Genomic DNA, 144179 nt, shown 5'->3' on the forward strand with positions numbered 1-144179 from the left:
TTATAGGTATAGGTTAGGTAATAGTTGTAATTACGAAGCAATAAGATGCTTATCTTAACATACTAAGTAGGTTAGGTAAGGTCGGTGTTTTCTATGAAGCTTTTCAAGGGAAACTATTATGTTAAGTATGTCACCTATGCACATATTTAATAAGACAATATTGACTTATTAAATTTGCGAGAACGGGTTGCCCTCGGGTGCTCCGAGGGTCAACAATACTACCGGCCACCACTCGTGCTCCCCAGCCTTTGCCTGGCCAGGTTGTCGTGTCTCTAGGGAATAATTTGTAAGACCTTTATTTGTTCACATTGTGTAATTTTACTAACGTAATTTTTCATGTGTTTTCTTTGCGATTGTGTATCCACCAAGTGGTGTAATTGTTTTAATTCAGATATTTCTTTCTTGTAATTGTGAAGTATATTTATTATATTTTTGTCTGAGTTTACTCACACGGTTGCCCACTTTTCATACTGCAAATGCCAATGCGTTTTTTGGTTGTTTTTGTATTAATTCACGTGAGATTATTCCATCGGCCCGGTACAACCGCAGCACCGTATCACGATACACTTGTAATACATGATACACACACTCACTTGTAATAAATGATACTCGCTCATGCCTCTAATACACGATACACGCTCACACTACTAATATACGATACACGCTCACACTACTAATACTTGATTCACGCTCACACTACTAATACTTGATACACGCTCATACTACTAATACTTGATACACGCTCACACTACTAATACTTGATACACGCTCACACTACTAATACTTGATACACGCTCACACTACTAATACTTGATACACGCTCACACTACTAATATACGATACACGCTCACACTACTAATACTTGATACACGCTCACACTACTAATACTTGATACACGCCCACACTACTAATACTTGATACACGCTCACACTACTAATACTTGATACACGCTCACACTACTAATACTTGATACACGCTCACACTACTAATACTTGATACACGCTCACACTACTAATACTTGATACACGCTCACACTACTAATACTTGATACACGCTCACACTACTAATACTTGATACACGCTCACACTACTAATACTTGATACACGCTCACACTACTAATATACGATACACGCTCACACTACTAATATACGATACACGCTCACACTACTAATACTTGATACACGCTCACACTACTAATACTTGATACACGCCCACACTACTAATACTTGATACACGCTCACACTACTAATACTTGAGGCACGCTCACACTACTAATACTTGATACACGCTCACACTACTAATACTTGATACACGCTTACACTACCAATACTTGATACACGCTCACACTATTAATATACGATACACGCTCACACTACTAATACACGATACACGCTTACACTACTAATACTTGAGACACGCTCACACTACTAATACTTGAGACACGCTCACACTACTAATACTTGAGACACGCTCACACTACTAATACTTGAGACACGCTCACACTACTAATACTTGAGACACGCTCACACTACTAATACTTGAGACACGCTCACACTACTAATACTTGAGACACGCTCACACTACTAATACTTGAGACACGCTCACACTACTAATACTTGAGACACGCTCACACTACTAATACTTGAGACACGCTCACACTACTAATACTTGATACACACACGCCCACACTACTAATACTTGATACACGCTCACACTACTAATACTTGATACACGCTCACACTACTAATACATGAGACACGCTCACACTACTAATACTTGAGACACGCTCACACTACTAATACTTGAGACACGCTCACACTACTAATACTTGAGACACGCTCACACTACTAATACTTGATACACGCCCACACTACTAATACTTGATACACGCTCACACTACTAATACTTGATACACACTCACACTACTAATACTTGAGACACGCTCACACTACTAATACTTGATACACGCTCACACTACTAATACATGAGACACGCTCACACTACTAATACTTGAGACACGCTCACACTACTAATACTTGAGACACGCTCACACTACTAATACTTGAGACACGCTCACACTACTAATACTTGATACACGCCCACACTACTAATACTTGATACACGCTCACACTACTAATACTTGATACACACTCACACTACTAATACTTGAGACACGCTCACACTACTAATACTTGAGACACGCTCACACTACTAATACTTGATACACGCCCACACTACTAATACTTGATACACGCTCACACTACTAATACTTGATACACACTCACACTACTAATACTTGAGACACGCTCACACTACTAATACTTGATACACGCTCACACTACTAATACTTGAGACACGCTCACACTACTAATACTTGATACACGCTCACACTACTAATACTTGATACACACTCACACTACTAATACTTGAGACACGCTCACACTACTAATACTTGAGACACGCTCACACTACTAATACTTGATACACGCCCACACTACTAATACTTGATACACGCTCACACTACTAATACTTGATACACACTCACACTACTAATACTTGAGACACGCTCACACTACTAATACTTGATACACGCTCACACTACTAATACTTGATACACACTCACACTACTAATACTTGAGACACGCTCACACTACTAATACTTGATACACGCTCACACTACTAATACTTGATACACGCCCACACTACTAATACTTGATACACGCTCACACTACTAATACTTGAGGCACGCTCACACTACTAATACTTGATACACGCTCACACTACTAATACTTGATACACGCTTACACTACCAATACTTGATACACGCTCACACTATTAATATACGATACACGCTCACACTACTAATACACGATACACGCTTACACTACTAATACTTGAGACACGCTCACACTACTAATACTTGAGACACGCTCACACTACTAATACTTGAGACACGCTCACACTACTAATACTTGAGACATGCTCACACTACTAATACTTGAGACACGCTCACACTACTAATACTTGAGACACGCTCACACTACTAATACTTGAGACACGCTCACACTACTAATACTTGAGACACGCTCACACTACTAATACTTGAGACACGCTCACACTACTAATACTTGAGACACGCTCACACTACTAATACTTGATACACACACGCCCACACTACTAATACTTGATACACGCTCACACTACTAATACTTGATACACGCTCACACTACTAATACATGAGACACGCTCACACTACTAATACTTGAGACACGCTCACACTACTAATACTTGAGACACGCTCACACTACTAATACTTGAGACACGCTCACACTACTAATACTTGATACACGCCCACACTACTAATACTTGATACACGCTCACACTACTAATACTTGATACACACTCACACTACTAATACTTGAGACACGCTCACACTACTAATACTTGATACACGCTCACACTACTAATACATGAGACACGCTCACACTACTAATACTTGAGACACGCTCACACTACTAATACTTGAGACACGCTCACACTACTAATACTTGAGACACGCTCACACTACTAATACTTGATACACGCCCACACTACTAATACTTGATACACGCTCACACTACTAATACTTGATACACACTCACACTACTAATACTTGAGACACGCTCACACTACTAATACTTGAGACACGCTCACACTACTAATACTTGATACACGCCCACACTACTAATACTTGATACACGCTCACACTACTAATACTTGATACACACTCACACTACTAATACTTGAGACACGCTCACACTACTAATACTTGATACACGCTCACACTACTAATACTTGAGACACGCTCACACTACTAATACTTGATACACGCTCACACTACTAATACTTGATACACACTCACACTACTAATACTTGAGACACGCTCACACTACTAATACTTGAGACACGCTCACACTACTAATACTTGATACACGCCCACACTACTAATACTTGATACACGCTCACACTACTAATACTTGATACACACTCACACTACTAATACTTGAGACACGCTCACACTACTAATACTTGATACACGCTCACACTACTAATACTTGATACACACTCACACTACTAATACTTGAGACACGCTCACACTACTAATACTTGATACACGCTCACACTACTAATACTTGAGACACGCTCACACTACTAATACTTGAGACACGCTCACACTACTAATACATGAGACACGCTCACACTACTAATACTTGAGACACGCTCACACTACTAATACTTGATACACGCTCACACTACTAATACTTGATACACACTCACACTACTAATACTTGAGACACGCTCACACTACTAATACTTGAGACACGCTCACACTACTAATACTTGATACACGCCCACACTACTAATACTTGATACACGCTCACACTACTAATACTTGATACACACTCGCACTACTAATACTTGAGACACGCTCACACTACTAATACTTGATACACGCTCACACTACTAATACTTGATACACACTCACACTACTAATACTTGAGACACGCTCACACTACTAATACTTGATACACGCTCACACTACTAATACTTGAGACACGCTCACACTACTAATACTTGAGACACGCTCACACTACTAATACATGAGACACGCTCACACTACTAATACTTGAGACACGCTCACACTACTAATACTTGAGACACGCTCACACTACTAATACTTGAGACACGCTCACACTACTAATACTTGAGACACGCTCACACTACTAATACTTGAGACACGCTCACACTACTAATACTTGAGACACGCTCACACTACTAATACTTGAGACACGCTCACACTACTAATACTTGAGACACGCTCACACTACTAATACATGAGACACGCTCACACTACTAATACTTGAGACACGCTCACTCTATTATATAGCTCTCCAGGGAGCGATATAGAACGAGCAGTTAAAGGCCTCCTCCCACTCTGTTACCCAAAAACGTCCAGATCCGTCTCTCCTCACCCCTGGCCTTCTCTCACAGCCTATCCTCACCCCTGGCCTTCTCTCACAGCCTATCCTCACCCCTGGCCTTCTCTCACAGCCTATCCTCACTCCTGGCCTTCTCTCACAGCCTATCCTCACCCCTGGCCTTCTCTCACAGCCTATCCTCACCCCTGGCCTTCTCTCACAGCCTATCCTCACCCCTGGCCTTCTCTCACAGCCTATCCTCACCCCTGGCCTTCTCTCACAGCCTATCCTCACCCCTGGCCTTCTCTCACAGCCTATCCTCACCCCTGGCCTTCTCTCACAGCCTATCCTCACCCCTGGCCCTCTCGCACAGCCTATCCTCACCCCTGGCCTTCTCTCACAGCCTATCCTCACCCCTGGCCTTCTGTCACAGTCTCTCCTTACCCTTAGCCTTCTTTCACAGCCTCTCCTCACCCCTTAGCCTTCTTTCACAGCCTCTCCTCACCCCTGGCCTTCTTTCACAGCCTCTCCTCACCCTTAGCCTTCTTTCACAGCCTCTCCTCACCCCTGGCCTTCTTTCACAGCCTCTCCTCACCCTTAGCCTTCTTTCACAGCCTCCCCTCACCCCTAGCCTTCTTTCACAGCCTCTCCTCACCCTTAGCCTTCTTTCACAGCCTCTCCTCACCCCTGGCCTTCTCTCACAGCCTATCCTCACCCCTGGCCCTCTCGCACAGCCTATCCTCACCCCTGGCCTTCTTTCACAGCCTCTCCTCACCCTTAGCCTTCTTTCACAGCCTATCCTCACCCCTGGCCTTCTTTCACAGTCTCTCCTAACCCCTGGCCTTCTTTCACAGTCTCTCCTAGCCCCTGGCCTTCTTTCACAGCCTCTCCTCGCCCTTAGCCTTCTTTCACAGCCTCTCCTCACCCCTGGCCTTCTTTCACAGCCTATCCTCACCCCTGGCCTTCTTTCACAGTCTCTCCTAACCCCTGGCCTTCTTTCACAGCCTCTCCTCGCCCTTAGCCTTCTTTCACAGCCTCTCCTCACCCCTGGCCTTCTTTCACAGCCTATCCTCACCCCTGGCCTTCTTTCACAGCCTATCCTCACCCATGGCCTTCTTTCACAGTCTCTCCTAACCCCTGGCCTTCTTTCACAGCCTCTCCTCACCCTTAGCCTTCTTTCACAGCCTATCCTCACCCCTGGCCTTCTTTCACAGTTTCTCCTAACCCCTGGCCTTCTTTCACAGCCTCTCCTCACCCTTAGCCTTCTTTCACAGCCTATCCTCACCCCTGGCCTTCTTTCACAGTCTCTCCTCACCCCTGGCCTTCTTTCACAGTCTCTCCTAACCCCTGGCCTTCTTTCACAGCCTCTCCTCACCCTTAGCCTTCTTTCACAGCCTCTCCTCACCCCTGGCCTTCTTTCACAGCCTATCCTCACCCCTGGCCTTCTTTCACAGTCTCTCCTAACCCCTGGCCTTCTTTCACAGCCTCTCCTCGCCCTTAGCCTTCTTTCACAGCCTCTCCTCACCCCTGGCCTTCTTTCACAGTTTCTCCTAACCCCTGGCCTTCTTTCACAGCCTCTCCTCGCCCTTAGCCTTCTTTCACAGCCTCTCCTCACCCCTGGCCTTCTTTCACAGCCTCTCCTCACCCCTGGCCTTCTTTCACAGTCTCTCCTAACCCCTGGCCTTCTTTCACAGCCTCTCCTCGCCCTTAGCCTTCTTTCACAGCCTCTCCTCACCCCTGGCCTTCTTTCACAGCCTATCCTCACCCCTGGCCTTCTTTCACAGCCTATCCTCACCCCTGGCCTTCTTTCACAGTTTCTCCTAACCCCTGGCCTTCTTTCACAGCCTCTCCTCACCCTTAGCCTTCTTTCACAGCCTATCCTCACCCCTGGCCTTCTTTCACAGTCTCTCCTCACCCCTGGCCTTCTTTCACAGTCTCTCCTAACCCCTGGCCTTCTTTCACAGCCTCTCCTCACCCTTAGCCTTCTTTCACAGCCTCTCCTCACCCCTGGCCTTCTTTCACAGCCTATCCTCACCCCTGGCCTTCTTTCACAGTCTCTCCTAACCCCTGGCCTTCTTTCACAGCCTCTCCTCGCCCTTAGCCTTCTTTCACAGCCTCTCCTCACCCCTGGCCTTCTTTCACAACCTATCCTCACCCCTGGCCTTCTTTCACAGCTTATCCTCACCCCTGGCCTTCTTTCACAGTCTCTCCTAACCCCTGGCCTTCTTTCACAGCCTCTCCTCACCCTTAGCCTTCTTTCACAGCCTATCCTCACCCCTGGCCTTCTTTCACAGTCTCTCCTAACCCCTGGCCTTCTTTCACAGCCTCTCCTCACCCTTAGCCTTCTTTCACAGCCTATCCTCACCCCTGGCCTTCTTTCACAGTCTCTCCTCACCCCTGGCCTTCTTTCACAGCCTCTCCTAACCCCTGGCCTTCTTTCACAGCCTCTCCTCACCCTTAGCCTTCTTCCACAGCCTATCCTCACCCCTGGCCTTCTTTCACAGTCTCTCCTAACCCCTGGCCTTCTTTCACAGCCTCTCCTCGCCCTTAGCCTTCTTTCACAGTCTCTCCTAACCCCTGGCCTTCTTTCTACGTATATCCTCACGTCTGGCCTTCTCTCACAACCTTTCCTCATCCCTGGTCTTCTCTGACAACCTATCCTACCATTACCCACCCAAAAAATAACTGTTTTCCATTTGTTTGAAGTTTGTAATTATAAGTTCCCTCGGGTCCAAAATAAATCGAGGGAACGAGCGTATATTCAAATGAAAAATGAGTTTATAGTCCTTGATATTCTCAGTGACTTAGTTATGAAATATTGAAGCTTCATATAAATATAATAATTATAGAACAATCAACATGGTCGTAGACAGGATATCAATCAAATACAACGTTCAGAATAACAGAGCTCTGTACGACAGGACCGGAATTAAAACACCTCTGAAGGTTTGTAATTGGTGCTCCAAACATTGGTTTAAAGCACGTTAATGTGCTTGTAGATAATGTTTGGTAATGTTAAGCTCAGCTGCAAAACGATCACAACAGGTTTAGGAATATTTGGGCATTAATAAGCTGACACGTTTTAGCTATGAATTCATGATGAAGATACTAAGTCTTCAGGAGACGTTAGGTTGGTAGGCAGACCCAATTAATATAATATGTCACACAGGCAGCACTTGTTCTTACACCAAGTTGACACCACTCTTTCTCCACCAGCCGTTTCGTGCCCAGCTTTTTTAGAATCCCACTATGTGTGGATGGTGTAGTCCGGCCACCATGTGTGTCTTGTCAGGTTAACTCCTGTTTCTGAGGACTGTGCCTCAAAACCAATCATACTTCTATGTATTTAATTTTATGCCAACATGAAGATATAGCAACATTCATTGGTCACTGTTATCATGTCTGCAACGTTTATTACTGAAATCGATTCAACGATTACAAGGTAATCAGCGAAATGTTGATTTTCCCTTCTGTAACTTTCACAGTGTAACATTTGTTTTGAGACAAGGAGCAATACTTTTTATATTTTCATTGTCTCGATATTTGCAAACTAATGTTGAAAAGAAACGAAGAATGGAGCGTCATGAAATTGCAGAACGAAAGAATTCATCTGAGAACACAAAAGTCTTTATTGTCATCGCCGTTCTAATGTGACCACAGCCACGGAAACACGCCCAGAAAATCTTTTTAAAATATAAGTTACGTAAGTTCCCAACGAGAAGACTCATTACTATAAGTAATGAGTCTCACCCCTTTATTGAGATGATGATGAGTAATGAGTTTATTACCAAATAAAACGTTCTTGACCTCTAGTGTAGTTAACAACAGTGATTTTGATTACATGTACTTAATAACTTAAACGTTCTTGACCTCTAGTGTAGTTAACAACAGTGATTTTGATTACATGTACTTAATAACTTAAACGTTCTTGACCTCTAGTGTAGTTAACAACAGTGATTTAGATTACATGTACTTAATAACTTAAACAAATTACTGTTCTCTCGTGGTGAAAATAATTGTAAATGCAAAATGTCTCTAAATTTATGAACATAAATCAGTCAGCAAAGACCATACAATATTTTAGTGGGCCAGCCAGAGCCTTAGGGCCCGCCCAGTGGGCCAGCCAGAGGCTTAGGGCCCGCCCAGTGGGCCAGCCAGAGCCTTAGGGCCCGCGCAGTGGGCCAGCCAGAGCCTCAGGGCCCGCGCAGTGGGCCAGCCAGAGGCTTAGGGCCCGCGCAGTGGGCCAGCCAGAGCCTTAGGGCCCGCGCAGTGGGCCAGCCAGAGCCTTAGGGCCCGCCCAGTGGGCCAGCCAGAGCCTTAGGGCCCGCCCAGTGGGCCAGCCAGAGCCTTAGGGCCCGCGCAGTGGGCCAGCCAGAGCCTTAGGGCCCGCGCAGTGGGCCAGCCAGAGCCTTAGGGCCCGCGCAGTGGGCCAGCCAGAGCCTTAGGGCCCGCGCAGTGGGCCAGCCAGAGCCTTAGGGCCCGCGCAGTGGGCCAGCCAGAGCCTTAGGGCCCGCCCAGTGGGCCAGCCAGAGCCTTAGGGCCCGCCCAGTGGGCCAGCCAGAGCCTTAGGGCCCGCCCAGTGGGCCAGCCAGAGCCTTAGGGCCCGCCCAGTGGGCCAGCCAGAGCCTTAGGGCCCGCGCAGGAATATCCCTGGGAAAAAAAGCAAAGAACAAATGTTTAACATTCTCTCCAGGTGTGGGCGATGATGCACTTGTCAGTGAGTAACGTGGTCTTGAGTGCTCTTGAGGCTGGGAAGCACATCACTCACACATCTTAATATAACCGTTGGTAACTTACCTTTCTGGCCGCAGACGGCGGCGACAAGCACGACCATGTGGAGGGCAGACTTCACCAGCTGCGTCATCCACAGCCTTGTCATTGCTTGTATGTAAACACTGTTATTTCCCTCAGTAGTAAAATACTTCTGTGACCGCGAGAACTATTCACTCGTGCATCGTTGACAGTTACCGATTATCCAACTTTATTACTAAAATAATGTTATGTGAATGATAATTTACTGTTGCAAGCAATTAAAATACCTGTTTTTTCCATCAACACAAAGACACACTCGCATGATATCATCCCATGTCTGAGTTTACTAATAAATGACGTATCATCACAGGGACCAGAGCGACGGTAAGCTCTGATTGGTTAATCTCTACCAACACCTCAGTTCTGTTAATATTTATATGTTGGCACTAAGTATAAGGTATGTATAAGTGGACACCAAGTATAAGGTAAGTATAAGTTGACACCATGTATAAGGTAAGTATAACTTGACACCAGGTATAAGCTAAGTATAAGTTGACACCATGTATAAGGTAAGTATAAGTCGACACCAAGTATAAGGTAAGTATAAGTCGACACCAAGAGTTGGAGGCGGACTGCTGCAGTGTGATCATCAGCCCATGTTGGCACCTCCTCCTTGGTCTCTCACAAGTAACAAGCACTAACTAAGCACTATACAGACATACGTTAAACACAAAGGTTACCTCATTTCTCAAGCTATTCATCACCCACACATCACACAGATGATGGTGTTCATCACTCACACATCACACTGATGATGGTGTTCATCATCTTAGCATCACTCCGATGCTGGAGTTCATCATCTTAACATCACTCCGATGCTTGTGTTCCCCGATGATGGTGTTCATCACCCCACACATCACACTGATGATGGTGTTCATCACCCCACACATCACACTGATGATGGTGTTCATCACCACACACATCACACTGATGATGGTGTTCATCACCCCGCACATCACACTGATGATGGTGTTCATCACCCCACACATCACACTGATGATGGTGTTCATCACCACACACATCACACTGATGATGGTGTTCATCACCACACACATCACACTGATGATGGTGTTCATCATCTTAGCATCACTCCGATGCTGGAGTTCATCATCTTAACATCACTCCGATGCTTGTGTTCCCCGATGATGGTGTTCATCACGCCCACACATCACACTGATGATGGTGTTCATCACCCCACACATCACACTGATGATGGTGTTCATCACCACACACATCACACTGATGATGGTGTTCATCACGCCCACACATCACACTGATGATGGTGTTCATCACGCCCACACATCACACTGATGATGGTGTTCATCACGCCCACACATCACACTGATGATGGTGTTCATCACGCCCACACATCACACTGATGATGGTGTTCATCACGCCCACACATCACACTGATGATGGTGTTCATCACGCCCACACATCACACTGATGATGGTGTTCATCACCCCACACATCACACTGATGATGGTGTTCATCACCCCACACATCACACTGATGATGGTGTTCATCACCCCACACATCACACTGATGATGGTGTTCATCACCCCACACATCACACTGATGATGGTGTTCATCACCCCACACATCACACTGATGATGGTGTTCATCACCCCACACATCACACTGATGATGGTGTTCATCACCCCACACATCACACTGATGATGGTGTTCATCACCCCACACATCACACTGATGATGGTGTTCATCACCCCACACATCACACTGATAATGGTGTTCATCACCCCCACACATCACACTGATGATGGTGTTCATCACGCCCACACATCACACTGATGATGGTGTTCATCACGCCCACACATCACACTGATGATGGTGTTCATCACCCCACACATCACACTGATGATGGTGTTCATCACCCCACACATCACACTGATGATGGTGTTCATCACCCCACACATCACACTGATGATGGTGTTCATCACCCCCACACATCACACTGATGATGGTGTTCATCACGCCCACACATCACACTGATGATGGTGTTCATCACCCCACACATCACACTGATGATGGTGTTCATCACGCCCACACATCACACTGATGATGGTGTTCATCACGCCCACACATCACACTGATGATGGTGTTCATCACGCCCACACATCACACTGATGATGGTGTTCATCATCCAACACATCACACTGATGATGGTGTTCACCTTATCATTAAAGGATGCTAGTGATCATCACTATGAAAGATATTGCATTTTGGTTATAAAGATTAATTCCTGTTCTACTCATGAAAGGAGTTCATTAAAACAATATTAAGTTCTGAAGAAAAGAAGACACCAAGCTGGCAAGACTATGTTGCACCGTCGGTGTCAGAGGATATATTTATGATTCTAAATATAACTATGACCGCCAATACGAGAACAAAAACACATAAGGCGATCAGTATCAAAGGTATCAGGGTGGCCAAGGATTACATTGAGGGGGACAAGGGACCACGAGGGAGGCCTGCAATACTTCCTTATAAAAAAGGAAATTCGTGAAAGGCAGCAGGGCCTATCGGAAGGGAAACCGCCAAAAAGCTCAGCAAAAAATAAAGAATGAGGATATTACAGTGATCATGTGAGGCAGTGAAGGTAGTAACGACCCTGCAGTGACGAGATGCCGGTTTCTATATATAAGCTCTGGGAAGAGGATGAACGAAAGGCACTAGACCTGAGCAATAACCAGCATGGAGCTGAGCATCAAGACGATGAAAGATTAAAGGAGAAGCAGAAGTCTAGACAGAGCAGCCATAATCCGATTTAGACAGCACGAGAGAGGAGTGCATGTAGAGGAGTGTGCGTCTATTACCATCCCTGGAAGTAATGGGGGGACAAGGCTCAATGTAATGTAAGGACTTGACAACATTTGACTCGAGTTTCACAGAAGCGTATTACTATAGAGCGCAAAAAAGAGGAGACGAACGACCTGCTTCCGAGTAAAAGTCCTAGCTCAAGTCTTAGACATATAGAACTTGAAGCCAAGATTCGTGTCCCAGGACGACACAGCATCAGTCGGAATTTTGAGCCGATGTTGGAGAAATGGGAATCATCCCCTCAGAGAGTGAAATCAACATGAACGACCGAGAAAATGCCAGAGGGAAAGACGTAAGACTTTTAAGGGCAATGAGAAAAAGAGTAGTGCTCAGAACATTACCCTGGGTTGTCGGTGAGGGGTTGTACCTCTGGTAAGGAACAGTCGCACCTGTGTATCCCCACCTGCACTCAACTCTCACCTGTGGCTCCTAGTAGCTGTTTGTATGCAACAGCGGCAACACGCTGGTAAAGTGCTTCAACTGGCGAGCAAAATCAGGTGAGGGTAGCCGAAGATTTGAGACCCTCAGTGAACTCAGGCTTGTCTACCTACACATGCGAAGACTGGACACGTCGGAATGCGTGGAGGAACCACCAGAATGGTTCACTGGGCAGGAAAGCGGACCAGCAAAGCGTTGTAGAGTGCAACTAGGGCGTAGTGAGGCGTGCAGAACACTGTTGACCATCCACTGAATCCTAACCTTTCTCCTGCCATCTCGATTTATCTTTCCGCTAGATCCAGATAGGCCAGGACGCGAGACTGAGGCTGACGATTTGCGCAATTCTCCCTCACTTTACCCCAAATCAAATGCAAATCATGATTTCAATCCATACTGCGCAATCTCAAGTGGTGATGGGCGAGTGGCGAAGCAGCAGGTGTAGATACACTGGAAGCTGTAGTCACAGACCTGCACACAGGCGGTTCAGAGCATAAGGTCACTCTCTACAGGACTGAAGCAACAGCAGAGTTCAGCAACCCCCCCCCCCCTCCCACTGGGTGTCTGAGCAGCCCTCTTGATGACATGCTCTGCTCACCTCCATGGAGGAAAGGGCTAGAAAAAGTGCCTTAAACATAGCATGCTTTAATTCACCCTGGCTAGCAAGCCGCGGCTGATGGAGATCCCCCACAGCAGTCAAACAAATACAAAGAAAACAGTGAGGGTGCTCAGTCTCGGTACCTGAAACGTCCGAACTTTTCTGTCTGCCTTTAACTTTTTTCTTTCTCCTCACTTGCACAGTAACTACTAATTTTAATTTCTCTATGCCGTTAGATGCCGCCAGCATTAGATTCGCTATTATGTCCCATCTCACTCAAAAATTTGCCAAGCTCCCAAAGGGCATCAACGACCGCCTAGTGATGCTCCAGCTCCGGCTTGGAAGCAAGAGAAGTGCAACGCTGATCAGTGAATATGACTCACCCATGACCAACCCAGATGACATCAAGGGAAAATTCAATGAGGAACTCGACCTCATTGCAGTAGTCCCAAAATCAGAGATGCTTATTATCCTCGGGGACTTCAACGCTAGAATGCCAAAGTAGGGACAGACTATGAGTTGTGGAAAAGGATCATTGAAAGATATGACACTGGCAAGTTCAACAGCAATGGCCTTCTGCTCCTCATGTTGTGTGGTACGTGCTACCTCATCCTCACCAACACTGTTTCTCCTTCCCACCCACAACAAGACCTCATTGATTCATCCACACTCTACTGTCAGAGAACAAGTAGATCTTGGACAGATGGGTTGAACACTTTAATCAGGTCCTTAACCACCTGTGCCTCAATCAACGATGAGGCCATTGCTCCCCTACCTCAAGTGGAGATCAACCAGAACTTTGTTAATCCTCCCACAGCAGAAGTCTGGAAGGCCACCAAGCAGCTTTCCTGTAGCAAAGCGCCAGGATCAGATGTAATCCAAGCTGAAGTGTACAAAACAGGAGGCGACCATGATGCAAAAACTGACAAAGCTCATCCAGTCCATGTAGAATGAAGGGATAGTCCCAAAACTGTTAAAAGAGGCCAGCATAGTTCACATCAACAAGAGAAAAGGCGACTCGCTGTCTTGCGATAATCACCAGGGTATTTCACTCCTGTCTATCACAAGGAAGATCATGGCTCGTATCCTGCTCAACCGTCTCCTGCAACGCATTGAGCAGGGTCTCCTCCCAGAAAGAGAATCCAGCTTCCAATGTCGAACACGGAACTGTCGATGTGATATTTACTGCATGCCAGGTCCAAGAAAAATACCATGAGCAACGTAACGGCTTCTTCATGACCTTCGTCAACCTGATCAAGGCCTTTAATACTGTCAGAAGAGATGGCTTGTGGAAGATAGTGGAGAAGTTTGGTTGACCTGGCAAATTCACTATGATTGTCTGGCAGTTACATGATGGCATGATGGCAAAAGAACTGGACTATGGAGTAACATCAATAGCCATCTCAGTGACGAAAGGTGTGAGGCAGGGCTTTGTTCTCACGTCAACACTCTTCAGCATTGTATTTTCTGCCATGCTCACAGATGCCTTCTGTGATTGTCTGGACGACCGAAATACCCTACCAGGAACAGTACATCACTGTCCTAGGGCAGAACCTGCAGGCAGTTGACGACTTCACCTATCCTGACACCATACTCTCAAGAGTGGTGAACATAGATGCAGAGGTCAACAACAGGATCCCCAAGGCCAGATCTGCCTTTAGAAAATTCCGTAAGAATGTCTGGGAACGGAAGGGCCTCAGAGTTATCACCAAACTGAAGGTCAACATGCAGTGGTACTCATCACCCTTCTCTATGCCAGTGAGACCTGGACTGGCCACAGAAGACATGCAAAACAACTAAATCACTTTTACATGAGCTGTCTCCGTAGACTTCTCCACATCAGGTGGCAGGCCAAAACCCCAGACACAGAGGTCATGGAAAGGGCTGGTAGTCCCAGCATCTACATCCTCCTACTGAAAACTCAGGCCAGATGGGCAGGCCATATTGTTAGAATGCCTGAGAGCCGATTGCCTTAACAGCTGCTGTATGGAGAATTAGGCCAGGGCATAAGTTCTGTTGGGGGCAGAAGAAACGATTTAAGGACTGCTTCAAGGTGACCCACAAAGATCTGGGAGTAGCTAGCTCAGGACACGCCAACTTGGAAAAGCAAAGTCACCCCTTCACCCATTTCGGTGAAATTACAAGGAATGCAGAGGCCTAAAGGAAACAGGCTGCGAGCAAAGCTAGAGCAACCTCGACCCTTACAGTAGCACCCAACAACATCATCTGACTCAGCCTCCAACCAAATATATTGAAGTGATGATCGTCATCGTGTCCGAAGAACGAACATCGTCATCCTGGGAAACAGTTTTGAAGTGATGAAAGGAGGCAGAGAAGGTGGTCTTACTTTAAAGGAATGACGAAAGAGGAAACTGTGAAGGAAGAGCAGAAGAATGTCTTGAAGGCCACAAGAATGTCATGAAGGCCAAAAGAATAAAGCTGCGAGAAAATATTGTACCTCCAGGTGGTGTCATAAGCCTTTTCCAAGTGAAAGAAAAACGGCAACTAGAGAAGTCTGATCGGTACACCCAGAACGAATGATGACTTTCACTCGTTCTTTGAATAAATGAATGAAGGTCATCTAGAGCCACTAAAACATCAATCGCGCTGCGACACTTACGAAAGCCGGAAGTTGAGAGGGGGACCATTATCGATAGTGTTCTAAGAAAGCCATAAGACTGACATTGACTTTAACTACAAGGAAAGCTTGTAGACGCAACTCGTCAGGGCAATGAGACGAAAATACTTTGGGGAGGTCTCTTGAGTACTGGTTTTCTGAATAGGAAGAACAACTGCTTCAAGCCACTCTTCGGCGACTGACAACGTCTCCCAATATAATTATAAGTATACAGCAAATACTGATAGTACCCTTGAGGGAGATGGTGAAGGATCTCATATTGAATGCCGTCATGCCCCGCCAATGTAGATGCACAGAGGAAAAAGGCAGACTGGAGATCCGATAGAATAGATCGTTAGAGGGGAGGTTATCTTGAGATCTTGAGGTTATCTTGAGATGATTTAGGGGCTTTAGTGTCCCCGTGGCCCGGTCCTCGACCAGGCCTCCACCCCCCAGGAAGCAGCCCGTGACAGCTCACTAACTCCCAGGTACCTATTTACTGCTAGGTAACAGGGGCACCAGGGTGAAAGAAACTCTGCCCATTGTTTCTCGCCAGCCGGGATCGAACCCGGGACCACAGGAACACGCGTCCAGTGTTCTGTCCGCTCAGCCGCCGGCTTCCCTGGCTTCTTCCTCAGCCGCCAGCCGCCGCCGCCGCCGGAACTAGAAATCAGTGCAAAAGATCAAGATATGAGATTAGAGAAGTGACTTATAAATAAGGACCCCCTCCCTATCGGGCTCGTTGTCGTCGTGAGGAGCCTTGGTGGGCGACTGCCGGAGTGTGATGACTCCAAGGTCGCGACCAAACTGGGTTCCCACTTTTCTACTGTTAGTTCTGGTTCTCATCTTCTTCAATCCTTCCTTCTTTGTAAGCCTGTTCTTGAATTTCATCCCTTAGATTTCCAAACTCATCTCCACCTTCCCTCTAACGATCCCTACTCTCTTTCTGAACTTCAGTCTGCCCTGGCCCTCTGCGGATCTACGGCAGCGGGCTTGGATGACATTCATTATGAGATGCTTCGCCATATCCCTCCTTGCACGTCTCAGTATTTACTGAGTCTGCATAACCAGTTCTAGGAGTCATTAGTTCGTGAGGACTGGCTCGATGCCATTGTACTCTCTATTCGGTAATCGGGGTCTCTCGGTACATTCCCTTAGGATTTCCGTCCTATTGCTCTCACGAGTTGTGTCTGCAAACTCTTTGAGCGTATAGTAAATATTCGTCTGATGTGGTTCTTGGAACACCGGTGATCACTACCTCTCTCCTTCTGAATTTGGTTTTTGCAAGTGCCGTAGCACCACTGATGTCCTGGTGATCTTGGAGGTATATATTCGTACTGCTTTTGCTGCGAAGACCTCCGTTGTTGCTGTCGTTTTTTTAACTGGAAAAGGCTTATGACACTACTTGGAGATACCATATTCTGTCCCAACTTCGTTCTTTTGGCCCTCGTAGTAATCTCCCTCTCTTCCTCCAAAGCTTCCTCTCTCATCGTTCCTTTAGGGTCAGACTTGGTGCCACTCTCTCTGCCTCTTTTTGGCAATACGAAGGTGTACACCAAGGTAGTGTTCTGAGCACTACTCTTTTTCTGGTTGCCCTCAATGGCCTTCTTTCCTCCCTTCCTTCTGGCACCTTCTCCGCTCTTTATGTTGATGATCTTACTCTTTGCTGTCGAATTGATGATTCGCCTCTCCTTCAACGGTGGCTTCAACTTGCGATTAATGCCATTTGATCTTAAGCCACCAATCATGGTTTTAAGTTCTCTGCAACTAAGACTTGTGCTATGACTTTTACTCAGAAGTATACCCTTCCTCCCTTGTATACAAAGATTCCACGAAGCTTTTGGGGTAATCTTTGACACTCATTTGTGTTGGTTGCCCCATATCTCTTACCTCCGAGTTGATGCCCATAACCTACTTTAGGTTTTGTCCCATACTTCTTGGGGAGCGTATAGGCGCACACTTCTCTCTTTGGATTTCTCTCTCATACGTCTAAACTCGATTAAGGTTGCCCCTGCATACTCTTCTGCTTCTCCTTCTACTCTTTGCCGTCTTGATCTTTTGCACCATGCTGGGTTGCGCCTCAGCTCTGGTGCCTTTCATTCAACTCCTACCCTCAGCTTGTACGTTGACACTGGCTTCCTGTCTCTCCAGGACCGTCGAGATCGCTACTGTCTTTGCTACCTTGCACAGTCCTTACAACACCCTCACTCTCACCTGTGTCGTGCTTTGACTTTTTTCCCCCCTACTGTAGTTCCTGTTCCCCTTTACCACCTCCCGCTTTCTGTCCAGCTGTCTCGCCTGCAACATTCTCTTTCGGTTTGTATTACTAATATTTCTCCTCGTGTTGTTCCATTCTTACCCCCGTGGAGGGTCCCCCATTCTTGATATTGCAAATCCCCGACCCTCATCACTAAAGCTTTTACCCCTCCTACAGTTCTGAAACGCCATTTCCTTGAACACATTTCTTCACATTCCCGCTCCGTTTCCACCTTCACCGATGGGTCTATGTCTGCAGGCAGTGTAGACTACTCTGTTGTTTTTCCTGATCACACCTATATGTGTTGCCTGCCTCCGGCGACTAGCATCTTCACGACAGAACTTTATGCTATTCTCTATGCTCTTCATCTCCTGATTTCTCACTGTCAATCCTCCTCTGTGGTTGTAGTTGACTCTCGCAGCGCCCTCATGGCTCTGGAGTCCTTTAATCCAGTCCATCCGGTGTTAGTCGAGATTCATCATTAGCTGATTCTTATCTCTAATAAATTTAAGACAGTTGAGTTTTGCTGGGTTCCCAGTTATTTATTCCTTCATCCTTGCCCGTTGGCAGGATTGTTGGTCTTCAGTTACTGGTAACAACATGCGTACTCTTAAGAGTAGTGTGTCCCTGTGGCCTTCCTACCACCGTAACCGGCGTTGGAAACGGCTCTGGTAAGGTTGTGTATTGGCCATACACGCTTAACTCACGGACACTTAATGGAGCGCCGTTCTGCTCCTTATTGTCCTAACTGCATTGTCCCTCCTACAGTTGTTCATATCCTTGATGAATGTCCTGACTTCCAGGACGATCGTGTGTCTTGCTTTTCGACCCTCCCCCGTGGTCACTTGTCCCTCAATAGAATTCTTGGTGAATCGGATGCTTTTGATATTGTTTGCCTTATGCGTTTCTGTTCTCATATTGGCATCCTCAATGATATTTAGCGCCCTCTGATTATCCCGCACATTTGATGGTGCTTCAACGCCTTAACGGCTTGGTGCCCTCTTTGATAATTACTTACTTACGAATATGGAAAATAAAAGGAAGGTTTTAGTACCGTAGTTAATGGCCGGAAAGTGAGAACCCAGTTCGTTTGCTACCTACACCGAATCTGCCACGACCGAACGAATGAGACGAAGGAAATAGAATATATCTGGAAAACATTTACCAGCAATAATACAGATTACCTTCCAGATATGAACGAGAGGGAAGTCAACTGCAATAGTTGAGACATTGGATCTCCAATTCTCCCGTCTAGTTGTATGAATGTCCCTATGGGCCACCACACTCACCTTCCAAAACAAAATAAAAGAATAAGGAGTGTATGTCTTTTCAAGGTGACAACGCGAGACAACATGAGTTGCACTTACAGCATACAGCCAAAGCACAGTCCCAATTCCACCAGAAAACGCACTGCTGCACATCACTGGAAACACTGCTAGGTATATAAAGAAGGACAGTGTCCAATAAGGCGTCTAAAAAACAAGGGTTCGATCGGATAAGTTTGAAAGAGAAGCATGAAGGATGAAAAGGTTGGGGTCCACCTTATCAACCCATCACTGAGGGTACAAGACAGGAGGGCAGAAAGAAAAGAGGGTTGTTAGAATGGGGGAAATAGTCACTGTTATGGAGATCATGGAGGACCATCCATGACAGGGCTCTATAAAGGAAGGACGAGCAGAGGGAAAGATCAATACACGAAAAGGTGTGTTTGTGCGAAACAACATGAGTTGCCTTCAGAGTTGAATTCAGAAGAGACAATGAAGAAGAATGGAATAAAGGTTCCAGAAGATAGCCTCACATATTCGATATCGGAGCCAACGAGAAATGAAAATATTCTAGATCTGTTTTTTTACGAACAATGAAGACAATGAAGACATTACGATATACCATATACTCAGATCACAATCTCAGTATATATTAATGATGGAAGTGCAAACGACCATTATTACTCAGAATAAACCTAAAACGTTAATAAAGCGATAGGGATTATTCAGTAAATTCAATTTTAATAATAAAAAGATAAACTGGGAGATAATAAACAGGGAACTTACAAACATTCTATGGGAAACTGTTCTAAGTAATACATGTCCTTCAGAAGGAACAGAAAAACTGACTTTAGAAGCGTATCAAGTCTGTCTGAAACATGTCCCTTTGAGGAAAGCCAGAAAGAGATCCAACGTAGAAAGAGAACGCAGACGAGAAGAGCTGAAGATGGGGAGCAAGTAGAGGTGGTGGTGCGAAGGTTTGGAAACGGTTTTTAAATGAAGGAATTCATTCTGCCTCAGAAAGGGTCGCAACTACACACATGATAGTCAGAGAGGGAGTTAGAAGTAACCTGGGAATCTACAGTCAACCAAGATCTTATGAATGTTCACATCATCAGGGCGTGTATGTTCATTGTGACAAAGATCATAATACTTAGGCCATGTTGTGGGGCTAAACAATTCCCGGAACAAAGGAGTGATAGCAGAAAGCAAGCGCTTGCAAGAGCGTGGTGACGGTGCGGGGAACCCCCATGAAGGAGGGGGAGATAAACGGCACAGCCACTCCAGGGCACGTGGTAGTCAAGGGATTGGGGCTCAAATCGGTCTCGGAAAAGAGAGGGGGGAATGGAGAGTCATTACGGGGTGTCAGAGATGAAGCCTGGTTTACACTTAACATACCCATGGCTATGGAGCCCATCTTACATCACAGTACGACTCGGGGGGCCTCGTCAACTGACCCACGAGTCTGAGGAGAAATAAGGTCAGAAGGTAACATAAAAAAGTAACAGATAAATATTTCGCTATCAGCGCTGCAACCCACAACAGAGCCCACATGGGAGGCTCAAGCGACCTCAGGGGTAACCAGTATATGCAGGCCACTACTACAGGGTCCCAGCGGTATCCCAGGGACCAACAGGAGGTAAAACCCTACCATGCCCACGTGACCCAGTGCCTAACTAGGCAGGGCTTACCAGACCTTCCATTTTACTCCCGTCTCCTCTACAAAGAAGCGTGTTGCCGCCCCAGAGATCCAGATGGAAGGAACAAAAGGACGAACAAAGGTCTCCAAACACGACCAGCACACAGGGATGTATTTTGCTTGTGCTGACAGGAGGGGGGAAGCAGGAGCCATCCCTCCTTCCCCCTATCAATCGCTGTGGGACACAATAGGCCCCTCACCGCACCAAGGCACTGTCCATTAATATTGAGTTAATGTAGTGTTAAAATTAAGTTATATTTCCTTCCTTATTCTAATTCTTTCTGTTTTCATTAGCCTTTTCTTATAAGCGTTTTTGTATATAATATTAACACTGGTGATTATTTATGATTGTGTCCGTGTTATTTAATATTAGAAGTTAACAATAGTGTGTGTCTGTGTATTTAGCATTAGAGGTTAACAATTTGAGTGTCTGGCATTTGACCCCAGAATTTAACAATGAGAGTGTCGATGTATTTATCATCATAAGTAACCGAGAGAATTACTATACTATTTTCATGAACCGTTTACGGTGTTCGTTGATCACATTTAGGCTAACGTGTCACTTGTGGGAGACCAAGATCTCACAAGCCTGGCCCCGGGCCAGGCTTGGGGGAGTAGAAGAACTCCCACAACCCCATTCAGGTATAATCAAGGATCTCATTGCTTAGTATCGCCCTTATTTAGGAAACTCCAGTCATGACTGAGCCACACTGAAGAGGTCCATCTCACGGGACTTGTCTCTGAGAACCACATCAACGTCATGGACCCCGAGGAGTCCGGAGTTCTGACCACTACAAAAGTTTACTAGTTACTGCTCCAAGCTTCCCGTTTTTGTTATCATAGTCCGTTTCTTGGGATTATGTATATCAAGGACCTAAAATTACCAGAGTCCAATTGTCAGCATTACTGGAGCCAGTTTACTATAATTAACAGCAACCAGATCTTACAACTATACCGGTCGCTTCTCACTACAATCGCTGCCCGACTCTTTCAATTATCCAGTCTCCACATCTGTTCTCACCTGCTGCAACACCTGGAGCAACACCTGGAGCAACACCAGCTACAACACCAACAACACCTGCAAGTAAAAGACACAGAGTTAAGTCACTATCTGCAGAAATTCAAGCTCAGAATTATAGTGCCGAAGACCACCTGCACAATGTATACATCATTCAACCAACGCAGCAACAAGAATAAGAGGAAGCTGTGGTAGTCTGTGGCACTAGCAACAGGAGTAAGATGAAGATGTGGTAGTCTGTAGCACTAGCAACAGGAGTAAGATGAAGATGTGGTAGTCTGTGGCACTAACAACAGGAGTAAGAGGAAGCTGTGGTAGTCTGTGGCACTAGCAACAGGAGTAAGATGAAGATGTGGTAGTCTGTGGCACTAGCAACAGGAGTAAGAGGAAGCTGTGGTAGTCTGTGGCACTAGCAACAGGAGTAAGAGGAAGATGTGGTAGTCTGTGGCACTAGCAACAGGAGTAAGAGGAAGATGTGGTAGTCTGTGGCACTAGCAACAGGAGTAAGAGGAAGATGTGGTAGTCTGTGGCACTAGCAACAGGAGTAAGAGGAAGATGTGGTAGTCTGTGGCACTAGCAACAGGAGTAAGAGGAAGATGTGGTAGTCTGTGGCACTAGCAACAGGAGTAAGAGGAAGATGTGGTAGTCTGTGGCACTAGCAACAGGAGTAAGAGGAAGATGTGGTAGTCTGTGGCACTAGCAACAGGAGTAAGAGGAAGATGTGGTAGTCTGTGGCACTAGCAACAGGAGTAAGAGGAGGATGTGGTAGTCTGTGGCACTAGCAACAGGAGTAAGAGGAAGATGTGGTAGTCTGTGGCACTAGCAACAGGAGTAAGAGGAAGATGTGGTAGTCTGTGGCACTAGCAACACAGTAACATATTAACAATAACAGAGGCACTCATTTTAAGTGAGGAGTGGTGGTGCTAGTACAAACACAGCAGTAGGCAGGGTGCGAGGAAAGTTATGGTAGTGTTGGTACAACACCGCAGTGGGTTTTGAGTGAGGACAGTGGTAGTGGAGTTGGTACAGCACAGCAGTGATAAGTGTGTGAGTACAGTGGTGGTACTGTTGGTATAACACAGCAGAAGGCAGTGAGTGAGTACAGTTGTGGCACTGTTGGTATAACACAGTGTGGTATAACACTGTTATACCACACTGTGTGGTATAACAGTGTGGTATAACACTGTTGGTAGGCAGTGTGTGAGGAGAGTGGTCGTAGTGTTGGTATCAAGAAAGTAGTGGGCAAAGTATGAAAAGAGTGTTGGTAGTCCTAATACCCAGTATTACACAATACTACAAAATGCCCGCCTACACATCTCAGCAGGACACAATGCCCTCCTACACATCTCAGCAGGACACAATGCCCTCCTACACATCTCAGCAGGACACAATGCCCGCCTACACATCTCAGCAGGACACAATGCCCTCATACACATCTCAGCAGGACACAATGCCCGCCTACACATCTCAGCAGGACACAATGCCCTCCCACACATCTCTGCAAGTCACAATGCCCTCCCACACATCTCAGCAGGACACAATGCCCTCCCACACATCTCAGCAAGACACAATGCCCTCCCACACATCTCTGCAAGACACAATGCCCTCCCACACATCTCTGCAAGACACAATGCCCTCCCACACATCTCAGCAGGACACAATGCCCTCCTACACATCTCTGCAAGACACAATGCCCTCCCACACATCTCAGCAGGACACAATGCCCTCCCACACATCTCTGCAGGACACAATGCCCTCCTACACATCTCTGCAAGACACAATGCCCTCCCACACATCTCTGCAAGACACAAGGCCTCCCACTCATCTCAGCAGGACACAGTGCCCTCCCACACATCTCTGCAAGACACAATACCCTCCCACACATCTTTGCAAGACACAATGCCCTCCCACACACCTCAGCAGGACACAATGCCCTCCCACACATCTCTGCAAGACACAATGCCCGCCTACACATCTCAGCAAGACACAATGCCCTCCTACACATCTCAGCAAGACACAATGCCCTCCTACACATCTCTGCAAGACACAATGCCCGCCTACACATCTCAGCAGGACACAATGCCCGCCTACACATCTCAGCAAGACACAATGCCCGCCTACACATCTCAGCAGGACACAATGCCCGCCTACACATCTCAGCAAGACACAATGCCCTCCTACACATCTCAGCAAGACACAATGCCCTCCCACACATCTCTGCAAGACACAATGCCCTCCTACACATCTCAGCAAGACACAATGCCCGCCTACACATCTCTGCAAGACACAATGCCCTCCTACACATCTCAGCAAGACACAATGCCCTCCTACACATCTCTGCAAGACACAATGCCCGCCTACACATCTCAGCAGGACACAATGCCCGCCTACACATCTCAGCAGGACACAATGCCCGCCTACACATCTCAGCAGGACACAATGCCCGCCTACACATCTCAGCAGGACACAATGCCCTCCTACACATCTCAGCAAGACACAATGCCCGCCTACACATCTCAGCAGGACACAATGCCCTCCTACACATCTCAGCAGGACACAATGCCCGCCTACACATCTCAGCAGGACACAATGCCCTCCTACACATCTCAGCAGGACACAATGCCCTCCTACACATCTCAGCAGGACACAATGCCCTCCTACACATCTCAGCAGGACACAATGCCCTCCCACACATCTCTGCAAGACACAATGCCCGCCTACACATCTCAGCAGGACACAATGCCCTCCCACACATCTCTGCAAGACACAATGCCCACCTACACATCTCAGCAAGACACAATGCCCTCCTACACATCTCTGCAAGACACAATACCCGCCTACACATCTCAGCAGGACACAATGCCCGCCTACACATCTCAGCAGGACACAATGCCCGCCTACACATCTCAGCAGGACACAATGCCCGCCTACACATCTCAGCAGGACACAATGCCCTCCTACACATCTCAGCAAGACACAATGCCCGCCTACACATCTCAGCAGGACACAATGCCCGCCTACACATCTCAGCAGGACACAATGCCCTCCTACACATCTCAGCAGGACACAATGCCCGCCTACACATCTCAGCAGGACACAATGCCCTCCTACACATCTCAGCAGGACACAATGCCCTCCTACACATCTCAGCAGGACACAATGCCCTCCCACACATCTCTGCAAGACACAATGCCCGCCTACACATCTCAGCAGGACACAATGCCCGCCTACACATCTCAGCAGGACACAATGCCCTCCTACACATCTCAGCAGGACACAATGCCCACCTACACATCTCAGCAGGACACAATGCCCTCCTACACATCTCAGCAGGACGCAATGCCCTCCCACACATCTCAGCAGGACACAATGCCCACCTACACATCTCAGCAGGACACAATGCCCTCCTACACATCTCAGCAGGACGCAATGCCCTCCCACACATCTCAGGAAGACACACTGCACTCCCACACATCTCAACAAGACACAATGCCCTCCCACACATCTCTGCAAGACACAATGCCCGCCTACACATCTCAGCAGAACACAATGCCCGCCTACACATCTCAGCAGGACACAATGCCCTCCCACACATCTCTGCAAGACACACTGCACTCCCACACATCTCAACAAGACACAATGCACTCCCACACATCTCAGGAAGACACACTGCACTCCCACACATCTCTGCAAGACACAATGCCCGCCTACACATCTCAGCAGGACACAATGCCCGCCTACACATCTCAGCAGGACACAATGCCCGCCTACACATCTCAGCAGGACACAATGCCCTCCCACACATCTCTGCAAGACACACTGCACTCCCACACATCTCATCAAGACACAATGCACTCCCACACATCTCAGGAAGACACAATGCACTCCCACACATCTCTGCAAGACACAATGCCCGCCTACACATCTCAGCAGGACACAATGCCCGCCTACACATCTCAGCAGGACACAATGCCCTCCTACACATCTCAGCAGGACACAATGCCCGCCTACACATCTCAGCAGGACACAATGCCCTCCCACACATCTCTGCAAGACACAATGCCCTCCTACACATCTCAGCAGGACACAATGCCCTCCTACACATCTCAGCAGGACACAATGCCCTCCCACACATCTCTGCAAGACACAATGCCCGCCTACACATCTCAGCAGGACACAATGCCAGCCTACACATCTCAGCAGGACACAATGCCCTCCTACACATCTCAGCAGGACACAATGCCCACCTACACATCTCAGCAGGACACAATGCCCTCCTACACATCTCAGCAGGACGCAATGCCCTCCCACACATCTCAGCAGGACACAATGCCCACCTACACATCTCAGCAGGACACAATGCCCTCCTACACATCTCAGCAGGACGCAATGCCCTCCCACACATCTCAGGAAGACACACTGCACTCCCACACATCTCAACAAGACACAATGCCCTCCCACACATCTCTGCAAGACACAATGCCCGCCTACACATCTCAGCAGAACACAATGCCCGCCTACACATCTCAGCAGGACACAATGCCCTCCCACACATCTCTGCAAGACACACTGCACTCCCACACATCTCAACAAGACACAATGCACTCCCACACATCTCAGGAAGACACACTGCACTCCCACACATCTCTGCAAGACACAATGCCCGCCTACACATCTCAGCAGGACACAATGCCCGCCTACACATCTCAGCAGGACACAATGCCCGCCTACACATCTCAGCAGGACACAATGCCCTCCCACACATCTCTGCAAGACACACTGCACTCCCACACATCTCATCAAGACACAATGCACTCCCACACATCTCAGGAAGACACAATGCACTCCCACACATCTCTGCAAGACACAATGCCCGCCTACACATCTCAGCAGGACACAATGCCCGCCTACACATCTCAGCAGGACACAATGCCCTCCTACACATCTCAGCAGGACACAATGCCCGCCTACACATCTCAGCAGGACACAATGCCCTCCCACACATCTCTGCAAGACACAATGCCCTCCTACAAATCTCAGCAAGACACAATGCCCTCCCACACATCTCAGGAAGACACAATGCACTCCCACACATCTCTGCAAGACACAATGCCCGCCTACACATCTCAGCAAGACACAATGCCCTCCTACACATCTAAGGAAGACACAATGCACTCCCACACATCTCAGCAGGACACAATATACTCCCACACATCTCAGCAGGACACACTGCACTCCCACACATCTCAGCAGGACACACTGCACTCCCACACATCTCAGGAAGACACACTGCACTCCCACACATCTCAGGAAGACACACTGCACTCCCACACATCTCAGGAAGACACACTGCACTCCCACACATCTCAGGAAGACACACTGCACTCCCACACATCTCAGGAAGACACACTGCACTCCCACACATCTCAGGAAGACACACTGCACTCCCACACATCTCAGGAAGACACACTGCACTCCCACACATCTCAGGAAGACACAATGTACTCCCACACATCTCAGCAGGACAATATACTCCCACACATCTCAGCAGGACACAATGTACTCCCACACATCTCAGCAGGACACAATGTACTCCCACACATCTCAGCAGGACACAATGTACTCCCACACATCTCAGCAGGACACAATGTACTCCCACACATCTCAGCAGGACACAATGTACTCCCACACATCTCAGCAGGACACAATGCACTCCCACACATCTCAGCAGGACACAATGCACTCCCACACATCTCAGCAGGACACAATGTACTCCCACACATCTCAGCAGGACAATGTACTCCCACACATCTCAGCAGGACAATGTACTCCCACACATCTCAGCAGGACAATACACTCCCACACGTCTCAGCAGGACAATGCACTCCCACACATCTCAGCAGGACAATGTACTCCCACACATCTCAGCAGGACAATGTACTCCCACACATCTCAGCAGGACAATACACTCCCACACGTCTCAGCAGGACAATGCATTCCCACACATCTCAGCAGGACAATGCACTCCCACACATCTCAGCAGGACAATGCACTCCCACACATCTCAGCAGGACACAATGTACTCCCACACATCTCAGCAGGACAATGTACTCCCACACATCTCAGCAGGACAATGTACTCCCACACATCTCAGCAGGACAATTGTTATGATCTCAGCCTACAGGAGAAACGAGTCTCCCTCCTTGAGAGTTATTCATCAAGCCTGACCTGATTAGAAGGTCTAGCAAATATTGAGGTGATAACGCATATGTAAAATAGTTGCTTGGATATGTATAACAGTTTGAGATTATGGGCAATGAAGGAGAAAACAGATAAATGACTGGCTAGGAGACGTGGACATTTTGCTGGAGGCGTGAGGCTCGCTTCCGGAGGACCTTGACCTCACTTGAGTGCCAGACATCGCAGGGGGTAGCCGCGCTCCGTTGAGCTCCCATCAGAAGGGAACCCCTAGTGATATATCTCGAAGAGAAGAGAAGTGTGTAGACGTGCCAGCTGTGGAACCGAGCTGGGAACGTTGTGGTCTCAAGTCCTGGTCGAAGAAGAGAGTATCAAGCCGGCCAGAGACATTATTGTGGGCCGTGGGAGCGCCCTGACCAGACGCCGTCAGAGGGAAAGCGCCCTCGACCAGCCGATCTGTGGTAAGCACGATATACGCCAGTTCATAGTGATCACTTGTAGTTGGTCGTGTGCCCAGCGACAGTAGCAATGTTTATTTATAAGTTAGACATGTTTTAATAAGGCAGAAGGCCTGAAATAGGAGAGTGAAGAGGGAGGAACACGGAGCGACGTCCGCCCCCTCTGAGCGCTGGCGGACGACTGAGGGAGCCCGGCTCCGGATGGAGGAAGACCCTCCCAGTGAGTGAGGACCGCCGCCAGGCGAGGTGGAGTATGGACCCGCCCAAAACGGGGGAGTCCACTCTCACTGTATGTAGAGAACAGATAGAGGTTTGAGGCAAGCATATTGTGTGGTTATTTTTGTTTATGTGTTAAAGGGGAACGTTTTATTGGAGTGTCGATGGGTTGCAGGTTTGTCTTTTGGGGAAGAAGTTGCTGAGAACTTCGAAGCCAGCAGATGAAGTAATTGATGAGACTCCAAAGGTAGTGGAGCAGAGGACCTCGAGCTGTGAGGAGAAGCAGCAGTGAAGAGGAGTGTCACGTGCTTCTGTAGAGGTGGAGAAGCACCATACTTGCTCGGGGAAACTTCATGGTGTAGCAGCCAAGAGAGCTGTGGAGGACCCTAGCAGAAGGGTGAAGCACCGTAGTTGCTCAAGGAAACTTCATGATAGCAGCCTGGAGGAGCTGCAGAGGATCCTGGTAGTGAAGCCCGGAAGAACCTAAGGATATTAGGGTAGTGAACTTCCAGAGGTGGAAGGGGAAGTTCTGGTGGATTACTTATAGGGAGTCGATAGTGTTTGGTTGTCATTAGCGTGCAAGACGCAGTGAGAGGTGAGTGACTGTTGGCATTCTTATGTCAAGGAGTTTTTTATACTGAAGTTTAGAGTTACAGTCGTAGGCTGGATTACCTACAGATGTATGCGTTCTGGGACTGATATTGATCGATTAATCATTGTTGTGTATCAATGAACATTTGTACTGATATATGTTATTGCATTCAAATGCTGGTTTTCTATATATACATTATCTTGCTGATAGTGCAACAGTGTATGTAGGCTTGATCAACTTGAGGAGGTTAACAGTATCAGGTGGTGGACCAGGAGATAGGATACCACTTGATAAGCTGATAATAGAGCTCTGATGGTGTTGGAGTGCAACCTGATTGTGATATTATAGAGTATAGGATTCATTATTATTATAGGTGTGTATGTATCGTGTATGTGCTTTGTCCAGTAAATGTGTCACAATTTGCTGGTGTTTGCCCTTGTCCTAGTGAGGCTTCCCAGGAGGTAGTAAAGAAGGAGAGAGAGAGAGAAAGAACCAAGAACCACTGCCGTGGACAGGGTAGGAGGTAATACTAGTAAGTCATAGGGGATTGAGGAGATCATATCTCATAAGGAGAGAGTGGGGAGTCACAGCGGCTCGAGTGGGTGTGTGCACGTGACAACGAGGCTAAGTGTTGGAGCCGCATCCCCTAAACGTGTGACGTTGAGCCCCTCTCCAAGAGCCAGAAGCGCCAAGGGTGATCTCCTAGTATAAGCACTCTGCCGAGTTGTGGGTTGGGTTGTCCATAGAGAAGGATCAACGACGACAACACCAACCAACCCACAGTCTATAATAAATTGGGGGCCTGTGTCCGGGAGAGTGAACTGACACACCCACACCCTGTCCAAGAGTGGATTTGTACACCCCTGCTGAGATAAACTGTGTGACCGCAGGTGTATACTCTCTCTCTTGGGAAGACTCACAGGACAAAGATGGATAAGGTGCAAGCGTTTGTGGAGTCAGGCAAGCCTGAGGACTTGGAAGGTTGCACGAGGGATCAATTGAAACAAATAGCAGAAAAATGTGGCATTAGGTTGAAAGCATCTAAAGTAGCTGGGATGAAGGATGAGATCCTGAGGCAGTTAAGAGCCAAAAATGAAGCGGCAGAGCAAGGAGCCCAAAAAGGAGCTGAAAGTGGAAAGGAGGATGATGGGCAGGATGAAGTGAGATCCCAGGGATCGAGTAGGAGCAGCAAGAGTAGCCGCAGTAGCAGGAGTAGCCGAAATAGGAGCTTGGAGAGATTCCAGTTAGAGCTCCAGATGCAGCAACAACGAGAGGACAAGGAGAGACAGTTCCAGCTGGAAAAGATGAAATTAGAACTCCAGATGAAAAATGAAGCAGAGAAGGAAAAAGAAAAAACCAGGCTGGAAGTAGAAAAAGAAAAAACCAGACTGGAAATAGAAAAAGAGAAAGCAAGACTAGAGGTGGAGAAAGAAAAAGAGAAAACCAGAGTAAGAGAACTGGAGTTGGAACAGGAGAAAGAAAAAGAGAAAGCAAGGCTAGAGGTGGAAAAAGAAAAAGAGAGAAAAAAACAAATGCAGATAGAAGCGAACAGAACCTTGGCTGAGCAAAGGATTGAACATGGGTTGCCAGAGAGCACCACCCAGGTATCACACCCAACAGATGTTAGGGTTAGGGAGAAGGACATTCCCTTGTTTGTGCCCGAAGAGGCAGAGAGCTTCTTCGAGCATTTTGAGAAAGTAGCCAGTATCAAGGAGTGGCCACAGGAGGAATGGGCCCAGCTGGTCCAGTTAAGATTGACCGGTGCAGCCAGGGAGGCATACACCCAATTGTCACTGGAAGAGTGCCAGGATTATGCCACAGTAAAGAGCAGCATATTGCGCTCGTTTCAGTTAACCCCAGAAGCTTATAGGAAGCGCTTCAGAGAGATGATCAAAGTTGGAGCGTGTACGTTTGCTGAGACAGCAAGAGATCTGGAAAGACGATTCCAGAAGTGGATTGAGGCTGCTGGAGTTGGATCTTACGCTGACCTGAAGCAACTGATGGTCATGGAGAAGTTCTTGGAGATGATGCATCCCGAAACAAAGTTCAAGATCCAAGAAGCAGGGATAAAGGAGGTGAAAGATGCCGCAGATAGGGCGGATATGATTACTGAAGCGTACAAGAGCTTAAGAGAGAACAGAGTAAGAAGCGAGGCGAGACGCAGCAATAGCAGACCCAGTGGAGTCTGGGGAGGAAGAAGTTTTGGGGGGCAGACAAGCAGACCAGCTAGTTTTAAGCCCCAGGAAGGAAAGTTGCCGAGTCCGCCTGCTGGAGGTAAGCAGGAAAATAAAAATGTGCAGAGGAGACAAGAGTCCAATGAAGCTCCACAGAGTATGAGTAGTACATCTGGCCCGAGGAACTCCATTACGAGTGGGCAGAGTCAGAGCCACTCGGGGGCGTATAGGAGAGATTTCTCCCAAATGAGATGCTACAAGTGCAACAGATCAGGTCACATGATGCGAGATTGTCGGCAGGGCAAGAGAGTCGTGGCCCTGACGACATGTGATCCCCGGAAGAAGTACGTTGATGTACAACAAGACAAACCACAGAAGGTAGATTTGATGAACGAGCGGTATAGGCCGTTCATTAGTAAAGGTTGGGTCGGCATAGAAGGTCAACCCGAGGTGGAGGTTAGTATCCTCAGGGATACTGGAGCCAATCAGAGCTTGATTCTGAGAGGCCTAATAAGAAATGATCGACTGTTAGCTGGCAGTAGGAGGATAAAGGTTCATGGGTTGTTGTCTCAGAGTGACATGCCCGTGTGTGCTGTCCAGTTGAAGTCAGATTATTTGTCGGCGGAGGTGATGTTGGGAGTGTGCCCCAACATACCTGTTCCAGGAGTCCAAGTGATCCTGGGGAACGACTTGTGTGGGTCCAAGGTGCTGCCAGAGCTGATAGTAAAAGCTGTGCCGGAGGTGAACCAGAAGGACCGCGGTACAAGTGGAACGCCGGACAAGATAGATCTAGCCAGCATCCTTGAAAATGAGGCAGAGGACAGTCAAGTCATCGTATACCCGGCCTGTGTAGTGACAGAGTCGGACGTAGCCGCCGAGGAAGACATTGGAGATGATATGGCAGTGTCGACTCCACCAAGGGAGGAGGTCAACATGGACATGTCTGGGCTGTTCGACGAAGATCGAGCTCAGGAGAATGAGGATTCGAGGAGACAGGAAGTGAAAATGACCCTACCTGAAAAGTTCAGCGTGAACCGAGCGGACCTGATTAGGGCTCAGAAAGAGGAGTTTATAGATCTAATCATGGAGGCAAAAGGGGGAAATTCATGTCCGGAGTCCCCCGTGTATTACTACTTGGACGAAGATGTACTAATGAGGAAATGGCGACCGGACAAAGCCGGCGCAGATAAGGTATGGTTGGAGAAACACCAAGTGTTAGTGCCGAAGGAGTTTAGGGCGGCTGTGTTAGAACTAGCCCACTCCGTAGATATGGCAGGGCATTTAGGGGTGAAGAAGACCTTAAATAAGGTGCAGGAGCACTTCTACTGGCCGAACGTGTGGGAGGAGGTAAAGAAATATTGTAGGACATGTTTGGCGTGCCAACGTGCAGGTAAGCCGGCTCCGGCTATACCAAAGGCACCCTTAAAGCCCATACCGGCATTTGGCGAGCCTTTTGAGAGAGTCTTGATAGACTGTGTAGGTCCGTTGCCGAGGACCAGAAAAGGCCACGAGTACTTACTGACCATAATGTGCACGGCCACCCGTTTCCCTGAAGCAATCCCCCTGAGAAGAGTGACGTCGAGAGCCGTTCTGGATAGACTACAGAACTACATTGCGTGGGTAGGAATGCCCAAGGTTATCCAGACGGACCAGGGGAGTGTCTTCCAGTCGAAGTTGTTTAGGGAAACTGTGAAAGGATGGAGAGTAGAGCAAGTGCGCTCGTCACCGTATCACCCTCAGTCGCAGGGAGCATTGGAGCGTTTCCATGGAACGCTAAAGAGCTTGTTGAGGATATACTGCGCTGAGGAAGGGAGTAGTTGGGACGAGGCATTACCATCCGTGTTGTTCGCCATCAGGGATGCGGTAGTAGAATCACTCGGATTCACCCCATTTCAACTGGTGTACGGACACTCCGTGAGGAGCCCAGTGGGCGCGCTGAAGGAGCAGCTCACCGTGGATAGGCCTAAGGTGGACGTGGGAAAATATGTGAAGACTTTTAGAGAGCGACTCTCTAGGGCCAGAGATTTGGCCAAGGAAAATTTGAGGACATCCCAGGCAGAGATGGTAAGGTACCACGACAGGAAGGCGAAGGGCAGGAAATTTCAAGAAGGAGATCAGGTGTTAGTCCTGCTACCGGTAAAAGGAAGTATATACGAGTCGAGATTTTGTGGACCATATACCATCCAGAAGGCATTAGGGGATGTGAATTATGTAATCCACATGCCAGATCGTCCGAGGAAGTCACAGGTTTGCCACGTGAACATGATAAAGAGGTACTATGACAGAGATAAGCCTCTAGGCGATGAAGAACCGATGGAAACCCCATTGCAGGCGACGGTGCTGTGTGGAGGAGACGGCAAAGGGATAGAAGAGGAGAACTGTAAGTTAGAGAAGGCCGATGGCGCGAAGATATCAAATACAGAAAGCCTGGCCAAGATAGGTGAGCGTCTGGGTCATTTGGAGGATGACCAACGACAGGAGCTAGTGGAGATCCTACGGAGGAATAAGTCGTTATTCACGGACGTGCCTAGAAGACACCGCGGAACGGTGCACGAAGTGAATGTAGGGAGTGCTGAGCCCATCAAGCAGCACCCTTACAGAGTTAACCCGGAGAAAGCAGCGGCAATGAGAGCAGAAGTGAAGTATCTGCTAGATAACGACTTGGCAGAGGTTAGCGACAGTGACTGGAGTTCGCCGTGCCTCCTCGTGAAGAAGAGTGACGGCACGTACCGGTTCTGTACCGATTATAGGAAAGTGAATGCACTCACGGTCGCTGACTCGTTTCCGATACCGCGCATTGACGATTGCATAGATCGGATTGGGAGTGCACGGTATGTCTCGAAGATAGACCTGTTGAAGGGATACTACCAGATTCCCCTGTCTGAGGAGGCCAAGAGGATCTCAGCGTTCGTGACACCCGACGGCTTGTACCAATATAAAGTGGTGCCGTTCGGAATGAAGAATAGTGGTAGTTGTTTTCAACGAGTAATGAATCAGGTATTACAAGGCGCGACTGGATGTGCAGTGTACATCGATGATATTGTGGTGTTCGCTGATTCCTGGAAGGATCACGTGGATCGACTTTTAGATTTGTTCGATCGGTTGGAGAAGGCCAACATGACGATCAACTTGGCAAAAAGCGAGTTCGGGAGAGCCCGCCTGGAGTACCTTGGATATATAGTAGGGCAAGGCGAGGTTGCTCCGGTAAGAACAAAGGTGGAGGCCATTGACAACTTCCCGGTGCCCAGGAGTAAGAAAGAATTGTTGAGATACCTCGGTATGATTGGGTATTACCGGAAGTTCTGTGAAAATTTCTCCACCGTAGCCGCTCCTATGACGAGTTTGCTATCAAAGAGCAAGAAGTGGGAGTGGAATGGAACAGCACAAGAAGCGTTTGAGAAGACCAAAAGACTGTTGACTGAGGCACCTGTACTAGTGTCGCCAGATTTTGAAGCGCCGTTTACGTTATTTGTAGATGCCAGTGATATAGGGGCCGGAGCTGTACTGACGCAGCAGAATGATGGAATTTACCGCCCCGTGTCCTTCTTCTCGAAGAAGTTCGTTAAGCACCAGAGGTCGTACAGTACAGTCGAGAAAGAGACTTTGGCCCTGGTGATGGCATTGAAACATTTTGAAGTGTATGTGAGTGGGGGGGGACACCCAGTGACGGTGTATACAGACCATAATCCCCTAGTTTTCCTGAAGAAAATGAAGCATGCAAACCAGAGATTAACCAGATGGTTTTTATCGCTCCAAGAGTATGACCTGGTGATAACGCACATAAGAGGGCGAGACAATGTAGTGGCTGATGCGTTATCTCGAGCCTAGCCACTAGAATAACTCTCAAAAATAAGGGGAGGGGAGTGTTATGATCTCAGCCTACAGGAGAAACGAGTCTCCCTCCTTGAGAGTTATTCATCAAGCCTGACCTGATTAGAAGGTCTAGCAAATATTGAGGTGATAACGCATATGTAAAATAGTTGCTTGGATATGTATAACAGTTTGAGATTATGGGCAATGAAGGAGAAAACAGATAAATGACTGGCTAGGAGATGTGGACATTTTGCTGGAGGCGTGAGGCTCGCTTCCGGAGGACCTTGACCTCACTTGAGTGCCAGACATCGCAGGGGGTAGCCGCGCTCCGTTGAGCTCCCATCAGAAGGGAACCCCTAGTGATATATCTCGAAGAGAAGAGAAGTGTGTAGACGTGCCAGCTGTGGAACCGAGCTGGGAACGTTGTGGTCTCAAGTCCTGGTCGAAGAAGAGAGTATCAAGCCGGCCAGAGACATTATTGTGGGCCGTGGGAGCGCCCTGACCAGACGCCGTCAGAGGGAAAGCGCCCTCGACCAGCCGATCTGTGGTAAGCACGATATACGCCAGTTCATAGTGATCACTTGTAGTTGGTCGTGTGCCCAGCGACAGTAGCAATGTTTATTTATAAGTTAGACATGTTTTAATAAGGCAGAAGGCCTGAAATAGGAGAGTGAAGAGGGAGGAACACGGAGCGACGTCCGCCCCCTCTGAGCGCTGGCGGACGACTGAGGGAGCCCGGCTCCGGATGGAGGAAGACCCTCCCAGTGAGTGAGGACCGCCGCCAGGCGAGGTGGAGTATGGACCCGCCCAAAACGGGGGAGTCCACTCTCACTGTATGTAGAGAACAGATAGAGGTTTGAGGCAAGCATATTGTGTGGTTATTTTTGTTTATGTGTTAAAGGGGAACGTTTTATTGGAGTGTCGATGGGTTGCAGGTTTGTCTTTTGGGGAAGAAGTTGCTGAGAACTTCGAAGCCAGCAGATGAAGTAATTGATGAGACTCCAAAGGTAGTGGAGCAGAGGACCTCGAGCTGTGAGGAGAAGCAGCAGTGAAGAGGAGTGTCACGTGCTTCTGTAGAGGTGGAGAAGCACCATACTTGCTCGGGGAAACTTCATGGTGTAGCAGCCAAGAGAGCTGTGGAGGACCCTAGCAGAAGGGTGAAGCACCGTAGTTGCTCAAGGAAACTTCATGATAGCAGCCTGGAGGAGCTGCAGAGGATCCTGGTAGTGAAGCCCGGAAGAACCTAAGGATATTAGGGTAGTGAACTTCCAGAGGTGGAAGGGGAAGTTCTGGTGGATTACTTATAGGGAGTCGATAGTGTTTGGTTGTCATTAGCGTGCAAGACGCAGTGAGAGGTGAGTGACTGTTGGCATTCTTATGTCAAGGAGTTTTTTATACTGAAGTTTAGAGTTACAGTCGTAGGCTGGATTACCTACAGATGTATGCGTTCTGGGACTGATATTGATCGATTAATCATTGTTGTGTATCAATGAACATTTGTACTGATATATGTTATTGCATTCAAATGCTGGTTTTCTATATATACATTATCTTGCTGATAGTGCAACAGTGTATGTAGGCTTGATCAACTTGAGGAGGTTAACAGTATCAGGTGGTGGACCAGGAGATAGGATACCACTTGATAAGCTGATAATAGAGCTCTGATGGTGTTGGAGTGCAACCTGATTGTGATATTATAGAGTATAGGATTCATTATTATTATAGGTGTGTATGTATCGTGTATGTGCTTTGTCCAGTAAATGTGTCACAATTTGCTGGTGTTTGCCCTTGTCCTAGTGAGGCTTCCCAGGAGGTAGTAAAGAAGGAGAGAGAGAGAGAAAGAACCAAGAACCACTGCCGTGGACAGGGTAGGAGGTAATACTAGTAAGTCATAGGGGATTGAGGAGATCATATCTCATAAGGAGAGAGTGGGGAGTCACAGCGGCTCGAGTGGGTGTGTGCACGTGACAACGAGGCTAAGTGTTGGAGCCACATCCCCTAAACGTGTGACGTTGAGCCCCTCTCCAAGAGCCAGAAGCGCCAAGGGTGATCTCCTAGTATAAGCACTCTGCCGAGTTGTGGGTTGGGTTGTCCATAGAGAAGGATCAACGACGACAACACCAACCAACCCACAGTCTATAATACAATGCACTCCCACACATCTCAGCAGGACACAATGTACTCCCACACATCTCAGCAGGACAATGTACTCCCACACATCTCAGCAGGACAATGTACTCCCACACATCTCAGTAGGACAATACACTCCCACACATCTCAGCAGGACAATGCACTCCCACACATCTCAGCAGGACAATGCACTCCCACACATCTCAGCAGGACAATGCACTCCCACACATCTCAGCAGGACAATGCACTCCCACACATCTCAGCAGGACAATACACTCCCACACATCTCAGCAGGACAATACACTCCCACACGTCCCAGCAGGACAATACACTCCCACACATCTCAGCAGGACAATGCACTCCCACACATCTCAGCAGGACAATGCACTCCCACAAAGCAGGACAAAATAAGAACTGTGTATTCTCTCTCATTGACAAATAATATTCCTTCTAAAAAATCCACAATCGAATGTCTAGTAAAATAAATTGAATTAATTCCAATTCTATATATTCGAGTTCTAAAAAAAAAATTTATACTGATATAATTCCATATAATTCTTCGTGAAATTTCTCCGGGAAATCCCGCCGCCATGAGAGAGCTGACAGCTGCTCTGGGCTCTTCTTGCGCCTCACAGCTCGGTAATGCTGTTATCTAAACCAATAAAGAGAATGCAATGTTTCTCTTACTGGCGAGATGAGCAGACATCGGTCTGTTTCAGCGTAACATTAAATTGAAAAATAATAAAGGGGAATTGAAATTTTTCATCACAAGGATACCTTGAGGTTACCTTGAGGTGCTTCCGGGGCATAGCGTCCCCATAGCATAGAGTCACAGCCTGGTTGATCAGATATCCTTTGGAGGTGCTTATCCAGTTCTCTCTTGAACACTGTGAGGGGTCGGCCAGTTATGGCTCTTATGTGTAGTGGAAGCGTGTTGAACAGTCTCGGGCCTCTGAGGATAGCAAATGGAAACAAGTTAAAGGGAAAATAACGAGTCAAACAAGAGTACTTGTTCTGAGTCTTGGAAGTTCTGGAGTTTACTGTTCTGGTATTTATAGTTCTGGAGTTTATAGTTCTGGTTATTATTCTTTTGGAATTCATAATTAAAAAAATTAAGCATTTTGATATATGTATGAAAATCGGAAATACGTATTGAATACAAATTGACCAATTCCTTTTATCGTTCAAAGTCTTGTGTACGTACAAAAGTCTTGTGTACGTACAAAAATCTTATGTACATACAAAAGTCTTGTGTAGGTGTTGGAAAACCAGACACATTTACTAATATTCAATACAATAGGCCGATAATATTGCGGCTGAGTTGTATATATAAATTCAATCAGAGAAGACGTGGCGCAGTGGAATTTTCAAACGGAGATATCATTGCCATGTCGCTATTAAATTCGCCAGCTATTCTGCTGGGAATTTCTCTTAATACAGCAGTCTTTGGACTGTTAACATCATAAAACCATTTCACTTGAATTAACTTAATTATCAGTACCAAAATAGAGTAAATGTGACCTTTCTATCACTTGTTGACATCTGGACAAAGAGAGCCAGGGCGTCAGTGGAGGAGGGAGTAGTCAGCCATTGTTGTTAAGACAACAGGTCGCTGGAGCAGAACAGCTCCTAATTCTCATTTGGACGAAGTGTTATGGAGAGTATATTAGTGCTTCTGTCATCATCAACAAGCAGTCATCATCTAGACAAGAGAAGTGTCTTTATGAAATCTTATCTAGTCCTTCCTGGCCAGTAATGTTAGGTAGATAAGATTATTTCCAATTAGATCACACGAAAGCGACCAACTCAGAGTGAGTAATATTCTCATATCTGTATTTAAATAGGCAATATTTCCTCTGTTATAGCTGTCATATATATAGGATTACTGCTGTTATTGCAAGTGCCCTTTAACAGGAACAATTAAAGAGGAAGCAAGAATTACTCCTATTATTCCAGTACATTAGTTTAGGGCCAGCCACACCCACACGGTGGATCGACTGGCTTGTTCATCCGTGCTCCTACTGGTTGTCTAGGACAAAATCAACCATATAAGATAAGGCCTTCTAATTTTATTTACTAATATATGTAGTTAAATACTGAAGTTTGATTGACTGCGTATATAAACAATATAACCCCCCCCCTTAATGTGTAAAGGAGTCGATCTGTGAGAATTTGCAGAAATACAGTATAAACTGTATAAACATCATACAAATTGCTATCGAAATATATAAATTAACGTAAATATAAATTCTATATAAATTCATATAAATCAAATAAATATAAATCTCACAGGTCGGTTCCCCAGAGCGCATACAAAAGTCTTGTGACTGTACAAAAGTCTTGTGACTGTACAAAAGTCTTGTGACTGTACAAAAGTCTTGTGACTGTACAAAAGTCTTGTGACTGTACAAAAGTCTTGTGACTGTACAAAAGTCTTGTGACTGTACAAAAGTCTTGTGTCTGTACAAAAGTCTTGTGACTGTACAAAAGTCTTGTGACTGTACAAAAGTCTTGTGACTGTACAAAAGTCTTGTGACTGTACAAAAGTCTTGTGTCTGTACAAAAGTCTTGTGTACGTACAAAAGTCTTGTGTACATACAAAAATGAAAAGATCCGAGATTATTTTCTTATATTCAGAACCCGTCACATCATTACATGAAGTCTTAAAGTGGAGAAAAGATTCTAAAATAAAGAATATAATATATTCTGGCTGATCAACAATTCTCTCATCCTTGAATATTTTAGTTTGTTGGGTTTATGTAAAATAAGACTTTAAAACAATTATTTTTGTATTGCTTTATACATGTGAAGTAACAGTGTAAAATTGTTAACAAAATAAAATGTGGACCATCAACCGTGAAGAGCTCAGTCCCCCAGAGTACTGTCCATGATCCAGTACTCTTTCATTCAGACAAGGACACAATCTATATACCATATCAACCTTTGCAGATGACACTGCCAGTTTTTATGAGAGTAGACAACACAGAGGACACAGCAAACCTCCAAACTGATGTATATCAGGTCTTTCAATGGACCGCAGATAATATGTATATATTGGTGTTCCAGCTCCTGTGGTAGGGAAAAATTAAATATTAAAAAAAGAATGTACAAAAACGCAGTCAAACAGTCATTGAACGTAAAAGCAACGTACACGATTTGGGTGTAATTATGGCAGAAGTCCTTACCTTTTAAGAACACAAAGTAGCCGTCACAACTGCATGAAATATAATAGGCTGCATAACAAGAACTTTTCAAACAAGAGATGTCGTACCAATAGTGATACTTTTGAAGACACTAGTGCTTTCTAGTGAAATACTGTTGCACAATGACAGCCTCTTTCAAAGCTGGAAAAGTTGCTGACCTGGAGAACATGCAGAGATCCTTTACTGCTAGAATCCACTCAGTAAAACATCAAAACTATTGGGACCGACAAAAATGCCTAAATCTGTATTCTCTAGAGCGCGTGCGGGAGAGATACATAATAATTAAAACATAAAATATTATTGGGGCTGGCCCCAACCCTGCCCACTTAAATAACACCACACGAGACCAGAAGGCATGGCTGGATGTGCAGAATACCCCGGTTAACAAGGGGAGGGGGAGGGGGGTTTCTGCACAGCAGAGGTGGATTAGGTACTCTGAAAGAAAACTTTATCACCATTTGAGGCCTAAGACTGTTCAACACGCTTTTACAACACATAAGGGGCATAACTGGCCGACCCCTCGCAGTGCTCAAGAGAAAACTCGATAAACAACTCCAAAGTATTTCTGATCATCCAGACTGTGATTCATAGGTCACGCTGCGAGCCGCCACGTCCAACAGCCTGTTTGACCAGACGATCAAGCAGGAGGCCTGGTCTGAGACCGGGCCACGGGACCCTTGACCACTTGGACCAACGCATGGTAACTGCTAGGCTAGGTAGGGTAAGGTACAAACATATATTGTTTGCAGCGGTAACATTACAGGTGATGTATAAAATAATATATATCTGTCTCGTTACAAAGGGTCGATAAGAGCACAATCAACGATGTGATAAATCCTTAACTGTTAAATTGGTTGTCAGAGTTACCCTGAAATATATTCAAGAACGTGATTGGCCAAGAGGAGAGACAGAGTAAGACACCATTCTATTAGCTTTAATATATATTGCAATGCTATTTTATCAGACTATTGTCTTTAATGGTTCAAGTTCAGGTCCAACAAAAGTTTCATTGTCCCTGAGGCTGGCTTAGGTGAGGTAGGATATCGCAGCCCGGCTCCCCAAGTGAAGGAGATCCTGCACCAGACTAATATAGGGTCGTTCACGGGGCGTGTTCATACAAATAGTCGAAAATCAAACAATCTGCCATATACAAAAAATCTGTTCAACCATAATGTATTCAAAATGGATCCATTTGTATTTCAAAATTCGAAATGGTGGATAATATTGATCACAGAGAACCCGGAAGCATGAAGTTACAACGCTGGTTTGTTTGGAGGAAAATCAGGCGGAAGACTGATCATGCTTCAGGGGACCACTGTTTGTTCATGCTTCAGGGGACCACTGTTTGTTCATGCTTCAGGGGACCACTGTTTGTTCATGCTTCAGGGGACCACTGTTTGTTCATGCTTCAGGGGGACCACTGTTTGTTCATGCTTCAGGGGACCACTGTTTGTTCATGCTTCAGGGGACCACTGTTTGTTCATGCTTCAGGGGACCACTGTTTGTTCATGCTTCAGGGGACCACTGTTTGTTCATGCTTCAGGGGGACCACTGTTTGCTCATGCTTCAGGGGACCACTGTTTGCTAATGCTTCAGGGGACTACTGTTTGCCCATGCTTCAGGGGACCACTGTTTGCCCATGCTTCAGGGGACCACTGTTTGCTCATGCTTCAGGGGACCACTGTTTGCTAATGCTTCAGGGGACTACTGTTTTCTCATGCTTCAGGGGACCACTGTTTGCTAATGCTTCAGGGGACCACTGTTTGCCCATGCTTCAGGGGACCACTGTTTGTTCATGCTTCAGGGGACCACTGTTTGTTCATTCTTCAGGGGACCACTGTTTGTTCATGCTTCAGGGGACCACTGTTTGTTCATTCTTCAGGGGACCACTGTTTGTTCATGCTTCAGGGGACCACTGTTTGTTCATTCTTCAGGGGACCACTGTTTGTTCATGCTTCAGGGGGACCACTGTTTGTTCATGCTTCAGGGGACCACTGTTTGTTCATGGTTCAGGGGGACCACTGTTTGTTCATGCTTCAGGGGACCACTGTTTGTTCATGCTTCAGGGGACCACTGTTTGTTCATGCTTCAGGGGGACCACTGTTTGTTCATGCTTCAGGGGACCACTGTTTGTTCATTCTTCAGGGGACCACTGTTTGTTCATGCTTCAGGGGACCACTGTTTGTTCATGCTTCAGGGGACCACTGTTTGTTCATGCTTCAGGGGGACCACTGTTTGCTCATGCTTCAGGGGACCACTGTTTGCTAATGCTTCAGGGGACTACTGTTTGCCCATGCTTCAGGGGACCACTGTTTGCCCATGCTTCAGGGGACCACTGTTTGCTCATGCTTCAGGGGACCACTGTTTGCTAATGCTTCAGGGGACTACTGTTTGCTCATGCTTCAGGGGACCACTGTTTGCTAATGCTTCAGGGGACCACTGTTTGCCCATGCTTCAGGGGACCACTGTTTGTTCATGCTTCAGGGGACCACTGTTTGTTCATTCTTCAGGGGACCACTGTTTGTTCATGCTTCAGGGGACCACTGTTTGTTCATTTTTCAGGGGACCACTGTTTGTTCATGCTTCAGGGGACCACTGTTTGTTCATTCTTCAGGGGACCACTGTTTGTTCATGCTTCAGGGGGACCACTGTTTGTTCATGCTTCAGGGGACCACTGTTTGTTCATGCTTCAGGGGGACCACTGTTTGCTAATGCTTCAGGGGACCACTGTTTGCCCATGCTTCAGGGGACCACTGTTTGTTCATGCTTCAGGGGGACCACTGTTTGTTCATGCTTCAGGGGACCACTGTTTGTTCATTCTTCAGGGGACCACTGTTTGTTCATGCTTCAGGGGACCACTGTTTGTTCATGCTTCAGGGGGACCACTGTTTGCTAATGCTTCAGGGGACCACTGTTTGTTCATTCTTCAGGGGACCACTGTTTGTTCATGCTTCAGGGGACCACTGTTTGTTCATGCTTCAGGGGGACCACTGTTTGTTCATGCTTCAGGGGACCACTGTTTGTTCATTCTTCAGGGGACCACTGTTTGTTCATGCTTCATGGGACCACTGTTTGTTCATTCTTCAGGGGACCACTGTTTGCTAATGCTTCAGGGGACCACTGTTTGTTCATTCTTCAGGGGACCACTGTTTGTTCATGCTTCAGGGGACCACTGTTTGTTCATGCTTCAGGGGGACCACTGTTTGCTCATGCTTCAGGGGACCACTGTTTGCTAATGCTTCAGGGGACCACTGTTTGCCCATGCTTCAGGGGACCACTGTTTGCCCATGCTTCAGGGGACCACTGTTTGTTCATGCTTCAGGGGGACCACTGTTTGTTCATGCTTCAGGGGACCACTGTTTGTTCATTCTTCAGGGGACCACTGTTTGTTCATGCTTCAGGGGACCACTGTTTGTTCATGCTTCAGGGGGACCACTGTTTGCTAATGCTTCAGGGGACCACTGTTTGCCCATGCTTCAGGGGACCACTGTTTGTTCATGCTTCAGGGGGACCACTGTTTGTTCATGCTTCAGGGGACCACTGTTTGTTCATTCTTCAGGGGACCACTGTTTGCTAATGCTTCAGGGGACCACTGTTTGTTCATGCTTCAGGGGACCATTGTTTGCCCATGCTTCAGGGGACCACTGTTTGTTCATGCTTCAGGGGACCACTGTTTGTTCATGCTTCAGGGGACCACTGTTTGTTCATGCTTCAGGGGGACCACTGTTTGTTCATGCTTCAGGGGACCACTGTTTGTTCATTCTTCAGGGGACCACTGTTTGCTAATGCTTCAGGGGACCACTGTTTGTTCATGCTTCAGGGGACCATTGTTTGCCCATGCTTCAGGGGACCACTGTTTGTTCATGCTTCAGGGGACCACTGTTTGTTCATGCTTCAGGGGACCACTGTTTATTCATGCTTCAGGGGACCACTGTTTGTTCATGCTTCAGGGGGACCACTGTTTGCTAATGCTTCAGGGGACCACTGTTTGCCCATGCTTCAGGGGACCACTGTTTGCCCATGCTTCAGGGGACCACTGTTTGTTCATGCTTCAGGGGGACCACTGTTTGTTCATGCTTCAGGGGACCACTGTTTGTTCATGCTTCAGGGGGACCACTGTTTATTCATTCTTCAGGGGACCACTGTTTGTTCATGCTTCAGGGGACCACTGTTTGTTCATGCTTCAGGGGGACCACTGTTTGCTAAGGCTTCAGGGGACCACTGTTTGCTCATGCTTCAGGGGACCACTGTTTGCCCATGCTTCAAGGGGACCACTGTTTGTTCATGCTTCAGGGGGACCACTGTTTGTTCATGCTTCAGGGGGACCACTGTTTGCTCATGCTTCAGGGGACCACTGTTTGTTCATTCTTCAGGGGACCACTGTTTGTTCATGCTTCAGGGGACCACTGTTTGTTCATTCTTCAGGGGACCACTGTTTGTTCATGCTTCAGGGGACCACTGTTTGTTCATGCTTCAGGGGACCACTGTTTGTTCATGCTTCAGGGGACCACTGTTTGTTCATTCTTCAGGGGACCACTGTTTGTTCATGCTTCAGGGGACCACTGTTTGTTCATGCTTCAGGGGGACCACTGTTTGCTAATGCTTCAGTGGACCACTGTTTGCCCATGCTTCAGGGGGACCACTGTTTGTTCATGCTTCAGGGGGACCACTGTTTGCTAATGCTTCAGGGGACCACTGTTTGCTCATGCTTCAGGGGACCACTGTTTGCTCATGCTTCAGGGGACCACTGTTTGTTCATGCTTCAGGGGACCACTGTTTGTTCATGCTTCAGGGGACCACTGTTTGTTCATGCTTCAGGGAACCACTGTTTGTTCATGCCTCAGGGAACCACTGTTTGTTCATGCTTCAGGGGACCCCTGTTTGCTCGTGCTTGAAGGGACCACTGCTATTGCTTCAGGGGACCATTGTTTGCTCATGCTTCAATGGGACCCCTGTTTGCTCATGCTTTAGGGGACCACATTTTGCTCATGTTTCGGGGGACCACTCTTTGCTCATGCTTCAGGGAACCCCTGTTTGCTCGAGCTTCAATAGACAACTGTTTGCTCGTGCTTCCAGGGGACCACTGTTTGCTCATGCTTCCAGGGGACCACTGTTTCACCTGAATGGTCTTCAGGGGACCATTGTTTGCTCATGATTCAAGAGACCATTGTTTGTTCGTGGTTCAAGGGACCTTTGTTTGCTCATGCTTCAAGGGGATCATTGTTTGCTTATGCTTCAGGGGACTATTGCTTGCTCATGATTCAGGGGACCACTGTTTGTTCGTGGTTCAAGGGACCATTGATTGCTTATGCTTCTGAGGTTCATTGTGTGTTTATGTTTCAGGGGACCATTGTATCCTCATGCTTCAGGCGGAAACACACTTTCTGCGAGTAACGAGAACACTATTTGACCATGTGCGAGTTTGTACCCTCGCTTCATGTTTACCTCTAATTTAAACTTCTACACATTTACGTTGCACATGGTCAGTGATTCTGTGCAGCCAGTACCACATTCTACAGGAGGAGAAATCAGCAACTTGAACGCCCCACTCTATCTCATTACTGAAAGAAAGGCTAAGAAAATAGAAACGATTGAACTAAAGTTACAAGAATCATATACAATTCACGAGAGGCAGAGAGAGGTAAAGATCACCAGCGAAATAGAGAGAAATACGAAATACTTTTTTTTCTTATGCAAAATCTAGAACAAAATCTACATCTGGTATTGAGCGCCTGCACAAGGGTGATGGAACTTTCACCGAGGACAACAATGAAATGAGCGAAATACTGAAGCAACATTACGATTCCGTTTTCAGTGAGTCCTTAAACACACTTCGTTTTGATTACCAATTGTCATTCTTCATGAATATAATACCAACATCAAATCATCAATCTGATGTCATCCTAACTCCTCTTGATTTTGAGGTAGCCATATGCACTCTCTATTCACTATTGACTATTAAGTAGACACTATGCGCTATAATATGCAATATGCTTATACACTCTGCACCAGGCCTTGATTCCTGGAACTCCATATTCATCAAGAACTGTAAACAAAATCACTATCTGAGGCCCTAAAAAATTTTTGGAGACGAAGTTTAGATACTGGTGTTATCACTGACAGACTAAAACAGCAAAGATAGTACAACCCCATAAAGGAGGGAATAAAGCAGAGGCAAGAAACTATAGGGCCAAATAGCACTAACATCACACATCATAAAAACCTTTGAGTGATAAAAATTAAAATCACAAACCACATGGAATCACAACGTCTATATAAACGTGGTCAACACGGTTTTAGAACAGGGCGCTCTTGCCTATTACAATTACTAGACAGCTATGACATTACCTCAGATGCCACAGAAGGAAAAATCAAAACGCTCACATAATATACACATATTTCGTAAAATCCTTTGATAAATGGGACTATGGTGTTATTTCCTAACAGAATCCAGTGTGTAATTGTCAACAAAGTAAAATATGGACCATCAACGGTGAAGAACTTAATCCCCCCCAAGGGTACTGTACTCTTTTTCATTCTCATATCGGACATAGACAAGGACTCAAACTATAGTACCGCACCATCCTTTGAGGATGACGGATTTGTATGAGAGTAAACAACATAGAGGACACAGTAAACCTCCAAACTGATGTAAATCAGGTCTTTCAATGGGCCAAAGAAAATAATATGTGTTTAATGAAGATTAGTTCCAGCTCTTGTGCTATGTCAAAAATTATAATATAAAAATAGAAACCACGAACAAAACACAGTCAAATCATTCACATGAACTTGAAAGGAATGTAAAGGATTTGAGTGTAATTCTGTCAGAAGACTTTACCTTTTTAGAACACAATACAGTATCCGTCACAACTGGAAGAAAAAGGACAGGTTGGATAATAGAACCTTTCAAGCAAGAAATGTCATACCGATGATGTTACTTTTCAAGACACTAGTGCTCTCTAGAGTGTAATACTGTTGCAACAAGACAGCCCCTTTCAAAACTAGAGAAGTTGCTGACCTGGAGAGCGTGCAGAGATCCTTCACTACCAAAATCTACTCAATAAACCATCTAATTTACTGGGACCGAGCAAAGTGTCTAAATCTGTACTCCCTTGAGCGCAGGCGGGAGAGATACATAATAATCTACACGTGGAAAATATTAGAGGGGCTGGTCCCAAACCTGCACACAGAAATAACATCACATGATACCAGAAGACATGGCAGGATGTGCAAAATACCCCCATTGAAAAGTAGAGGTGCAACAGGTACTCTGAGAGAGAACTCTATCATCATCAGAGGCCCGAGACTGTTCAACACGTTTCCACTACACATAAGAGGCATAACTGGCCGACCCCTCGCAGTGTTCAAGAGAGAACTCTATAAACATCTCTAAAGTATTTCTGATCAAGCAGGCTGTGATTCATATGTCAGGCTGCAAGCAGGCACTTCCAACAGCCTGCTTGACTAGACCATCAACCAGGAGGCCTAGTCAGAGACCGGACCGCGGGGACCATGACCCCAAGAGCCGCTGCAAAATATCCTGCAAAATATGGAACGTTGTTCGGAATGCCTCAACAAACTACGCTTTGTTACCAGATACAAATTATTATCTAATTTTTATTATCCAGATAACGTAAGCTTTTGAAGTTATATAATTTTTTTCATTTTAATATTTTTGACAAATCTATAGATACAAGAATATTCGAAGTAGCAATAAAATATCAAGGATAATTTAAATAAAAATATATATTATTTAGAGAACTTGGAGTTAGGTCTATTGACCCAAAGAAGGCCACACATTTGTTCTCAACCACTCACTCTTGGACTTGTGTGACTCTCGCTTGAGCCACTCATGTGACCCTAGGTCTACTGAGCCACCTGGCGACCTGTCTCTCAGTCTCCCTATATGTGGATGGTTGATAATACTCAAGGATGAGTTTTGTCATTTTCTCAACACAGCTTACGAAGGTATACAAATATTTACAAAGAGTTCCGAACAGCAAAAGATCATTAGACCGAAAACAGGCTGTTGCTTTTCAGAACGCCTCCTAACGGCTTGACGCTTTGCCCTGATAATTCCCTTACCTTTACATAATGTCTACCGAGCAATAAATATGGAGGGTCGCAGATCTGAACTGTGTTATGAACCCCAGGAAGCCTAGTGAAGCGAGTCTACCAGGTGACAGTTACTCTACACACCTGGCCAGAGATTAGAATGTCAGGGGAAGGAAGCTTATTAATTAAACGTCAGTACGTTATGACTGAAAAGAACACAAGGAGAGGATGAACATCTTATAAAAATTAGGTCAGCAATCAACAGCCAATTGTACCTATCGATGATTTCTGATATATTGATATTCATCGATGACTGTACCTATCGAAAATCAATCGATACAATCATTGATATATCGATGATTGTACCTATCGAGAAATCATCGATAGGTACAGCGATAGCAGGCGGCCCGACATCTGCGAGGCACTACACATCAAAAAGTCAACACCAGCAATCAACAGCAATTAATGCACAACTATGTTCTACCCACTTCAAGACTTCTAACCAATATAGAAGCATCAAGAGGAAAAATGGGCCAATAGGCCCTTTACAGTTACTTCCATCCAACTAACACCCATTGTTTCGTGTTCTGTCTTCCATTTGTCACAAATTTGTTCACCTCATCCAAAACTGTTTCACCATATCACCTCACACAGAAGTGAGATGTGTCCTACACATCACTTCTTGCTGTGTAGGAACACATCACTTCTTGATGTGTAGGTCACATCAAGAAGTCAACACTTTAAAGAATTTAATTCTTTAAAGAATTCTGATAAAGAAAGAGATCTAGGGGTTATTCCAGATAGAAAACTATCACCTGAGGACCACATAAAGAATATTGTGCGAGGAGCCTATGCCACGCTTTCTAACTTTAGAATTGCTTTTAAATACATGGATGGCGATATACTAAAGAAATTGTTCACGACTTTTGTTAGGCCAAAGCTAGAATATGCAGCGGTTGTGTGGTGCCCATATCTTAAGAAGCACATCAACAAACTGGAAAAGGTGCAAAGACATGCTACTAAGTGGCTCCCAGAACTGAAGGGCAGGAGCTACGAGGAGAGGTTAGAGGCATTAAATATGTTAAAACTAGAAAACCGAAGAAAAATAGGTGAAATGATCACTACATAAAAATAGTAACAGGAATTATAAAATTGATAAGGAAGATTTCCTGAGACCTGGAACTTTAAGAACAAGAGGTCATAGATTTAAACTAGCTAAACACAGATGCCGAAGAAATATAAGAAAATTCACTTTCGCAAACAGAGTGGTAGACGGTTGGAACAAGTTAGGTGAGAAGGTGCTGGAGGCCAAGACCGTCAGTAGTTTCAAGTCGTTATATGACAAAGAGTGCTGGGAAGACGGGAAACCACGAGCGTAGCTCTCATCCTGTAACTACACTTAGGTAATTACTTAGGTAATTACACCAGCAATCAACAGCCAGTTAATGCACAACTATATTCTACCCACTTCAAGACTCCGCACCAATATAGAAGCATCAAGAAATATGGGCCAATACGCCCTTTGCAGTTACTTCCATTCTTCCCTTTAATTTACCCAATTTATACCCAATACACCGAGTTCTGTCTTGTGTTAAAAGTTTGCTCTATCTTGTGTTGAAAGTTTTGTTCACCTCATCCAAAACTGTTGTAACATATCACCTCATCCAAATGCGGGTATATAAGATGAAAGCTGTTTAAATGATAGCATAGTAGAACTCTGTTTAGTGTTTGCAGGTTATAGTTGTGTGTGTGTAAATTAAAATCTTTGAAAATGTAATAAGTTATTACGAAACGCGTTGAAGTGTCGCGTCAGACTAGAAATAAAAATGAATTTTGGAGAATTGATTTTTCAATTACCATCGACAGTGAAAAGAAACTTAAGAAATATTGAGAAAATTCGTGTTAGAATTATTAATCTTACTTTTTCGGTCATATTTAATAATATATATATATATATATATATATATATATATATATATATATATATATATATATATATATATATATATATATATATATATATATATATATTATTAAATATGACCGAAAAAGTAAGATTAATAATTCTAACACGAATTTTCTCAATCTTTCGTACATTTCTTTTCACTGTTGGAGGTAATTCAAAAATCAATTCTCCAAAATTCATTTTTATTTCTAGTCTGACGTGACACTTGAGCGCGTTTCGTAAAACTTATTACATTTTCAAAGACTTTACACATGCACAACTGAATAGAACTTACATATCTCTGATTTGTTTATATCTACATTTGAGTGAGGTGGATGGGGTGAGGTGGTATTTAATAGGGTATTAATTTCATCAACACAAGACAGAACACGAAACAATGGGTATTGAAATGGAAGTGATTGTAGAAAGCCTATTGGTCCATATTTCTTGATGCTTCTATATTGGAGCGGAGTCTTGAGGTGGGTAGAATATAGTTGTGCATTAATTGACTGTTGATTGCTGGTGTTGACTTCTTAATGTGCAGTGCCTCGCAAACGTCAAGCCGTCTGCTATCGCTGTATCTATCGATGATTTCTGTGTTGTTTACTAGGATTTCTCTGGCGATGGTTTGGTTGTGGGAAGAGATTATATGTTCCTTAATGGAGCCCTGTTGCTTATGCATCGTTAAACGCCTAGAAAGAGATGTTGTTGTCTTGCCTATATACTGGGTTTTTTGGAGCTTACAGTCCCCAAGTGGGCATTTGAAGGCATAGACGACGTTGGTCTCTTTTAAAGCGTTCTGCTTTGTGTCTGGAGAGTTTCTCATGAGTAGGCTGGCCGTTTTTCTGGTTTTATAGTAAATCGTCAGTTGTATCCTCTGATTTTTGTCTGTAGGGATAACGTTTCTATTAACAATATCTTTCAGGACCCTTTCCTCCGTTTTATGAGCTGTGGAAAAGAAGTTCCTGTAAAATAGTCTAATAGGGGGTATAGGTGTTGTGTTGGTTGTCTCTTCAGAGGTTGCATGGCGTTTCACTTTCCTTCTTATGATGTCTTCGACGAAACCATTGGAGAAGCCGTTGTTGACTAGGACCTGCCTTACCCTACAGAGTTCTTCGTCGACTTGCTTCCATTCTGAGCTGTGGCTGAGAGCACGGTCGACATATGCGTTAACAACACTCCTCTTGTACCTGTCTGGGCAGTCGCTGTTGGCATTTAGGCACATTCCTATGTTCGTTTTCTTAGTGTAGACTGCAGTGTGGAAACCTCCGCTCTTTATATATATATATATATATATATATATATATATATATATATATATATATATATATATATATATATATATATATATATAGCCATGCATAGCTGTGGCTCATCAACGCATGTGCGTTGATGAGCGTCAGAAACCTTCCCCTGTATCCCAGTCCTCCCCACCAATCCCAACTCCCTTGTCAAATGCATTCCCAAATGATCTGATGTTCCCATCACTGATATGTATGAATAACAGTTAAAAAATAAAATGAAAAACAATGAAAAAAAACTATACTCACAAAATGAACAGAATGGTAAACAATACAGCCCAATTCAAATGCAATGTCACACAAAATAATTAAATGAAAATGAAAATATATCGAAATTCATGAAAATTTAATATATCATTGAAAATGGAAACGTTGAAATGGAAAAGTAACATATATAGTACAGTGTGTGTTGACCTTACATGCAACAGATGACGCTATTTTTTTTAAACATGTTCTTACCAGTCACAGGTTTTGCACCTATACATATGCTCATGAAATGAATGGCATGGTAAACATCACAGCTCAATTCCAAGGCAATGTCACACAAAATAATTAAAAAACAAATTGAAAATAAATCGAAATCTATGAAAATTCAATTTGTTAATGCAATTGGAAGCACTGAAATGGAATCATAACATATTTAGTATAGCAACGTATTTGATGTAAGGCTCAAGCTAGTGTATGTGATGTAAGAGTTGCTCCTACGTGCAACAGATGGCGCTATTTCTAAAAAAAAAGAATGTTTTTACCTGTCACAGGTGTGGCACTTTTCTTGAGGTTATCTTGAGTTGATTTCGGGGCTTTTAGTGTCTCCGCGGTCCGGTCCTAGACCACGTCTCCACCCCCAGGAAGCAGCCCGTGACAGCTGACTAACACCCAGGTACCTATTTACTGCTAGGTAACAAGGGCATAAGGTGAAAGAAACTCTGCCCATCGTTTCTCTCCGGCGGCCGGGATCGAACCCGGGACTACAGGATCACGTGCCCAGCGTGCTGTCCACTCGGCCTGGGACCGGCCAACCGGCTGATCTATACTTATAATTACGAAATAAACGATATGGTAAACAACACAGCTCAATTCCGACGCAATGACACACAAAACAATTAAATTAAAATGAAAATAAATCGTAATCCATGAAAACTCAATTTATCAATGGAATTGGAAACATTGACATGGAAACATAACATATTTAGTATAGTAAGTGTTGCTATAAAGTACAACAAATGGCGCTGTTTTCAGCATGATCATGCAAGATTTCCCTCACATGAAAAACTCATGGAAAACAGTGTTTTTCAGGAAGGCATGTTTTTCCCCCGTCACAGACGTGACATCTATATAGTATGTATATAAAAACTTGCTCGGATGCGAATGGAACGTTGTGTGAAAATTTCAAATCAATCGGTGAAGAACTTTCGGAGATTAGCGATTTTGAACAAACGAATATTTACATTTTTATTTATATACTAGCAGTTCCCGGCCACGCGTTGCTGTGGCTCAGCAACGCATGTGCGTTGCTGAGCCACAGCAACCTTCCCTGTACCCCCAGTCCTCCCAACCAATCCCCCCTCACCCGTCCCCTCGGTCTCCCAACTATTCTCCCCTCCACTGTACCCTCGTCCTCCCTACCAATACCCCACTTCTCTGTTCCTTTGTCCTTCCCACCATTCTCCATTCCCCCATCCCCTCGTCTTCACCATCCCAAACTCCCTTGTCCCCTCGTCCTCCCCACCATCTCTCACTTCCGTTCCCTCGTCATCCCCACCATTCCCCACTCCCTCCTCCCATGCCTTCCCAAATGGTCGGATGTTCCCATCACTGAAATATAAGAAAAACAGTTAAAAAATGAAATGAAAATATGAAAAAATAAAATAAACTATACTCACGATATGACCGGTATGGTAAACAACACAACTCAATTCCAATGCAATTCACACAAAATAATTAAATCAAAATGAAAATAAATAAAAAATGTATGAAAATTCAATTCATCGATGATATAAGAAACATTGAAATGTAATTGTAACATATTTAGTATAGCATGAGTGTTGCTCTTACATGCAACAGATGGCGCTGTTTTTGAAGAAAAGCATAGTTTTACCTGTCACTGGTATGGCATCTATACTTTTACTTACTAAATGAACGGTATGAAAACAACACAGTTCAATTTCAACACAATGACACACAATATAATTCGATAAAAAAATAAAATAAAGTGACATCTATGAAAATAAAATTTATCAATGCAATCGGAAACATTGAAATGGAATTCGTGACATATTTATTATAGCATGCATGTTGCTATTATGTGCAACAGATGGCACTGTTTTTCAAAAACGCATGTTACCCCCTGGTGGCGTCTATATAGTAGGTATATAATAAGACGCGCCTATTCGAATGCAACGTTGTGTCAAAATTTCAAAGCAATCGGTGAAGAACTTTCGGTGATTACAGCGTATGTTGCTCTTACGTCCAACAGATGGCGCTGTTTTTCAAATTTCATGTTTTCTTCTGTCACAGGGGAGGCATGTATATAGTATATAGATAAAAGGCGCGTCTATTCGAATGCAACGTTGTGTAAAAATTTAAAAGCAATCGGTAAACAGGTTTCAAAGATTTCCCTCACTTGAAAAACACTTGAAAACATAGTTTTCCAGAAAAAAACATGTTTTTTTTTACCCTCACAGACGTGATATCTTTATGATATGTATATAAAAACCTGCTCGGATGTGAATGGAACGTTGTGTGAAAATTTCAAAGCAATCGGTGAAGAACTTTCGGAGCTTAGCGGTTATGCAAAAACAAACATTTCCATTTTTATTTTTATAGACTAGCTGTACCCGCCACGCGTTGCTGTGGCTCAGTCTCGTTAAATGGAAAAGAAAGAAAAGAGAAAACGCACGTTTCTAATATGTTTAATTTCACAATGCTTGTGGGTATACAATATTTTTTGTTGTTCCATTGTCTATGAAGATAAAAATATTGTCTGGTTTACCGACTCTGAAACACACAACATATAATTGTCCATGTGAAGCAATCCGTGTCTAGATATAAACTGCTCAATTCTAAAGATTGGCCCTGAGCTTTGTTGATGGTGATTGCAAATGCAAATCGAATTGGGAATTGCAATCTCTTAAATTGAAATGAAATATCCTATGGAATCATAAGAATGTGAGGAATGTGAACATCTTCGTCTTTAAAAGGTCCTGTCAAGATTATTGCTTCTACGACGTTGCTGAATAATTTTTTACTGCAAGCCGCGTGCCGTTGCTAAGCTTTCGCTGGTTGATATTTCGCAACATGATAATTGGCACGCTGATTTTCAATTGCAGTTCGCGCGGTGGTATCCCTTGCAGGTCGAGTGAATTTAAAAATTCTGTTGGGTAATTAACTGCTACATCTCCTTCCTCAACAGTGTAGACGGACTTGAATGTGACTGCCTCACTTTGAATGTTTGATTGAATAATATTGCTTATTCTTAGACGTCTTTGTTCTAGGCCGCAAGAATAACTCGTTCTCTCTGTCAATCGTGATTTCTTATAATTGGTTTGAATAATTTATGAGGCAATGAAATTCGTTCTGAGGTCAGATCAACCGGCACGTTTCCGTTCCCAATTTAGAGAAATTGATGTTAGAATATCTCAGCTGATGAGTCTTTTGCAGTTGGAAACGCATTTTTGTAGTTAATTTTAAGATCTTTACGTGGCGCTACAAAGTAGAGTATTTCAGGCGAGCATTTATTTCGTCCGCTGGTGTTGATCGAAGAATTACAGGTAATGTTTGCATGAAATCTCATGCAAGTAATATTAATGTGTTTCCAAATGGCCTGATGATTCCACACAAATCTTTCAATGATCAATCAAGAGCCGCAAGCAATTTCTTTGTGGGCCATTGTGCATTGATCCCAAACAATAAGTTAACATTTCTGCAAAACTTTTCCCAGGCCGGATGCTTTGAAAATGTTGCACGTGAGAGTTTCAATGAATTGCATGTTCAGTGGCAATTTCAAAGCCGAAGTAGCAGTTCTTCCACCTGGTAGCAATGTCGCAGCTATTCCGGACGATTCAAGAGCTAAGGTTATGCCATTTTGGGATCGAAATGCTGTCAAAATCAATATAATTAGAAAGGTTTTACAGTTCTTCCTGGCGCATCTAAGAAGATTTCTCCAAATCCGTTATTGACAGTTTGAATTATTTGATTGTAAATGCCTTTTTGCTCAAGCGTTAGCTTAAGAACATTTGACTGCAAATACGACAACAGATCACCCGTGTTGTAATTTTTGTTCACGACGCAATTCTACATCGAACGAAGCAGCAGCAGATTGATTCGGTTATGGTATTCCCAATTGACTGAGAACTTTGTTCGCAATTTCTAAGCACAAATCTTCAATCATTATCAACGCTTCGTTGTAGATTTCTGCTGTGAAATTCATGTTCACATTTGAATTTTCCTTGTGTATTCGACAGACAATATCTTCAGCCATGTGGGATTTGTGTTTCTCCCATACTCTGTTGGAGATGAAGGAGAGCAGGTGGTCAATATGACTGCAATCAATGCACGAATTTGATTATTATGTGACGTGTTGGACGCGTCATTAATGCATACATCCCAGTGTCGATCGTTCTCCAAGAAATTCAGAGGGTGACATGCACTGCAGAAAGTGGCATGTGTTACGCCTCTGACAAATCTCAATGGCTGGAAAGACGTTGGACCGGCCACATTTACTACCAGCTTGCGAAGAAGCTGGTAGTAAATGAGAAGCATTCACCTTGATTGGAATGCACGGTGTACAGTTTGGAATATGCCAGGTTGTCAGTCGACTCACTCTCCTCGTTTAAGTAGTTCAAATGATTTTCAACTGGCATTCAATGTGTAATACTTAGGCACTTCCGAATACAGCAGTGTTTTCGCAAACGAGTCATTTTGACATAACGTGAAGAAAACAGTTAACGTTGTAGCCGGTGCATTCATAGCTGTTTGTGGCACATTTACAGCTGTGAAAAAAGTATTGTCCATTTTCTTGTTTTCAAAATATAAACAAAAAATAATAACGAAATATTTAAATTCAAATGCAGATCAATCGACACAGCTCAATTTCACCACCAATTGCATTGAAAAATAAGATGATCAGTTAAAAATACGAAATGAAAAAGGAACAAATACGCTATACCCACGAAATGAACGGTGTGGTAAACAACACAACTCAGTTCCAACGCAATGTCACACAACAAATTTAATCAAAATGAAAATAAATCAAAATCTATGAAAATTCTAAATATCAATGCAATAGGAAACATTGAAAAGGAATCGTAACATATTTTGTATATCATATGTTGCTCTGATGTGCAACAGATAGCGCTGTTTATTTTAAATGCATGTTTTCACTTGTCACAGGTGTGGCTTCTAATTAGTAGGTATATCAAAACACCCAAGTATTCGAAAGGAACATTGTGTCAAAATTTCAAAGCAATCGGTGAAGAACTTTTGGAAATTACTGCGTGTGTTGCTCATACGTCCTATAGATGGCGCTGTTTTTTAAAAAAAGCACGTTTTTTCCTGTCACAGGTGAGGCATGTATATAGTAGGTATATAAAAACATTCGCCTATTCGAATGCAATGTTGTGCCAAGATTTCAGAGCACTCGGTAACGAGGATTCAATGATTTCTCTCACATGAAAAAAAAACGAAAAAGCATGTTTTTCCCCATCACAGACGTAACATCTATATAGTATGTATATAAAAACCTGTTCGAATACGAATGAAACGTTGTGTGAAAATTTCAAGACAATCGGTGAAGAACTTTCGGAGATTAGCGATTTTGAACAAACGAACATTTACATTTTTATTTATATACTAGCAGTACCCGGCCACGTGTTGCTGTGGCTCAGCAACGCATGTGCGTTGCTGAGTCACAACAACCTTCCTCTGTCCCCCAGTCCTCCCCACCATTTCCCCCTCACCGGTTTTTTCGGCCTCCCAACCATTTCCCCACTACACCATCCCCTCTTCCTTCCCACCATGTCCCATTCCCCTGTTCCATTGTCCTCCCCAACATTATTAATTCCCCCTTCCTCTTGTCCCAACCATCCCAAACTCCCCTGTCCCCTCGTCGTGGGGGGCAGGGGAGTTTGTGGGGTGGGGACAAGTAATTGTAATTGTAATAACTGTAATTGTGGGGACAGGTCCCCACAATTACCCCCTCAACTTGTCCCCTCGTCCTCCCCACCATCTCTCACTTCCGTCCCCTCGTCATCCACACCATTCCCTACTCCCTCGTCCGATGCTTTCCCAAAGGGTCTCATGTTGCCATCAGAAAATTGGGAACATCAAGTGATCTGATGATCCCATCACTGATATATTAGAAAAACAGTTAAAAAATGAAATGAAAAATGAATAAATATAAAAATAAACTATACTCACGAAAGGAACAATATGGCAAGCAACACAGCTCAATTCCAATGCAATTCACACAAAATAATTAAATCAAAATGAAAATAAATCAAAATCTATGAAAATTGTATTTATCAATGCAATCAGAAACATTGAAATGGAATTGTAACATATTTAGTACAGCATGTGTGTTGCTCATACATGCAACAGATGGCGCTGTTTTTCAAGAAAAGCATAGTTTTACCTGTCACAGGTGTGGCATCTATACTTATACTTACGAAATGAACGGTATGGTAAACAACACAGCTCAATTCCAACCCAATGTCACACAAAATAATTCAATCAATAATAAAATATATCGAAATCTATGAAAATAAAATTTATCAATGCAATCGGATACATGAAAATGGAATTCGTGACATATATAGTATAGCGTGCATGTTGCTATTGAAGAACTTTCGGTGATTACAGCGTATGTTGCTCTTATGCTCAACAGATGGCGCAGTTTTTCAAAAACGCATATTTTTACCTGTCACAAGGGTGACATCTATATAGTTTGTATATGAAAAGACGTGCCAATTCGAATGCAACGTTGTGTCAAAATTTCAAAGCAATCGGTGAAGAACTTTTTGAGATTACAGCATGTGTTACTCTTACGTCCAACAGATGGCGCTGTTTAAAAAAAAAGCATGTTTTTTCCTGTTACAGGTGAGGCATATATGTAGTATATATATAAAAAGACGCGCCTATTTGAGTGCAACGTTGTGTCAAAATGTCAAAGCAATCAGTAAAGAGGTTTCAAAGATTTTCCTCACATGGAAAAACACATGAAAAACACAGTTTTTCAGAAAAAGCATGTTTTTTTTTACCGTCACATATGTGACATCTATATAATATGTATATAAAAACCTGGCCGGATGAATGGAACATTTCATGAAAATTTCAAAGGAATCGGTGAAGAACTTTCGGAGATTAGCGATTTTGAACAAACGTACATTTCCATTTTCATTTATATAGACTAGCTTTACCCGGCCACGCGTTGCTGTGGCTCAGAAACGCATGTGCGATACTGAGCCACAACATCCTTTCCCTAACCCCTAGTCCTCCCCAAAATTCCCACTTCCACCTGTTCCCTCGTCCTTCCAATCATTCCCCACTCGCCCGTCCCCTCGTCCTCCCAACCATTCCCATTTCCCTATCCTCTCATCCTCCCCATCATTCACCCCCCCTCCTCCTCACCATTCCCCCCACTCCACCGTCCCCTTGTCCTCCCCACGATTACCCACTCCACCGTCTCCTCGTCCACCCCTCCTTCTCCCACTTTGCCATCCCCTCACCCTCCCTATCATTTCCCCCTCCCCTGTCCCCTCTTCCTCCCCACCATTCTCCCGTCCTTTTGTCCCCACCATCCCCCAGTCCCTTCCCCTAGTCCTCACTACTCCCTTGTCCGATGCATTCCCAAATGATCTGCTCAGATTTTCTGATCATCAGAAAATTGGGAACATCAAATGATCCGATGTTCCCATCACTGAAAAATAAAAAGAACAATTATATAAACGAAATGAAAAACAATGAAAAAACAAAAGAATAAACTATACTCACGAAATGAACGATATGGTAAACAACACAGCTCAACTCCAATGCAATGTCACACAAAATAATTAAATAAAAATAAAAATAAATAGAAATATATGAAAATTCAATTTATTTATGCAATCGGAAAGATTGAAATGAAATTGTAACATATTTAGTATTGTGAATGTTGCTCTTACTTGCCTCAGATAGCGCTGTTTAAAAAAAAAAGCTTTTACCTATCACAGATGTGACATCTATATAGTAGGTATATAAAGACACGCACGTACTCGAATGGAACGTTGTGTCAAAATTTCAAAGCAATCGGTAAAGCACTTTCGGAGATTACAGCGTGTGTTCCTCTTAAATCCAACAGGTGGTGCTGTTTTTCTAAAAAAACATGTTTTTATCTGTCACAGGTGAGGAACGTATATAGTAAGTATATATAAACACACTTGCCTTTTCGAATGCAACATTGTGTCAAAATTTCATAGCAATCGGTAAAGAAGTTTTGAAGATTTCCTTCACGTGAAAAACACATGAAATACACAGTCTTTCAAAAACAAACATGTTTTTCCCGTCACAGAAATGACATCTATATAGTTTGCATATAAAAACCTGCACGGATGCGAATGGAACGCATGTTCCATTCACATCTGTAATATATGTATATGTCGTACCTAGTAGCCAGAACGCACTTCTCAGCCTACTATGCAAGGGCTCAATTTGCCTAATAAGCCAAGTTTTCCTGAATTAATATATTTTCTTTAATTTTTTTCTTATGAAATGATAAAGCTACCCATTTCATTATGTATGAGGTCAATTTTTTTGTATTTTAGTTAAAATTAACGTAGATATATGACCGAACCTAACCAATAATACCTAACCTAACCTAACCTATCTTTATAGGTAAGGTTGGGTTAGGTAGCTGAAAAAGATAGGTTAGGTTAGGTTAGGTAGGTTAAGTAGTCGAAAAACAATTAATTCATGAAAACTTGGCTTATTAGGCAAATTGGGCCTTGCATAGTAGGCTGAGAAGTGCGTTCTGGCTACTAGGTACGACATATATATATATATATATATATATATATATATATATATATATATATATATATATATATATATATATATATATATATATATATATTAGTATATATATATATATATATATTAGTATATTTTGGTAGCAGTCTTTCCTGTAGACATATATTATTAAATATGACCGAAAAAGTAAGATTAATAATTCTAACACGAATTTTCTCAATCTTTCGTACATTACGCTTCACTGTTGGAGGTAAATCAAAAATCACTTCTCCAAAATTCATTTTTATTTCTAGTCTGACGCGACACGGGCGCGTTTCGTAAAACTTATTACATTTTCAAAGACTTCACAAATACACAACTTATTAGAACGTATCTCTGATTTTATATCTACATTTGAGTGAGGTGGGAAGGGTGATGTGGCATTAACACAAGACAGAACAGGAGGGGATATTAATAGGGTATTAAAAGTATCAACACAAGACAGAACAGAAACAATGGGTATTGAATAGAAGTGTTTGTAGAAAGCCTATTGGTCCATATTTCTTGATGCTTCTATATTGGAGCGGAGTCTTGAGGTGGGTAGAATATAGTTGTGCAATAATTGGCTGTTGATTGCTGGTGTTGACTTCTTGATGTGTAGTGCCTCGCAAACGTCAAGCCGCCTGCTATCGCTGTATCTATCGATGATTTCTGTGTTGTTTACTAGGATTTCTCTGGCGATGGTTTGGTTATGGGAAGAGATTATATGTTCCTTAATGGAGCCCTGTTGCTTATGCATCGTTAAACGCTTAGAAAGAGATGTTGTTGTCTTGCCTATATACTGGGTTTTTTGGAGCTTACAGTCCCCAAGTGGGCATTTGAAGGCATAGACGACATTAGTCTCTTTTAAAGCGTTCTGTTTTGTGTCTGGAGAGTTTCTCATGAGTAGGCTGGCCGTTTTTCTGGTTTTATAGTAAATCGTCAGTTGTATCCTCTGATTTTTGTCTGTAGGGATAACGTTTCTATTAACAATATCTTTCAGGACCCTTTCCTCCGTTTTATGAGCTGTGGAAAAGAAGTTCCTGTAAAATAGTCTAATAGGGGGTATAGGTGTTGTGTTAGTTGTCTCTTCAGAGGTTGCATGGCTTTTCACTTTCCTTCTTATGATGTCTTCGATGAAACCATTGGAGAAGCCGTTATTGACTAGGACCTGTAGGGTAAGGCAGGTCCTAGTCAATAACGGCTTCTCCAATGGTTTCATCGAAGACATCATAAGAAGGAAAGTGAAAAGCCATGCAACCTCTGAAGAGACAACTAACACAACACCTATACCCCCTATTAGACTATTTTACAGGAACTTCTTTTCCACAGCTCATAAAACGGAGGAAAGGGTCCTGAAAGATATTGTTAATAGAAACGTTATCCCTACAGACAAAAATCAGAGGATACAACTGACGATTTACTATAAAACCAGAAAAACGGCCAGCCTACTCATGAGAAACTCTCCAGACACAAAACAGAACGCTTTAAAAGAGACTAATGTCGTCTATGCCTTCAAATGCCCACTTGGGGACTGTAAGCTTCAAAAAACCCAGTATATAGGCAAGACAACAACATCTCTTTCTAGGTGTTTAACGATGCATAAGCAACAGGGCTCCATTAAGGAACATATAATCTCTTCCCATAACCAAACCATCGCCAGAGAAATCCTAGTAAACAACACAGAAATCATCGATAGATACAGCGATAGCAGGCGGCTTGACGTTTGCGAGGCACTACACATCAAGAAGTCAACACCAGCAATCAACAGCCAATTATTGCACAACTATATTCTACCCACCTCAAGACTCCGCTCCAATATAGAAGCATCAAGAAATATGGACCAATAGGCTTTCTACAAACACTTCTATTCAATACCCATTGTTTCTGTTCTGTCTTGTGTTGATACTTTTAATACCCTATTAATATCCCCTCCTGTTCTGTCTTGTGTTAATGCCACATCACCCTTACCACCTCACTCAAATGTAGATATAAAATCAGAGATACGTTCTAATCAGTTGTGTATTTGTGAAGTCTTTGAAAATGTAATAAGTTTTACGAAACGCGCCTGTGTCGCGTCAGACTAGAAATAAAAATGAATTTTGGAGAAGTGATTTTTGATTTACCTCCAACAGTGAAGCGTAATGTACGAAAGATTGAGAAAATTCGTGTTAGAATTATTAATCTTACTTTTTCGGTCATATTTAATAATATATATATATATATATATATATATATATATATATATATATATATATATATATATATATATATATATATATATATATATATATATATATATATATGTATATTTATATGTGTGGATATGTATAGGTATATGTGTGAATTTGTATACAGGGTTTGTGGTAGCTCGTCTGAATATAGCATTTCTCCTTTGTAAACGCACATGACTCTGCGTTAAATGACACCTCCTACACTGTTCACGTTGGACAGACCTAAATCTGTGTATTTATGTTTGTAGAATAATTTTGCATTTTCAAAGCACTACAATCACCTTCTGAGGTCGACTGTTCAATAAATCTTTGAATTATATATTCAACAGTTCTTTATCCCAGTCCATGGAGGACAGAAGAAAATGTATATATGCTTCTGAGCATTGTAAATGTGTGGCCACGTCTGTGGAACAAAATAATAATAAAAAAACTGCCTCAGCCCACCACACACTCGCCTGCTACTGCCTCAGCCCACCACATGCAAGCCTGCTACTGCCTCAGCCTGTCACACTCAAGCCTGCTACTGCCTCAGCCTGTCATACTCAAGCCTGCTACTGCCTCAGCCCAGCACACGCAAGCCTGCTACTGCCTAAGCCCGTCACACTCAAGCATGCTACTTCCTCAGCCCTACACATCCAAGCCTGCTACTGCCTCAGCCCACCACACCCAAGCCTCCTACTGCCTCAGCTCTTCACACCCGACCATGCTACTTCCTCAGTCCTTCATACCCAAGCCTGTTACTGCCTTAGCCCTTCACACCCAAGCCTGCTTCTGCCTAAGCCCACCACACGCAAGCCTGCTACTGCCTAAGCCCTTCACACCCAAGCCTGCTACTGCCTCAGCCCTCCACACCCAAGCCTGCTACTGCCTCAGCCATTCACATACAAGCCTGCTACTGCCTTAGCCCTTCACACCCAAGCCTGCTACTGCCTCAGCCCTTCACACCCAAGCCTGCTACTTCCTCAGCCCTTCACACCCAAGCCTGCTACTGCCTCAGCCCTTCACACCCAAGCCTGCTACTGCCTCAGCCCACCACACCCAAGCCTCCTACTACCTCAGCTCTTCACACCCGACCATGCTACTTCCTCAGCCCTTCACACCCAAGCCTGCTACTTCCTCAGCCCTTCACACCCAAGCCTGCTACTGCCTCAGCCCACCGCACCCATGACTGCTACTTCCTCAGCCCTTCACACCCAAGGCTGCTACTGCCTCAGCCCACCACACCCAAGCCTGCTACTTCCTCAGCCCTTCACACCCAAGCCTGCTACTGCCTCAGCCCTCCACACCCAAGCCTGCTACTGCCTCAGCCATTCACATACAAGCCTGCTACTGCCTCAGCCCTCCACACCCAAGCCTGCTACTGCCTCAGCCATTCACATACAAGCCTGCTACTGCCTCAGCCCTCCACACCCAAGCCTGCTACTGCCTCAGCCCACCACACCCAAGCCTCCTACTACCTCAGCTCTTCACACCCGACCATGCTACTTCCTCAGCCCTTCACACCCAAGCCTGCTACTTCCTCAGCCCTTCACACCCAAGCCTGCTACTGCCTCAGCCCACCGCACCCAAGACTGCTACTTCCTCAGCCCTTCACACCCAAGCCTGCTACTGCCTCAGCCCACCACACCCAAGCCTGCTACTTCCTCAGCCCTTCACACCCAAGCCTGCTACTGCCTCAGCCCTCCACACCCAAGCCTGCTACTGCCTCAGCCATTCACATACAAGCCTGCTACTGCCTCAGCCATTCACATACAAGCCTGCTACTGCCTCAGCCCGCCACACTTTGCTTACCACAACAGCCGTGCCATGATCCTAGATATCAGAACCAATAAAGTAACTCTGCCCTCAATATTGAAAGAATTCGAGTCTCGCCAGAGGAAAGTCTCAAGAATTCCCAACCTCTCCAGAATCTTAAGGTTAAGTTAAATATAGTTGAAAATTACTTTACAACTCTGTGAAGTCTTGTAAAGAGCAGACATGTGACCTCAACGGTGTGAAGGTGCTTCTGAAGTGCAGGCAAATGATGCTATTTGCCTGAACACTACCACCACTGGTGGCAGTGTGACGGCCCACACTGGTGGCAGTGTGACGGTCCACACTGGTGGCAGTGTGACGGCCCACACTGGTGGCAGTGTGACGGTCCACACTGGTGGCAGTGTGACGGTCCACACTGGTGGCAGTGTGACGGTCCACACTGGTGGCAGAGTGACGGTCCACACTGGTGGCAGTGTGACGGTCCACACTGGTGGCAGTGACGGTCCACACTGGTGGCGGTGTGACGGTCCACACTGGTGGCAGTGTGACGGCCCACACTGGTGGCAGTGTGACGGTCCACACTGGTGGCAGTGTGACGGTCCACACTGGTGGCAGTGTGACGGTCCACACTGGTGGCAGTGTGACGGCCTACACTGGTGGCAGTTTGGCGGGCAAAAATGGTGGCAGCGTGACGGCCCACACTGGAAGCATTGTGACGGTCCACACTGGTGGTATTGTGACGGTCCACACTGGTGGCAGTGTGACGACCTACACTGGTGGTGGTGTGACGGTCCACACTGGTGGCACTGTGACGGTCCACACTGCTGGCAGTATGACGGCCCACACTGATGGCAGTGTGACTTTTCAAACTGGTGACAGTGTAACAGGCAACACTGGTGGAAGTGTGACGGCTCACACTGCTAGCAGTGTGACGGCCCACACTGGTGGTATTGTGATGGTCCACACTGGTGGTATTGTGACGGTCTACACTGGTGGCAGTGTGACGGTCCCCACTGGTGGCAGTGTGACGGTCCACACTGGTGGCAATGTGACGGCCCACACTGGTGGCAGTGTGACGGTTCTCACTGGTGGCAGTGTGACGGTCCTCACTGGTGGCAGTGTGATGATCCTCACTGGTGGCAGTGTGACGGCCCACTGATGGCAGTGTGACGGTCCTCACTGGTGGCAGTGTGACGGTTCTCACTGGTGACAGTGTGACGGTCCTCACTGGTGGCAGTGTGACGGTCCTCACTGGTGGCAGTGTGACGGTCCTCACTGGTGGCAGTGTGACGGCCTACTGGTGGCAGTGTGACGGCACACACTGGCAGCAGTGTGACAGCCCACACTGGTGGCAGCGTGACGGTCTACACTGATGGCAGTGTGACCGCCCACACTGGTGGTAGTGTGACGGCCCATTGGTGACAGTGTGACGACCCACTGGTAGCAGTGTGACGGACCACTGGTAGCAGTATGAGGGCCCGCACTGTTGGCAGTGTGACAGTCCACACTGGTGGCAGTGTGACGGTCCTCACTGGTGGCAGTGTGACGGCCCACACTGGTGGCGGTGTGACGGCCCACACTGGTGGCGGTGTGACGGCCCACACTGGTGGCAGTGACGGTCCACACTACTACAGTAACGGTCCACATTGGTGGCAGTGCAACGGTCCATCCCTGTGGCAGTGACGCTCCACACTAGTGGAAGTGACGGTCAAAACTGGTAAAGTGACGGTCCACACTGGTGGCAGTGTGACGGTTCATACTCTAACAGTGACAGTACAAACTGGTGGCAGTGACGACGTTCCACACTGGTGATAGTGTGACGGTCCACACTGGTGGTAGTGTGACGGTCCACACTGATGGTAGTGTGACGGTCCACACTGATGGTAGTGTGACGGCGCTCACTGGTGGTAGTGTGACGGTCACCACTGGTAATGTGACGGTACATACTGGTGGCAGTGACGGTTCACACTAGTACAGTGATGGTCCACACTGGTGGCAGTGTGACTGTCCACACTGATGGCAGTGTGACCGCCCACACTGGTGGCAGTGTGACGACCCACTGGTGGCAGTGTGACGGCCCACTGGTGGCAGTGTGACGGCCCACTGGTAGCAGTTTGACGGCCCACTGATAGCAGTGTGGCGGCCCACACTGGTAGCAGTGTGACGGTCCACACTGGTGGCGGTGAGACGGTCCACACTGGTGGCGGCGTGACGGCCCACACTGGTGGCGGCGTGACGGCCCACACTGGTATAGTGACGATCCACACTGTTGGCAGTGGGACGGTTCTCACAGGTGGCAGTGTGACGGTGCTGTCTGTTGGCAGTGTGACTGCCCACTGGTAGCAGTGTGACGGCCCACACTGGTTCAGTGATGGTCCACACTGGTACAGTAATGGTCCACACTGGTACAGTGACGGCTCATACTGGTGGCAGTGTAACGGTTCACACAGTAGCCGGTGTGACGGTCCACACTGGTGGAGGTGTGACTGTCTAGACTGGTAGCAGTGTGGCGGCTCGCACTGTTGGCAGTGAGACGGCCCACTTTGGTGGCAGTGTGATGACCTACACTGGTGGCGGTGTGATGGTCCACACTAGTGGCAGTGTGACGGCCCAAACTGGTGACAGTTTGACGGTCCTCACTGGTGGCATTGTGACGGCCCACACTGACGGTAGTGTGACTTTCCACACTGGTGGCAGTGTGTCGGCCCAAACTGGTGGTATTGGGATGGTTCACACTGGTGGCAGTGTGACGGCCCACACTGGTGGTAGTGTGACGGCTCACACTGGTGGTATTGTGACGGCCCACACGGGTGGTATAGTAATGGTCCACACTGGTGGCAGTGTGACGGTCCACACTGGTGGCAGTGTGACGGTCCACACTGGTGGCAGTGTGACGGTTCACACTGGTGGCAGTGTGACCTCGCACACTGGTGGACCGTCACCAGTGATGTTACAATTAAAAATGATGATAATGTAATTATTATAATGATATATATAAAATTATTATAATGCTATATATTCGTAAACCCTTGGTGAGGCTAGGTTAGGTTGGGGATGATTGGTCTAGCCCTTTTTGAATAGTATTATTATTATTATTATTATTATTAAGCATTAAATATATATAAAAAATAAGTAAGATGCCATGACCTCATAGCATAGCTCGTGACGTCACCCACAGCTGAAAAGTTAGGCGGCCGTGACATTTGGATGGCTATGTTAGCTCTGTACTTATTACAAAAGGTATGAGGTGACGTATTTGTACATTAATTTAGTATTGACCTTGAGGATAGTAATTTATTGCTCGAGGGATGTTATGGGTGATTGCCGTTCCCATAGCACTCTGGACATTGAAATTGAAGTAAACTATCGAGGGGCGATAGTAACTAATAACGTAACTCGTACTGGGATTAATCAGCTGTCCGTAGCACAGGGATAAATGGGAATTAATCACTGAATGCTCGACAAGTAGAGTGTTTGTGTAGTCCCGAGTACCTTTTTTTTTATTTTTACATGCACACATGCGAAGAAATACAATAAATACAATAAATACAATAAAATCAATTAAAGCAAACTAGAACAAAACAGCACAAAACACAAAATGACAATTCACAAACTCACAAAGTACAAAAGAACTAAGGTACTCAACCACAAAACACCGGCCTTAAGGGCCGACCACAAAAACAACAATACATACAAACACAGGGGAATACAGTACAGAAACGACATCAATACAACACACAGTACCCAAACCCGCACCCAACAACCCAAACACCAGAACATAATTATACAAAACAAGTCTACCAGCACCTTAACCACACACGGAGAGGCACCAAGACAAAATGATAAGAAATACAACACTAAAGGGAATTACAAACACTCAACAGAAACAAAAGGACAGCATAATCGCAATACAGAAAACATATACGCAATACATAATACATAACAAACACCGGAGCATGCAGGAACCGGGAAAATAAACCAGCCCCACCCACACACACACACAACCCGCACCCCACAACCATGCACACAAACGGAAGACAACCCACAACATACAGCCAAACAAAGGAATCACGGGGCATGAACCTAACTCCCAGAAGCAGGATCATACTTCTCAGGGAACTTATCCCAGGGATATCTTTTCTTATAGGCCTCCCTAATCAAATATTCCATGTCAGTAGGGAGTCGATCCCCCTTCTGCTTTGGGGCCTGTATAAACTCAAGAATCACCAAATCAGGCGGAAACGGCCACTTCCGAAGCTCACTAGCGCAAGTCACATAACGAGGCAGGGGATCACGAAACACCCCGTCCTTAGAAGCAGAGGACACCGAAGAAGCGTACGTAGGCTGCCAAGACGGCCATGCCACCGAGCGCATAGGAGAAGTAGTTGATGGTTGACGTGATGGTAACACCTCCACCGGTACCGCATGAGCTACAGAAGAGATGGCTTGAGACGGAATAGGCGACAGGACCCCCGCCGACGAAACAGGGAACGAAGAAGGGGGCACGGACCCCCAGAGCGAGCAATCTTTTTCACGACCATCACCAAGTAACCACGCTCACCATGAACCTCAGCAGGGGGAACCACCCCCCACGAAGAACAGGAACCATCTGACACAGGCGACGTATCCGAATCAGGATCCGCAAAAACCCCACCAGAAGGGGAGGCCATAACACGAGCACCGGCATCCGCAGGCAAATGCACCTCCGCCACCACCGTAGATTGCAACGCAAGCGGAGCCACCCCCGCAGTCGCCGGAAGATCCACAGTCGTCAAACTCGCCAAAATCAGCCCATGAAGCAGAAGAACGACGAGAACGCTTGGGCTCCGGCCATACATCATTAGAGCCGGAGGCGGACCCAGAAACATGGGCTCCACAAGCCAGCCGGACCGACGCACGACGCAAGACGGCAGCAGCCTCAACCACAGGGGAAACCGGGCCCCACACAGCAGGAGGCGCGTCGGCCACCCCACTTCCCATCACAGTCGAGACACAAGTCGAGGGCGCAGAGCCATGTGCAGTAGCAGGGGACGAGGAAGCGGAGGGAGCTGACGACACACAAAGATCGCTCGGAAGACCACCAGGAGCGATTGGGACGTCCACCTCCTCATCCCCGGAGTCCTCCTCCGCAGAAAGCGGCGGGAAATCCTCTTCTTTGAACATGTTCACAGGAGCAGTCGTAGCCTCAGTGCAACCGGCAGCCTGATGCCCCAACAGTCCACAACGAAAACATGTCCGTGGTTGCCAGGCATAGTACACCCGTACATAGTACCCTAAAAGCTGGACAGAAGATGGAATGTCCGACCTCAGGCGCATACCTAGGGTACAAATGTTGGTCCTCATACCCTTGAACTTGATAGAAGACAGCGTGTGCATCTGCACACTAACGACGGCGCCAAACCGCTGTAAGAAACGCCGGAGGAGGGTCTCGGGAAACTCCATGGGGGGGCCCCATGGACACTCACATACGTCATGGCACCGCTACAATCCGTAATGAACACAGATCCGGTGCCATCCTGCAGCTGCAAGGTACGTCCCTGGTAGCTCCGGAGAAAGATCCTGGTACACCGCTTCTCCCACAAACTTTATAACTACACGGTGAGCAGTTATCACCTCAACATCGTAGATGTCCATTACCGGGTTATGGAGCATGTCAAACATGACAAGCTCTACTACAGGGTACCCCGCACGTCCAGTAAACTCCAATCCCACGGAGTTAACCCTCACAACAGGGTGAAGATGGCCGGCCATCGCAAACGCGCCACGTCCACACCAACCAGGAGGGAACAGCAGGGAGGGTAGAGACACCGACACCCCCTGCTGACTAAAGCGGCAAACACCTCAACTACCAGAGAGGCCAGGTGACACGTCTGCACCTCACGGCTGCTAGAGCGCAACTCTTCAAATTCCGAGTAACTAGTGACAGTTTTACAGTTTCATTTGTCTGTGGGAGACAAGATTAAGTCAATGTAAGTGTTACTTTAATATTAACGTAATCAATTTGTCATTTGAGATATATACAAGAGTTGTTACATTCTTGTATATTCATTGATCGGTGATAGTCCGAGGGACGGAGTGTTAATGTAAGACTTTAATTTAGAAGGGTTGCTGGAGTTGCCAGTAACCCCATTAGTCGACAGACTTAAAGGACAAACTTACAGAACACAAGAGAAGTGTTAAGTCTGCAGACACTAACAATGCTCACTTTTGTCATGTGAGGGATTCCACTCATCCTACTAATTGGTCTTCCTCCAAAATAATATTTCCTGCCTCTACTCTACACAGACACCATCTTGTTGAATCGGCTCTAATACACAATGTACCCAACATGAACTTGAGTCCTGGCTATGTTGCTGTGGACTCTTCCCTTTCACAGTATATATTTAAATACTCTAATCTTTCTAACAAACGAGACCTAACATAAGCTTACCCTTCCATTTACCTTTCTTTCTCTCTCCTTTTCTTTCTCTCTTCTCTCTTTTTTCTGTTCATTGTTTTCTTTACGTTCCCTTACTATCCTCTTCTTATTCCTATTATTATCTCCTTCTCATTCGGTGGTTATAGTAGGAGCTGCCTCGTATGGGCCCATAGGCCCTCTGCAGTTCTTGTCCCTACTACTATCCCCTCTATTACACTTTGCTCCTCACCTCTCTCTTGCCTATTTATTGCCTGCTTCTACTTCCTCATCACAATCGAATTGAGAATGGTCCAGGACGGACCGAAACGTCATCGTCCCGTCACCTTCTAATGTGTGCCTGGTCAACCCCATTAGTCATTGTAATGTTATTGATAGGCTACTAGTTTCATTACATGCAACTGTCATTGCAGGGGAGGGCTGCAAGTAGCGTAAAGTAACTGGAGGAGGAGGTTACTGGAGGCGTGTCTCCTAACCTACCTCGTCGTTGTTGCATTAGTGATTATAGACTTAGTATGTTTTGCTTAATTGATTCCTCTGTGAACACTCATTATGTTCAAGTTAGTTCATTTATACAGCACTCGTGGCTGTTGTCTAGCTGTCAGTAAAGGTGTTACAGGAAGGATTTCGAGTAAAGTCATTGATATTCTTCGTTGTTGTAGTAATTAGTACTTTGTTGAGCTGTGTTGTTATGTTGAACGCTGTCTTGTTACACCCCATTCATTTTATTGATGTGTTCTGCCATGGTGCCTGAAATTATTATTGTTATTTCATTTCAGACTGCCTTTGAGATATGGCCTGAATTCACAGCACCACACAATAAATTCAATGTTGTGAGAATCCGTGACCTACTCATTAGATTCGCTCCGGCGATTTGCGAAGGTGGACGGCCTAAATGAAGGGGATTTCGCACTTCTGACGTCTCTGTGTCTGCTCGTGCCTAGTCAATTGTTCTATGGTCTGTAGAGTGGGGAATGAGCTGCTTACTGCACTTACCATGTAAGCTAGGCAAGCCCTTTCTCAGGAGACCAATCTAGACTTTCAGTTTAAAGTCGACAGATGTAATACTAGAATATCACAAGGAATAAACAAGAATTATTTTCAAATTCAAAATACAATTCCAAACTTCTCACATATACCATAACAGACAATTGTCTTAAAGAAGAAAAATGAAGATGGTCTAGCTGATGATGTCACTGACCATTAGGGACGACAGTGGCTATGCAGGGTCACCGAAGTGATAGAATTGTGGTGTGACGGAAGCCTGCGGTTTAATCCCGTTGAGCGAAATGGCTGGGGCCAAAGATCGTTCGATGAAATCCACGAGAAAACATCACGACTCAATGACCTGCATGGGAAAAATATGAAAATACCCCTATGCCAACTCGCTGCAATGGTAAAATTGTTAAAATACAGATATGACTACTCCCTGCAGAAGAAAAATGTGGAAAACCCTGTGCCAACTCACTGCAGCATACAAAGGTGGACGATACAAAGGTACAGGATACAAAGGTGGCAGTGTGTGACTGCTCACTGCAATGGTCAATTTTTCTTAAATTCCCTTTTGACTACTCGCTGGAGGCACAAAAAGCAAAACTGTATTGAGTACTCATAACCCCCACAAGTGACAATGTGACGGTTCACACTGGTGGCAGCGTGACGGTCCACACTGGGGGACAGTGTAACGGTCCACACTGGTGGCAGCGTGACGGTCCACACTGGTGGCATTGTGACGGTCCACACTGGGGACAGTGTGACGGTCCACACTGGTGGCAGCGTGACGGTCCACACTGGTGGCATTGTGACGGTCCACACTGGTGGCAGCGTGACGGTCCACACTGGTGGCATTGTGACGGTCCACACTGGGGACAGTGTGACGGTCCACACTGGTGGCAGCGTGACGGTCCACACTGGTGGCATTGTGACGGTCCACACTGGGGACAGTGTGACGGTCCACACTGGTGGCAGTGTGACGGTCCACATTGGAGGCAGTGTGACGGTCCACATTGGAGGCAGTGTGACAATATACATTGGTGGCAGTGTGACGGTCCTCACTGGTGACAGTGTGACGGTCCACTGGTGGCAGTGTGATGGTCCACACTGGTGGCAGTGTGATGGTTCACACTGGTGGCAGTGTGACGGTCCACATTGGAGGCAGTGTGACAATTTACATTGGTGGCCGTGTGACGGTCCACACTGGTGGCAGTGTGACGGTCCACACTGGTGTCAGTGTGACGGCCCACACTGGTGGCAGCATGACGGTCCACACTGGTGGCAGTGTGACGGCCCACATTGGTGGCAGCATGACGGTCCACACTGGTGTCAGTGTGACGGCCCACATTGGTGGCAGCATGACGGTCCACACTGGTGTCAGTGTGACGGCCCACATTGGTGGCTGCATGATGGTCCACACTGGTGGCAGTGTGACGGTCCACACCGGTGGCAGTGTGACGGTCCACACTGGTGGCAGTGTGTCTGTCCTAACTGGTAAATGTGGTGGTTCACACTGGTGGCAGTGAGGCGGTTCACACTGGTGGCAGTGTGGCGGTCCTCACTGGTGGCAGTGTGACGGTCCACTGGTGGCAGTGTGACGGTCCACATTGGTGGCAGTATGACGGTCCTCACTGGTGGCAGTGTGACGGTTCACACTGGTGGCAGTGAGGCGGTCCTCACTGGTGGCAGTGCGACGGTCCACATTGGTGGCAGTGTGACGGTCCACACTGGTGGCAGTGTGACGGTCCACACTGGTGGCAGTGTGACGGTCCACATTGGTGGCAGTGTGTCGGTCCACACTGGTGGCAGTGTGACGGTCCACACTGGTGGCAGTGTGACGGGCCACACTGGTGGCAGTGTGACGGTCCACATTGGTGGCAGTGTGACGGTCCTCACTGGTGGCAGCGTGACGTTCCAAACTGGTGACAGTGTGACGGTCCACACTGGTGGCAGTGTGACGGTCCACACTGGTGGCAGTGTGACGGTCCACATTGGTGTCAGTGTGACGGGCCACACTGGTGGCAGCGTGACGGTCCACACTGGTGGCAGTGTGACGGTCCACATTGGTGGCAGTGTGACGGTCCACATTGGTGGCAGTGTGACGGTCCACACTGGTGGCAGCGTGACGTTCCAAACTGGTGGCAGTGTGATGGTCCACATTGGTGGCAGTGAGGAAGTTCACACTGGTGGCAGTGTGATGGTTCTCATTGGTGGCAGTGAGGAAGTTCACACTGGTGGCAGTGTGACGGTCCACATTGGTGTCAGTGTGACGTTCCACTGGTGTCAGTGTGACGTTCCACTGGTGGCAGTGTGACGGTCCACATTGGTGGCAGTGTGACGGTCCACACTGGTGGCAGTGTGACGGTCCACACTGGTGTCAGTGTGACGGCCCACACCGGTGGCAGCATGACGGTCCACACTGGTGGCAGTGTGACGGCCCACATTGGTGGCAGCATGACGGTCCACACTGGTGTCAGTGTGACGGCCCACATTGGTGGCAGCATGACGGTCCACACTGGTGTCAGTGTGACGGCCCATATTGGTGGCTGCATGATGGTCCACACTGGTGGCAGTGTGACGGTCCACACCGGTGGCAGTGTGACGGTCCACACTGGTGGCAGTGTGTCTGTCCTAACTGGTAAATGTGGTGGTTCACACTGGTGGCAGTGAGGCGGTTCACACTGGTGGCAGTGTGGCGGTCCTCACTGGTGGCAGTGTGACGGTCCACTGGTGGCAGTGTGACGGTCCACATTGGTGGCAGTATGACGGTCCTCACTGGTGGCAGTGTGACGGTTCACACTGGTGGCAGTGCGACGGTCCACATTGGTGGCAGTGTGTCGGTTCACACTGGTGGCAGTGCGACGGTCCACATTGGTGGCAGTATGACGGTCCTCACTGGTGGCAGTGTGACGGTCCTCACTGGTGGCAGTGCGACGGTCCACATTGGTGGCAGTGTGACGGTCCTCACTGGTGGCAGTGTGACGGTTCACACTGGTGGCAGTGCGACGGTCCACATTGGTGGCAGTATGACGGTCCTCACTGGTGGCAGTGTGACGGTCCTCACTGGTGGCAGTGCGACGGTCCACATTGGTGGCAGTGTGACGGTCCACACTGGTGGCAGTGTGACGGTCCACACTGGTGGCAGTGTGACGGTCCACATTGGTGGCAGTGTGTCGGTCCACACTGGTGGCAGTGTGACGGTCCACACTGGTGGCAGTGTGACGGGCCACACTGGTGGCAGTGTGACGGTCCACATTGGTGGCAGTGTGACGGTCCTCACTGGTGGCAGCGTGACGTTCCAAACTGGTGACAGTGTGACGGTCCACACTGGTGGCAGTGTGACGGTCCACACTGGTGGCAGTGTGACGGTCCACATTGGTGTCAGTGTGACGGGCCACACTGGTGGCAGCGTGACGGTCCACACTGGTGGCAGTGTGACGGCCCACACCGGTGGCAGCATAACGGTCCACACTGGTGGCAGTGTGACGGCCCACATTGGTGGCAGCATGACGGTCCACACTGGTGTCAGTGTGACGGCCCACATTGGTGGCAGCATGACGGTCCACACTGGTGTCACTGTGACGGCCCATATTGGTGGCTGCATGATGGTCCACACTGGTGGCAGTGTGACGGTCCACACCGGTGGCAGTGTGACGGTCCACACTGGTGGCAGTGTGTCTGTCCTAACTGGTAAATGTGGTGGTTCACACTGGTGGCAGTGAGGCGGTTCACACTGGTGGCAGTGTGGCGGTCCTCACTGGTGGCAGTGTGACGGTCCACTGGTGGCAGTGTGACGGTCCACATTGGTGGCAGTATGACGGTCCTCACTGGTGGCAGTGTGACGGTTCACACTGGTGGCAGTGCGACGGTCCACATTGGTGGCAGTGTGTCGGTTCACACTGGTGGCAGTGCGACGGTCCACATTGGTGGCAGTATGACGGTCCTCACTGGTGGCAGTGTGACGGTCCTCACTGGTGGCAGTGCGACGGTCCACATTGGTGGCAGTGTGACGGTCCTCACTGGTGGCAGTGTGACGGTTCACACTGGTGGCAGTGCGACGGTCCACATTGGTGGCAGTATGACGGTCCTCACTGGTGGCAGTGTGACGGTCCTCACTGGTGGCAGTGCGACGGTCCACATTGGTGGCAGTGTGACGGTCCACACTGGTGGCAGTGTGACGGTCCACACTGGTGGCAGTGTGACGGTCCACATTGGTGGCAGTGTGTCGGTCCACACTGGTGGCAGTGTGACGGTCCACACTGGTGGCAGTGTGACGGGCCACACTGGTGGCAGTGTGACGGTCCACATTGGTGGCAGTGTGACGGTCCTCACTGGTGGCAGCGTGACGTTCCAAACTGGTGACAGTGTGACGGTCCACACTGGTGGCAGTGTGACGGTCCACACTGGTGGCAGTGTGACGGTCCACATTGGTGTCAGTGTGACGGGCCACACTGGTGGCAGCGTGACGGTCCACACTGGTGGCAGTGTGACGGTCCACATTGGTGGCAGTGTGACGGTCCACATTGGTGGCAGTGTGACGGTCCACACTGGTGGCAGCGTGACGTTCCAAACTGGTGGCAGTGTGATCTTCCATATTGGTGGCAGTGAGGAAGTTCACACTGGTGGCAGTGTGATGGTTCTCATTGGTGGCAGTGAGGAAGTTCACACTGGTGGCAGTGTGACGGTCCACACTGGTGGCAGTGTGACGGTCCACATTGGTGGCAGTGTGACGGTCCACACTGGTGGCAGTGTGACGGTCCACACTGGTGTCAGTGTGACGGCCCACACCGGTGGCAGTGTGACGGTCCGCACTGGTGGCAGTGTGTCTGTCCTAACTGGTGGCAGTGTGGTGGTTCACACTGGTGGCAGTGAGGCGGTTCACACTGGTGGCAGTGTGGCGGTCCACACTGGTGGCAGTGTGACGGTCCACATTGGTGGCAGTGTGTCGGTCCACACTGGTGGCAGTGTGACGGTCCACACTGGTGGCAGTGTGACGGGCCACACTGGTGGCAGTGTGACGGTCCACATTGGTGGCAGTGTGACGGTCCTCACTGGTGGCAGCGTGACGTTCCAAACTGGTGACAGTGTGACGGTCCACACTGGTGGCAGTGTGACGGTCCACACTGGTGGCAGTGTGACGGTCCACATTGGTGTCAGTGTGACGGGCCACACTGGTGGCAGCGTGACGGTCCACACTGGTGGCAGTGTGACGGTCCACATTGGTGGCAGTGTGACGGTCCACATTGGTGGCAGTGTGACGGTCCACACTGGTGGCAGCGTGACGTTCCAAACTGGTGGCAGTGTGATCTTCCATATTGGTGGCAGTGAGGAAGTTCACACTGGTGGCAGTGTGATGGTTCTCATTGGTGGCAGTGAGGAAGTTCACACTGGTGGCAGTGTGACGGTCCACACTGGTGGCAGTGTGACGGTCCACATTGGTGGCAGTGTGACGGTCCACACTGGTGGCAGTGTGACGGTCCACACTGGTGTCAGTGTGACGGCCCACACCGGTGGCAGTGTGACGGTCCGCACTGGTGGCAGTGTGTCTGTCCTAACTGGTGGCAGTGTGGTGGTTCACACTGGTGGCAGTGAGGCGGTTCACACTGGTGGCAGTGTGGCGGTCCTCACTGGTGGCAGTGTGACAGTTCTCTGGTGGCAGTGAGACGGTCCACATTGGTGGCAGTATGACGGTCCTCACTGGTGGCAGTGTGACGGTTCACACTGGTGGCAGTGTGACGGTTCACACTGGTGGCAGTATGACGGTCCTCACTGGTGGCAGTGTGACGGTTCACACTGGTGGCAGTGTGACGGCCCTCATAGGTGGCAGTGTGATGGTCCTCACTGGTGGCAGTGTGACGGTTCACATTGATGGCAGTGAGATGGTCCATACTGGTGGCAGTGTGACGGTCCACACTGGTGGCAGTGTGACGGTCCACTTTGGTGGCAGTGTGACAGTCAAGACTGGTGGCAGTTTGACGATACTCATTGGTGGCAGTGTGACGGCCCACACTGGTAGCAGTGTGACGGTCCACACTGGTGGCTTCTTTACAGTCCACACTGGTGGCAGTGTGACGGTCCACATTGGTGGCTGCATGATGGTCCAGACTGGTGGCAGTGTGACGGTCCACACTGGTGGCAGTGTGACGGTCCACATTGGTGGCAGTGTGTCGGTTCACATTGGTGGCAGTGTGACGGTCCACACTGGTGGCAGTGTGACGGTCCACATTGGTGGCAGTGTGACGGGCCACACTGGTGGCAGCGTGACTGTCCACACTGGTGGCATCTTTACGGTCCACACTGGTGGCAGTGTGACGGTCCACATTGGTGGCTGCATGATGGTCCAGACTGGTGGCAGTGTGACGGTTCACACTGGTGGCAGTGTGATGGTCCACACTGGTGGCAGTGGGACGGTCCACACTGGTGGCAGTGTGACGGTCCACACTGGTGGCAGTGTGACGGTCCACATTGGTGGCAGTGTGACGGTCCACACTGGTGGCAGCGTGACGGTCCACACTGGTGGCAGTGTGACGGTCCACATTGGTGGCAGTGTGACGGTCCACACTGGTGGCAGCGTGACGTTCCAAACTGGTGGCAGTGTGACGGTCCACACTGGTGGCAGTGTGACGGTCCACATTGGTGGCAGTGTGTCGGTTCACATTGGTGGCATTGTGACGGTCCACACTGGTGGCAGTGTGACGGTCCACACTGGTGGCAGTGTGACGGTCCACATTGGTGGCAGTGTGACGGGCCACACTGGTGGCAGCGTGACGGTCCACACTGGTGGCAGTGTGACGGTCCACATTGGTGGCAGTGTGACGGTCCACACTGGTGGCAGCGTGACGTTCCAAACTGGTGGCAGTGTGACGGTCCACATTGGTGGCAGTGTGACGGTCCACACTGGTGGCAGCGTGACGTTCCAAACTGGTGGCAGTGAGGCGGTCCTCAATGGTGGCAGTGTGACGGTCCACACTGGTGGCAGTGTGACGGTGCACATTGGTGGCAGTGTGACTGTGCACATTGGTGGCAGTGTGACGGTGCACATTGGTGGCAGTGTGACGGTCCTCATTGGTGGCAGTGTGACGGTCAACATTGGTGGCAGTGTGACGGTCCTCACTGGTGGCAGTGTGGCGGTCCACACTGGTGGCAGTGTGACGGTCCACACTGGTGGCAGTGTGACGGTCCACACTGGTGGCAGTGTGACGGTCCACATTGGTGGCAGTGTGACGGGCCACACTGGTGGCAGCGTGACGGTCCACACTGGTGGCAGTGTGACGGTCCACATTGGTGGCAGTGTGACGGTCCACACTGGTGGCAGCGTGACGTTCCAAACTGGTGGCAGTGTGACGGTCCACATTGGTGGCAGTGTGACGGTCCACACTGGTGGCAGCGTGACGTTCCAAACTGGTGGCAGTGAGGCGGTCCTCAATGGTGGCAGTGTGACGGTCCACACTGGTGGCAGTGTGACGGTGCACATTGGTGGCAGTGTGACTATGCACATTGGTGGCAGTGTGACGGTGCACATTGGTGGCAGTGTGACGGTCCTCATTGGTGGCAGTGTGACGGTCAACATTGGTGGCAGTGTGACGGTCCTCACTGGTGGCAGTGTGGCGGTCCACACTGGTGGCAGTGTGAGGGTGCACATTGGTGGCAGTGTGACGGTGCACATTGGTGGCAGTGTGACGGTCCTCAATGGTGCCAGTGTGACGGTCCACACTGGTGGCAGTGTGACGGTGCACATTGGTGGCAGTGTGACAGTGCACATTGGTGGCAGTGTGACGGTCCTCATTGGTGGCAGTGTGACGTTCCACTGGTGGCAGTGTGACGGTCCACATTGGTGGCAGTGAGGCGGTTCACACTGGTGGCAGTGTGACGTTCCACTGGTGGCAGTGTGACGGTCCACATTGGTGGCAGTGAGGCGGTTCACACTGGTGGCAGTGTGACGGTCCACACTGGTGGCAGTGTGACGGTGCACATTGGTGGCAGTGTGACTGTGCACATTGGTGGCAGTGTGACGGTGCACATTGGTGGCAGTGTGACGGTCCTCATTGGTGGCAGTGTGATGGTCAACATTGGTGGCAGTGTGACGGTCCTCACTGGTGGCTGTGTGGCGGTCCACACTGGTGGCAGTGTGAGGGTGCACATTGGTGGCAGTGTGACGGTGCACATTGGTGGCAGTGTGACGGTCCTCAATGGTGCCAGTGTGACGGTCCACACTGGTGGCAGTGTGACGGTGCACATTGGTGGCAGTGTGACAGTGCACATTGGTGGCAGTGTGACGGTCCTCATTGGTGGCAGTGTGACGTTCCACTGGTGGCAGTGTGACGGTCCACATTGGTGGCAGTGAGGCGGTTCACACTGGTGGCAGTGTGACGTTCCACTGGTGGCAGTGTGACGGTCCACATTGGTGGCAGTGAGGCGGTTCACACTGGTGGCAGTGTGACGGTCCACACTGGTGGCAGTGTGACGGTGCACATTGGTGGCAGTGTGACTGTGCACATTGGTGGCAGTGTGACGGTGCACATTGGTGGCAGTGTGACGGTCCTCATTGGTGGCAGTGTGACGGTCAACATTGGTGGCAGTGTGACGGTCCTCACTGGTGGCAGTGTGGCGGTCCACACTGGTGGCAGTGTGACGGTGCACATTGGTGGCAGTGTGACGGTGCACATTGTTGGCAGTGTGACGGTCCTCAATGGTGGCAGTGTGACGGTCCACACTGGTGGCAGTGTGACGGTGCACATTGGTGGCAGTGTGACAGTGCACATTGGTGGCAGTGTGACGGTCCTCATTGGTGGCAGTGTGACGTTCCACTAGTGGCAGTGTGACGGTCCACATTGGTGGCAGTGAGGCGGTTCACACTGGTGGCAGTGTGACGTTCCACTGGCGGCAGTGTGACGGTCCACATTGGTGACAGTGAGGCGGTTCACACTGGTGGCAGTGTGACGGTCCACACTGGTGGCAGTGTGACGGTGCACATTGGTGGCAGTGTGGCTGTTCACACTGGTGGCAGTGTGACGGTCCTCATTGGTGGCAGTGTGACGGTCCACACTGGTGGCAGTGTGACGGTGCACATTGTTGGCAGTGTGACGTTCCACTGGTGGCAGTGTGACGGCCCACATTGGTGGCTGCATGATGGTTCACACTGAAGGCAGTGTGACGGTCCACACTGGTGGCAGTGTGACTGTCCACACTGGTGGCAGTGTGACGGTCCACACTGGTGGCAGTGTGACGGTCCACACTGGTGGCAGTGTGACGGTCCACACTGGTGGCAGTGTGACGGTCCACACTAGTGGCAGCGTAACGGTCCACATTGGTAGCAGCGTGACGGTCCGCACTGGTAGCTGCATGATGGTCCCCGCTGGTGGGAGTGTGACGGTCCACTCTCGTGGCAGTGTGACGGTCCACATTGGTGGCTGCATGATGGTTCACACTGGTAGCAGTGTGACGGTCCATATTGGTGGCAGTGTAACGACTCACAACTATGAAACAAGTGAGACCGTTCCTCTCAATGTGTTTGTGTAGCTTTAGAGAGAGAGAGAGAGAGAGCAAGCCCTCACTTAAATTTTAATATTAAGATGTTAAATAATAATTTTAATGTTTACCTTTGTTAATATGACTCTGTTAATATTGATGAAAGCCTCTCTCTCTCTCTCTCTCTTGCTAGATGCTTAACATTAGCTGAAAAAGCCAGAGAACCCTATTTATTTGTTTATTTATTTTTTAGTGGCCAACGACTGTGAATAAACAGTTAACGTGCTGTTAGAAATACTAATTAGCATTTCTCTTTCAGATTTATTTTGCTCTGAAACCATAAAACACAATCAGATTAATTAACTACTTCTCATTAAGGAATATGTACAAAATAAGTTATACAATTATACGGGATAATGTTCAGGCTTAAAGTGATGTATGTTTGGCGGGACATTTGTATTTCAAAGCTCCAGTTTAGAGATTTTGCTCGACCATCTCTCAGATCTAATCCAAATAGTGTTTTCCTAATTCAAACAATGTGGGGTTTATTATTCTACACATATTTCTAATATCTCTCAGGTGTTCATATTCACGTAAATAGTGGTCTAGGCGGTGTTCGTCACTCTCACCACAGATTCTGCAACTTCGCTGATCAACTGTTGTTTCCATTCCATATCTCCATGGATATTTGTATCCAAGACGGATTCTTGCTATTACCGATTCTCTCCCGCGTCCTCCTCCTCTTCGTCCATAATGATTGGGATTGCCAGCTGCAACCATGTTGTACCATCGTACAGATTAACTGGTTTGTGCTTCTATCTTCCTTTCCTCAATTACCTTGTCACGACTGTTACGGCCCTCTCGGGTCGCAACCGGGTTCTTTCTCTGATGTTGTTAGAGGTAGGGTATCCAGCCCCAAGCTAGTAGTGGCTTTCAAGGGATGTGATCCGTAACGCAAGTAAATTAAAGGGGAAGGGAGACAAAGGCAAAAACTTAATAATATAATTGTCACCGTCACCATAAATATTATATAAACGATCACACGGGGGAGGTATAAACACTAGAATATACAATGTGGTCTTCCTCTGAAGACGCGGAGTGTTCCACGGTGCTCAACGATGCTAAGCTCTTGGTCCTCTTGTGGCCTCATGATGAATCCTTCGATTCTCTTGAGTCTACCCTGGCCACAGGCCAGCCAAATCACAGTTCCACTGGGGTCACCGTCGTGGAGGCCGTCAACCACAAATCCAGCCTGTAGCTGGCAGGTTCCAATCAGCAACGCTGCGTAGGCCACTCCACGACCAATACTAGGGTTGCGAGCCCTAGTCAGGAGTCTCGTGTGATCCCACAGGTCACTCTCCTCAGCTCAACACCCCAGTGGTTAAGCGTCTCCACCAGTCAGCCCCGGGTACGACAATCCCTCAACCTCAACTGCCACGTCACAGGCAGGATAACACCACAGTGTTCATCCGGGGGGGGGGGGGGTGACTCACAGCTGCTGCAGCAAACATGTGGAGACTCTTCGACTGCCTTGGGTAGACTGATCCACCTTCCATTACAGCAGTCCCAGGTCGACTCTGTAATTAGACACGTCATCAGTACTAATGACCCTCTAGGGCACCTCACTCACAGGCTTAGACACAAACGTCCACCTATCCGCTCCATAGATGGCGTTGCTCTCCAAGCGTCACCTTACCAGAGGTCAGCAGCAGCTGTGTTATGAGCTGATCAGGACGGGAAACCAGCCCTTGTGGCCGGTATTTCCTGTCCTCACTAGATGGCGTCGTCCATTTGGAGGGGGTTTCGGGAGCTGACCCACAGATGGCGCGGTCGTCACTGCTCCGTGCTTGGACGCTGGGCTCGGGTCCGTAACAGTGATGTTGCCTGACAATACCTCTAATTTGTAGTAGATTCTTGGGTATGAAGTATTCAATATGGTCTTCAGCAGCCAGCACATCTGCTCGTTCATTCCCACATATTCCAACATGGGAGGGGATCCACAGAAACTTGATGACTCATCCCTGATTGGTAAGTACTCTCACAGCTCTCTTAATTTCAGAGACTATTGCAAGATTTTCTGCCCGATTTTTACTTAGGCTTTGCAGTGCTCCTTTTGAATCGGTGCAAATCACTGCACCATTAATGTTCCGTTCAAGAAACCTTAATGCCATAAGAATGGCAGTAAGCTCTGCTTGTGTTGGAGAGGCATATTCTCAATACGCTCTTTTTCTTCATTTCTGCGTTGGAAAGCATTATCCTTAATTACCGTGTATGCTGCACCAGCCCTGCCATTGACAGGATTAGATGACCCGTCAGTGTAGATTTCATCTCGTTCATCGCCGGATTCTTTATAAATTTCCTCGAGATACTTGTGCCTCATTTCTTGTGGTATCATGTTGGATTTTTTCGATGACATTTCATTGATGATAATCTTGCATGAGTCATCCTCCCAGGGAGGTAACCTCTCTACAGGCATGAGCTCACGGGTTTGCTCAAGCAGGTGAAGTTCTTCGAGGTAGCAGACTGATCTGTGATGCCATTTTTTGCTTCTCCTGTTTCCCCTGAAAGTAGCACAGAACTCAGTTTTGTTTTAGCAATATCATTGTAATGGGGATCTCTGGCTATCCTAATTGCAAGTTTAGCAGTCAGCTCCCTAATTCTGCTTTTAACACTGGGGAGGGACAACTCCTCTCGTAGATTGGACGTTTTGGCAGTTCTTGGATCTCCAAGAATGATTGCCATGGCTTCAGTCTAAATGCTTTCGAACCTTTTCCTATCGCTTTGGGAGTAGGTACATAAGACTGGTGCGGCATAGTCTATGACGGAGTGCACATAGGCTGTGTACATCATTTTAATCACGGCAATAGAGGGCCCCATGTCCATTCCAGGTCATGGCTTTCAGTGCCCTGAGTCGACTTTTGCATGTTCCTATGAGTTGGTTGAGCTCATCTTTCTTCCCCTTGTTAGAGCCGACACTGACGCCAAGGTACCGATAGTGGTCAACCCATTCAAGTGTTACACCATTAATTTGTAGTTCTTCATTTTCTCCCCGCCTGGGATGAGAGTATGCTTTTGTCTTGTTTGTGGAGAGTCAAACCGAGTTCAACACATTTCCTTCCAAGGAGTTCAATGGACTGTTTAATTTTTCCCAAGGTGGGAGCTTGTATTAGATCATCTGCATATCCCACTTGTTGTGTTCCTTCCGTAAAATCAATATTTGCAATGGCGTTCATAAGTACATTGAATAGTGTGGGGCTTAAGACTCCTCCTTGGGGGGTACCGAGTTCCATATTCATTGTTCTGGAGACTGCTCCATTGAAGCAGACCTTGGCTTTCCTCCTCTATGAGGTAGTCTTCAATCCATATCATGAGTCTCCCCTTGACACCCATGCATGCAAGCTTGTCCAGGACCACAATCCTCTGTGCTTTGTCGAAAGCTGCTTTGATATCGACAAATACTTAGCTGTGTCATTAGCCAGGTAATTAACTATACAATTTTTGTTGTGCTCCGTCTTTTAACAAATCCATTGACCCCCCTCCCCTAACCTGTTTATTTTGTGCAACAGTCGGTTTACGATGATCCTTTCAAGCATCTTGCAAGTGCATGACATGAGACTGATAGGTCTGTAATTGCCAGGGTCATTGGGCTTCAGTATGGTGACAATTATTGCATGTTTCCATGGTGTGGGCAACACATCACTTATGAATGACTTGTTAAAAAGGTGGAGTAGCTGATTCGAAGACACTTCACACAGAGCATTGAGTATGTCGTAGGTGACGCCATCTTCACTAGGTGCTGTACTGTAGGTGTAGGTACTTAGCTATCTGAATGCTTGCCCATACTTGTCTTGCAGATGTTTCACTTCGAATAGAGCTAGTGACTTCAAGCCAATGTCTATCCCACTCTTTAATCTTCTCTTCCCTGGCTACTTGACACACAGTTTTAAACAACTCCTGGTTGCTGACAGTGGGATGTCTCCGGTACTCTCTTCTCATGCTTCTTACATTTGCATAGAGCATCTTTATGTAGTCGTTCTCACACCATTTTATTTTCTTCTTCTGCGGGTTACTGCGCCAAGGCGTACGGCGCGGAACTCTGAGACAGTGCTCAATTTGGTTAATAAGGTCATCAACAACTGTATCAGTGTCTTCTGGGATTTGGTATTCCGTGAACCAGTCACTCATCCTGTTTATGAGTGTGAGTGAGAGTGCCTCCGGGCACTCTCACTGCCTCCGGGCACTCACACTGCCTCCAGGCACTCACACTGCCTCCAGGCACTCACACTGCCTCCAGGCACTCACACTGCCTCCAGGCACTCTCACTGCCTCCAGGCACTCACACTGCCTCCAGGCACTCACACTGCCTCCAGGCACTCACACTGCCTCCAGGCACTCACACTGTCTCCAGGCACTCTCACTGCCTCCAGGCACTCACACTGCCTCTGGGCACTCTCACTGCCTCCAGGCACTCACACTGCCTGCGGGCACTCTCACTGCCTCCGGGCACTCACACTGCCTCCAGGCACTCTCACTGCCTCCAGGCACTCACACTGCCTCCGGGCACTCACACTGCCTCTGGGCACTCTCACTGCCTCCAGGCACTCACACTGCCTCCAGGCACTCACACAGCCTCCAGGCACTCACACTGCCTCCGGACACTCACACTGCCTCCAGGCACTCACACTGCCTCCAGGCACTCACACTGCCTCCGGGCACTCACACTGCCTCCGGGCACTCACACTGCCTCCGGGCACTCTCACTGCCTCCAGGCACTCACACTGCCTGCGGGCACTCTCACTGCCTCCGGGCACTCTCACTGCCTCCGGGCACTCACACTGCCTCAAAGCATTCTCACTGCCCCCAGGCACTCTCACTGCCTCCGGGCACTCTCACTGCCTCCAGGCACTCACACTGCCTCCGGACACTCACACTGCCTCCAGGCACTCACACTGCCTCCAGGCACTCACACTGCCTCCAGGCACTCTCACTGCCTCCGGGCACTCTCACTGCCTCCGGGCACTCTCACTGCCTCCGGGCACTCACACTGCCTCCAGGCACTCTCACTGCCTCCAGGCACTCTCACTGCTTCCAGGCACTCTCACTGCCTCCGGGCACTCACACTGCCTCCGGGCACTCACACTGCCTCCAGGCACTCTCACTGCCTACATACACTCACACTGCCTCCAGGCACTCTCACTGCCTCCGGGCACTCACACTGCCTCCAGGCACTCTCACAGCCTCCAGGCACTCTCACTGCCTCCAGGCACTCTCACTGCCTCCGGGCACTCACACTGCCTCCGGGCACTCACACTGCCTCCAGGCACTCTCACTGCCTCCGGGCACTCTCACTGCCTCCGGGCACTCACACTGCCTCAAAGCATTCTCACTGCCCCCAGGCACTCTCACTGCCTCCGGGCACTCTCACTGCCTCCAGGCACTCACACTGCCTCCGGACACTCACACTGCCTCCAGGCACTCACACTGCCTCCAGGCACTCACACTGCCTCCAGGCACTCTCACTGCCTCCGGGCACTCTCACTGCCTCCGGGCACTCTCACTGCCTCCGGGCACTCACACTGCCTCCAGGCACTCTCACTGCCTCCAGGCACTCTCACTGCTTCCAGGCACTCTCACTGCCTCCGGGCACTCACACTGCCTCCGGGCACTCACACTGCCTCCAGGCACTCTCACTGCCTACATACACTCACACTGCCTCCAGGCACTCTCACTGCCTCCGGGCACTCACACTGCCTCCAGGCACTCTCACAGCCTCCAGGCACTCTCACTGCCTCCAGGCACTCTCACTGCCTCCGGGCACTCACACTGCCTCCGGGCACTCACACTGCCTCCAGGCACTCTCACTGCCTCCGGGCACTCACACTGCCTCCAGGCACTCTCACTGCCTCCTGGCACTCTCACTGCCTCCAGGCACTCTCACTGCCTCCGGCCACTCACACTGCCTCCGGGCACTCACACTGCCTCCGGGCACTCACAGTACCTCCAGGCACTCTCACTGCCTACATGCACTCACACTGCCTCCAGGCACTCTCACTGCCTCCGGGCACTCACACTGCCTCCACGCACTCTCACTGCCTCCAGGCACTCTCACTGCCTCCAGGCACTCTCACTGCCTCCAGGCACTCACACTGCCTACATGCACTCTCACTGCCTCCGGGCACTCACACTGCCTCCAGGCACTCACACTGCCTCCAGGCACTCACACTGCCTCCAGGCACTCTCACTGCCTCCAGGCACTCACACTGCCTCTGGGCACTCTCACTGCCTTCAGGCACTCACACTGCCTGCGGGCACTCTCACTGCCTCCGGGCACTCACACTGCCTCCAGGCACTCTCACTGCCTCCAGGCACTCACACTGCCTCCGGGCACTCACGCTGCCTCTGGGCACTCTCACTGCCTCCGGGCACTCACACTGCCTCCAGGCACTCACACTGCCTCCGGACACTCACACTGCCTCCAGGCACTCACACTGCCTCCAGGCACTCACACTGCCTCCGGATACTCACACTGCCTCCAGGCACTCACACTGCCTCCAGGCACTCACACTGCCTCCGGGCACTCACACTGCCTCCGGGCACTCACACTGCCTCCGGGCACTCTCACTGCCTCCAGGCACTCACACTACCTGCGGGCACTCTCACTGCCTCCGGGCACTCTCACTGCCTCCGGGCACTCACACTGCCTCAAAGTACTCTCACTGCCCCCAGGCACTCTCACTGCCTCCAGGCACTCACACTGCCTCCAAGCACTCACACTGCCTCAAAGTACTCTCACTGCCCCCAGGCACTCTCACTGCCTCCGGGCACTCTCACTGCCTCCAGGCACTCACACTGCCTCCAGGCACTCACACTGCCTCCAGGCACTCTCACTGCCTCCGGGCACTCTCACTGCCTCCGGGCACTCTCACTGCCTCCGGGCACTCACACTGCCTCCAGGCACTCTCACTGCCTCCAGGCACTCTCACTGCTTCCAGGCACTCTCACTGCCTCCAGGCACTCACACTGCCTCCAAGCACTCTCACTGCCTCCAGGCACTCACACTGCCTCCAAGCACTCTCACTGCCTCCAGGCACTCTCACTGCCTCCAGGCACTCACACTGACTCTCACTGCCTTCGGGCACTCTCACTGCCTCCAGGCACTCTCACTGCCTCCAGGCACTCTCACTGCCTCCAGACACTCTCACTGCCTCCAGGCACTCACACTGCCTCCAGGCACTCACACTGACTCTCACTGCCTTCGGGCACTCTCACTGCCTCCAGGCACTCTCACTGCCTCCAGGCACTCTCACTGCCTCCAGGCACTCACACTGCCTCCAGGCACTCTCACTGCCTCCAAGCACTCACACTGCCTCCAGGCACTCACACTGCCTCCAGGCACTCACACTGCCTCCAGGCACTCACACTGCCTCCGGGCACTCACACTGCCTCCGGGCACTCACACTGCCTCCGGGCACTCTCACTGCCTCCAGGCACTCACACTGCCTGCGGGCACTCTCACTGCCTCCGGGCACTCTCACTGCCTCCGGGCACTTACACTGCCTCAAAGCACTCTCACTGCCCCCAGGCACTCTCACTGCCTCCGGGCACTCTCACTGCCTCCAGGCACTCACACTGCCTCCAGGCACTCACACTGCCTCCAGGCACTCTCACTGCCTCCGGGCACTCTCACTGCCTCCGGGCACTCTCACTGCCTCCGGGCACTCACACTGCCTCCAGGCACTCTCACTGCCTCCAGGCACTCTCACTGCTTCCAGGCACTCTCACTGCCTCCAGGCACTCACACTGCCTCCAAGCACTCTCACTGCCTCCAGGCACTCACACTGCCTCCAAGCACTCTCACTACCTCCAGGCACTCTCACTGCCTCCAGGCACTCACACTGACTCTCACTGCCTTCGGGCACTCTCACTGCCTCCAGGCAATCTCACTGCCTCCGGGCACTTTCACTGCCTCTAGGCACTCTCACTGCCTCCGGGCACTTTCACTGCCTCCAGGCACTCTCACTGCCTCCGGGCACTTTCACTGCCTCCAGGCACTCTCACTGCCTCCGGGCACTCTCACTGCCTAAAGGCACTCACACTGCCTCCAGGCACTCACACTGCCTCCAAGCACTCACACTGCCTCCGGGCACTCTCACTGCCTCCAGGCACTCACACTGCCTCCGGGCACTCTCACTGCCTCCAGGCACTCACACTGCCTCCAGGCACTCACACTGCCTCCAGGTACTCACATTGACTCTCACTGCCTTCGGGCACTCTCACTGCCTCCAGGCACTCTCACTGCCTCCGAGCACTCACACTGCCTCCGGGCACTCACATTGTGTCTGGGCACTCTCAGGGCCTCCGAGCACTCACACTGCCTCGAGCGAGTGAATACATCCATTAACCCCGATACTACTTAGATCAAAGATCTAAGATTTAAGACCCGTAGATCACACACCTAAACCTTCCTCTGCTATATGGAAGAACTTCACAAAGAGTTTTGTCACTAATGATACGTCACTGTTCATTGGACACAGTTTGCTCGATGACGAATATCTCTATACTAAGTATATAGTCACTGAAGGTCACTGTACATCAACACTGGTGCAGGAGGTCACTGTATATCAACACTGTCACTGAAGGTCACTGTACATCAACACTGTCACTGAAGGTCACTGTATATAAACACTGTCACTGAAGGTCACTGTACATCAACACTGTCACTGAAGGTCACTGTACATCAAAACTGTCACTGGAAGTCACTGTACATCAACACTGTCACTGAAGGTCACTGTACATCAGCACTGGTGTTGGAGGTCACTGTTGGTGGTCACTGTACATCAGCACTGGTGTTGGAGGTCACTGTTGGTGGTCACTATACATTAACGCTAGTGTTGGAGTTCACTGTACATCAACACTGTCACTGAAGGTCACTGTACATCTACACTTATGCTGTAGGTCACTGTACATCAACACTGGTGCTGGAGGTCACTGTACATCAACACTGGTGCTGGAGGTCACTGTACATCAACACTGTCACTGAAGGTCACTGTACAATAGCACAGTCACTGAAGGTCACTGTACAACAACACTGGTGCTGCAGGTCACTGTACATCAACACTGGTGTTGGAGGTCACTGTTGGTGGTCACTGTACATCAGCACTGGTGTTGGAGGTCACTGTTGGTGGTCACTATACATTAACGCTAGTGTTGGAGGTCACTGTACATCAACACTGTCACTGAAGGTCACTGTACATCAACACTGGTGCTGGAGGTCACTGTACATCAACACTGTCACTGAAGGTCACTGTACATCAGCACTGGTGCTGGAGGTCACTGTACATCAACACTGTCACTGAAGGTCACTGTACATCAACACTGGTGCTGCAGGTCACTGTACATCAACACTGTCACTGAAGGTCACTGTACATCAACACTGGTGCTGCAGGTCACTGTACATCAACACTGTCACTGAAGGTCACTGTACATCAGCACTGGTGCTGGAGGTCACTGTACATTAACCCTGTCACTGCAGGTCACTGTACATCAGCACTGTCACTGAATGTCATTGTACATCAGCACTGTCACTGAAGGTAACTGTACAACAGCACTGTCACTGAATGTCATTGTACATCAGCACTGTCACTGAAGGTAACTGTACAACAGCACTGTCACTGAATGTCATTGTACATCAGCACTGTCACTGAAGGTAACTGTACATCAACACTGGTGTTAGAGGTCACTGTACATCAACACTGACACTGAAGGTCACTGTACATATTCACTGTAACTGAAGGCCACTGTACATCAACACTGGTGCTGGAGGTCACTGTACATAAAAACTGGTGCTGGAGGTCACTGTACATCAACACTGGTGCTGGAGGTCACTGTACATCAACACTGGTGCTGGAGGTCACTGTACATCAACACTGGTGCTGGAGGTCACTGTACATCAACACTGGTGCTGGAGGTCACTGTACATCAACAAGGGTGCTGGAGGTCACTGTACATCAACACTGGTGCTGGAAGTCACTGTACTTGAACGCTATCACTGAAGGTCACTGTACATCAACACTGGTGCTGGAGGTCACTGTACATCAACACTGACACTGAAAGTCACTGTACATCAACACTGTCCTTGATGATCACTGTACATATTCACTGTAACTGAAGGTCACTGTACATCAACACTGGTGCTAGAGGCCACTGTACATCTACACTTATGCTGTAGGTCACTGTGCATTAGCACAGTCACTGAAGGTCACTGTACATCAACACTGGTGCTGGAGGTCACTGTACATCAACACTGTCACAGAAGGTCACTGTACATCAACACTGGTGCTGGAGGTCACTGTACATCAACACTGGAGCTGGAGGTCACTGTACATCAACACTGGTGCTGGAGGTCACTGTACATCAACACTGGTGCTGGAGGTCACTGTACATCAACACTGGTGCTGGAGGTCACTGTACATCAACACTGGTGCTGGAGGTCACTGTACATCAACACTGGTGCTGGAGGTCACTGTAGTCATGTTGTGTCATGCCCCCGTAAATGATGGTGTGGGAGGTGTGTAAGCTGCAGTATACATAGTGTGTAGGGTCTGAGAGGTGTGTAAGATGCAGTATACATAGTGTGTAGGGTCTGGGAGGTGTGTAAGCTGCAGTATACATAGTGTGTCGGGTCTGGGAGGTGTGTAAGGTGCAGTATACATAGTGTGTAGGGTCTGGGAGGTGTGTAAGCTGCAGTATACATAGTGTGTCGGGTCTGGGAGGTGTGTAAGGTGCAGTATACATAGTGTGTCGGGTCTGGGAGGTGTGTAAGGTGCAGTATACATAGTGTGTCGGGTCTGGGAGGTGTGTAAGGTGCAGTATACAGCGTGTGTAGGGTCTGGGAGGTGTGTAAGGTGCAGTATACAGCGTGTGTAGGGTCTGGGAGGTGTGTAAGGTGCAGTATACAGCGTGTGTAGGGTCTGGGAGGTGTGTAAGGTGCAGTATACAGCGTGTGTAGGGTCTGGGAGGTGTGTAAGCTGCAGTATACAGCGTGTGTAGGGTCTGGGAGGTGTGTAAGCTGCAGTATACAGCGTGTGTAGGGTCTGGGAGGTGTGTAAGCTGCAGTATACAGCGTGTGTAGGGTCTGGGAGGTGTGTAAGCTGCAGTATACAGCGTGTGTAGGGTCTGGGAGGTGTGTAAGCTGCAGTATACAGCGTGTGTAGGGTCTGGGAGGTGTGTAAGCTGCAGTATACAGCGTGTGTAGGGTCTGGGAGGTGTGTAAGGTGCAGTATACATAGTGTGTAGGGTCTGGGAGGTGTGTAAGGTGCAGTATACATAGTGTGTAGGGTCTGGGAGGTGTGTAAGGTGCAGTATACATAGTGTGTCGGGTCTTGGAGTGTAGCCTGAAGCACTCCAGAGTGTAGAGGTGTACTCTGTGAAACAAGTGTCTGAATGACGCTCTGAGAATCGACTGAACCAAGTCATGTGTGTATGCGATTATTAATTAAAAATAAATATTGTGACGCAGGTAAACAGTCATGATGAATGGAGCCAGTACTGACGCTCTAACTAAACGACTTCTTTATGATATGTTTACCCCAATTATGACATTATAGGTAATTACCGTATTAAATTGCTTTGTCAGGCTTACATAGTCAGATATAGTCATACAGGCTTACTTTGTCAGATAACATAGCTTACTTTCGTAAGCTATGTTATTTGGTCTTAATCCAAGTTATCTTGTTGCATGCTATGTTACTTGGTCTTAAACCACGTTGCCTGGTCTTAAACCACGTTGTCTGGTCTTAAACCACGTTGTCTGGTCTTAAACCACGTTGACTGGCCTTAAACCACGTTGTCTGGCCTTAAACCACGTTGTCTGGTCTTAAACCACGTTGTCTGGTCTTAAACCACGTTGTCTGGCCTTAAACCACGTTGTCTGGCCTTAAACCGCGTTGTTTGGTCTTAAACCACGTTGACTGGTCTTAAACCACGTTGTCTGGTCTTAAACCACGTTGTCTGGCCTTAAACCACGTTGTCTGGCCTTAAACCGCGTTGTCTGGCCTTAAACCGCGTTGTTTGGTCTTAAACCCCGTTGTCTGGTCTTAAACCACGTTGTCTGGTCTTAAACCACGTTGCCTGGTCGTAAACTTTGTTGCCTGGTCGTAAACTATGTTGCCTGGTCGTAAACTTTGTTGCCTGGTCGTAAACTTTGTTGCCTGGTCGTAAACTATGTTGCCTGGTCGTAAACTTTGTTGCCTGGTCGTAAACTATTTTGCCTGGTCGTAAACTATGTTGCCTGGTCGTAAACTTTGTTGCCTGGTCGTAAACTATGTTGCCTGGTCGTAAACTATGTTGCCTGATCGTAAACTTTGTTGCCTGGTCGTAAACTATGTTGCCTGGTCGTAAACTTTGTTGCCTGGTCGTAAACTATGTTGCCTGGTCGTAAACTTTGCTGCCTGGTCGCAAACTATGGTGCCTGGTCGTAAACGTTTCTACCTGGTCGTAAGCTATGCTGCCTGGTCGCAAACTATGGTGCCTGGTCGTAAACGTTTCTACCTGGTCGTAAGCTATGCTGCCTGGTCGTAAACTATGCTGCCTGGTCGTAAACTATGTTGCCTGGTCGTAAGCTATGCTGCCTGGTCGTAAACTATGCTGCCTGGTCGTAAACTATGTTGCCTGGTCGTAAACTATGTTGCCTGGTCGTAAACTATGCTGCCTGGTCGTAAACTATGCTGCCTGGTCGTAAACTATGCTGCCTGGTCGTAAACTATGCTGCCTGGTCGTAAACTATGCTACCTCGTCGTAAAGCATGCTGCCAGGTCGTAAATTATGTTGCTGGTCGTAAACTATGTTGCCTGGTCTTAGTTTTGCTGCCTGGTCGTAAACTTAGTTGCCTGGTCGTAAACTTTGCTGCCTGGTCGTAAACTATGTTGCCTGGTCGTAAACTTTCCTGCCTGGTCGTAAATTATGTTGCTGGTCGTAAACTATGCTGCCTGGTCGTAGCTTTGCTGCCTGGTCGTAAACCTAGAAGTCTGGTCGTAACCACGATACGTGGTCATGAACCACAATTTCTAGGCTTTACGAAATATGGCCTAAAACTACGTTAACCAGTCTTAAACTATGTTGCGTGGTGCTACACTGCGTTGACTCTCCTTAAACTAAGTTTTCTGTACATAAAACAACTTTGTTTAGCCCTAAACTAGTGTCTCACTTCATACTACGTTGTCTGGCCTTAAGGTCAGTAGTCCTGCCTTCAGTAACGTGGTCTTCAACTATACTGCTTGGCTACACATCGTAGTTTAAGACCAGGGTAAGCATTGTAAAGCTAGACACTCTAATAGAGAGGCAGATAACGCGGTTTACGGCTAAACAACGCAGTTTACGCCATGTAAATATAAGAAATATCAGAAAAATCATCAATATCAGAAAAAAATCATCAATCATCAAATATCAGAACAAATATCAAAATCAGAAAAACTGGTTTAAGGCCAGACAACGACGTTTAGGGCCCCGTTAACGTAGTGGAAGACCAGGTAACGAACTGTAAGGCCAGACAACACAGTGTAGGGGGCCAGACAACACAGTGTAGGGGGCCAGACAACACAGTGTAGGGGGCCAGACAACACAGTGTAGGGGGCCAGACAACACAGTGTAGGGGGCCAGACAACACAGTGTAGGGGGCCAGACAACACAGTGTAGGGGGCCAGACAACACAGTGTAGGGGGCCAGACAACACAGTGTAGGGGGCCAGACAACACAGTGTAGGGGGCCAGACAACACAGTGTAGGGGGCCAGACAACACAGTGTAGGGGGCCAGACAACACAGTGTAGGGGGCCAGACAACACAGTGTAGGGGGCCAGACAACACAGTGTAGGGGGCCAGACAACACAGTGTAGGGGGCCAGACAACGTAGTGGAAGGCCAGACAACGTAGTGGATGGCCAGACAACGTAGTGGAAGGCCAGACAACGTAGTGGAAGGCCAGACAACGTAGTGGATGGCCAGACAACGTAGTGGAGGGCCAGACAACGTAGTGGAAGGCCAGACAACGTAGTGGAAGGGCAGACAACGTAGTGGAGGGCCAGACAACGTAGTGGAAGGGCAGACAACGTAGTGGATGGCCAGACAACGTAGTGGATGGCCAGACAACGTAGTGGATGGCCAGACAACGTAGTGGAAGGCCAGACAACGTAGTGGAAGGCCAGACAACGTAGTGGATGGCCAGACAACGTAGTGGATGGCCAGACAACGTAGTGGATGGCCAGACAACGTAGTGGAAGGCCAGACAACGTAGTGGATGGCCAGACAACGTAGTGGAAGGCCAGACAACGTAGTGGAAGGCCAGACAACGTAGTGGATGGCCAGACAACGTAGTGGAAGGCCAGACAACGTAGTGGATGGCCAGACAACGTAGTGGAAGGCCAGAGAACGTAGTGGAATGTCAGACAACGTAGTGGAGGGCCAGACAACGTAGTGGATGGCCAGACAACGTAGTGGAAGGCCAGACAACGTAGTGGATGGCCAGACAACGTAGTGGAAGGCCAGACAACGTAGTGGATGGCCAGACAACGTAGTGGAAGGCCAGAGAACGTAGTGGAATGTGAGACAACGTAGTGGAGGGCCAGACAACGTAGTGGAAGGGCAGACAACGTAGTGGAAGGCCAGACAACGTAGTGGAAGGCCAGAGAACGTAGTGGAATGTCAGACAACGTAGTGGAGGGCCAGACAACGTAGTGGATGGCCAGACAACGTAGTGGAAGGCCAGACAACGTAGTGGAAGGCCAGAGAACGTAGTGGAATGTCAGACAACGTAGTGGAAGGCCAGACAACGTAGTGGAAGACCAGAGAACGTAGTGGAAGGCCAGACAACGAAGTGGAAGGCCAGACAACGAAGTGGAAGGCCAGACAACGTAGTGGAAGGCCAGGCAACGTAGTGGAAGGCCAGACAACGTAGTGGAAGGCCAGGCAACGTAGTGGAAGGCCAGACAACGTAGTGGAAGGCCTGACAGCGTAGTGGAAGGCCTGACAACGTAGTGGAAGGCCAGGCAACGTAGTGGAAGGCCTGACAACGTAGTGGAAGGCCAGGCAACGTAGTGGAAGGCCAGACAACGTAGTGGAAGGCCAGGCAACGTAGTGGAAGGCCAGACAACGTAGTGGAAGGCCAGGCAACGTAGTGGAAGGCCTGACAACGTAGTGGAAGGCCAGGCAACGTAGTGGAAGGCCAGGCAACGTAGTGGAGGGCCAGACAACGTGGTGGAAGGCCAGACAACGTAGTGGAAGGCCTGACAACGTAGTGGAAGGCCTGACAACGTAGTGGAAGGCCAGGCAACGTAGTGGAAGGCCAGACAACGTAGTGGAAGGCCAGGCAACGTAGTGGAAGGGCAGACAACGTAGTGGAAGGCCAGACAACGTAGTGGAAGGCCAGGCAACGTAGTGGAAGGCCAGACAACGTAGTGGAAGGCCTGACAGCGTAGTGGAAGGCCTGACAACGTAGTGGAAGGCCAGGCAACGTAGTGGAAGGCCTGACAACGTAGTGGAAGGCCAGGCAACGTAGTGGAAGGCCAGACAACGTAGTGGAAGGCCAGGCAACGTAGTGGAAGGCCAGACAACGTAGTGGAAGGCCAGGCAACGTAGTGGAAGGCCTGACAACGTAGTGGAAGGCCAGGCAACGTAGTGGAAGGCCAGGCAACGTAGTGGAGGGCCAGACAACGTGGTGGAAGGCCAGACAACGTAGTGGAAGGCCTGACAACGTAGTGGAAGGCCTGACAACGTAGTGGAAGGCCAGGCAACGTAGTGGAAGGCCAGACAACGTAGTGGAAGGCCAGGCAACGTAGTGGAAGGGCAGACAACGTAGTGGAAGGCCAGACAACGTAGTGGAAGGCCAGGCAACGTAGTGGAATGCCTGACAGCGTAGTGGAAGGCCAGGCAACGTAGTGGAAGGCCTGACAACGTAGTGGAAGGCCAGGCAACGTAGTGGAAGGCCAGGCAACGTAGTGGAAGGCCAGACAACGTAGTGCAAGGCCTGACAACGTAGTGGAAGGCCTGACAACGTAGTGGAAGGCCTGACAGCGCAGTGGAAGGCCTGACAACATAGAGAGGAAGGCCAGACAACGTAGTGGAAGGCCTGACAGCGTAGTGGAAGGACAGGCAACCTAGTGGAAGGCCTGACAACGTAGTGGAAGGCCAGGCAACGTAGTGGAAGGCCAGAAAACGTAGTGGAACGCCAGGCAACGTAGCGGAACGCCAGACAACGTAGTGGAAGACCTGACAACGTAGTGGAAGGCCAGACAACGTAGTGGAAGGCCTGACTGCGTAGTGGAAGGCCTGACAACGTAGTGGAAGGCCTGACAACGTAGTGGAAGGCCTGACAAGGTAGTGGAAGGCCAGACAACATAGTGGAAAGCCTGACAGCGTAGTGGAAGGCCAGGCAACCTAGTGGAAGGCCTGACAACGTAGTGGAAGGCCAGGCAACGTAGTGGAAGGCCAGACAACGTAGTGGAAGGCCTGACAGCGTAGTGGAAGGCCTGACAACGTAGTGGAAGGCCAGACAACGTTGTGGAAGGCCAGACAACGTAGTGGAAGGCCTGACAACGTAGTGGAAGGCCAGACAACGTAGTGGAAGGCCTGACAACGTAGTGGAAGGCCTGACAACGTAGTGGAAGGCCAGACAACGTAGTGGAAGGCCTGACAACGTAGTGGAAGGCCAGACAACGTAGTGGAAGGCCTGACAACGTAGTGGAAGGCCTGACAACGTAGTGGAAGGCCAGACAACGTAGTGGAAGGCCTGACAACGTAGAGGAAGGCCAGACAACGTAGTGGAAGGCCTGACAACGTAGTGGAAGGCCAGACAACGTAGTGGAAGGCCTGACAACGTAGTGGAAGGCCAGACAACGTAGTGGAAGGCCTGACAACGTAGTGGAAGGCCAGACAACGTAGTGGAAGGCCAGGCAACGTAGTGGAAGGCCTGACAACGTAGTGGAAGGCCTGACAACGTAGTGGAAGGCCAGGCAACGTAGAGGAAGGCCAGACAACGTAGTGGAAGGCCTGACAACGTAGTGGAAGGCAGGCAACGTAGTGGAAGGCCTGACAACGTAGTGGAAGGCCTGACAACGTAGTGGAAGGCCAGGCAACGTAGAGGAAGGCCAGACAACGTAGTGGAAGGCCTGACAACGTAGTGGAAGGCCTGACAACGTAGAGGAAGGCCAGACAACGTAGTGGAAGGCCAGACAACGTAGTGGAAGGCCTGACAACGTAGTGGAAGGCCAGACAACGTAGTGGAAGGCCAGACAACGTAGTGGAAGGCCAGACAACGTAGTGGAAGGCCAGACAACGTAGTGGAAGGCCAGACAACGTAGTGGAGGGCCAGACAACGTAGTGGAAGGCCTGACAAGTTCCGGTCTCATGCTAAGATGATTTTTGCAATATTTTTTAAGCACATTTGTATGCGAGAACATTTTGCCAACTTGCTAAGTGAGCCAAACTTCTGGTCATATATTCAGCCAACTCGTGAACTTTAGAGTGAACACAATGTTAAACTAAACCAAAAACATAACACATACACACACACACACACACACACACACACACACACACACACAACACACACACACACACACACGCGCGCTCGCGCGCACACACACGCGCGCTCGCGCGCACACACACTCACACACACAGTGTCAGAGTAGTTAGTAAATGGAATGCACTAGGAAGTGATGTGGTGGAGGCTGACTCCATACACAGTTTCAAATGTAGATATGATAGATCCCAATAGGCTCAGGAATCTGTACACCTGTTGATTGACAGTTGAGAGGCGGGACCAAAGAGCCAGAGCTCAACCCCCGCATGCACAACTAGGTGAGTACACACACACACACACACACACACACACACACTGTAGGACGGCGGTCAGGGAACGACAAGGGTAGGTCCGCGAATTACTTCAATATTCTCGGGATATTTACGTACCAGTGAGCCCAAAAGATAGTTTTTGGTCATATGAAGGGTACAGCAACGCAGTGATAACGCAACATAGTGAATTCTTATAACGTTGGATAAGAAAAAAAATTGAAAAACAACGAGATTGTGGCAAGACGGTGGCACCAGAGGCCTGAGAAGGGAAGAGCTTGGACCACCACGTAGGAGGAGCTCTGGCGGGGACGTCAACAATTAAGGCCGACATCGCTTCATAAATCACCTAATTGTGCTGTGGGATGCTTACTTGGAGGTGAGTGCCTCTCAAAGTCAGTCATACAAAGTGTACAGTGTTTTTTTTATATAGTAATTAGCTTTGAACATAAGTTAATTAAAATACGAAAAAGAAGCTCAAGAGCCTCAGCTTGGTACTAGTTTCTCACACCTGTGTGTTACATTACACCACCACTGATTGGACCTATCCCCCCCCTCCTCACCATAACACGCCAGTGTAAGCACACACACACACACGCACGCATAAACCAGCCTATTGCCAACCTCACCTCTCACCCCAGGGACTGACCCTCCATACCTCACCCACCTGATTGCCCTCCTTCCTCTCTTCCTCTCTGTCTACTTCCCTCTCTCCCTCACTCTCCCTCCCTTTCACTCCCCTTCACTCCTCTCCCTTTCACTCCCTCTCTCCCTCTCCCTCCATCCCTCCACCAGTTAAACCCCCCCCCCCACCGTGCCACCCCCACAATAAACACACACACACACATACACACACACACACACACACACACACACACACACACACACACACACACACACACACACACACACACACACACACACACACACACACACACATACACATACACATACACACACACACACACACACACACACACACACACACACACACACACGCGCGCGCGCGCGCGCGCGCGCACACACACTCACACACACAGTGTCAGAGTAGTTAGTAAATGGAATGCACTAGGAAGTGATGTGGTGGAGGCTGACTCCATACACAGTTTCAAATGTAGATATGATAGATCCCAATAGGCTCAGGAATCTGTACACCTGTTGATTGACAGTTGAGAGGCGGGACCAAAGAGCCAGAGCTTACCCCCGCATGCACAACTAGGTGAGTACACACACACACACACACACACACACACACACACACTGTAGGACGGCGGTCAGGGAACGACAAGGGTAGGACGGCGGTCAGGGAACGACAAGGGTAGGACGGCGGTCCGCGAATTACTTCAATATTCTCGGGATATTTACGTACCAGTGAGCCCAAAACATAGTTTTTGGTCATATGAAGGGTACAGCAACGCAGTGATAACGCAACATAGTGAATTCTTATAACGTTGGATAAGAAAAAAAATTGAAAAACAACGAGATTGTGGCAAGACGGTGGCACCAGAGGCCTGAGAAGGGAAGAGCTTGGACCACCACGTAGGAGGAGCTCTGGCGGGGACGTCAACAATTAAGGCGGACATCGCTTCATAAATCACCTAATTGTGCTGTGGGATGCTTACTTGGAGGTGAGTGCCTCTCAAAGTCAGTCATACAAGGTGTACAGTGTTTTTTTTATATAGTAATTAGCTTTGAACATAAGTTAATTAAAATACGAAAAAGAAGCTCAAGAGCCTCAGCTTGGTACTAGTTTCTCACACCTGTGTGTTACATTACACCACCACTGATTGGACCTATCCCCCCCCTCCTCACCATAACACGCCAGTGTAAGCACACACACACACACACACACGCACGCACAAACCAGCCTATCGCCAACCTCACCTCTCACCCCAGGGACTGACCCTCCATACCTCACCCACCTGATTGCCCTCCTTCCTCTCTTCCTCTCTGTCTACTTCCCTCTCTCCCTCACTCTCCCTCCCTTTCACTCCCCTTCACTCCTCTCCCTTTCACTCCCTCTCTCCCTCTCCCTCCATCCCTCCACCAGTTAAACCCCCCCCCCCCACCGTGCCACCCCCACAATAAACACACACACACACATACACACACACACACACACACACACACACACACACACACACACACACACACACACACACACACACACACACACACACACACACACACACACACACACACACACACACACATACAGTGAGACCTCCGATTGGCGGAGGTCTTGGGGTGAGACCTCCGATTGGCGTGAAGTCACCAGTGGAGTCCCACAGGGCTCTGTACTCGGTCCTATTTTGTTTCTGATATATGTAAATGATCTCCCAGAGGGTATCGATCATTTCTCTCAATGTTTGCGGACGATGCTAAAATTATGAGAAGGATTAAAACAGAAGAGGACTGTTTGAGGCTTCAAGAAGACCTAGACAAGCTGAAGGAATGGTCGAACAAATGGTTGTTAGAGTTTAACCCAACCAAATGTAATGTAATGAAGATAGGTGTAGGGAGCAGGAGGCCAGATACAAGGTATCATCTGGGAGAGGAAATTCTTCAGGAGTCAGAGAAGGAAAAAGACTTGGGGTTGATATCACGCCAGACCTGTCTCCTGCAGCACATATCAAGCGGATAACATCAGCGGCATATGCCAGGCTGGCCAACGTACGAACGGCATTCAGAAACTTGTGTAAAGAATCATTCAGAACTTTGTATACCACATATGTCAGGCCAATCCTGGAGTATGCAGCCCTAGCATGGAGTCCATATCTAGTCAAGGATAAGACTAAACTAGAAAAGGTTCAAAGGTTTGCCACCAGACTAGTAACCGAGCTGAGAGGTATGAGCTACGAGGAGAGACTACGGGAATTAAACCTCACTTCGCTGGAAGACAGAAGAGTTAGGGGGGACATGATCACCACATTCAAGATTCTGAAGGGAATTGATAGGGTAGATAAAGACAGTCTATTTAACACAAGGGGAACATGTACAAGGGGACACAGGTGGAAACTGAGTGCCCAAATGAGTCACAGAGATATTAGAAAGAACTTTTTTAGTGTCAGAGTGGTTGACAAATGGAATGCATTAGGAAGTGATGTGGTGGAGGCTGACTCCATACACAGTTTCAAGTGTAGATATGATAGAGCCCGATAGGCTCAGGAATCTGTACACCTGTTGATTGACGGTTGAGAGGCGGGACCAAAGAGCCAGAGCTCAACCCCCGCAAACACAACTAGGTGAGTACACACACACACACACACACACACACACACACACACACACACACACACACACACACACACACACACACACACACGCACACGCACGCACACAAAGACACACACAGACACACACACACGCACACACACGCACACACAGACACACACACAGACACACACACACACACACACACACACACACACACACACACACACACACACACACACACACGGACACACACACACACACACACACACACACACACACACACACACACACACACACACACACACACACACACACACACACACACAGGTCAAGCGGGATGATAAGACAACAGAATGAAGCTGGAGGAGAGGGACTGGACGAGTCATTCATGGAGATGATTGCTAAGGCATGGAAGGAAGTCAGTGGGGAATTGAAGGACCTGAGGGAAACTATATGTAAGCTGCAGATAGAACTAAGTGCAGCACAAGAGGAGATAAAAAGCCTAAAAACAGGCCCTCCTCAGACTCTGGCCCAGGGGACCAACCCCCAGGTGCCAGGAGATGTAGCAATGGCAGGGACCCCTACAATTGGCCCAACCTTTGCTGAAATGCTCAAGAGCCCAGGAGCAATGTCCACAGTCAAGGAAGTTGTAATGAAAGCAGTAACCACACAGGAGGCAGCTAGACGCACAAGCCAGCTAATGGAAAGGAAAAGAGCTGTAGTAGTGGTAGGTGTCAAGGAACAAGAGGGCTCCACAAGGGAGGAAACGAGGACTAAAGACAAAGCTGCAGTGGCAGGGATATTAAAGGAGATTGGAATGGAAGGGGCTGAACGAGACATAGAACAGTTTTTCCGGATTGGCCAGTACAACAGAGACAAAAAGAGATTGATCAAGGTAGTAATCAAGGGCGAGGACATTAAAGAGGACATCCTAGTAAGGAAGAGCAAACTGAGGCATGCAAGGAACTACAAAGAGGTATATGTTCAGAGGGACATGACCAGAGACGAGATAGTAAGGGCAGCAGATGCAAGGAAAAGGCGGAAGGAGAGGGAAGAGAGCCAGGAAACCTTAGCCTCCAACCCAGCAATCCCAGAGGGGAGTGGGAACCTCAATCCAGCAACCCAGGAACCCCAGGGGGGAATGCAACACCCTAGCCCACCACCCAATAGGGCCCTCCCTACCCCCCAGCACAAACCCTTCCTTGCCCCTGCATAATGCCCATCATGAAACCCAAATCCTCCCCCTCCCCTTACCCCAAGTAGCCCCTGCTTTCCCAGCCCCTGGTCTTCTCCCTGCCCCAAGCAGGCCTGAGCAAGACCAAAGCCCTCTATCCCCCACTCCACCTCCCTCCAAACCCCTGTCAACTACACCGCAGGAGGGCGTGCCCTCTCCCCAAGCAATCCCTGCTCCCTCACCCCCAGGACTTCTTCCTGCCAAAAGCAGGCCTGAGGAAGACCTAAGCCCTCCACCTCCCCCACTCCACCTCCCCCTGAACCCCTGGAAACTACCTCACAGGAGGATGAGCCTACCCAAGGAACAATGACCATAGAACAACCTCCTTCACTTGTAGGGAGTGTGGGTGAAATTGGATATAACAAAAGTGAACTTCAAGGTAATGTACTCAAACATTGATGGGATTACCAATAAAGCAAGTGAACTGGCAGAAAGGGTGCAAGAAGAAAACCCTGATGTAATAGGACTAACGGAAACAAAATTGTCAAGAGTCATAACAGATGCTGTGTTTCCAAAGGACTACTATATAGTAAGGAAAGAGAGGGAAGGGAGAGGAGGTGGAGGAGTGGCCCTGCTGATAAGGAAGAACTGGAGTTTTGATGAGATATAAATTCCGGGCTGTGACGGATTCAGAGATTACATAACAGGAACTATAACAATGGGTGGACCTAAGATAATAGTGGCAGTTATTTACAACCCTCCCCTAAATGACAGAAGACCTAGACAGGAGTTTGATAGGAACAACATGGCAACCATTAATATAATAGAGAGAGCAGCTTCAGTTGCCTGCAGGAATGGCTCAAGACTCTTAATCATGGGTGATTTCAACCATGGAAAGATAGACTGGGAGAATGGGGACCCACATGGTGGTGCAGATACGTGGCAAGCTAAACTCTTGGAAATGGCAACAAGGAATTTTCTGAGCCAGCATGTCAAGGAACCCACAAGAGTGAGAGGCAATGATGAACCAGCTAGACTCGACTTGATATTCACCCTGAATGAGTCAGAAATAAGGGAAGTCAAAGTTGAAGCCCCCATAGGAATGAGTGACCACAGTGTACTGACCTTTGAGTACTTGGTGAAGGTAGGGATAACCTATCCAAGGATGGGAGCGGAGGGGAAAAGACTGAATTACCGAAGAGGAAAATATGACGAGATGAGGAACTTCCTCAGGGGAATACCATGGGAAACAGAACTTAGAGACAAGAATGTGCAGGTCATGATGGATTTTGTCACCCAAAAGTGCCAGGAAGCTGCAGACAGGTTTATCCCCGTCCAAAAGGAGAAAAACGAAAAACAACAGAAAACCCCATGGTTCAACCAGGAATGTAAGGTAGCGAAACAACTGAGTAAAAGAACATGGAGAAACTACAGAAATAACAGAACACCAGAGAGCAGGGAGAGATACCAGAGGGCCAGAAATGAGTACATCAGAGTGAGGAGGGAAGCAGAGAGACAGTTTGAAAATGACATCACGAGTAAAGCCAGGACCCAACCAAAGCTGCTCCACAGCCACATCAGGAGGAAAACAGCAGTGAAGGAACAAGTGATGAAGCTGCTGAAAGGGGAGAACAGATACACAGAGAATGACAAGGAGGTGTGTGAAGAACTCAACAAGAGATTCCAGGAGGTCTTCACAATAGAACAAGGAGAAGCCCCTGCACTAAATGAGGAGGCGGCAAACCAAGCAACCTTGGAGGAATTTGACCTCACCAGTGATGAGGTCAAAAGGTGTCTGCTGGAGCTGGATGTGACAAAGGCTGTTGGGCCTGTTAGAATCTCACCATGGATACTAAAGGAAGGTGTAGCAGCACTAAGTGTGCCACTCTCTATGGTGTATAACAGGTCACTGGAAACAGGAGACTTACCAGAAAGTTGGAAGACAGCTAACGTGGTCCCAATATACAAAAAGGGTGACAGGCAAGAGGCACTGAATTACAGGCCAGTTTCCTTAACTTGTATACCATGCAAGGTGATGGAGAAGATCGTGAGGAAAAGGCTCGTAGAGCATCTGGAGGGAAATAACTTTGTAACGCACCACCAACATGGGTTCAGAGACGGTAAATCGTGCCTCACAGGTTTAATAGAATTTTATGACCAGGCAACGAAAATTAGGCAGGAAAGAGAAGGGTGGGCCGACTACATTTTCCTGGATTGCCAAAAAGCCTTTGACACAGTACCCCATAAAAGGCTGTTAAAAAAGTTGGAGCAACAGGCAGGAGTAAAAGGGAAGGTGCTCCAGTGGATAAGGAAGTACTTAAGCAACAGGAAACATCGAGTAACGGTGAGGGGGGAGACATCAGAGTGGCGAGATGTCACCAGCGGAGTCCCACAGGGCTCAGTACTTGGACCCATCCTGTTTCTAATATATGTGAACGATCTTCCAGAGGGTGTAGACTCATTCCTCTCGATGTTTGCTGATGATGCAAAAATTATGAGAAGAATCAAGACGGATGAAGATAGACAGAGACTACAGGATGACCTGGATAAACTGGAGGAATGGTCTAGAAAATGGCTGCTAAAGTTCAACTCGAGAAAGTGTAAGGTGATGAAATTAGGCGAAGGGAGCAGGAGGCTGAACACAAGGTATCATCTGGGAGGGGAAATCCTGCAAGAGTCAAATAGAGAGAAGGATCTGGGGGTTGATATCACACCGAACCTGTCCCCAGAGGCCCACATCAAAAGAATATCATCAGCGGCATATGCTAGACTGGACAACATAAGAACTGCCTTCAGAAACTTGTGTAAGGAATCTTTCAGAACCCTGTATACCACTTATGTAAGACCAATCCAGGAGTATGCAGCTCCAGCCTGGAGTCCATACCTAGTTAAACACAAGACAAAGTTAGAGAAGATTCAGCGGTATGCCACCAGGCTCGTCCCGGAACTGAGAGGATTGAGCTACGAGGAAAGGCTAAAGGAGCTGAACCTCACATCCCTGGAAAACAGAAGAGTAAGGGGAGACATGATAACCACCTACAAAATTCTCAGGGGAATTGACAGGGTGGACAAACTCTTCAGCACGGGTGGGACACGAACAAGGGGACACAGGTGGAAACTTAGTACCCAGATGAGCCACAGAGACGTTAGAAAGAATTTTTTTAGTGTCAGAGTAGTTAATAAATGGAATGCATTAGGAAGTGATGTGGTGGAGGCTGAGTCCATACACAGTTTCAAGTGTAGATATGATGGTCCCATCAATCAGGCGGTAGGTCCCGCCTCTCAACCGCCAATCAATGATGTACAGATTCCTGAGCCTATTGGGCTCTATCATATCTACACTTGAAACTGTGTATGGAGTCAGCCTCCACCACATCGCTTCCTAATGCATTCCATTTACTAACTACTCTGACACTGAAAAAGTTCTTTCTAATGTCTCTGGGGCTTTTGGGTACCCGTGTTTAATAATCCATCCTTGACTACCCCAGTCAATTCCCCTGAGAATTTTGTATGTGGTGATCATGTCTCTCAGAGTACTTAGGTCTTCCAGCGACGTGAGGTGCATTTTAAGCAGCCTGTCCTCATGACTCGTGCCTCTTAGTTTTGGGACTAGCCTAGTGGCATACCTCTGAACTTTTTCCTAGTGGCATACCTCTTGTGCTTGACGGGCTCCATGCTGGGGCTGCATACTCCAGGATTGGCCTTACATATATGGTATACAAGGTTCTGAAGGATTCCTTACACAGGTTTCTGAAACCAGTTCTGATGTTAGCCAGCCTCGTATAGGCCGCTGATGTTGTTCTTTTGATGAGGGCTTCAGGAGAAAGGTTTGGCGGGATATCGACTCCTAGATCTTTCTTTCTGTCCATTTCGTGAAGGACTTTCTCTCCCATTCGGTATCCAGTGACTGGCCTCCTAGTTCCTCCTCCTAAGTTTCATTACCTTACATTTACTTACCTTACTCACTCACTCTCTCTCTCTCGCCCATTCTCTCTTTATCTCTCTCGCCCTCTCTTTCTCTCTCTCTCTCTCTCTCTCTCTCTCTCTCTCTCTCTCTCTCTCTCTCTCTCTCTCTCTCTCTCTCTCTCTCTCTCTCTCTCTCTCTCTCTCTCTCTCTCTCTCTCTCTCACCCTCCCTCTCTCTCTCTCTCTCTCTCTCTCTCTCACCCTCCCCCCCCCTCTCTCTCTCTCTCTCTCTCTCTCTCTCTCTCTCTCTCTCTCTCTCTCTCTCTCTCTCTCTCTCTCTCTCTCTCTCTCTCTCTCTCTCTCTCTCTCTCTCTCTCTCTCTCTCTCTCTCACCCTCCCTCTCTCTCTCTCTCTCTCTCTCACCCTCCCCCTCTCTCTCTCTTTCTCTCTCTCTCACCCTCCCCCCCTCTCTCTCTCTCTCTCTCTCTCTCACCCTCCCCCTCTCTCTCTCTCTCTCTCTCTCTCTCTCTCTCTCTCTCTCTCTCTCTCTCTCTCTCTCTCTCTCTCTCTCTCTCTCTCTCTCTCTCTCTCTCTCTCTCTCTCTCTCTCTCACCCTCCCCCTCTCTCTCTCTCTCTCTCTCTCACCCTCCCCCCTTCTCTCTCTCTCTCTCTCTCTCTCACCCTCTCCCTCTCTCTCTCTCTCTGTAGCCCTCCCTCTCGCCCTCCCTCTCTCTCTCTCGCCCTCTCCATCTTTCTCTCTCACCCTCCATCTTTCTCTCTCTCTCGCCCTCTCTCTCTCTCTCTCTGTCGCCCTCTGTCTCCCCCCTCTCTCTCTCTCTCTCTCTCTCTCTCTCTCTCTCTCTCTCTCTCTCTCTCTCTCTCTCTCTCTCACACACACACACACACACACACACAGTAGACTGGCGTGAAGTCACCAGTGGAGTCCCACAGGGCTCTGTACTTGGACCTATTCTGTTTCTGATATACGTAAATGATCTCCCAGAGGGTACAGACTCATTCCTCTCAAAGTTTGCTGACGACGCCAAAATTATGAGAAGGATTAAGACAGAGGAGGACAGCTTGAGGCTTCAAGAAGACCTGGACAAGCTGCAGGAATGGTCGAACAAATGGCTGTTAGAGTTTAATCCAAGCAAATGTAATGTAATGAAGATAGGGGTAGGAAGCAGGAGACCAGATACAAGGTATCACTTGGGAGATGAAATACTTCAAGAGTCCGAGAGAGAGAAAGACCTGGGGGTTGATATCACGCCAGACCTGTCCCCTGAAGCTCATATCAAGAGGATAACAGCAGCAGCATATGCCAGGTTGGCTAACATAAGAACGGCCTTTAGAAACTTGTGTAAGGAATCTTTCAGAACATTATATACCACATATGTCAGACCAATCCTGGAGTATGCGGCACCAGCATGGAGTCCATATCTAGTCAAGCATAAGACTAAAATGGAAAAGGTTCAAAGGTTTGCCACCAGACTAGTACCCGAGCTGAGAGGTATGAGCTACGAGGAGAGACTACGGGAATTAAACCTCACTTCGTTGGAAGACAGAAGAGTTAGGGGGGGACATGATCACCACATTCAAGATCCTCAAGGGAATCGCCAGGGTTGATAAAGACAGGCTGTTTAACACAAGGGGCACACGCACTAGGGGGACACAGGTGGAAACTGAGTGCCCAAATGAGCCACAGAGATGTTAGAAAGAACTTTTTTAGTGTCAGAGTGGTTGACAAATGGAATGCATTAGGAAGTGATGTGGTGGAGGCTGAGTCCATACACAGTTTCAAGTGTAGATATGATAGAGCCCAATAGGCTCAGGAACCTGTTGATTGACGATTGAGAGGCGGGACCAAAGAGCCAGAGCTCAACCCCCGCAAGCACAACTAGGTGAGTACACACACACACACACACACACACACACACACACACACACACACACACACACACACACACACACACACACACCAACTCTTTCTCTTGCAAAAAATTGCAGGAATTCATGAGAGGCAACATTTTCCTTGCATTAAGAGCTGAATACTCTGCGGAAAATACGTAAGCGACTTTCCAGGTGTTAGTATAATTGTCTTTAAATTACGCGTGTAATTTCAGACATTGCGTGGCAGGTTTTGTGAAGACAACGGCCAGTGTTAATATACGCACCGCATTAGGTGCACAACTTTCATACGTGGGTGTCTGTGCATCTGTGACATTAGCTATTACATACTGTAGCCTGTCTTACACATATTATATAACTTTTAGCAGCTGTCATATCACGAGAATTGATTAAATAGTGTTTGTGTATTAGCACAAACTTCTCCATATTACAAGAGTCACTGCTGCACAGTCATAATGTTCTGCACAGTACCATGCAGAACGGGGTACACAGTACCATGCAGAACGGGATACACAGTACCATGCAGAACGGGATACACAGTACCATGCAGAACGGGATACACAGTACCATGCAGAACGGGATACACAGTACCATGCAGAACGGGATACACAGTACCATGCAGAACGGGGTGCACAGTACCGTGCAGAACTTGGTACACAGTACCGTGTAGAACGGGGTGCACAGTACCATGCAGTACGGGGTACAATGTACCGTGCAAAACGGGATACACAGTATCATGCAGAACGGGGTGCACAGTACCATGCAGAACGGGATACACAGTACCCTGTAGAACGGGGTACACAGTACCGTGCAGAACTTGGTACACAGTACCCTGTAGAACTTGGTACACAGTACCGTGCAGAACTTGGTACACAGTACCGTGTAGAACGAGATACACAGTATCGTGTAGAACTGGATACACAGTACCGTGTAGAACGGGATACACAGTACCGTGCAGAACGGGGTATACAGTATCGTGTATAACGGAATACACAGTACCGTGCAGAACGGGGTATACAGTATCGTGTATAACGGGATACACAGTACCGTGCAGAACGGGGTACACAGTACCGTGCAGAACGGGGTACACAGTACCGTGCAGAACGGGATACAATGTACCGTGCAGAACGGGGTACACAGTACCGTGCAGATTTGGGTACACAGCACCGTGAAAAAAGGGATAAATAGTACCATGCCGAATATAATACACAGCACTCTGTTGAACAGTGTACACAGTACTGTGCAGAACATGGTACTCTGTACTGTGCAGAACATTGTACACAGTGTTGTGCAGAACATGGTACACAGTACTGTGCAGTATATTGTACACGGTACTGTGCAGAACATGGTACACAGTGTTGTGCAGAACATGGTACACAGTACTGTGCAGAACATGGTACGCAGTACTATACAGAACACGGTACAGAACACTGTACACAACACTGTACATAACACTGTACACAACACTGTAAACAACACTGTACACAACACTGTACACTACACTGTAAACAACACTGTACACAACACTGTACACATCACAGTACACAACACTGTACACAACACTGTACACAACACTGTACACAGCACTGTACACATCACTGTACACAACACTGTACACAACACTGTACACAACACTGTACACAACACTGTACACAACACTGTACACAACACTGTACACAACACTGTACACATCACTGTACACAACACTGTACACAACACTGTACACAGCACTATACACAACACTGTACACAACACTGTACACAACACTGTACACAACACTGTACACAACACTGTACACAACACTGTACACTACACTGTACACAGCACTGTACACAGCACTGTACACAACACTGTACACAACACTGTACACAACACTGTACACAACACTGTACACAACACTGTACACAGCACTGTACACAACACTGTACACAACACTGTACACAACACTGTACACAGCACTGTACACAACACTGTACACAGCACTGTACACAACACTGTACACAGCACTGTACACAACACTGTACACAACACTGTACACAACACTGTACACATCACTGTACACAACACTGTACACAACACTGTACACAGCACTATACACAACACTGTACACAACACTGTACACAACACTGTACACAACACTGTACACAACACTGTACACAACACTGTACACTACACTGTACACAGCACTGTACACAACACTGTACACAACACTGTACACAACACTGTACACAACACTGTACACAACACTGTACACAGCACTGTACACAACACTGTACACAACACTGTACACAACACTGTACACAGCACTGTACACAACACTGTACACAGCACTGTACACAACACTGTACACAGCACTGTACACAACACTGTACACAACACTGTACACAACACTGTACACTACACTGTACACAACACTGTACAGAACACTGTACCCTACACTGTACAGAACACTGTACAGAACACTGTACACTACACTGTACAGAACACTGTACACTACACTGTACAGAACACTGTACACTACACTGTACAGAACACTGTACAGAACACTGTACACTACACTGTACACTACACTGTGCACAACACTGTACACAACACTGTACACTACACTGTACAGAACACTGTACACCACACTGTACACCACACTGTACACAACACTGCACAACACAGTACACAACACTACACGACACTGTACAGAACACTGTACACACCACGGTACAGTACAGAACACGGAACACAGTACTCTATAGAACACGGTATACAGTACTGTACAGCACATGATGCACATTACTGGACAGAACATTGCAAAGAGTACTGTACAGAATATAGTACACTGCATTGTACATAACTTGGAACACTGTTTAATACAAATCATAGTAAACAGTACTGTGCAGAACGTGGTACATATTACTATTTAGAACGTGGTACTGAGTTCCATGTTCTGTACCACAGTACACTGTATTGTACTGTGTTCTGTACATAACACAGTACACTGTATTGAACAGAAAACGTTACATAACTGTACTGAACATGGTACTCAGTACTGCATAGAAAATGGTACACACTACTGTTCAAAACAAGGTATACAATACGATACGGAACACGTACACAGTACTGTACAGAACATTCTACAATACATAATACAGTAATGCACAGAATACAATACAGTACACAGTATTATCCAAAACACAGTACATGTTACGTACGTAACATGGTATTCTATGTGTCATTATAAATAGTATTGTTCTAAACATGGTACTGCACAGAACAGGGTACGAGTTTGTGACCATGTGCGTGCGTGCGTGCGTGCGAGACTGCTCCAGCGTTTTTGCAAATCGCGAAGGTTAAATAAGCAATAGCACAGTGGAAAAGTTCATTGTAGATTATGAATGCCTGGCAAGTAGACAAACCCAAATTAGCTACAAAAAATTTGAAGTGTTTTTCGAAGTTCACGTCCGTATACTGAGGTAATGAAATATATCTCATAAGGAGAGAGTAGCATTTCTACCCTCGTCTATTTGAAGTCCCTCAAGGGACCTCACAAGTCCATAAAATATACAAATATTACTATTTTACATTTCACATTATAATAGTAATCACATTTTATACTGTGATTTCTTGTTGATTATGCTGCATCTGTCATTTCTTGTTTTGGTAAAGGTAGACTTAATTTGGAAACGGAACAAAATAAAGTCATAATAATAATAAGCCATGAAAATATTATTGGGATGTACAAGAAATGATATGATGGAGATAATGAGGATGTAATTGAACTTACTGAATAATTGGCTTAGAATTTCAGAGATAAATGTAGCTTCATTGATTCAGTTCAGTGAAGAATAAATGTTAAAGTATAATAAGAGCACGTATATAAGTTCCTTCCCGCCAAACAACGTTTGAACAAGTTTTATCACCTCCTAACAACTGTAACAACTATTATAGGAAGTTGTAACAACGTTCTAATCTATATAAATAAAAATGGAAATGTTCGTTTGTGCATAACCGCTAATCTCTGAAAGTTCTTCACCGATTACTTTGAAATTTTAACACAACGTTGCATTCGAATAGGCGCGTCTTTTTATATACCTGTTATATATATATATATATATATATATATATATATATATATATATATATATATATATATATATATATATATATATATATATATATATATATATATATATATATATATATATATATAGATGCCACTCCTGTGACAGGTAAAAACATGTTTTTTGAAAAACAGCGCCATCTGTTGCACATAATAGCAACATGCACGCTATACTAAATATGTCACCAATTCCATATCAGTGTTTCCGATTGCATTGATAAATTTTATTTTCATAGAATTTAATTTTTTTTATTATTATTATTTTGTGTGACACTGTGTTGGAATTGAGCTGGGTTGTTTACCATACTGTTCATTTCGAAATTATAAGTATAGATGCCACACCTGTGACAGGTAAAACTATGCTTTTCTTGACAAACAGCGCCAAAAACAGCATGTATGAGCAACACACATGCTATACTAAATATGTTACAATTCCATTTTAATGTTCCTGATTTCATTGATAAATTGAATTTCATAGATTTTATAGTATATAGTTTATTGTTTTATTTTTTCATATTTTCATTTCATTTTTTAACTGTTTTTCTTATATTTAAGTGATGGGAACATCAGATCACTTGATGTTCCTCCTTTTCTGATGGGAACATCAGACCATTTGGGAAGGCATCGGACGAGGGAGTGGGGAATGGTGGGGATGACGAGGGGACGGTGGTGTGGGGAATGGTTGGAGGCCGAGGAGATGGGAGAGGGGGGAATGGTGGGGAGGACTGGGGGACAGGGAAGGTTGCTGAGCCACAGCAACGCGTGGCCGGGTACTGCTAGTATATCATAAAAACGTTATAACAAAGTGTAAAAACTTTATTACAATTTGTAACAACCGGAAAATAGGGACAGTTGCTTTGTGAAATAGGGACATGCTTTTGTTTGCATGGTTATGATTTAACGTTACACATTCAGTTACAGGAACCTCCACATCACATTCACTCTAAACATCCGTCTTTGCTGTCGACTCAAGCTCCTATGGTCCAGGCCTCACCTGCTCTATGTTGCACAGGGTCAATGTTCGCCTCTGGAAGAGTCTCGTTCTCTCCACCGCCGAGACTTTAACACAACTCTTCGCCACCACCAACGTCTCACCTGCCGACATCCTGGAGACAAGAGAGGGTGTTTACCTGCTCTTCTCCAGGGATTCGGACCTTGATAAGATCATCACCCTCACCGCCACGACCACCCAGCATGACACCGGCATCACCCTCACGCCACCCCGACAATACCTGGCAGACAGGACCGTGTTCGCCAGGAATATCAGCACCTGGCTCACCGACCCTCGACGACATCGTCGCCAGCATCAACGACCATAACCAGACGCTGACAGCGGTAGCGGTCAAGACCATCTCCAACGCCGAAGTCAATCGAGACCAACATTGAAGGTGACCTTCACACAGCCATCGCAGCGATCCACGCCACGGACTACAGACTTAAGTAAGCAGGAGCACTATACCACCCAACCAAGTGCTCAAGGAACGCTTCACGGAGCTCCGGCAGTGCTTCAAGTGCTGTCAGTACTTCCGCCACACCAGGAAGTGCACCAAGCAAGCACAGAGATGCAGCCTCTGCACCCAGGAGTACCACTGCACGGACTGCACATCCTCCCACCGTCGCTGCATACTCTGCTGGCCTACAATGGCCCACACTCTGCAGTCTCGCCTGACTCTCTCCTCTGGCAGGAGGAAATCTAAAAGATGATGGCTACTGCTTCCTTCACCTCCATACTTCGACCATCAAACCCACTCCGTCGGAATTCCCGCTCTTACCCTTCTTATTTTGAGGTTATCTTCAGTTGATTTCGGGGGTTTAGTGTCCCCGCGGCCCGGTCCTCGACCAGGCCTTCACCCCCAGGAAGCAGCCCGTGACAGCTGACTAACTCCCAGGTACCTATTTACTGCTAGGTAACAGGGTCATAGAAATGAGAGTGAATGAAACTCTCCCCATCATTTCTCGCCGGCGCCCGAGATCGAACCCGGGACCACAGGATCACGTGTACAGTGTGCTGCCAGCTCGGCCAGCCGGCCCCTTGAACACACATGTGATTCCCTCACTACCGCCTGGCCCCTGGGGACGCTGCCCCCAGCTGACCGCATTAACTCTGATTAAACCACCACCGACCCAGCCTGCAGCCCCCACCAAGATCACCCTTTTACCCGTTCTCCTTCACGTCTCCGATAAAATGTATGGCAACGACATTACCAGCTACTTCCACATTATCAACAGGCTGGTCGTCGCGAATGGACTTCTGACAGCTTCTGCACCCGATGACACTCTTCCAGCTTCCGCAACTGCTACCTGACCCTCCACCTCAGGGATACCTGAGCCGACCCCTAGGCAGCCGTCACCGTCTGGCGACAAACTCCGCAGTTCTCGAGCTTATTCCACTGACAAGAACGGCACCAGCCCCCACTACCGCTGACCTGGATGGTGAGGCCGACTCCGAAGATTCGACCGACCACCATGTTTCAATTTGCCACCGGCTCTCCTGCTCCTTACCAGCCGCCCGGGCACCATCTTCTCCTCCAGATCCTTCACCGGCACAAACAAGATTGACAGGTTCTCATTCTACCTCCTCTAGGTATCTCTGACTTAGCCGCATACTTTCCAAGGAGAACAGACAGCATAACTCTCTAATCCAGAACGACTACTGGGAAAACAAGTGCAGAGAAACAGGACGGATCCTTCACATAGTCGGCTTTCTAGAACGCCTCGACATCCTCTGCGAGTACGACACATTGAAAAAGAAAATTCGACCAAACTACCAACTTCGGGGAAATGGGCTAAGGAACCAACCATCTTGTGACACCCTGGCATCTCCCCCTAGACCAGTCGACTGTGGCCAGCCCCGCCGACAGCCCTGCTGACCGATTCACCGATCTGACCAGCCTTATGGTGTTGAATTGAATTGGCGCATCCACTGACACCACCCCCAGATCTCCAGTATCAGTTATTGATACAGATAATGGCCCCAAAGAGCCTCCACTAATGGGCTCACCATAGCCCATTCTACATGGAAATATTATTCCATTAGCTGAATCTTAAACAACACCATAATGGTACATCAACATACAGCCCCATTCCTGTGCCAGGTAAGTCCATTACAGGTTCACCATAACCACATATGTGCGCTACTTAGAACTTATTGTCCCGAGTAGCTGAATCTAAAACAACAATAATGTTACATTTACAGCTTACTGGAGCATGAATAGTGGGTGCTAAACATTGCAAACAGAATTATATGCCCTGAAGGAGGCCATAACTATTCAATTTTGAATAATTTACATGATTTTATCATTCATACCTACTCTAAATCATTGTTCCAGGCATTGCTATCCAATCAGCACAGAGATAATGTATACCTCCTCACATAAATCCAACATATAGGAAAAGAAGCCCATAATCTAGGGCCGGCAATCACCTTAAATTGGATACCAAGTAACATTGGCATACGTGGTAATGAAAAGGCAGACACTAGCAAAAACTGCCACTGCTCTACCTGTTGTACAGGTACAAATACCTCCAAGTTTTTTACAGATTAAGGAGCAAATCAAGAAGAAAATACTCTCAACTATCAAAAGTTGCCACAGAGCCAAAGAAGCGTAAGGAAGAACTACTGCGATATGGTATGAACATGCCACTGGGTACTACTCTTTCAAGCCTGAAAAAAAGATATCCAGAGACATTGCAGTAGCCATACACAGACTCAGACTTGGTTACAAGTACTTCTGGGAGGTAATGAATCCAATAGTTAAAGAATGTTATATCTGTGGAACAGAAGCAGAGGCACTACTTACTGGAATGTGAAACTACTGAAGCCCTGCATATCAAACTCAACATTAATCCAAAGACAGCAGCTGCATTGGATGCTCATTCCACAGTGACTTCAATGATTAGAAACGCTGTTGAAGAATGGGACTGACTCACTAGTGAATATTCTGCATCCACATCCGCCACCAAGATAATGTTATTAAAACAAGATTAAAACCAGTGCACTAAAACAGAAACGAAAAAGAAGCAGGGTAAAAGGAGAAAACCCCACCTCCATTTGAAACTTTGACCCAAATATCACAGTAACAAGGTTATCGCGAATACCTGGACTCAATAACGGGCTCACCATAGCCCGAGCTACACGGACACTTCCTTCTGAGTAGCTAAATCTAAAACAACAACAACAACAACATACATTTACAGGGTATTCATGCCCGACATCTGGGATCAAACTCATATTTCCAAGCGTCCCCGCGGCCCGGTCACCGACCAGGCCTCTTTTTTGTTACACACCCTCCGGGAAGCAGCCCGTAGCAGCTGCCTAACCCCCAGGTACCTATTTACTGCTATGTAACAGGGGCATCAGGGTGAAAGAAACATTTTGCCCATTTGTCTCCGCCTCCGCCAGGGATCGAATCCAAAACCTCAGGACTATGAATACGAAGCGCTGTCCACCCCAGCTGTCATGCGCCCCTGACAGCTGGTTCTGTCAATGATAGTTCATTTTCTTGAGACTTTTCGATCAGCGATAATCCATGAGGTGCCCTGCCCCTCACCATCACGAGGGTACACTTCTTGGCTGTATTTATTACTGCCACTAGGCAAGCCTTCCCGCCAAACACACACCGAAACTACGACGTTGGTACAACGTTCGAACAAGTTTTAACACCTCTTAACCAGTTATAACAACCAATATAGCAAGTTGTAACAACGTTCTAATACGTCATAAACACGTTAAGCCAATATGTAACAACTTTATTACAAGTTGTAACAAGCGGAAAATAGAGACAGTTACGGTTTGTGTTTCCAGGGTTGATCGTCGCCGTTCTTTTCTCCCAAATGTTGGTATCATTGTCTCTTACACTATTTCTTCCTTCTGTACGATCTTGCCTTCCTTCGGAGCTTCATTTACCCTGCTAATGTGTGCCGGCTTGGAATCTCTCAAATAAAGCTTTATGTGAGAGAAACGAACCAGCATTGTGTATACCTTGACAATTACAGCAAGATGGAGTGAATAAATTTCCTTTTTCAATCCTGACCCTAGCCATGCTTCTTACCACAGTACCGACATCTGGGATCACACTCATACCTCCAAGCCATGTGTCCCCAACGAGAACACATCACGCAAAGCGTGGATTCCTCAATATATTTTGCCACGTTTTTGTACAAGGACTTGGATACAGGAGAGTCTTTCTGGAGCCTCACTCTTTAACAAGGTAACAATCTGACTATGTTTTTCACCACATACAATTTCCTTTTAGCCCGCACAACACTTTAAATGTTTAGAAGATGGAATTCAGGATGCTACTATGTTGGATACTTAAAAGTAATGTTTTTCGAAGGAAATAGTGCAGATGTTCATGGAAAAAGTGACCGCTGTTAGAGGATAGTGACCCCGTGTCGCAGGCAGGTAGTGACCCTGAGTCGAAGGCAGGTAGTGACCCTGAGTCGCAGGCAGGTAGTGACCCCAAGTCACAGGCAGGTAGTGACCCCAAGTCGAAGGCAGGTACTGACCCCGAGTCGAAGGCAGGTAGTGACCCCGAGTCTAAGGAAGGTAGTGACCCCGAGTAGCAGGCAGGTAGTGACCCCAAGTCACAGGCAGGTAGTGACCCCAAGTCGAAGGCAGGTACTGACCCCAAGTCGAAGGCAGGTAGTGACCCCGAGTCGAAGGCAGGTAGTGACCCCAAGTCACAGGCAGGTAGTGACCCCAAGTCACAGGCAGGTAGTGACCCCAAGTCGAAGGCAGGTAGTGACCCCGAGTCGAAGGCAGGTAGTGACCCCAAGTCACAGGCAGGTAGTGACCCCAAGTCACAGGCAGGTAGTGACCCCAAGTCGAAGGCAGGTAGTGACCCCGAGTCGAAGGCAGGTAGTGACCCCGAGTCGAAGGCAGGTAGTGACCCCGAGTCTAAGGAAGGTAGTGACCCCGAGTAGCAGGCAGGTAGTGACCCCGAGTCGAAGGCAGGTAGTGACCCCGAGTAGCAGGCAGGTAGTGACCCCGAGTCGAAGGCAGGTAGTGACACCGAGTAGCAGGCAGGTAGTGACCCCGAGTAGCAGGCAGGTAGTGACCCCGAGTCGAAGGCAGGTAGTGACCCCGAGTCGAAGGTAGGTAGTGACCCCGAGTCGAAGGCAGGTAGTGACCCCAAGTCGAAGGAAGGTAGTGACCCTGAGTCGAAGGCAGGTAGTGACCCCGAGTAGCAGGCAGGTAGTGACCCCGAGTCGAAGGCAGGTAGTGACCCCGAGTAGCAGGCAGGTAGTGACCCCGAGTCGAAGGTAGGTAGTGACCCCGAGTCGAAGGCAGGTAGTGACCCCAAGTCGAAGGAAGGTAGTGACCCTGAGTCGAAGGCAGGTAGTGACCCCGAGTAGCAGGCAGGTAGTGACCCCGAGTCGAAGGCAGGTAGTGACCCCGAGTAGCAGGCAGGTAGTGACCCCGAGTAGCAGGCAGGTAGTGACCCCGAGTCGAAGGCAGGTAGTGACCCCGAGTAGCAGGCAGGTAGTGACCCCGAGTAGCAGGCAGGTAGTGACCCCAAGTCGAAGGCAGGTAGTGACCCCAAGTCGAAGGCAGGTTGTGACCCCGAGTCTAAGGTAGGTAGTGACCTGAGTCGAAGGCAGGTAGTGACCCCGAGTAGCAGGCAGGTAGTGACCCCGAGTAGCAGGCAGGTAGTGACCCCAAGTCGAAGGCAGGTACTGACCCCAAGTCGAAGGCAGGTAGTGACCCCAAGTCGAAGGCAGGTTGTGACCCCGAGTCTAAGGTAGGTAGTGACCTGAGTCGAAGGCAGGTAGTGACCCCGAGTAGCAGGCAGGTAGTGACCCCGAGTAGCAGGCAGGTAGTGACCCCAAGTCGAAGGCAGGTACTGACCCCAAGTCGAAGGCAGGTAGTGACCCCAAGTCGAAGGCAGGTAGTGACCCCGAGTCGAAGGCAGGTAGTGACCCCGAGTCTAAGGAAGGTAGTGACCCCGAGTAGCAGGCAGGTAGTGACCCCGAGTCACAGGTAGGTAGTGACCCCGAGTCGCAGGTAGGTAGTGACCCTGAGTCGAAGGCAGGTAGTGACCCCGAGTAGCAGGCAGGTAGTGACCCCGAGTCGAAGGCAGGTAGTGACCCCGAGTAGCAGGCAGGTAGTGACCCCGAGTAGCAGGCAGGTAGTGACCCCGAGTCGAAGGCAGGTAGTGACCCCGAGTAGCAGGCAGGTAGTGACTCCGAGTAGCAGGCAGGTAGTGACCCCGAGTAGCAGGCAGGTAGTGACCCCGAGTAGCAGGCAGGTAGTGACCCCGAGTAGCAGGCAGGTAGTGACCCCGAGTCGAAGGCAGGTAGTGACCCCGAGTAGCAGGCAGGTAGTGACCCCGAGTAGCAGGCAGGTAGTGACCCCGAGTCGAAGGCAGGTAGTGACCCCGAGTAGCAGGCAGGTAGTGACCCCGAGTAGCAGGCAGGTAGTGACCCCGAGTCGAAGGCAGGTAGTGACCCCGAGTAGCAGGCAGGTAGTGACCCCGAGTAGCAGGCAGGTAGTGACCCCGAGTAGCAGGCAGGTAGTGACCCCGAGTAGCAGGCAGGTAGTGACCCCGAGTAGCAGGCAGGTAGTGACCCCGAGTCGAAGGCAGGTAGTGACCCCGAGTAGCAGGCAGGTAGTGACCCCGAGTAGCAGGCAGGTAGTGACCCCGAGTCGAAGGCAGGTAGTGACCCCGAGTAGCAGGCAGGTAGTGACCCCGAGTCGAAGGCAGGTAGTGAAATAAGTCTCAGGCTGATAGTGACCTAAGTGACCTACCGTGTGAGGTCACCAACCCACAGCCAGAGGTTCTGCTGAGTGGGGACAACCAGCCCTAAACATAGGACAGTCACACTAAGCTCACTACAAACGTTAACACCAACACTGGTGACTACACTGCCCTCACAAACCCCCTCCAAGCACGAGAAAATAATAATAAATGTCGACCGTAAAGGTTTGCACAGAATGTCGTAAGAATGTAGATTATTGTTACAAACGAGGTATTTACCCGATTCTCACTATTGTTAATGTATGCATGATTAAATGCTTATCCCACCTCAGTTTGTCAGATATGATTAGAATTAAAACTATGTTTTTCTTAACATAAATATAATGTAATTCTATTTCATCTTGATGACGTGTGTTCAGTTATGCTATTGTATTTACCCTGTTGTATTATATTGTATGAGAGGGGGTCATGTGCAGGCGTGTGTTCAGTGGAAAGGTATTGGACAAGGGATTTTTTTCACGTGTGGTGGTTGGTCCCACTGTTTCCAATTTTACATTGCATCCCATTTATCATTATTTCCTTCTGTGAAGCACAGTTATTTGAGTAGTGTTCCCAGAATGTATAAGATATTACATACCTAAGTTTATATGTGTTTGGGAGTGATTATCGCCATATGTAAGTGTGTCTGTTAAGATTTCTTGTCACGCGTATTTGGCTATTGAGAGCGAGTCACGCGTGTGTGTGTGTGTGTATGTGTGTGTGTGTGTGTGTGTGTGTGTGTGTGTGTGTGTGTGTGTGTGTGTGTGTGTGTGTGTGTGTGTGTGTGTGTGTGTATGTGTAAGTTGCTATGTGTGATTGGTATTGATTGGTCGTATTTTCCTGGGTTAAGTCTTTTGTCATTGGTATATTATTTGTGTTGGTAATTAAATTAAATACTTACGTGTTGGTAATTAAATTAAATGCTTACGTGTTGGTAATTAAATCTGGTTTATAATAACTACTGGGTTTATTATAAGTATTCATTATATCAGTTTTTTTCACAATATTTTTATATTTGTCAATTCTCATCAGCATAGTGGAATTTAATTATCATTTTACTAGTGGGGCCTTATTATTAACTATGGATATATATTGTTTCTCTTTGTATACCTATCATCGAGTATACTGGTGGTTCCATTTTTAAAACAGTTGTTTATTTGCAATTCGTAGATATCATTATTATTATTAAAAATAATAGGGCTAATCTGATTATAAAATAACTAACGGAAGCACGAGCCTTACTCATATACGTAGGTTAACACTCATCAGGAGAGTTTTCAGTGCCAACTGTGCTCCGCAGCCACACACAGAAAATGTGCCAACATGACCAGTAATGCAAGGAAAATTGGACTGAGAAGTCACTGTGTACTGGGTTTGTGATAAAGATAGTACCACCTTCCAGGAGATGATGGCAAATTTGGAAAATAATAACTCCTATAGAGAATAGAGAAGCCCTTCTAAATGCATGCTCAGACACTTCAAAAGGTTTCAGTCATATTATTTGTAACATCCAGTCTGGGTTGTCGGGCTCAATGCCAGGATTGTCGGGCTCAACGCCAGGGTTGTCGGGCTCAACGCCAGGATTATTGGGCTCAATGCCAGGTGCCAGGGTTGTCGGGCTCAACGCCAGGGTTGTCGGGCTCAACGCCAGGGTTGTCGGGCTCAACGCCAGGGTTGTCGGGCTCAACGCCAGGATTATTGGGCTCAATGCCAGGTGCCAGGGTTGTCGGGCTCAACGCCAGGATTATTGGGCTCAATGCCAGGTGCCAGGGTTGTCGGGCTCAACGCCAGCATTGTTGGACTCAACGCCAGGGTTCTCGGGCTCAACTCCAGGATTGTTGGACTCAACGCCAGGGTTGTCGGGCTCAACGCCAGGATTATTGGGCTCAATGCCAGGTGCCAGGGTTGTCGGGCTCAACGCCAGCATTGTTGGGCTCAACGCCAGGGTTGTCGGGCTCAACGCCAGGATTATTGGGCTCAATGCCAGGTGCCAGGGTTGTCGGGCTCAACGCCAGGATTATTGGGCTCAATGCCAGGTGCCAGGGTTGTCGGGCTCAACGCCAGGATTATTGGGCTCAATGCCAGGTGCCAGGGTTGTCGGGCTCAACGCCAGGATTATTGGGCTCAATGCCAGGTGCCAGGGTTGTCGGGCTCAATGCCAGGTCATTTAAAAATAAACACACAAAACAAGAACCCAAAACCTGTCGATGCTTCAGATTGGGTATATGTATTGTGACGTGTTTCTGTAGCCAGCTTATTAACGTAGAAGTGTGTTTTGTGACTACCACTGTGCGCTCAATTCCTGTGAATGGGAAGGTAAGCCACAAATGGATGACAGACGGGTGAGGTTAATCGCGCAACCCAGGGGTGTTTTCCTGATTCCCTTCCCACTCTCTGTGTGAGATTTTAGGAGTAACTAATGTATTTTTTTTTAGAGGCTATAGCTCTTGGACCAGTGCTAGGATGGGAGGTGGGTGACTGATGGTTGAGTGATAATTGTGTGACCCAGGTATGGTTTTCCAATTATCTTATAACCATTTTTTTTTTTTTTTGAGATATATACAAGAGTTGTTACATTCTTGTACAGCCACTAGTACGCGCAGCGTTTCGGGCAGGTCCCTGGAATACGATCCCCGCCGCGAAGAATCGTTGTTACATCCAAGTACACATTTTACTGTTGCGTTAAACAGAGGCTACAGTTAAGGAATTGCGCCCAGTAAATCCTCCCCGGCCAGGATACGAACCCATGACATAACGCTCTCGGAACACCAGGCGAGTGTCTTACCACTACACCACGGAGACATTTAATGTGTGATTATGTGTATTTTTTTTAGTGGCATTAGCTCTTGGACCAGTACAAAGTGCAGATGGATGACTGATGGCAGAGGAGTGATAATTGTGAGACCCGGGTATTATTTCCGGGTATAACTAATGCATTTTTTAGAGACTCTTGCTCTTGGACCAGAGCAAGTCGTAGATGGATGCGAGATGGGTGACTGACGAATGAGGAGTGCAGGTGGCAAATTGCGATCACTCACAAAAAAAAAATAAATGTAAAAAAATGTTGCTTTGCCCTTGCAGTGTGAAAGTGGTCTAAGGATTTAACAATAAACAGGTGAAAAAATCAGCCAGTCCTCCAAAAATGGGGAGGTAAATGTAACAGAACAAGTAAGTGTAATTATGTACTATGCAGAGCAGTCAGGAATTGTACTTATTTTTAATTAGTATTAAACCGTAGTCAAATATATTGAGAATATTTGAGTTTACCTCAAAAGCTGAATAGAGAACCACGACCTAACCTAACCTTCTTAGTGTTTGAAGATAAGCATTTTATTACTTCTTAATTACAACTAGTACTTAACCTATAGCTATATTGATATTATAGTTTTATACAACTAATAAAACAAAACTAAAATATTTCATTAAATTGTAAAGTAACTCAGGATATTTTAAAATTTTGTATAAAATCTCTATTGTTTAATAAAACTGAAAGAGAAATTCCTGATATTTAAAACTTGTGTATAGCAAATTAAATTTGAAAACTTCATCCTAAAATTCTGAGTGTCTTAACAGAAAACGAGGAGAATAAATGGGGCGGTAAATGTAACAGCCCATAAGTGGAATTATGTGCTATGTATGACAGTAAGGAAATGTACTTATTACACTTAGTATTAAACTGTACTGTCAATTCGGAGGATGGACTGGAAAAAAATACCACAATTTACTGTAAACTTTAACATTAATAAACAACATGTATTTCCTGAAACTTTACTTTGGCGATTACAATATGAATAAAAACTCAAATGCATGCTTATTTCACTCTACTAACAAGAAAAATATTGGTGACTAAATTACTAAAAAGTAAGTCCACACAACCACCGTCACGTGTCGTAGCCGGAGCACAGCGAGTGAAGGAGGCTGAGTGTAGATCCCAGGAGCACCAACTCGTTCTAGTCTGTCGTTCCAGGTCTGTCGTTGTTGTTTTAGATTTAGCTACTCAGAACGAAATGTCCCTGTAGCACGGGCTATGGGGAGCCCGTAAGTTTCAGGTCACTGGCAGGTATATATATACGCCTGCAGGTGACGTCACGTATGGTGGCAAGGTGCACTTGACATTGAGCCGGTGGGATGACAAGCAGTTAGCGGGCATTAACAGGTCGCCGGCGATCACACCTGACATGGGCTCACAGGGCTTCGTAGGGTGACCCGGGTGGAGTGTATCCTGACGTCTGTCTGGGGCTGCTGTCTGGTTTTGCTGTCATAGAGGGTGTACTGTAGCATGAAGACGTTGAAGGTAGGAGGAAGAGGCAGCTTACCACTGCTATGCAAGGAAATTACGTGACAGTATGTATGGAATATTGAGAAGAGCGAATGAAACATGCAAATACGATCACACTAAAAAATTACCAAACACACCAAAAAATGAAGAAACAACGACGTTTCGGTCCGTCATGGACCACTATCAAGTCGTATGTGACTTAATTATGGTCCAGGATCGACCGAAACCTCATCTTCTCTTCATCTTTTGGTGTGTAGTTTGGTCCTTATATCTTGAGCCACATTATTGTAACTCATCATCTGCACCCTAGGAAGCGTAGGAATATTCTTAACACTGGAAAATGTTTAAAAAGCTGCAGAATCTTTCACCCAGAGGTTTGTAAAAGCTCTTTTATCAATAAAGAATGTTTCAACAGAGACTGTCCAGCCTTTCATCTATGAGGAACCAGGCGAATAAACCCAAAAGAAGGCCACTATGAAGACAACCACAACTCTAAATACGAGGAATATTTTTTAGCACGAGGACGAGAAGAATGGCTACAAATGTCCAGACTCTACCACCAACTCTTTCAAATGTTATAGAGGACACAAGCACAGTGCGCCCCTTTACCAGAACCCCAGATTTTAACAAGTAAAGCATCCAGCACTTCAACAAATACGATAACATCATTTATACTTACCAAGATTCAGGGTATAAAAACATGGAAATCAAACAAAGTCCACTTTATTGCTGGCCTTCATTTAATTTTAATAATAAAGAGATTAACTGAGAACCAATAAAGCAAGACATGACAGATATAAGCTGGACACAACGGCTACAAAATGCAAGACTAAACCTGTTGTGGAGAAAACCTCTGAGGGGGAATTTATTTAATGTTTTATTAATTATTTTCTTTAATTATTTCTAATTTAATTATTAATGATTTATTTGCTAATTAAAGTGAACTGTATATTCATAGTTGTCCTGCTTGGAACTTCCCACCACAACCTGGGGGTTATTTAATAACAGCTGAATTAAAATGAATCAATTGGATCAAATTCATTAATATTGGTTAGTTAGTGATAAATAATTGTGGAACAGCTTAGCTTTTTGTAGAAGGTGGTCTGGTTAAAGAACAATAGACACGTCCATGTAACATAAGCTGAACCTGTATTAGACCAGTCTATAATGGTGTTGCAGAGTGCCTCGTGGAACCAGGTAATTTGTTGATATTGTCTCGGGTCGTCACAAGTTACATGCTCGAATAATACGTCGTCAAAAATGCAACAACATCCTTATCACAAATATGACATGACACCGATTACGATTAAATTAATATTAGATGCTTACCCATTTTTTGGGTGTTGTCGTGCCTCATAACCAGGTTGACATTAGCTAATACTAACAGGCCTGGTAATACAGAGAATTAGTTCAAGCTGGATATAAGGTACTCCCCATAATTTGTGAGGTTGCTGTGGCAGATGGACTCCAGATAACCAGTTAATTTCGAGTATTGGCAGCACTACGTAGTTCGTGTCCTCACGAGAAGTCTTCTTAATATCAATGGCTGCTCCCCCTCCCTCCCCGTTCAAGGGAAGCCTCAAGTCTCAGTTCCATTTTCTGCCATTTATCGACAATGGGAAGGAGACCTTGTTTTTATTTGTAATTTAATTAGATCCAGTCATGGAGAATACTTTTTTTTATCTATTTTGTTCCACAGACTGCTGTTTTAAGATGATTTCGCAATATTATTAGCTGGTGAATTTAGTCTTAGTGACATGGCAATTATATCCTCATTTTCTTGGTGAAAATTCCACAATTATAGTTTTCATTGAGGAGTAACCGAGATAATTTGTTTAATTTGTGTTACTACAAAAAGAGCAGCAATATTATCTGCATGTTGTATTGGAAGTTTGGTGTATTGGTGTCGGAATTTCCGACACCTGTCGCAGGCCCTTCACATTCTTTGGAGACAGAGCCTAAATACTGGCGTTATCCCTGACATAAAAAAAACAGCAAAATAGCACCACTTCATAAAGGAGGAAAGAGGCAGAGGCAAAACATTACAGACTGATAGCACAAATATCACATAGCTCTCTTTCAAAGATTTTTATGATAAGAAGATCACAAAATACATGGAATCCCAGCATCTCCATAACCCTGGACAACGTGTTTTTAAAACAGGGCGCTCTTGCCTATCACAGTTGCTGGACCACAATGACATGGCATTAGATGCCATGAGAGACAAACGAAACACTGATGTATTATACACAGATTTTTGGAAAGGCCTTCGACAAATATGACCATAGTGTTATTGCACACAAAATGCGTTCAAAAGGAATTACCGGAAAAATAGGCAGATGGATCTACAATTTCCTGACTAATAGAAACCAATGTGTAATAGTCAACAAAATAAAATCCGATCCATCAACTGCGAAGAGCTCAGTCCTTCAGGGTACTGTGCTTGCTCCAGTACTTTCTTTCATCCTCATATATCGGACATAGACAAGGACACAACCTATAGTATTGTATCTTCCTTTGCAGATGACACTAGGATTTTTATGAGAGTAGACAACATGGAGGACACGGCAAATCTTCAATCAGATGTAAATCAGGTCATTCTATGGGCTATGGTCAGGTTGTATATTGAACGAAAACTCAAAGTAAAGGATTTGGGTGTACTCGTGTCGGAAGACCTTACCTTTAAAGAACACAATAAAGTAGCTGTCACAACTGCAAGAAAAATGTCAGGTTGGATAACAAGAACCTTTCAAACAAGAGATGCTATACCGATGATGATACTTTGCAAGACGCTAGTGCTCTCTAGAGTGGAATACAGTTGCACAATGACAGCCCAATTCAAAGCTGGAGAAATTGCTGACCTAGAGAGCTTGTAGTTATCCTTTAACTGCTAGAATACACTGAGTGAAACATTTAAACTACTGGTACCGATTAAATGCTTAAACCTGTATTATCTTGAGCTCAGGCGGGAGAGATAAATAATAATTTACACGTGGAAAATAGTAGAGGGGGTGGTCCCAAACCTGCACACAGATATAACATCACATAAGATCAGAAGGCATGCCAGGATGTGCAGAATACCCACGTTGAGAAGCAGTGGTGCAAAAGGAGAGAAAACCCTATCAACATCAGAGGCCCGAGACCATTCAACATGCTTCCACTACACATAAGGGGCATAACTGGCGTCCCCTCGCAGTGTTTAATAGAGAACTTGATAAGCACCTCCAAAGGATACCTGATTAACCAGGCTGTGACTCACATGTCAGGCTGCGAGCAGCTGCATCCAACATCCTGGTTAACCAGTCTAGCAACGAGGAGGCCTGGCCGAGGACCGGACAGCGGGTACGCTAAGCTCTGAAACCATCTCAAGGTAACCCTCAAGTTAAGGTACCCTGTGCCTCGAGAAAATAAATTAAGTGGCACTACAGCTATGCTCAAGCCACATACCTTTAAGAAGAAGGAAGAGATAAAAACTGGAGCGAGAATGACATTCCCTTTAGACGAAGAACACGAATATCAAAACAACTTCAACGCCTCACCCAATCTCAAGAACGAGAAAAATGGCTATGTGGAGAAATACAAATAATTGAAACTAAAGCTATAAGAAAAACCCAGGAGAGGCAGACAAAGCAAAAGGTCATTAGCAAGAGAGAGAGAGAGAGAGAGAGACAGAGAGAGAGAGAGAGAGAGAGAGAGAGAGAGAGAGAGAGAGAGAGAGAGAGAGAGAGAGAGAGAGAGAGAGAGAGAGAGAGAGAGAGAGAGAGAGAGAGAGAGAGAGAGAGACATCAGAAATACATTTTCTCATATGCAAACTCTAGAACAAAAACTACATCTGGTAGTGGGCGCCTGCGCAATGGAGATGGAACTTTCACAGATGACAACACAGAAATGACAGAAATAGGAAGCTACAGTACGATTCCGTTTTCATTAAGTTCTTAAACACACTGAAGATTGATAAATCAAACGAATTCTTTATGAATATGATACCAACATCAAATCATATTTCGCCATAGGCAGTCTCTGCTCTCTATAGACTATGATGTAGACACTATGCACTGACATTAAAAACAGCAGAAATAGCAACACTTCTGGAAGGAGGTGGTGCTATAGGCCGATAGAAACACTAACATCACACGTTATAAAAATACTTGAAAGGGTGACAAGAAGAAAGATCACAAAACACATGCAGCCAAAACGTCTACATAACCCTGGAAAACACGGTTTCAGAATAGGAGCTCTTACCCATCACAATTGTTGGACCACTATGGCAAGACATTAGAAGCCATGGAAGACAAACAAAACACTAACGTAATATTCGCAGATTTCGCAAAAAACTTTCGGTAAATGTGATCATGGTGTTAGTGCGCACAAAATGCGTTCCAGAGGAATCACCAGAAAAATAGGAAGATGGATTTGTAATTTCCTAACAGAGCCCAATGAGTGTAATAATCAACAAAGTAAAATCCGGACCATCAACCGTGAAGAGCTCAGTCCCCAAGATACTGTGTTTCTTCCAGAACTCTTTCTCATTCTCATATCGGACATAGACTAGGACACAAACTTTAGTACCGTATTATAATTTGCAGATGACTAGGATTTTTATGAGGTAGACAACACAGAAGACACAGCAAGCCTCCAAACTGATGTAAATCAGGTGTTTCAATGGGCCATAGAAAATAATATAGTATATAATGAAAATAAATTTCATCTCCTACACCATTGGAAAAATGAAAATATAAAAACTTTGATAGGGTAAATAGGTCACATGGTGCAGTAGGTCTGTATATTAGGGAAGACCTTGTATGCTCGGAGTTCCTGTACTCTACAAATGTGGTGGTAGAAGTAGTGGGAGTAAAAATAGAGAAAATAAACTTAGTTATTATTCTAATATACAGACCGCCAGATTCAACGGCTGAGGAATTCACAAAACAGATAAACCCAATATAGAGTAGCCTCGATAATTTGGCAAACTCAATACCTGATATCTTAATACGTAACTTCAACCGACCTAGTCTAAGATGGAGAATAGCAGACAATATTTTTTTTCCAGTTAATCAATCTGGACATAACCAACCAGAGATTATAGAACTGTTTAGATTATGTGACAAATTTTCAATCAACCAGCAGATAACAGAGCCAACTAGGAACGAAAATATTCTAGATCTGGTCTTCATAAACAATTAAGACAATCAGCGACATTTCGATCTCAGATATACTACTTACTCAGATCACTAGCTCAATGAAGTGCAAACTAACATCAGTACCCAGAATAGACCTAAAACAATGATCAAGCGAGAGGAATTATTCAGTAAATTCAATCATAATAATAAAAGAATAGACCTGGGAGAAAATCAACAGGGAACTTACAAACATTCAATGGGAAATTGTTTTAACAGAACAAAGTCGTGTCTGCTTAAGCAGTCACGACATCTCCACAGAGAAAATATAATTTAATCAGAGAGATTAAAAATATCGAGCCGAGACTGTAGCAGTCATATCAGATTGAGGAAATGCAACTAGAACAGAAAGCACAACAAGAAATATAGAAAACCCAAAATAATTCATCATATATCTGAAATCAATAAAGCAAAAGCAACTTCCAATATTGTACCTATTCGAGTGAAGAGTCATACACTGAGGATGACAAAGAAATTAGTAAAACTCTTAAATAGTCGTATGAGGACATGTTTAGCACTACAATAAACAGGAAATTTGAATATCTGGACAACTTTATGCGTGATATTCGAATCCCTGTAAATATAACTGATATCAAAACGAGCGTTGCAGAAATTAATGCAGAAAGAGAAATTAACAACATATCCATGCACTCAGCCCCGGGTCCAGACACATGGAATTCAATATATATAAAGAAATTCAAATTGCCAGTAGCACTGGTACTCAGTATAGTGGGGAGGAAGAGTTTGGACTGGCGGGAGAAACTAGATGCCCGTCAATCAGCAGACATAGCTCCTCTACACAAGGGAGGGAGCAAAGCATTGGCTAAGAATTATAGACCAGTTGCACTAACGTTCCACATAATAAAAGTATTTGAGAGGGTGATCAGTTTCATGGAGACCAATGACCTTCACAACCTAGGCTAACATGGATTTATTGCAGGAAGATCGTGCCTCTCACAGCTACTTGACAGCTGCGACAAAGTCACTGAGGCATTAGAAGAAAAACTTCTTGCAAATGTGGTATGCACGGACTTAGCAAAGACATTCGATAAATGTGACAATGGATTGATACCACACACATTGAGGTCAATGGGAATAACGGGTAAAGTAGGACAGTGGATTCTCAATTTTCAGTTGAACAGAACACAAGGAGTACCAGTCCACCAAATAAAATAGAGTCCAAGCACAGTTAAAAAGTTTTGTTCCTCAGGGTACAGTCTTTGCATCGCTGCTTTTCCAGATTCACATATCAGATATAGATACGAAGTCACAGCTTTCATATCATCCTTTGCATAAGACACAAAAATCAGCATGAAAATTACCTCTGATGAAGACATTGAAAAACTACAAGCTGATATTAATAAAGTTTTCAACTGGGCAGTGAGTTTCGGAGTATTTTCTGCAGCAGAAAATAACATGATGTTTAACAGTTACTAATTTTAGGTACTCGGGTACTGTAAAAATGAGGACCTTAAACAAAATACAGGGTATAAAGCACAATCAAATCTGCCCATAGTTTTGAAAGTAGCATGTAAAGAATCTGGGAATAATGTAGTTTATGACCTAACGTTTAGGGAGCATAACCAAGCATATATTTTACCAACCAGAAAAAAAATGATAGGATGGATTACGGGAACTTCCAAATCCAGGAATCCCATCACAATGGTTGTACTATTCAAATCACTTCTGCTGTACCATCTTGAGTACTGCTCGGTACTCACGTTCCCCTTCAAAGCGGGATAGACTGGTGAAATAGAGGGGATACAGAGAACATATATGGCATATATAGACACGATAGAGTACCTAAATTATTGGGATCGTCTCAAAGCTCTCCAAATGTACTCACTGGAAAGAAGACGATAGAGATATCAAATAATAATCACGTGGAAAATACTGGAGGACCAGGTCCCATCTTTACACAGTATAATAAAATACTAGAATGAACGATATGGAAGAAAATGCAGAATAGAACCAGTGAAGAGCAGGGGTGCCATAGGCACAATTAGAGAACACTATAATCATCAGAGGTTCATGAACCGATCCCCTGTGCGACGCGAATGGATGCATATGGACAACAAGGATCACCCCACAATACCAGTGTCAAGTTCAGACCCACGATGGCTGGGCCCCCGAGCTGTATCTCCCCTCCTCCGACTTTTATCTTGTTACCTGCTCAGGTTCCCTGCATCCTCGCCCTAGCCTTCCATACCCCTTCTTACAAACCCTAAGGTCTTTGGAATCGGTTCAGTACAAATCACTGTACTGTACAGATCATGGTACACAATATCATGTGCATGTTTGTATACCATAGGGTGTGTATGGAAACAAAGGAACTAAACAAAAAGGTTTGGAGGAACTACTATAATAACAGAACACGAGAGCAGAGAGAGAGATATCATAGTACCAGGAATGAGTATCTCAGTGCGAGAAGAGAAGCAAAGAGACAGTATGAAAATGACATAGCAAATAAAGCCAATACCGAACCAAAACTGCTCCAAAGTCAAATCAGGAGGAGAAACCCGTAAAAGAACAGGTTAGGACAGTTATACAGAGAATGATAGAGGTGTGTGAAGAACTCAACAGGAGATTCCAAAAGGTCTTCACAATAGAACGAGGGGAAGTTCTGAACTAGGATAGGTGTCAGTAAACCAGGCAGCTTTAGAAAGGTTCGAAATTACCAAAGATAAGGCCACTATGGGTCGCAACCGGATTCTTTGATGGTAGAACCAAAATGATAGTATCCGACCCCAAGTCGGTAGTATGCTCTCAAGAAAGTGGCTATGTAGTGCATAAAAAAAGAGGGGATGGACAAAACACCGTTTCTTTTGTCAATGTATTAAATATCTTTCCACCACCGTTAAGTATATATATGTACACCGTCACCATAAATAATATATAAAGAACAGATAGGCTATTATTACACCTATGTACAATCCTTTCGCTCAGGATATCAAACGTGTTCACGTGCAGAGTTCATCAATTCCCAGTATTTCTTCACTGTCCAGTAGCGTATCCAACCTTACTGGAAATAACACTGGCAAGTTCACCTATACGTGGGCCAGCCCACTGACAGTGTCATGAGGTGCCTGTACCCCCACGACCGCTCTCCAGCTACTCGCTGGCAGAGTACCTCAGCCACGCGCTGAGCGGGGTCACAAACCAATACAGGGGTAGCGATCCCCTGGCAGCAGTCTCTAGCGACCAGCTAGCTGCGCTACTCAACAGGCACCTCCCTGTCGTCAGTCTCTCCCCTAAGCCAGTCCCAAAGGTACGCCGATCCTTTTCAACACTTAAGCACTTGCAGCTACCACACTGCTTCATCGGCGGCAGCTTCCTTGGTCGTTTCCAGGACCCTGTTTGGTGACTGTGGACTGCCCAAGACGAACTGCCGTCTCCAGTACCGCTGCCCCCAGACGTCACCTCTGTGGACACAAAAACGTCATCAATGACCTAGCCGGTACTGGCGAAACTAGGAATTACCACTAACTCACTGGGGAGTTGACATTGTGCTCTATAGCACCCACTAGGTGGCGCTGGTCTTGATGCGTCACCTCACCAGAGGTCACTCACATCGACCCCTCTGGCTGACCGAGGCAGAAATCTTTAGCCATTTGATAATCCTCCACCAGATGACGTTGTCCACATTACGTACTATTCCCTGGGAGTTCGGGTGCAGACTCTTAGATGGCGCTGGAACTGCCACTCTACCCTCTGACAAGGGTGACGAGTCCATAACAATGAGGTTAAGAGGCATCTGTTGGATCTGGACATGAGAATGGTTGCTGGATCGGACGGAATCTCACCATGGGTACTGAAAGAGTGTGCAGAAACCTTTTGCTTGCCACTCTCCATGGTGAACAGTAAGTCACTGGAGACGAGAGACCTACCAGAAATATGCAAGACAGGTAATGAAGTCCCAGTATACAAAAAGGGAGACAGGCAAGAGGCACTGAACTACAGGCCAGTGTCCTTAACTTGTATACCGTGCCAGATGAAGAAGATCGTGAGATAAAACCTAGAAGCACATCTGGAGAAGGGATTTCATGACACACCACCAACATGGGTTGAAGGATGGCAAATCTTGCCTCAAAGATTTAATAGAATTCTACGACCAGAGAGTTACAGTGAGGGGTTGAGTCCTCAGAATGATGTGAAGTCATAAGTAAAGTCTCATGGAGATCTGTAATTGGACCTACCTTATTTATGATATACCGAAATTATCTTCCAGAGCGTATAGACTCATTCCTCTCAATGTTTGCTGATGATGCCAAAATTATGAGAAGGATTAATACAGAGGAGGAATCATGTGGCTTCAAGATAACCTGGATAAAGTGAAGGAATGGTTCCATAAATGGCTGTTAGAGTTTAACCTGAGCATATGTTAAGTAATGAAGATAGGTGTAGGGAGTAGGAGGCATAGATACAAGGTACGATTTGGTAGGTGAAATTCGTCAAGAATCGGAGAGTGTGAGAGACCTGGGGGTTAATATCACGCCAGACCTGACCCGTCAAGACCAAAGCAAAAGCATATTATCAGCACCATATGTGACCAAGATATTGACTAGACCTGGAATCAGTTCACTTAAAGATATAATCACTGGAGCACTAACTCTGGACAGAAGAGCCTTCATTAGCAACAGGTGGACCCATTGTGCGATAAACACCATCAATACATTCGATATAACAAACACAGTCACTGAGAAGGGTGTCGACGAAATACATGCAGACTTTGTAATGCAAGCCCCTTGGGAATCTCCGCCAGCAGACTTTAAGATTATGGTTATTGAAGGAAAAAAGAACCAGACATATCCTCATCTGCTACGTAACATTGCACAGATGCATATAGGAACAAACATGGCATCCGAGAGCTTTACTTACTTCACAGATGGATGAGTAGACCAGCAGGGACAAGAAACCGGAGCTGCAGTTAAAACAGGAAACTCTGTAAATAGTTGGAGGCTCTCAAATATTTAGACTTTACAAACAGAGATGTTAGCCATTCAAAAGGCTTTGGAACATGCTCTTGCTGAACACCGACAACATGTTATCATACATACAGATTCGAGAACCGCCATTGAAACATTGCAACAAGAACACATATGTGATAACATACATATGATCACAAATGTCATATCATTAATGCAAACACTCAAACGACAAGGCCGAAGGGTACTTATCAACTGGGTGCCAAGTCATGTGGGAATAACAGGAAATGACATTGCAGACGAAGCTGCAAAACTTGCAACTAAGAGAAGAAATGTAGACATTTACATACCACAGAGTCTATCACAGATTAAGAAAGTAATTAGAAACAGAGCAATACAAAAGATGTTCAGTGACCACAACACAGCAGTTGCAACATCAGGATCTGCGGGTTGGTTCAAGAATTCAACCAATTACGAACCACTTAGTTTAATGAAATGGAACAGTAGAACAACAGAAGTACACCTACATCGCATCAGGCTTGGATGCCCATGTGCATGCGAAATAGGCTTACAGGTTCCGGAAGATGAAAGGAAATGTCAACACTGGAGAAGTGCCCACAGACCACTGGACCATTATCTAACACAGTGCACAGTTACAAACCCATTAAGATTTCAACTTAGGTTCAACAGAGCAGAAGAAGTTGTTAAACACATATGGCAAAATCTTACTGAAGCGACCATACGAGTCATAAATACTCATACTCCGCCCAAGTAAAACAGAAACAAGCAACACTTAGTGGGCCAGCCAGAGGCTTAGGGCCCGCTCGGGAATATCCCTGCAAAAAAAAGCACTGTATGCCAGGTTGGCCATCATAACAATGACATTTAGAAACTTCTGTAAGGAATTATTCAGAACCTTGTATACCACATATGTCAGATCAATCCTGGAGTATGCAGCTCCAGCATTGGAGTCCATATCTTATCAAGCACAAGACTAGATTTGAGAAGGTTCAGAGGTATGCAACAAGACTAATACCAGAGTTGAAGGGTGCGAGCTAGGAGGACAGACTAAGGAAAATCAATTCACATCCCTGGAAGACAGAAGACTTAGAGGAGACAAGATCACCATTTGCAAGATCCTCAGAGGAATTGTTAGCAGATAAATAGAGGTTATTTAACACAGGAAAAAGACGCACAAGAAACACAAGGGGAAATTGAGAACCCAAATGAGCTATTGAGACATTCGAGAGAACTTGTTTAGTGTCAGAGTAGTTAATAAATGGAATGCATTAGAAACTGAAGTGGTGGAGGCAGACTCCATACAAATTTCATATGTAGATAGGATAGAGCCCAATAGGCTCAGAAACCAACACGCAAGTTGAGAGGCAGGACCAAAGAGCCGAAGCTCAACCTAAAGAAGCACAACTGGGCGAGTACAGTACCGTACATTGTACACAATACTGTACATACCACATCAGTCATCACAAAGATACAAACGTTACAAGTCACGGACCCAGGCGAAACCAGTCATGAACCCTGGCGTTATGAGTCACGTACCGTAGTGTTACGAGTCCCAGACCTTGGCCTTACGAGTCATGTACCGAGGCGTTACGAGTCACGGACCCAGGCGTTACGAGTCACGCACCCAGGCGTTACGAGTCACGGACCCAGGCGTTACGAGTCACATACCCTGGCGTTACGAATCACATACCCTGGCATTACGAGTCACGTAACCTGGCGTTACGAGTCACGGACCCTGGCGTTACGAGTCACGGACCCTGGCGTTACGAGTCACGGACCCTGGCGTTACGAGTCACGGACCCTGGCGTTACGAGTCACGAACAAAGGCGATACAAGTCACGTACTCTGAGGCTACCAGTCATGGACCCAGACATTACCAGTAACAGACCCAGGCATTACGAGTCACGGGCCCAAATGTTACGAGTCACAAACCCTGGCATTACGAGTCACGGGCCCTGGCGTTACGAGTCACGGGCCCAAATGTTACGAGTCACAAACCCTGGCATTACGAGTCACGGGCCCTGGCGTTACGAGTCACGGACCCTGGCGTTACGAGTCACGGACCATGGCATTAAGAATCATGGACGCTGTGTAGGTTAAATAGACGTAGACCGTGCGCTACACCTGCAGCAGGTGTGCAATTGCACACACCTGAAACAGGCAAATGCGTGGTCTACGTCTCCAGGGAATTCTGCGGGGTCCCCGGGGGCGCGTGGTTGGTGTCGAGGTGTAGTTGTGTTTACTAGATGTGTTTTTGCGGGGGTTGAGCTTTGCTCTTTCGGCCAGCCTCTCAACTGTCAATCAACTGTTTACTAACTACTTTTTTTTTCCACACCACACACACACACACACACACCCCAGGAAGCAGCCCGTGACAGCTGACTAACTCCCAGGTACCTATTCACTGCTAGGTAACAGGGGCACTTAGGGTGAAAGAAACTTTGCCCATTTGTTTCTGCCTCGTGCGGGAATCGAACCCGCGCCACAGAATTACGAGTCCTGCGCGCTATCCACCAGGCTACGAGACCCCCCATGTGTGTCGCGGAGAGTGGCTGGGCACGCCGGGTGAGTGTCTCATGAGAGGGTTGTGTTTCGCTGGGGTAGAAGTGTAAGTATATGGCCATGTGTGCATGTTGGGTAGTTGTAAGATGAAAATGAATGAATATGTAACAAAGAGTTAAGCATGTGGAAAAATATATATATAAATAAATGTATGTAGGGGTGGAGAGTGGGGCCCCTCCCATGGAGGGACGAGCCAGGAGATCGATTTTTTTTAAGCGAACGGTTAGGCAAGGGCATGTGACGCAGGAGAGGGAGGGGGAGGCGAGGGGAGTAAAGACGGCCTGTCAGCCGGGAGCTTTGACTGATAGCGTAGCTCTCATTTCCAGATGGTGGAAATTCCAGATGGTAGGAAGTTCCAGATGGTGTAGTGAAGTGTATATATATTTTACCAAAAACGTAAAACATTCTTACCAATTCTCCGCCTGTGGTGTCAGCATCCGATGTGTTCATCAGCAGGTGTAAGAGGTGCCATTAGTTTCATGTCAATACATGTATGTTCACGGTAGGAGGTCTCACCGGCGAATGAACTGTGAGGCAATGACCCATATTATTTTTGTAAACATAGGGTGGGCCTCCTCACCCCACCCTCCCCTTTCCCTTCAGCCTAGACCGGTAAGGAGTGGCGCATAGCTATCACATGGAGCGTGTTAAGCCGCATAGGCATGAGGGTGACTGCTACATACCACATGAGTGTGTGGAACGAGCGTTTGGGCGAGGTAGCTGTTTGATCGGTGAGCTGTGACTGACTGAGGTAGACGAGGAGTGAGCGAGGGGATATAATACTTTGATAAACAAGGAGTGAGTCCTCGTCAGTCCACCCCTCTCTCTTCATCCCATCCTGCTCCTTCAGCCTTCACATAACTTCCACATGGCCCCCCCCCTCCCATGTCACACGCCTCATTGGTGTGTCACACGTCACACGCCTCGAGCGGGGTCACCTCTTTGATGTCTGCCGTGTGACTGAGGTAAATGACCACAACACTCCGACCATAGCTGTTCCTGCGGCCCCTTGTCACCCAGAGGGTTTGGCACATACATGCATGGCTCTGTATTCAAAACAGAAATAAGTAGTTAAGGACGTAAACCCTTTATATATAATTTTATTCTTTATTAAACTTTAAGACATTTACAACAATAATAATAATAATAATATATAAAAAATGTGCAAACGTCGTCCTTTCCCCAAATTACTTTTAAGAGTATCGAACCTCGTCGTAAGACAGTATTCAATCTTCTTATAATAATACTTTATTCATCCAAATACCATTTACAGTAAACCTGCTAGTCCGTCTTCGTCCAAATATCATTTAAATTAAACCTGTCTATGGTGTCTCAGTCAGTCGGTCAAGTCAGTCAAATCAGTATGCGTTTACTGAATGTGGTAATCATTTTCTAGTTTAGTTTCAAGTTTTGCATCTTAAAAAAAAATAATATTATCATTAATGCCGTCTATATGTTGTTGTCTCACTCAGTCAAGTCAGTAAGTGTTTACTGAATGTGTGAATCATTTGCTGTGTGTACATTTTTTATCTCTGAAGTAAAATTAATACGATCATCAAGCCTATCTATATGGTGTTTCAGTCAGTCAGTCAGTCAGTCAAGTCAGTAAGCGTTTAATGAATGTGGTAATCATTTTCTATTGTAGTTTAAAGTTTTACATCTTTAAAGTAATAATAATAAGATCAAGCCCGTCTATATGTTGACTCAGTCAGTCAGCCAGCCATGTCAGTAAGTGTTTACTGATTGTGGTAATCATTTTCTAGTTTAGTTTAAAGTTTTACATCTTTAAAAAGAAAATAATACTATCATCAAGCCTGTCTATATATTGTTGTCTAACTCAGTCAAGTCAGTAAGTGTTTACTGAATGTGGGAATCATTTTCTTGTGTGTTAATTTTTTAGCATCTCTCCAGCTGAGACAATAGTGAAATAGTCGGCTTTAATTTGCTAGTCTCAACATGATTTTTAAAAAATGAGTCAGTTTATCATTGCGCTTAGTCTTTCACCCTGAAATCATAAATATCGGCTTATGTACAACTGAATTAGAATATGAACCCAGCCCAACCTTGAGCCATTTAGCACTGTGTGTCATTTGCCACCTGTTAGCGAGCCTCGTCCGGACATCCACTCTCTCTCTCTCGTGAGATGACAGCTCGCCTCTCCAGTGGTTACCCCTCATTAGGTCAGCAAAAAACAGAGACTATTGTTATCATAGCGGGACAATGAAAATATAATATTCACCACTTTTAATACTTTTATTCAATAACATAATGTAGGTATATGTTTTATTCACCCGGGAGCCGGTCGGCCGAGCGGACAGCAAACTGGACTAGTGATCCTGTGGTCCCGGGTTCGATCCCGGGCGCCGGCGAGAAAAAATGGGCAGAGTTTCTTTCACCCTATGCCCCTGTTACCTAGCAGTAAAATAGGTACCTGGGTGTTAGTCAGCTGTCACGGGCTGCTTCTTGGGGGTGGAGGCCTGGTCGAGGACCGGGCCGTGGGGACACAAAAAAAAAAAAAAGCCCCGAAATCATCTCAAGATAACCATCCAAACTTATCATAACTATTTCTTGCTCTACATTTTTTCAACTAATATGAGTTTGTTTCTATTTTTTTTAACACTTGGGCTAAGTGAGACAGAGCTGGGTAGTAGTTCACCTGCCATTCACACTTTTCATCTTGATTCCTCCCCTCACCACAGCTGATCCCAAGACCGTAAAGTCTCGTGATCATAGTATCATTGGGGAGTCCCCCTATTATACAATCAGCATCCTCCTCAGCACATTGCTCCAATAGGATTTTGTTATCAGCAATATTTTCTATCGGTGGTCCTGCACTTTATTGTGTCACAATAGCTGTAACGTGTGGTTGTGTTTCTGGTGAAGGAGAAGGAGAAAAGACGGCTCCTCCTACTTTGATGCGATCACTCACCATCACATAGTTACTTAATGGTTGAATCACACGCCGTAGGCTTGTATATGGGTACCTTTCCCAGATCTCCTAAGGCATTCCTCCAGAAGGAGCATGAATTTAAGGAAGATCATACACTATACAATCTCCCGATTTAAACTCGGCTCCCCCCAGATAATCTCCTACTTTGCATTCTATAAGACCCGATAGCTTATGAAGCATATACCTAGAATACATCTCGTCAGATATTAAACACGAGGTAGAGGCGATATACATTATATACACAGTTGAGAGAGAGAGTTGTCATTTACCTTTCTTCCCTAGCTGATAATTTTTTTATTATTCTTATCTCAGTAAATAGCAAACACGAACATCCATAGTTTTTGTTAACAGTGGGAAGATAAATATATATATATATATATATATATATATATATATATATATATATATATATATATATATATATATATATATATATATATATATATATATATATATTTATATATATATATATATATATATATATATATATATATATTTATATATATATATATATATATATATATATATATATATATATATATATATATATATATTAGTATATTTTGGTAGCAGTCTTTCCTGTAGACATATATTATTAAATATGACCGAAAAAGTAAGATTAATAATTCTAACACGAATTTTCTCAATCTTTCGTACATTACGCTTCACTGTTGGAGGTAAATCAAAAATCACTTCTCCAAAATTCATTTTTATTTCTAGTCTGACGCGACACGGGCGCGTTTCGTAAAACTTATTACATTTTCAAAGACTTCACAAATACACAACTGATTAGAACTTACGTCTCTCTGATATTATATCTACATTTGAGTGAGGTGGGAAGGGTGATGTGGCATTAACACAAGACAGAACAGGAGGGGATATTAATAGGGTATTAAAAGTATCAACACAAGACAGAACAGAAACATTGGGTATTGAATAGAAGTGTTTGTAGAAAGCCTATTGGTCCATATTTCTTGATGCTTCTATATTGGAGCGGAGTCTTGAGGTGGGTAGAATATAGTTGTGCAATAATTGGCTGTTGATTGCTGGTGTTGACTTCTTGATGTGTAGTGCCTCGCAAACGTCAAGCCGCCTGCTATCGCTGTATCTATCGATGATTTCTGTGTTGTTTACTAGGATTTCTCTGGCGATGGTTTGGTTATGGGAAGAGATTATATGTTCCTTAATGGAGCCCTGTTGCTTATGCATTGTTAAACGCCTAGAAAGAGATGTTGTTGTCTTGCCTATATACTGGGTTTTTTGGAGCTTACAGTCCCCAAGTGGGCATTTGAAGGCATAGACGACGTTAGTCTCTTTTAAAGCGTTCTGTTTTGTGTCTGGAGAGTTTCTCATGAGTAGGCTGGCCGTTTTTCTGGTTTTATAGTAAATCGTCAGTTGTATCCTCTGATTTTTGTCTGTAGGACAAAAATCTACAGACAAAAATCAGAGGATATCAAAATCAAAAATCAAAATCAATAGGCTTTCTACAAACACTTCTATTCAATACCCATTGTTTCTGTTCTGTCTTGTGTTGATACTTTTAATACCCTATTAATATCCCCTCCTGTTCTGTCTTGTGTTAATGCCACATCACCCTTCCCACCTCACTCAAATGTAGATATAATATCAGAGAGACGTAAGTTCTAATCAGTTGTGTATTTGTGAAGTCTTTGAAAATGTAATAAGTTTTACGAAACGCGCCCGTGTCGCGTCAGACTAGAAATAAAAATGAATTTTGGAGAAGTGATTTTTGATTTACCTCCAACAGTGAAGCGTAATGTACGAAAGATTGAGAAAATTTGTGTTAGAATTATTAATCTTACTTTTTCGGTCATATTTAATAATATATATATATATATATATATATATATATATATATATATATATATATATATATATATAT

At 46.8% G+C, this 144179-nt stretch overlaps 8 protein-coding genes across 8 annotated transcripts in view; 7 read left to right on the forward strand and 1 right to left on the reverse strand.

Moving 5' to 3' along the window:
- LOC138358172 (glutamine-rich protein 2-like) overlaps positions 1-7609 on the forward strand; it is an 18914-nt gene extending 11305 nt beyond the window's left edge. Inside the window, exon 2 of the mRNA XM_069315676.1 lies at positions 5440-7609. Within this exon, the coding sequence (XP_069171777.1) occupies positions 5440-7609 (2170 nt within the window). The remainder of the gene's footprint in view (positions 1-5439) is intronic.
- Positions 7610-16062: 8453 nt separating this feature from the next.
- On the forward strand, positions 16063-66754 carry LOC138358173 (mucin-22-like). The gene is made up of 8 exons (XM_069315677.1): positions 16063-16166; positions 20614-20760; positions 21311-21422; positions 22416-22566; positions 23915-25061; positions 25205-25469; positions 25594-28001; positions 66187-66754. The coding sequence occupies exons 1-8, from the start codon at positions 16063-16065 to the stop codon at positions 66752-66754; spliced, it is 4902 nt and encodes a 1633-aa protein (XP_069171778.1).
- A 7370-nt stretch (positions 66755-74124) lies between these two features.
- LOC138358175 (autotransporter adhesin/invasin TibA-like) lies at positions 74125-74529 on the forward strand. Its single transcript, XM_069315678.1, has one exon. It carries the CDS (start codon positions 74125-74127, stop codon positions 74527-74529), a length of 405 nt encoding a protein of 134 aa, XP_069171779.1.
- Positions 74530-74621: 92 nt separating this feature from the next.
- LOC138358176 (autotransporter adhesin/invasin TibA-like) lies at positions 74622-75317 on the forward strand. Its single transcript, XM_069315679.1, has one exon. It carries the CDS (start codon positions 74622-74624, stop codon positions 75315-75317), a length of 696 nt encoding a protein of 231 aa, XP_069171780.1.
- Positions 75318-75765: 448 nt separating this feature from the next.
- LOC138358177 (autotransporter CRAC-like) lies at positions 75766-76725 on the forward strand. Its single transcript, XM_069315680.1, has one exon. It carries the CDS (start codon positions 75766-75768, stop codon positions 76723-76725), a length of 960 nt encoding a protein of 319 aa, XP_069171781.1.
- A 92-nt stretch (positions 76726-76817) lies between these two features.
- LOC138358178 (autotransporter CRAC-like) lies at positions 76818-78665 on the forward strand. Its single transcript, XM_069315681.1, has one exon. The coding sequence runs from the start codon at positions 76818-76820 to the stop codon at positions 78663-78665; it is 1848 nt and encodes a 615-aa protein (XP_069171782.1).
- A 22-nt stretch (positions 78666-78687) lies between these two features.
- Positions 78688-81814, forward strand: LOC138358179 (autotransporter CRAC-like). The gene is made up of 6 exons (XM_069315682.1): positions 78688-79169; positions 79503-80085; positions 80511-80533; positions 80679-80843; positions 81179-81343; positions 81607-81814. Exons 1-6 carry the CDS (start codon positions 78688-78690, stop codon positions 81812-81814), a joined length of 1626 nt encoding a protein of 541 aa, XP_069171783.1.
- Positions 81815-119899: 38085 nt separating this feature from the next.
- Positions 119900-135670, reverse strand: LOC138358180 (uncharacterized). The gene is made up of 3 exons (XM_069315683.1): positions 135622-135670; positions 135048-135240; positions 119900-121211 (listed from the first exon to the last, which is right to left on the reverse strand). Exons 1-3 carry the CDS (start codon positions 135668-135670, stop codon positions 119900-119902), a joined length of 1554 nt encoding a protein of 517 aa, XP_069171784.1.
- Positions 135671-144179: the final 8509 nt, after the last annotated feature.

The sequence above is a fragment of the Procambarus clarkii genome, chromosome 82 (assembly GCF_040958095.1).
Source record: "Procambarus clarkii isolate CNS0578487 chromosome 82, FALCON_Pclarkii_2.0, whole genome shotgun sequence".
Classification (NCBI taxonomy): Eukaryota; Metazoa; Arthropoda; class Malacostraca; order Decapoda; family Cambaridae; genus Procambarus; species Procambarus clarkii.

What these genes read in the sequence shown, in the direction of transcription:
- LOC138358173 (XM_069315677.1), top strand. Translation starts at nt 16,063, where the DNA reads ATGAAGGCCAAAAGAATAAAGCTGCGAGAAAATATTGTACCTCCAGGT. An exon ending in GTAGAGGTGGTGGTGCGAAG is followed by an intron (nt 20,761 to 21,310) that starts GTTTGGAAACGG and finishes TTTCGCTATCAG; the next exon opens with CGCTGCAACCCACAACAGAG. An exon ending in ACATCTCAGGAAGACACAAT is followed by an intron (nt 28,002 to 66,186) that starts GTACTCCCACAC and finishes CACTGGTGGCAG; the next exon opens with TGTGACGGTCCACACTGGTG.
- LOC138358175 (XM_069315678.1), top strand. Translation starts at nt 74,125, where the DNA reads ATGGTTCACACTGGTGGCAGTGTGACGGTCCACATTGGAGGCAGTGTG.
- LOC138358176 (XM_069315679.1), top strand. Translation starts at nt 74,622, where the DNA reads ATGACGGTCCTCACTGGTGGCAGTGTGACGGTTCACACTGGTGGCAGT.
- LOC138358177 (XM_069315680.1), top strand. Translation starts at nt 75,766, where the DNA reads ATGACGGTCCTCACTGGTGGCAGTGTGACGGTTCACACTGGTGGCAGT.
- LOC138358178 (XM_069315681.1), top strand. Translation starts at nt 76,818, where the DNA reads ATGACGGTCCTCACTGGTGGCAGTGTGACGGTTCACACTGGTGGCAGT.
- LOC138358179 (XM_069315682.1), top strand. Translation starts at nt 78,688, where the DNA reads ATGACGGTCCTCACTGGTGGCAGTGTGACGGTTCACACTGGTGGCAGT. An exon ending in TCATTGGTGGCAGTGTGACG is followed by an intron (nt 80,086 to 80,510) that starts GTCAACATTGGT and finishes CATTGGTGGCAG; the next exon opens with TGTGACGGTGCACATTGGTG. An exon ending in GACGGTGCACATTGGTGGCA is followed by an intron (nt 80,534 to 80,678) that starts GTGTGACGGTCC and finishes CATTGGTGGCAG; the next exon opens with TGTGACGGTCCTCAATGGTG.
- LOC138358180 (XM_069315683.1), bottom strand. Translation starts at nt 135,670, where the DNA reads ATGGAGAGTGGCAAGCAAAAGGTTTCTGCACACTCTTTCAGTACCCAT. An exon ending in ACACTCTTTCAGTACCCATG is followed by an intron (nt 135,241 to 135,621) that starts GTGAGATTCCGT and finishes TTGTGTCCACAG; the next exon opens with AGGTGACGTCTGGGGGCAGC. An exon ending in GAGAGACTGACGACAGGGAG is followed by an intron (nt 121,212 to 135,047) that starts GTGCCTGTTGAG and finishes CCTTCGACTCAG; the next exon opens with GTCACTACCTACCTTAGACT.